The 144,179-nt window shown below is 35.8% G+C and overlaps 10 protein-coding genes across 17 annotated transcripts in view; 5 read left to right on the plus strand and 5 right to left on the minus strand.

Moving 5' to 3' along the window:
- Positions 1-32,386: 32,386 nt before the first annotated feature.
- On the plus strand, positions 32,387-39,544 carry LOC107645901 (sucrose nonfermenting 4-like protein). Its single transcript, XM_016350047.3, has 14 exons — positions 32,387-32,681; positions 32,881-33,239; positions 33,439-33,526; positions 33,986-34,165; positions 35,030-35,137; positions 35,236-35,295; positions 35,388-35,477; positions 36,007-36,141; positions 36,914-37,058; positions 37,132-37,305; positions 38,408-38,471; positions 38,558-38,627; positions 38,727-38,844; positions 39,242-39,544. Exons 2-14 carry the CDS (start codon positions 33,115-33,117, stop codon positions 39,331-39,333), a joined length of 1,449 nt encoding a protein of 482 aa, XP_016205533.1. The 5' UTR covers positions 32,387-32,681; positions 32,881-33,114; the 3' UTR covers positions 39,334-39,544.
- Positions 39,545-41,112: 1,568 nt separating this feature from the next.
- On the plus strand, positions 41,113-42,974 carry LOC107646504 (uncharacterized). The gene is made up of 2 exons (XM_088490429.1): positions 41,113-41,435; positions 41,534-42,974. Exons 1-2 carry the CDS (start codon positions 41,113-41,115, stop codon positions 42,972-42,974), a joined length of 1,764 nt encoding a protein of 587 aa, XP_088346555.1.
- An 898-nt stretch (positions 42,975-43,872) lies between these two features.
- On the plus strand, positions 43,873-45,078 carry LOC107646502 (uncharacterized). The gene has a single exon (XM_016350684.1). It carries the CDS (start codon positions 43,873-43,875, stop codon positions 45,076-45,078), a length of 1,206 nt encoding a protein of 401 aa, XP_016206170.1.
- Positions 45,079-46,447: 1,369 nt separating this feature from the next.
- Positions 46,448-48,282, minus strand: LOC148554672 (uncharacterized). The gene is made up of 3 exons (XM_088490430.1): positions 47,529-48,282; positions 47,036-47,478; positions 46,448-46,966 (listed from the first exon to the last, which is right to left on the minus strand). Exons 1-3 carry the CDS (start codon positions 48,280-48,282, stop codon positions 46,448-46,450), a joined length of 1,716 nt encoding a protein of 571 aa, XP_088346556.1.
- A 2,799-nt stretch (positions 48,283-51,081) lies between these two features.
- Positions 51,082-61,084, minus strand: ALY2 (ALWAYS EARLY 2). Of its 4 annotated transcripts, none has more exons than XM_016350046.3 (21): positions 60,696-61,084; positions 60,027-60,161; positions 59,588-59,707; positions 59,174-59,272; positions 58,977-59,039; positions 58,280-58,357; positions 57,655-57,823; positions 57,176-57,438; positions 56,662-57,007; positions 56,441-56,521; positions 55,730-56,016; positions 55,313-55,363; positions 54,609-54,905; positions 54,334-54,512; positions 53,954-54,236; positions 53,617-53,808; positions 52,837-52,935; positions 52,558-52,665; positions 52,234-52,440; positions 51,793-52,080; positions 51,082-51,576 (listed from the first exon to the last, which is right to left on the minus strand). In XM_016350046.3, the coding sequence occupies exons 3-21, from the start codon at positions 59,690-59,692 to the stop codon at positions 51,406-51,408; spliced, it is 3,366 nt and encodes a 1,121-aa protein (XP_016205532.1). In that variant the 5' UTR covers positions 59,693-59,707; positions 60,027-60,161; positions 60,696-61,084; the 3' UTR covers positions 51,082-51,405. The 4 variants fall into 4 exon arrangements, with proteins under 4 accessions (XP_016205532.1, XP_016205530.1, XP_016205531.1 ...); XM_016350044.3 differs by having other exon boundaries at positions 52,525-52,665; XM_016350045.3 differs by having other exon boundaries at positions 52,819-52,935.
- Positions 61,085-69,918: 8,834 nt separating this feature from the next.
- Positions 69,919-71,193, plus strand: LOC148554673 (uncharacterized). Its single transcript, XM_088490431.1, has 2 exons — positions 69,919-70,344; positions 70,873-71,193. Exons 1-2 carry the CDS (start codon positions 69,919-69,921, stop codon positions 71,191-71,193), a joined length of 747 nt encoding a protein of 248 aa, XP_088346557.1.
- Positions 71,194-71,544: 351 nt separating this feature from the next.
- LOC148554674 (uncharacterized) lies at positions 71,545-72,150 on the plus strand. The gene is made up of 2 exons (XM_088489931.1): positions 71,545-71,769; positions 71,866-72,150. Exons 1-2 carry the CDS (start codon positions 71,545-71,547, stop codon positions 72,148-72,150), a joined length of 510 nt encoding a protein of 169 aa, XP_088346057.1.
- A 14,502-nt stretch (positions 72,151-86,652) lies between these two features.
- LOC107645898 (zinc finger (Ran-binding) family protein) lies at positions 86,653-90,672 on the minus strand. 2 transcript variants are annotated; one of them, XM_088489930.1, is made up of 6 exons: positions 89,942-90,672; positions 89,624-89,741; positions 89,179-89,531; positions 88,688-88,786; positions 87,358-88,448; positions 86,653-87,312 (listed from the first exon to the last, which is right to left on the minus strand). In XM_088489930.1, the coding sequence occupies exons 1-6, from the start codon at positions 90,547-90,549 to the stop codon at positions 87,188-87,190; spliced, it is 2,394 nt and encodes a 797-aa protein (XP_088346056.1). In that variant the 5' UTR covers positions 90,550-90,672; the 3' UTR covers positions 86,653-87,187. The 2 variants fall into 2 exon arrangements, with proteins under 2 accessions (XP_088346056.1, XP_016205524.1); XM_016350038.3 differs by having other exon boundaries at positions 86,653-88,448.
- A 345-nt stretch (positions 90,673-91,017) lies between these two features.
- LOC107645897 (TMV resistance protein N-like) lies at positions 91,018-95,751 on the minus strand. Its single transcript, XM_016350034.3, has 5 exons — positions 95,107-95,751; positions 93,172-94,279; positions 92,700-93,002; positions 91,808-92,599; positions 91,018-91,560 (listed from the first exon to the last, which is right to left on the minus strand). Exons 1-5 carry the CDS (start codon positions 95,607-95,609, stop codon positions 91,069-91,071), a joined length of 3,198 nt encoding a protein of 1,065 aa, XP_016205520.1. The 5' UTR covers positions 95,610-95,751; the 3' UTR covers positions 91,018-91,068.
- A 39,155-nt stretch (positions 95,752-134,906) lies between these two features.
- Positions 134,907-144,179, minus strand: part of REV3 (recovery protein 3) — a 12,714-nt gene continuing 3,441 nt past the window's right edge. For all 4 annotated transcript variants that reach the window (XM_016350032.3, XM_088489929.1, XM_088489927.1 and 1 more), the window contains 12 exons: positions 142,963-144,179; positions 141,487-141,708; positions 140,876-141,171; positions 140,444-140,586; positions 139,727-140,318; positions 139,212-139,358; positions 138,588-138,863; positions 138,000-138,107; positions 137,507-137,712; positions 136,308-136,611; positions 135,579-136,190; positions 134,907-135,364 (listed from right to left, as the gene is read on the minus strand). The exon at positions 142,963-144,179 is cut by the window's right edge and continues 275 nt beyond it. In XM_016350032.3, the coding sequence (XP_016205518.3) occupies positions 135,191-135,364; positions 135,579-136,190; positions 136,308-136,611; positions 137,507-137,712; positions 138,000-138,107; positions 138,588-138,863; positions 139,212-139,358; positions 139,727-140,318; positions 140,444-140,586; positions 140,876-141,171; positions 141,487-141,708; positions 142,963-144,179 (4,297 nt within the window). In that variant the 3' untranslated portion in view covers positions 134,907-135,190. The remainder of the gene's footprint in view (positions 135,365-135,578; positions 136,191-136,307; positions 136,612-137,506; positions 137,713-137,999; positions 138,108-138,587; positions 138,864-139,211; positions 139,359-139,726; positions 140,319-140,443; positions 140,587-140,875; positions 141,172-141,486; positions 141,709-142,962) is intronic.

Below are 144,179 nucleotides of genomic sequence, written 5' to 3' on the forward strand. Positions count from 1 at the left end.
ATAGTTTGATAGAGGAATTTTTTATAAACAGATGGCAAATCATATAACCTTTGTGTATCATCACAAGGGAAGATTTGAGAGAAATATGAATGGGGTTCTAAAATATGTTGGAGGGGAGGTTGCTGTAATTCCTAGGGTGAATGTGAAAACTCTGAATACATTTTTTATAGTGGGGTTATTTAAGGATTTGGGGTATGTCTTGTTCAAAGATTTTTACTGGGCTGAGAATGAGGTATCGAATGGTTTGCATTTAATTAGGTTTGACAGTGATGTAGTCCGAATGTATAAATTTGGTATTCAGAATGGAAGAATATGCCATGTTTATTGGGATTATATTGTTGATGTACCTGAGGAAGTTGAAGTGGTAGACGTTGTAGATGATGAGCCATGCCCAACTACAAATACCGTTGAACAATCTACACCACAAGAAACCCTAAGAAGAAGAAATAAGAAGGCAGTCCACAAAAAGCCTACCCCAAAAAAGTTGTATGTTAAGAAGGCCAATAAGGAAAACAAAATCAACCAAAGTTGCAATGAAACTCAAAACCCAGCATCTCCCAATCCTTCTCCTACAACCCAACCAACGTCACATTCCGAAATCCCAAACGTCAACCGAAACACGACCCAGCAGCAAAGTGAAGCAGAAGTTCCACCTCCTAATAATTCATAGCAAGAAGGTCAGAATGAAGTGCCCAACCAACAATCTAAGAACATTCAGAAGAATAGAAGAGCATCGTATAAGAGGCCAGCACCGACTGGTCAAAGGTTTGTTTAAGGAGGAAGGAATGAGGCACCAAAGATATTTATTCCTCATGTGGAGCCTGATTCCTCAAATTCAGATGATGATAGTGACTCCGATCCTGACTACTATCAGTATGAATCTGAAGATTTACACAGTCCAATGTCATCTGATTGTGAGGATGATTATGATAGTGAACAAGGTGTATGGCCTCAGGAAAATCCAACAGCACCATTTGGCCAAGTTCATCTGGAGCTTGGGATGGAGTTTGCTACCATGGATGAGTTTAAGAGATCCGTGAGGAAGTACAATATTCAAATAGGATGAAGCATCAAGTTCAGCAGGGTTGAGCCAACCAAATGTAAGGCGATTTGTTGGGATGAGAATTGTAGAAGACATTTGTCGAGACAGCACGTCTGTGCTAGAAGATATAATAATAAATCTGCAGATAAGGTGTGGGTTACTGAGATGCTAGAAGAAAAAATTAGAGACCAAAGAAAAATCACTTGTGCAGAAAAAGGGTGTAACCAGTACATAACCAATAGGTGAAAAAAAATCAGCAAGTAGAACTGGAACAATGGCTGCAACTCAAATGTAGTTACTTTGGACAAAGGAGTTTTTTGGCTTTGGTATTCTCATTTGGACCTGCAGATTTCTGATTGGAGTTTAAAAGATTGTTGTTATCATTTAGGGCTATGTTTATGGTATTGTAATTTAGACATGTGCTCCTGTGGTTTGGATTTAGCTGATTAATATTTTGATGTAGACATCTGTTTTGATACCTATAGGCATAGACATGTTTGCTATTTTGCAAGGTGAAATTGTAGTTTGCTGTTTAAGCCTCTGGCTTCATGACTTGTGTTTCAATTTGTTGTTAATAATAGATTATCATAGTTATGCTTACTTATTGTTCATAATGAATTATATCTTCAGTTTGTTTTGTTGCCGAAATTGTACTAGAAATAAAATTGAACCAACCATTTGTATTAATAACCTTGAAAAAACCCTTTGTATTCAGATACTAGTGAAAATGAAATTGACAACACAGCCTTCTACTTAGAGGGAATTACAACTTCTGATTAAATGTCTTAATGAACAAACACAGAATACATATACTTATCCCTAAGCATACATACTGCATCCATTTTCTAATGTTCTGTAACTCTTGATTAATTCCATCAATTGTCTACAACATCTTCTTCATTTCTTCTTCTACCTTCCAGTTGCTTTCTTCTGCAAACCTCCATTTGCTTTCTTCACTCTGCTCCTGAATTCCACAATCTCTTCCAGCATCAACAACTTCATCAGCCCAAATGAAATAGTCACAGCTCAATTCAACCTTCTGCATCATGAATTCGACGACAAATTTTAACCATTTTGCAGAAAATTAACATTTGTCATCATAAACAAAATCAGAATTCACATACCTCCCATAATGGACAACGAAGAAACAATCTTCCAGGGTTCCACTCTGTAGCAGACTCAAGCATCACTGCGTCAAGTCCATGCAGGCACTTGCCATTGTTGTAGTCAAACTTCTTCTTCTTCCTATTTTTTGGCGTAAAAGACGAGCCACCGCAACCACTGGTACAAGCATGAGGTATATTCTTCCTTCGTTGACACTGTGACATTTTCATACATTAGAGTTGACAAACCCTTGTTACAACAGAAAGGACGAAGATGTACAAAGGAAAATGAAGAGAGTGAAGGAAGATTTTTTTTTCCACCCTGTGTTAGGGTTCATATGGTTCGAAGAAATTAGAGAAGGAAGAGGATGAACAATGATTTAATTATTCCCTTTTTTTATATTTATTTCAACAAATTTCATATGAATATTTCTATTTTCCACAGTGTCACCTCAAATTGGCCACATCATATAATACCGTGCCACTGGCCTCTACTACCGCCAAAAAATTTACTCAGGTCACGGAAGGGTAGAATTGACAACGAAATTTTATATTCATATGTACAAATGACTCATTAAAAAATTGACGAGTACATTTGTACTCCGTATAAAAATTCGGGTGTACTTTTATCTATTTTTTTTTTAAGTCTGTATTTTCATCACTTTTATCTTGATAATAATAAACCTTTTTTTGGTCAATTTTTTTAGTTGATATATGGTGATAGAGGTTGTAAAGCTAATTATTGTTTATTTGAGTAGTATAGATTTTTTATTATTTTGTTATGTATTTTTTTATTGCATGTTTTGTCAAATACAACATATAAATATTAATATTTTGTGTTCATATTTTTAATGTCTATATTCTCATTTTTGTGTCATAGAGTATACACAAAACATACGTAGCTTAACATCATATTGTTGTCAGAAAAAAAAGGGTACTTACGTGGCACACAATTATGCCTACATTGGCTACAAAATGGTCTCAAAATCCTTATTATTGCTATAAATAATTTTGGGTCCAGTCATATTTATTTACAATATAAATAAAATTAGTAATATAATATCTAAATTAAAACAATTATACGTGTGGGGGAGAATCTTTTTGGTAAAGAATGGGACCAAGGTAGGGATCGTAGCAAAATGATACGAAGCTGCTCAGTGGTGTGTTCCCCAGCATGTGCAACTTTTGAAACCCTATTTAAAAGTAACGCATTCAATTCAATCTCATTCCTCTTTTCCTTTACATAATTGCCAATAATATCCTCTCCTTTTTCTAAATATATTTTCTTTTGCATGTATACACAAAAACTTAAAATGACACAATGTTTAGATCTTTATGGAGATTATGGCGTTCTTTTTGTTGATGTTTGGTAAATAATGATAAAAAGAAAAGCCATAAGGCTGAAGGCTGAGTTTGAGCATGCAATGATGATTAAGCCTTTTAGAACGAATGAATGAATGAATAAGAAAAAAGGGCATAAACTTTTGCACGGAGCCCCTCCAGATTCAATTGTCGCCTCCCAATATAAATCATTTGGGGACCATTATTAAGTGCTTTTAAAAGGTTTACACTGCAATTATTAGTTACTTTGCCTACACTCATAATTTCTTCATAATCCCTATTTGTATGTATAATATATATTTCAATCGGAAATTCAACCTTCTTTTTTTCTCACGGTATTTTCCAACAGGTCAAAGACTTTGAACAAGCGGACGAGTGAACTAACTACTCGACCAATTCAAATTGATTAATTCGATTTTTTTATTATTGCGTGTAATATAGTTTTTTTTTGTTTGTTAATTATTGTGGATAGTTATTTATTATTTAACTAGTTAGTTAGTTGGTAATTATTATTTAACCAAAATATGAGTTTTTCAAATCATTACTCTAAATGGACAATGCTACGTAGCCAAAATATTATAGATAATAAATAAAGATATATGATTAATAACATTTACGTTTATAAGAGAGTATAAATCACTCTCCTAATTTAATTAATACAATTAATTTCTTTCTATAATTAATTATCTTTTCTCATTTAATTATACTAAAAGTTAATGTTAAATTTAATGTGAATCAAATTCCAAAAATTTCTCTCTCGTTATTACTATATGCATTTATAATTCTATAACTTTTTTTCTTCCAAATAAAAATCTCAAATTTTTATATTTTTAATTTTTTAAAAATTTCAAATCACCTCAACACATTTTAAAAAAATATAAATATTATACGTATAAAATATAAATATTAAATTAGAGAATTTAACAACTTTTTTTATACAACTCATATTTTACATATAGATTATTATAAAATAAAAAATAAAAAATAAAAAATAAACAAAAATTAAGAAATAACATTTTAAAAATAATTATTAACTCGTCATATTAAAATCAATAAATAAGAATACGTATAAATAGTAAATAAAAAATATTAAAATTATGATTCTTTAGTGTACATATAAGATAATTTGAAATATATAATAAGACACATGGTTTAAAATTTAGTAATATTAATTATAAAAATTTATTAATTATGGATGTTATGAGTATGAAATTATGGATGTTATTAATATAAAATTTTGGATGTTATTAATATGAAATTTTGGATGTTATGTGTACTTTATCTAACTATGAATGTTATGTGTATGAACTTATGGATGTTATGAGTAAATTTGCTAATGGAATAAATTAATTTAAGTATTTGATATTCCTTTTTCAAATCTAATTATAGTAAAATTTGAAAATATATGTAAATCAAAATAAATGATTTCACTTTGAAAAATATGAAACAAAATTTTAAATTATCAATGATTTAAAAAATTATACGTTAATTTAAATGTATACTATCTTAAAAAAAAATTAAAACATGAATCATAATTATTAGTGTATATATGAAATAATTTGAAATATATAATAAAATATAGTTTAAAATTGCATAATATTAATTGTAAAAATATATTAATTATAAAAATTATGTGTATAAATATATATATATATATAGATTTTACATAATAAATAAAAAATGTACTTTTGTTATTATTATAATATAAATTAAAAATCATAAATATAAATTATGTATATTGAAGGGCCAAAAATTGATAAGAGTATGAATTGATAAGAATATAAATTATGTATATTGAAGGCTCTTCTATATTCATTTAATAAGAATATAAATTGATAAGGTATGTATTTATAATATACTATTAAATATATATAATTAATGTTTTTATATATAATAAATGTTGCAATAAAAACGGTAGCGCGTGAAAGAATTTTAATTAAATTTAGTTCATCTAATTAAATAAAGTTAAAAATAGAAGGTTTTGGCTGATTTTAGTTCCCTAAGTTTGGTTACCAAATTTTTCTCCCCTAAATTAACAGATTATTATATATAGATAAACTGAAATAGTAATGCGTGAATTATTCGGTCTTCTTATATATACAAAAAATTATTTCATCTTTAATTTCAATGAATTATTATTTAATTTATCACCAGACATTCAATCAACCTATCATATTGACATTTTTGTCAAAAATTGAAAAGCTGTATATATGTGTTCCTTTAAAAAAGAAGTCAAACTCTGACTATTAGTAATCTTTAATGCTTCAGAAATAATCTTGAAACCTAAAATCTCTAAACACATCGATTTTGAAGCTGATGAGTCATGAACAACAATATTAATGTGATAATGTACTATTATTCAACCAAGAAGCAAGCGAGTAAAAAAATAGTGATAACATAATTATACATAGATTTAATAATCCATGTAGGTTTTTGTTAAAGGCAGAATGATGTGTTAGAATAGATCGTTGGTGGAGCATTGAATTGAGGTGAGTGAGAAGGTACGGTCGCAGATATTGAAAGGGGGTTTAATGTGCTTATTAGTTAATGATAATTAATAATAATAATTATGAAGGTGAAGGTGCAGTGTGGTTTCCAGTGAAAGGGACAAGATAGAGATGTTGGACCCGTGAGTGTGACTGAGAGCAATAAGGGACAATTGGGGGCCCAAACGAAACTGCATCTGTGGAGCCCATTTTTGCATTCTTCACACTTCACACTATGCAGCGCCAAATGCGGATTAGGACCTACTCTCTCTCTCTCTCTTTCTCTCTCTCTCTATTATTACTTACCACTTTCCCCCGCCCTCAGAAATTTCCTCCAAAGTGTTTTCAATTTTGTTGTTTCTCATTTCCGAAAATGATGCCTTCAATATGCACACTCAAAAGACTCCATTCAATTCATGCCTTCGCGCTTTGCTTCTATCTCATTTATTACAAAATAATATCCTAATACCTAAGAAATTATCACTCATATTTATCTCCATAAAAATATTAGTGCCACTCATTTTAGAAATCGGACATACAAGTAAAGATCGCTATTATATAACAATATTCCTTCGTTTTTAAGGTATCTAAGATAGAGCTTGAAAGTTAGAATAAAAGAATTAAAATTTAGTATTGTATTTAATAGTTAAATATTAAAATTTTAATTTTAATTTTAGTATTAAAATACAAAATTTTAATTTTTTAATATTTTTAGAAAGTAAAAATATAAGAGATTAAAATTTTAAAGGTAGAGACTAAATTTTTTTTTATTTGTTTTTAAAATACTCTCATTTAATTTTTAAAATTTTAAATTTACTCTTGAATTTTTATATTTTTTTTAAATCAAATATGATATTGAATCATAACTGAATCCAGTATATTTTATACCAAATATAATATATAAACTTAATTTAGTTTGTGTTTGTCAGTCTCAATTTTTCTTCTAAATACAGTATAGTTAACAAATTAATATGCCCGTTCTGTTTCGCTACTAAAAAGAATTATCAAAAAATTTTATATCATGTCTCGCTTAAAAAATTTTTATTTGAAAAATTTAAAAAACATATTGTCATCAAGTTAATTAAAATAAAAAATAAAATCTATAATTTGATAACCAATAAATCATAAAAAAGAGGAATTAAAGGTAAGAGAAATTACTCAACTAAAAATTTGGCTATTTAGGATTAGAATTATTCTCCACGTTGGAGCAATTTTAACATTTAAGTTTGTCCAAGTGATTTAGAGTCACGCGCTTTTTTTTTTTCCGCTTTCTTCACCCCTGATGCTACGTCTTCTTCTTCTTCTCCTCATTTTTTATTATTTTTTACTTTTGTTACCATCATCACCTCCACTTCCTCTTTTTCCTCCTTTTCTTATTGGAATTTCTTCTTCTCCTTCTTTTTCCTCCTTTTCCTCCATCATCATCATCATCATCATCATCATCATCAACGTTATTGTCATTGTTGTCTTATTCTTATACATATCGTCATTATCGTTATCGTCGTTATTGTTATTGTTATTGTTGAATTTTTGCCATGTTGATGATGTTGTTTGATCAAAAATTGATTTTGGATGTGTTTTTTGTTCATGATTCAGTCTTGTTTGTATGCTTATTTTTTAATTGAGTTTATGTGTCGCAATCATTATGTAATTTCGGTTCATTTCTGAGTTAATTATGTCGCAATTGTCATGTAATTTCGGTTCATTTCTAAGTTAATTATGTCACAATTATTATATAATTTCAGTTCATTTCTGAGTGAATTAAGGTGCATTTAGACTCGTTGTCCTGCACAATTCAAAACTTTTTCTCCTCTTCCTCCTCATCTTCTACTGCTTCTTCTTCTTCTTCTTTTTTCATCTTTTTCTTCTTCATCTTCTCCTTTTTTTCATTTTATTATAATTTTTCTTGTTTCACTCTCTTAAGAGGAATAAAACAAAGAAAAAGAGAAGAAAATATCAAACAAAAAAGAAGAAAAAATATATTAATGATGTTGTCTGATCCAAAATTAATTTTGGACGTGTTTTTGTTCATGATTCAGTCTTGTTTGTGTGCTTGTTTTCGAACTGAGTTTATGTGTCGCAATCATTATGTAATTTCGGTTTATTTCTGAGGTAATTGTGTCGCAATCTATTATGTAATTTCGGTTCATTTCTGAGTGAATTAAGGTGCATTTGGACTCGTCATCCTGCACAATTCAAAACTCTTTCTCCTCTTTCTCCACATCTTCTACTACTTCTTCTTCTTCTTCTTTTTCATCCTTTTCTTCTTCATCTTCACCTTCTTATTTTAATTTCTCAGAATTCTTTTTGATTTACTCTCTTGAAAGAAATAAAACCAAGAAAAAGAGAAGAAAATATCAAACAAAAAAAGAAGAAATATATTAATGATGTTGTCTGATCCAAAATTGATTTTGAATGTGTTTTTTTTCACGATTCAATCTTATTTGTGTGCTTGTTTTCGAATTGAGTTTATGTGTCACAATCATTATGGTAAATTTCAGTTCATTTCTGAGTTAATTGTGTCGCAATTGTTATGTAATTTCGGTTCATTTCTAAGTTAATCGTGTCGCAATCAATTATGTAATTTTGGTTCATTTTTGAGTTAATTGTGGTGCAATCATTATATAATTTCAGTTCATTTCTAAGTGAATTAAGGTGCATTTGGACTCGTTATCCTACGCAATTCAAAACTCTTTCTCCTCACCTTCTACTGCAATAACAACAATAACAATAGCAACAAAAAATGACAATGAGGAGAAAACACACGAAGAAGAAGAAGAAAGAGAAAGAGAAGGAGAAGCAGGAGGAGGAACGCGAAAAAGAAGACGACGACGACGATAACATAAAACCCCGCGTGTGAACGTAAATGACTTAGTTGGAAGAATGATGTGTGCGCGTGTAATCACGCTCTTTTAATGAGAGTGGTTTTTGTTGGTGTTGGGTCTACTTGGTTGGACTTGGATGGCAATATTGCTTGATGTGTAGCAGATCTGTTAGGATTAAGTTATGTTTATTTTTTTGGCTTTTATAACATAAAAAGAAAAAAAAAATAACGAGCACCCCCTGCCCCCGCCCCACTAAAGCTTTCGGGTCCAGCATGATACGACGAGTAATTTTTTTTTGCGATCATAATTTGAATCTCACACACATATTTTGTTTTTTACGAGTTTTTTTTCATTGAAAAAAAGGGAGGTCAAGGACCTCAAAAGACAAGCAAAAGAATACAACTAGCTAGTTCCTTTAAGCCTAAAGAAACAACAACTATCACAAAGCAGAACAAAAGAAATATCTGGGGGAGGTCCGTCAAAGATATGCAAACCCGTAAGGAGAGAATGTCCTTTCATAGCTAATAAATCCGTAACATGGTTAGCTTCCCGAAGGGTGTGCGTCTACTCCACTTTCTGAATGCGTCTCACTAGAATAACAATATCATTAAGCAAGGGTTGGACAGGGTGTGTTGCATGACAATCACTCTTGATGAAGGAAATAGCTATCAAAGATTTAGATTCAATGATGAGATGATTGTAAGCATTAGCTACAGCTATCTGAAGTCCTTTGACAATTCCCTAAAGTTCGGCATGCATTATGGAATAGCTCCCTAGATTGCACAAAAATCCTAACAAGAATCGTCTTAAGTGATCACGAAAAACTCCTCCACATGTAGCATTGTTTGAAGAAGAGTAAAAAGAGCCATCAATATTCAACTTGATATAATCTTCCTTTAGAGAAGTCCACCTAATCAGCAAGTCTTGGTTACATCGTTGCTTCTTTTGAGTTAGCATGTTCTTTATAATATTTGTAATCTCAGAGGTATGGGCACAGATGATGGACACAATAATAGTGAGAGATACCATAGAGCCTTCAAAGATAAGCTTGTTGCGATAATACTATAGAGAGAAGATAGCAACTCCAAATAGGGTAGGCCACTTACTGTTAGTGGAAAGATTGGAAATAAATCACTCGCGACAACTTAAGTGAAAAAAATCTAGAACGTGAAGGAGCGGCTGCAAAGATTGCCAGACTAGTTTAGCAAAGGGACAATCACGGAACACATGAAGAGAGGTCTCGTTATCCGAGTTGCAACAGGGGCAACAAGCTAGGTCTGAGAGATGTCTCCTTCTTCTTTTAAAGTTTGTAAGAATCGCTTCGTGCACCACCAACCAAATAAAGGAGCGGATGCACTCTGGGCCTCTCCATTTCCAGGAAAGGTTGAAGACTCGATTAGGGAGGCCATAATAATTACATATGGAATGATAGGCAAACTTAAGGTTGAAAGAACCATCTGAGGAACCTACCCAAGCAATTTAATTAGGGCTCTTCCACAGAGTTGGTGGGGAAAGGGCAACAATCTTGTTAATAGTATCCTCTGGGACCTAGTACTTCAGTTTCTCTTCATCCCAAGAACCTGAAACAAATAAGCAGTCCATTAGTGATGTATCAATCTCACCCAAAGGAATATCTCGGTTGGCTTGTTGATTCAAAGCATCAAGAGATGGAATCCAATTATGCTTCCAAAATTAAATTTTTGAACCGTCACCAATTCTCCAAATAGAGTTGCTTTTTATATTCTCCCAAGTTAAGTGAATTTCTTCCCAAAGATTGGTATTGCTATTTTTTCTCTGACCTCAGGATAATGTCATTGCCACACTTATATTTGAATCTAAGGACTCTGGCCCACAAGAAATCCTTACTTACAATCAAACCCCATCTACTTTTGATCATGAATGCTCGATTGACATCTTTGGTATGTCTAATTCCCAGTCCTCCTGAGCTTTTGGGTTTGCTCACTTCTTTCCAATTCAACAAGTGAATCTTCTTGGTATTATCAGTGTCTCCCTAAAAAAGATTTATGCGTTTATGATCAATTAAGCTACTAATAAAACTAGGTAAAAACGCAATTTGCATAATATAAGAGAGAAGAAAAAAAAAGATAGATTTCACTAGAGTGGTTCTCTCAGTTAAAGAGAGACTATTGGCTTTTCAATTATTTAGCCTGCTATTCATTTTATCAATGATGCCAATGTAAGTCTCTTTGTTCACTTTAGAATGAAGGAGAGGTACCCCCAGATACTCTTTTAAGTCGTCAGTCCTCATAAAACTTAGAGCATTGCTTATTTTATCTCTAACTTGGTATCCCACATTCTTATAAAAGAAGATGAAAATTTTTTCATTGCTAACTTTTTTACCCGAACTGCTACAAAAGCCATCAAGGACCCTTTGTTTGCTCTAAGATGGCTTCGACAGACAGAATCAAATCATTCCCAAAGCACAGGTGTGACAAGGGCAGTCCTCTCCGATTAAAATGGATAGGCTTCCAAAACCCCTGCTCAATAGCAACACTAATTAGATGGGACAGACGCTCCATGCATAAAACGAAGATGTATGGGGAGATGGGGTCACCTTGACAAATTTCTCTAGATGGTGAAAATTCATCTAACACTTTACCATTCCAAAACACCTTCATTTTAGCAGAAGAGATACAACTGGAGACTAACTCAATGAAATGAGAAGAAAGACCAATATCAAGAAGAGTATCTCTGATGAAGCTATACTTCAGTCTGTCATAAGCTTTCTCAAAGTCAATCTTGATGGCCATCCAACCTTTCACACCCTTCTTCTATCTCATAGAATGAATGACTTCTTGCATAATGATTATGTTGTCAGAACGGTGTCTTCCTAGGACAAAGCTGCATTGAGTAGGCTGAACAAGCTTCTCCATAACCTTTCTGAGTCTCCTAGCAAGAACCTTCGTAATGATTTTATACGACACTTACACAGACTAATAGATCTCATCTGCTTTAGATTGACAACAAGCTCAACTTTAGGGATAATAAGAGTGATCAAAGTTTCATTGATAGCACCAACCTCCTGTGGGTTAGTGAAGACTTTCTCCACCATCCTACAAAGGTTAGGACCGATCACATCCCAATTGTTCTGATAGAAAATGGCTTGGATGCCATCTTTCCCAGATGCTTTCAAACTGCCCATACTGAACACAGAATCTTTGACTTTCCGGGGGAAAATATGGCTCCCAATGGAGTTCAAATCATCATCATCCAGTTGCGAGAACACTTTAGATAAAATATATGTAATTTTTGGAAGATCATCACAATAAAGGGTAGAATAAAAGGAGGGTAGTCATTTGCTCAAGAAGAGGTAAATTAGTAATCCAATTCCCCGTATCATCTTGCAAGGATGTCACCTTATTCCTTTTTCTTCTCGCCATAGTGGTACCATGAAAATATTTAGTGTTTTTGTTTTCATACTCGATCCATTTACCTGGTCTTTTGAAACCATAACATCTCTTCCTGGTTGAGAATCTCTTCATATTCTTTCCATAAATCTTGCTGTAATTTTTCTAAAATATTGTTGCTGTTAGCGTTAAGGCTAGCTGCAATACCCCTAAGCGGCTTTAGGATTCTTTCTTTTCTCTTAAAAATATTCCCATAAATTGTAGAGTTCCAAGTCTTGAGAGCTCTCCGGAAGTTATTAATACATTGGGTCCAAGAATCTTGCATACTCCAATTATTATGCAGCAAGTTTTCAAAATCAGGATGTGAAAGCCAAGATGCCCTAAACTGAAAAAGCCTTCTACCCCTATTAGGTAGAGTGATATTCGAAAGTTGTAAACATAGAGGAGAGTGATCTGATTTAAAGAAGGGGAGATCATTAACTCTTGCTTTAGGGAATTGAATCTGCTAGTCAATGTTGCATAAACAACGGTCAAGTCTTTCAACAAGGTTATCTCTTCTCCATGTAAAGGGCCACCCTGAATAGCCCAAATTCAAAAGACCACAATCAGAGACACAGAAGATAAAATCTGAACAAGCACCAGAATTTTGATTCGTAGAACCTCCCTTTCTCTCAAAATCATGCAATAGTGCATTGAATTTTCCAAGTAAACACCAAGAGATATTAACAAAGGAGCTCAAGTACCAAAGATTATTTCAAAGATCTCTGCGTAATACTTTCTGAGGGATACCGTAAATAGCCATCAAGACCCAGGGATTGAAATTGCTGCCACTGATTCTCATATGAATAAAGTGATGGTGGTATTTAATAACGTTAACTTGCCAAATCGCTGAGCCCCAAAGACACCAGATACCCCAAGATTGGCCTTTAGCCTCTTCTACAAACCACTTATCAGACCCCAAATTCTCACAAATTCTATTTCTACATTCACTACTAATGTGCATTCCAAGGAGGATTAGAAAACCCACATCAAACTTTCTTTTAATGTCTTGGATGAGGGTTGGAAAATTTTTTCCATCCACACCACGGCAGTTTCAGGCAACCAGATTTATCGAAAACCAAGACAAAAAGGCGGTCACCAAAGACCAAAATTAAAATTGGGTACTTACCCATCTGCCCAAATCGGCCTTCTCCGCACCCTTATGCTCTTTGCTATCACGCTTCTTAAGTTCCTTCTCACTTGGATGTCAGGAGGTCTTCCTTGTGGCAATTCACTTCTGGTTCCGAGCTTCACTATCACCATAGCTATAGACTCAGACTTATGGTTTGGAATTTGGGTAAGAAAAGCATTCTTCACCACATGGCTTTCAAGACAAAAGATGTTAGCTCTAGCGAACTCGAAGACTTCTCTTTGCTCTTGATTTAGTCTTTTCATATTATCTAGCATAACAAGTTTCATGCTGGTCTTCTCAGCGTTACTAGATGAAGAAGAGGGGAGCAACATGTTTAGATGAGGAATAACTGCCAAGACAACAAAGGAGAGTATTATACCAACTTGTTTATTTTTTAACTTGGGCTTAGCAATTTTGCCAATGGGACCAGCCTAATTCTAGTTTAAACATGTTTTTTAGCTCCTTGGGCATTTTTACCCTCTCCAGGCTGAAAGGCCCTCTTCACAATCTTGTTAGGATGCTTGGTTTCCTTTTGGACTTGATTAGCTTCACCAATAGTGGGCCCTACATGCATATTAGCATTGGAGGAAACATTCTCATGCACATCCACAACATGATTATCTTCCTTGCCTTCTTCATTTAAAATCTCAAACCGCGATCCTCCCTCTTTAGATATAGTACCTTCCATAATTGAGTGATCTTCTTTATGAGCTTGATTACCTTTATTCCCTGTCACAGATTTTGTTCTGACTTGCCTTTTAACCATCATATACAGACCAAAATCCGGGGGATCATGATTAACTTTCTGATTAGGTGCAAATTGAGAATCACCAAGATTTTTGCCTTGATTATCCTTTGGGATTTGGTCCGTTCTAATGGCTTTTTGTTTGTCGACAGCGATTGAGACCTGCTGAACATCACCATCGGCCAGTGATTCACTGCATTGATCCGATCTATGTCCATACTTGCCGCATGGAAAACAAATCAAATGCAATCTTTCATACTCAATGTTAAGAGTGGTACTAAAAACAGAAATTCTTAGAATAAGTTTCTTGAAAAGATCAATTTCCACACAAATTCTAGCAAATCGTCCCCTCGAGTGAATAGACGTAGCTCGGTCAATTTTTAACATAGTACTAATAGTGGAGACAATCCTTTATATAATTTTATGATTATAGAGCTCAATGGGAAGGTTTGGAATATGGATCCAAATAGCAACCTTCTTTACCACATTCTTAGAGGAGAGGAAAAAGGGTCTCCATCGTTGCACAATAAGATAGTGTCCAGCAATAATCATCCAAGGACCTCCAAAGAGCACTGAGTGCGTGCAAATAATCCTCCTCATCTGAAAAATGAACAAAAAAATAATCACGATCCATATCAATAACATTAATCTTACCTTTCTTAACCTAATCCCTATTAAGACGTTGTTCCATGAAACCAAAGCCGACTCTTTTGCTCAAAACTTAGCGCCATTTGCCATGGCTTGCACCACTCGTCAAACTCCTCCTTAGAAACAGGAATGTTTGGGCAAGGATCAAAGGGCTTCTCTCCATTATCTCGAACACCATCATCCTTGTACCATTGGTCTTTCGGATTAGGGTCGTCCTCTCCAACCTCGACAAAAGAGAGGTCACTTCCTTCCAACGATGCACCAGAAACCCAGAATAAAGAGTTCTTATAGGATGTTTTTTGTGGTTCAGATGAGTTCTCAATGTCCCCCACCAGGATTTTTATGGAGTCACTCGGTTGATTTAATTCATTCTCACGTGATTTAACTTTTTTGGTGCTATGTTGAACCAAATCAATTTCTTCAGTGGAAATTGTAGGAGAACTTTCGGTCACTGTTCAAGGATGTTATTGTCCACTTGTTTTTTTACGAGTTAAACGAGCTAATGTGTACAAAGGAGTTAAACCCCAAAATGGTCCCTGAGATTGACGTCGTGTACTAAAATCGTCCTTGAGATTTCAATTGCACCAATTACGTCCCTGAGATTGAGAAAAGTGCACCATATTAGTCCCTGACCCGTTTTCCCTTAACGGCGTGATGACATGGCTGGATGACATGGACGGTAAGTGACACGTGTAATGATATGATGATGTGGTGACCAGTGACACGTGGCATGCTGATGTGGATAGTTGTGCCACGTGGCACAATGTTATTTGGCCGCGTGTCCGTTTATGCCACGTGTCGCAACAGTATTCGTCCACGTGCCATCCATTATGTCATTGTTGTAGATGCACCAAATTAGTCCCTCACTTTGCATTAAGGGACTCATTTTAGTCCCTGAAATTGAATGTCGTGCACCAAACTAGTCCCTTCACCAATTTTTTCTCATTTTTTTTTCTATAAATTCAAAATTCTCAATATTTTTGAATGCATTAATTTCAATTCTATTTTTTCACATGTTATTCAAATAAAAGTGCTTTTATAAAATATTTTTTCTTTTACGAATATCCTAACCGCCGACTTGTTAACATGAAGGCATTTCAAGCACATCCACTACTATCTCCGACCTCTTTCAGTGCTTTTATAAAATATTTTTTCTCTTGCAGATACCCGTAACGGACGTCTTGGAGTTGACGTAAAAGCATTTCAATCTTCCCTCATTACCATCTCCGACCTCTTTCGTTTAGACTGCAGAGGTCGGAGATGATAGTGAGAGTTAGGGGTGCACATGGGTCGGGTGAAGCCGAGTTTGATGTGACCCAGATCCGATCCGAAATATACACCGGGTCTATTTATTAGACCCGAACCCGGCCATAGACCCGATGAAACCAATACACTTTCGGGCCACAATTATACCTGGTGAAAACGGGGTAAAAATCGGGCCGTTAACATTACATTACGTTGATACCTTCTTGTAAGCTAGCATGTAAAAATATCCAAATTTCCAAGACTCCAACCATTAGTTAATATGGTAAAATTCACTTAGAAAAATATAACAAGAACCAACCCTTCTTCAAAATTAAAGCATAACCACAATCAATACTAATATTGTCTGATAATACCAAATATTTAAATCAATACAAATAACACAATCTTACGTATTAGTCTAAAGTCTTATGCATTCTAAACATAAAACATTAATTTATAGTCTTATAATGACTAATACACAAAATATTAAGGTTTACAATACTTAAATTCCACATAAGAATAGTCATGATCCATCACTAATAACACAAAATATTAATTGTGTATGATGACCGGGCCACCGGGTCGACTTCGGGTGACCCGAGCTATGGCCCGGACCCGACCCGAAATAATGACCGGGTCTATTTTTGAGACCCGTACCCGACCCTAAACCCGATGAAATCACACCAAATTAGTCCTTAAAGTGTTCGGGACCGGGCCAGGCCGGGTCTGCGCACCCCTAGTGAGAGTGCTTGAAGTACCTTCAATCTAGCTCATTTATACATAACAAAAACGTGTATTTTCATAAGAATAAAAAAAATGTATATTTTAATCATTGATTTCTTGTTAAAAGCACATATTTTTTATGAAAAAAAATGTGTCCAATCAATCATATAATTATTTTTTTATAATAACATACTTATATATTACAAAATTTACCAATGTTAAATTATTAAAAAAATTATATAATTAAAACTAAAATCTTAAAAATTTTTATGAAATCACTTGTATTTAAATGATATATGAAAAAATAGAATTGAAATTAGTGCATCTAAGATATTAAAAATTTTAAATTTAAAAAAATGAGAAAAAATTGGTGAAGGGACTAGTTTGGTGCACGGCATTCAATTTCAGGGACTAAAATGAGTCACTTAATGCAAAGTGAGGGACTAATTTGGTGCATCTACAACAATGATATAATGGATGACACGTGGACGAATACTGTTGTGACATGTGGCACAAACGGACGCGTGGCCAAATAACATTATGACACGTGGCACAACTATCCACATCAGTATGCCACGTGTCACTGGTCACTACATCATCATATCATTACACGTGGCCAAATCATGGAGTGACACGTGTCACTTACCGTCCACGTCATCAAGCCATGTCATCACGTCATTAATGGAAAATGAGTTAGGGACTAATATGGTGCACTTTTCTCAATCTCAGAAACATAATTAGTGCAATTGAAATCTCAGAGACGATTTTAGTGCACGACGCCAATCTCAGGAATGATTTTGGGGTTTAACTCGTGTATTAGATTCAAAAAGTGTTAAGTATATAAAAAAGAGAGAGAAATATATGTATATATTAAACAATTAATAAATAAAACTTGATAGTGAATAATCGATTGAAAACCAATCTTTTCAGCCAATAATTAAATAATATTTCTCCTTTGCTTTAAATTTCTCTTTTCATTTATTACTTTGTTTAGTAATTATTAGTTTAAAAAAGTTGGTTCCTTTGTAAAACCGTAAAGTATCCCTTAAATATACAACCACATATGATTCGTTATTAAGTAATAATCAAAAATCGACTAAAGGTGTTATTAGTTATTACATTGTCGTTCCTTTGGGAAAATCAGTGTAGTAATTAGTGGCCTAATAAATCAATAAGTGATGCATATATAGTAGTATCTTATTATATACCCAGTCAAGCTTTTTTTTTTTTTTTTTTTTCTAAGTCTCTTAAACGAGATCAAAATACCCATCTCGGCACTAGAAAACAGAGGTACACAAGGAACAACACTGCAAAACCTAAGAATGCACAATAATGTAAATCAAATGTTCAGCCTGATTTTTTTACTACCCAAAGAGGGTTTCTTACTTTCTTTTACTACCCAGTTACACCCAAATTGGGTAGCTAATTAAATAAGGGCTTTTTATTCTGCACGAAAAGGGCTTTTCTTTTTAGTTTAACATAAATAGACTTTCATGAGCTTATAAAAGCTTAAGTCCACTTGGTTACAAAGGATATGTCTTTTTAAAAGTATTGGGCTTAATCAGTTTTAAAATTCTTTTGGTCATGTCAGACCTATTATCTGAATTGAATTAAACAACTTCGACAAAAAATGTCATAGATGGGGCAATATCAATAAAAGAATAAAACACATGGTCAACCTGATATTAAAATAAGCTAATTGGGTCAACGAGGCCAATCCATATGACATATTATTGACCAAGCGATAATTAGTTAATTACCCTATTAAATAGGCAACGAATTATAACTCCAATAGCATAATTTTTTTATACTCATTTAGAGGTCGTGGGTTCGAATTTTCATATCTTTGATAAAAAAAATTATCCTATTAAATAACGTAAAAAAAAAAACTATTATCCAAATCAATTCTTAAAATTTTTAGAAATGGATATTTTAATCTCTAAAAAATTTTAATGCACAATTATATTTTTGACAATTATCTTCATTAATCAATATAGTCTTTTGGTTAATTTTTTTCGTTTGTTAATAACATCAAATACTAAGTTTAACATTAATTCACACACATGATCATTAAGTGTCCACGTATAGTGAAATGGACATGGACAGATCAAACTCTATAGCTAGTGGACAGAGCATTTCTCATGGCCATTGCAAAAAATAATGTAGTTTTATTTAGTTCTCATAAAATATGTTTTAAATCTTTTTTCATTTTTTTTGTGTCTTTACTACAAGAAAAACGTTGAATACATTTAGATTTTACGTCGGAGGTTAGCAATGTAACACTCTATCGGAGCTTTACGCTTAAGTCTTAAATTAAGGGTGGTGAGGCATTACGACGCCTAAAAACAAAAATATACATATAGTTATCGAATAATAATATCATAACGAAGAGCCTATGAAGAAAGAATAACAAAACAATAACCGTATCACTCACGAAGCATTAGAGACAGACAACGTTAGATACAGAACAGAGATACATATATACATAAGATTTAGAATAGATACATAATAAGCACTAGTCTCAACTTGTGAAGAAAAGGTCGGTTAGAAAATATTACAACCCAAAGTACACCAAAATATATTATGTTTTTCCATAATCAAAACCTCTAAAAGAAAACTGCAGAATAAACATCTAAGTACAAAATGAAATCCAAAAGACAAGTCTTCGCTTTCACCAAAAGGAGTCATGCACGCTCAGCAAGGTGCATCACGTCCTATATCTCAAAAATCAACAATTTTCACAACGGATGAGAACCCAAAGGTTCTCAGTAGGATAATAATTCCAAATAGAGACTACGTAAAACGACATGAACTCACTAGCAATCATAGTCTCCAACTCACAAAGTTCAAGCCTAGGATCCTATAATCCAAACTGGGTCAACATGCTAAGTTCTCAGCTATATCAATGGTCTATAATCTCAGTTCTTCTCAATATATTCCAGCATCTTTATATCCAACATCACAATTTCTCAGTATCAGTATTTAACCCAGTAAAATCAATCACAATTAATAATCAATACAGAGTTCATCTTGCCAAATTTAACATACTCTAAACTACCACCAATCTCATTCACTCCCATAGTCAAAATAATCATTAATCCTAAGTCTCAAGTCTCGATAGTAAAATCATACACAAACAATAAGCAATACAAAGCAAACGCAGTTAGAGAGCAAGTATGGCAAGTAATAAATTAGCAACTAACATAATATTCAGATAGGTAAACCAAACACAATGTTCACATTCAAACAATGGCAAACAAATGCACATGATGCATGCCTGTCCTACTGGCCATGATCTCATGTGTTGGTTAAACTGCCAGAACCTGACACATTCGATAGCTAATTCGGATATCGTCTCTCTCCTGCGCATCATATAATCGAGAGAGTGTGCCCTACCACCTTCTCCTAGAGGCAGTCATCAGGGGGAATAAATCGGGGAAGAGTGCCCTACCACCTTTCTCCTGTGAAACTGTGCCATGCACATCGAGGGATTAGTGACATACCACCTTGCAGACAGAGAGAAACGTGGGGAATACATCGAGGGATGAGTGCCTACCATCTTCCTCACATCCACACTCGACAACGTCCATGAGATAGGCGTTATGTATCGCTGTCCCCTATCTCAGAAAACATCCTCTCCATGAGCATTACATATCGTCATCCTCATGGGGGATCATTCATTCTTCCAATCTCAAGTTTGCATTACATATCGCATCCTCAATAAGTTGTACTCATTGTTTCAAGTGGGTGCTACGTATCGCCGACCCCACTCATAAATTCATCCCCTCAGTGAGCATTATGTATCGTCGTCCTCATGGAAAATCCTCCTTTAGGTTTCAAGTGGATGTTACGTATCGCCGTCCCACTGAGCCTCACGCACCATATCTTAAATGAGCGTTATGTATCACCATCCTCACGAGATTGTGCTCAACATCAAATTCCAATCACAATCACAACACAAGAGAGAGAATTCTACATCCTCAACTTGCCTAATCTATGAGCAAGATGAAACCACCGTCCTCACTGTAGATGGGATAAAACTTCCATCCCTACAACTACACCGGAACCATGGACAAGTGGGATATAACCACTGACCTTGGTTGGAAAAAATATCAAATCAATATGCAAGCAGGATGACACCCAGACCTTGCCACGCAAGTGGGACAAATCTCTGTCCTTACCAATCCAGCCATTCAGGCCACAAGTCAGACAACATCACGTCTTTAATCAATTTCTTAAGTTATTAGATGCACTAACCCTAATTAATTTTCAATTTATCACACTTAGATTCATTAACCCCAATTTCATATCAATTTATCGCACTTAGATTCATTAACCCTAATTCCTTATCAATTTATCAATTTTCATTATCACGTGAGCAGGATAACATCACCGTCCTCACCGCGGGCGGGACGAACTACCATCCCTGCAACAATTTTATCCAATTAACCAAGTGTCTATCCAGGAATAATTCAATTTAATCATCATATCACTTCTCAGTATATTCAAGACTTAATTATCAATTATTCAGCTCCATAGGGAAGTTAGAGGGGGTTACAACCACGCCGAAAAGGTGGAACAGTCAAAAATAGAGTTTTTGAAGAAAACAGGGTTCGTGTATATGCATCACCTGTGCGTATGCACGAGTTGAATCACTCATTTTGAGTGGTGCACACGCATGCCTCTATGCGCGCATATGCCAGCCAAATTTTCTGGTTTTTTGCAAAGTTTGAAATTTCAATTTTAAATGCTAGTTTTCAAACGTTCATAACTTTTACTACAAAACTTCATTTTCCTTCATTCTTAGATGGTTTTAAAGCTCTTATCACTGGATTTAATTTAAGATATATTTCATACAAATCCAAGTTTCAAGTGCCAAGTTATGGCCCGTCGAAGTTCGTCAAAAATCTGTTTTTACCAAAAATTCACTTAAGTGTCAATTTCTCAAATTCTCTTTTGTTTTCCTTTCAAAACTAACCCAAATCATTCCTCAACACTCATTTAACAATTCTCAATCACTTCCATTCAAAGCCCAATTTAACCAATTTCTAATACAATCAATCATTTTCAATATTTTCCCACCGACAACCAAAACAATAATCAATTACCCAACAATTCTCATCATCGAACAACAAATCACACATGGCAAATACCACCAACTTACCATAACTTACCAAATAGGGGATATCTCATCCTATCACAGCCTCCGGCCCAAATTTTCATTTTCATAGCCCTTCATAACAATCACACGACATCAATTCAATCACGCATACATACATACATATTTATATCGATATCATAATTCAAGTTACCATCCAACCAATTAATCACAACAACAATCATTTTCATTCAACGTCATTCTAGAGGCATTTAACCTAGGTTTTCACATAATCTCACATAATATTCACCTGAAACCAAGACACGTACCTTATTGACGATGGTTTCCAACTTCTTGAATATCATCTCCAGTCAAACACGAACCTCAATCAACACCACCGAGCCTCTACCAAGTTCTCCAAAAGAAAGCCCAACTCCAATTTTACAACAACAACTCAACCCAAGTCAACCATCACTCTTATTCAATCTAATTAAACAATTTATTCACATTTCAGGCTAGGGTTTCATACATAATTAGGAAAAATCAAAGAAAAAGAGTTCTCTTACCTTGTACCACGTGTTCATGGGTCAAAATCCTGCTAAAACTCAAGGTTAAGTCTCCCTTAAATATCAAAATCATAAATGTCTCAACATCTCAAACCCAAAAATGCAAAATTAGAAGAGAAACTGAAAATGGGGCAAGGACATCTCAACATCTCACTCGTAGTACTAGACAATTTTAAGGCGGTACAATTAAATTTAATGTTGGTACGCATTTTTCTGCAATTAATTATATTTTTGTGCTCAAATTAATTTTTCTAGATTAAATCCTCGGTGGTAAATTTTCAAATTGTAAATTTTAAATTTTCTAACCCTTTTAACTCGTTTTTAATTTATTAACTAATTATTTATTATTTTTCGGGTCTTACAAACGACAGATTTACCGGCGAATTCAACTTTTTGTTGGTAAATTTGCCGGTAATAATTGGAGGAAAAAATTGGCGCAATTGTTACCGTCGAATTTAGGGGCAAAATAATCCGATAGTAACGTAATTGAATGAAACGCACCATTTCAACCCCACACTATGTGTTACCGACGAATTTTTTTTACGGTAAATTCGCTAATAAAATTAACCCCGAAATTCAAATTTGGGAACCCTAATTTAGAGACTGATGAGAGAACTTTTGCGTGGTCCAGAAATTTACAGATAAATCTTCGTTGCAAGTATAGTTTCTAAACCAACAAAAGTCCTTTCATACAAACGTTTTGGTTATCACAAGTAACAAACCCCTTTAAAATTGATAACCGAGTATTTAAACCTCGGGTTGTCTTCTCAAGGAACTGCAGGGAAGTATGTTCTTATTATTGTTGTGAAGATTGTAAATTGGGGTTTTGAAGATGAGGAACAAGTGATTTAAATTGCAATTAAAGTAAGTAAAAGACTGTAAATTAAATAAATAACTGTAAAACACACTTTTGGCAAGGTATGAGAAATTAGAAGTCTTATCCTAGTTATCCTTATCAATGATAATGAAAATTGAATCTTAATTCCACTTAGTTAACCTTTGCTAGAGCAAAGGAAAGTCAAGTGACTAATTAGTTAGATCCTCAAATCCTAGTTAATCCCTAAGGAAAGATTGGGGTTATTGAAGTTCAATTCAATTAGTAAAGATAATGATTATCAATCATGTTGAGTTTGATAACTCCTGAGTTACTGATTTCTTAACCAAGACCAAAAGGGGAAAAGTAAATCTACTGGAATAAAAATATCTTCAGATTGGGGATAAAAGTAACATAAATAAAAGAAAGCAATTGTAAACTGAAATACCTCAAATAACATTAATTCAAAGAGTAATCTGTAATATAGAAGAATTCATAAATAAAATTGAGAAAATAATAAAAAGGAATATTGAACCTGGTAAAAATAGATAACCCTGAAAGCGCATAAAATCCTAAATCTAAATCCTAATCCTAAAGAGAGAGGAGAAAATCTCACTCTCAAAACTAAATCTAAATCATGGAAAACTAACTAATTTGAGACTCCCTGAATGGATGCGTTCTCCCACTTCATAACCTCTGGTCTATGCCTTCTGGACTTGGATTTGGGCCAAAAATGGCTTCAGAAATCGCTGGGAGCGTTTTCTGCAATTTCTGGTGCGTGGCCTCTGTCACGCGTCTGCGTGGGTCACGCGGCCGCGTCATTCGAAGTTTTCCTTGTCACGCGGTCGCTTCAGTCATGCGGCCGCGTCATACGTGTTCTTCTTGTGGCGCGTGATCGCGTCAGTCATGCGGTCGCGTCGCTGTTGATTCGCGCTGGCATGCGGCCGCGGCGATGCCAGTTTCTTCAAAAACTCCATTTTGTGCTTTCCTTCCATTTTTGTATATTTCCTTTCCATCCTTTAAGTCATTCCTACCTTAGAAGATCTGAAACTACTCAACACACGAATCACGATATCGAATGGAAATAAAAGGGTAATCAAAATGATTATTTTTAAGCATAGGAAACATGTTTTTTTTCACATACATCACATAATGAGGAAGGGAAAGTAAAACCATGCAATTAATATGAATAAGTGGGTGAAGGATTGAATAAATCACTCAAATTAAGCACAAGATATATCATAAAATATGGGTTATCAGAGACCTTCATTTTTTAAGAACCATCTCTCCTTCATCTCTCAGTCTCTCCACTCTCCGTCCCACACTTTCACTCTCAGTCTCTCACCCTAAGCTAAGCTCACACTTTCAACAATGGAGGTCAAGCCCGCACCCTCACTGATGCCACCTCCTTTGCCTCTTCGTTAGGTCCCTTCTACCACCGTCAACCTCTTCTGCGTCGCCGTTCATGCTCGTCTGCATCGCCATTCATGATTGTCTACGTCGTCCTTGTCTCTCTCTTCTCTAGTCAATGTTGTCCGTCGCTGCTCCCCCATCGCCCTCTTGAATCCTTGATTTCTCCCTCTGTTGTGATGTCTCCAATCTCGCCTCCAGCTGTGTTGCCTCTAGCCGCGATTTGTCCCCCCATCGAGCCCAGTCTTGGTCGCCTTCAGCCTTTATTTCTCCTCCAAACCTTGCTTGCCTTTGTTAGGTACATGACTCTTTTTTTTTTTTCGATTTTGAGTTTTGAGAATACATCTTGTTGATGATTGCCCAGTTGCTATGTTGTGAAACTGTGGAAGGATGTTCTTGCTTCTTATTGTTTTCTTTTTTGTTTAGTTTTATTTAATTGTTTAGTTTTGTTGTGTTCTTGGCTTCTTTATTATTCTGAGTGCTACGTCTACACAGGGACTCTATGATCTGTGTTTGAAGTGAATCATTGAAATTTGATCAATTCTTGTAATTTATTTTGGTGGAGTTTTGAAAAATTTTGGTTTTGATGATTTGGCTGTGATATTCAATTTTGCAATTGAGTGAGAGTGCCGATTATCAAGTTTGATATCTATATGCAGAATCAAAATTTAAGGTTTCATGAGAAATTTGGTGGCATTGATTAGATTTCTTTAGATTTTGTTACTTGAATTTGCTGTGTTAATTATCAGATTAATGGTTTAGAATTTAAAATTTTGTGGCATGAAGCTAATTCTTTTTTTGTACTATTTGTTGTACTGAACTCTGATTTGTTGCTTTGTTTTGTGTTATGCTGACAAAAATTGTGCTAAAATTTTGATAATCCTTGTTAATCTTTGGAAAATTTTTTACTCTTTGTTAAAAATGTGCTAAAACCTTGTTAGATTGGTCAACTTTGATTCAGTGTATGCTAATAGTGTAACACCCACTACACAGAGCTTAACGTCTAAGCCGTAAAACAGAGGTGGTGTAGTATTATGACCTCTAAAATAAAAATATATATAGTGTAGTTGAAAGGAATTTATAATCGAGGAGCCTTGAAAGAAAGCTTAAGCAATAAGTCGCAAAAGAAAAGCACATCGCTCGCATATCGGAAACTTGAGCACGAAGAAAGTAAAGACACATACATATATAATAAGAGCAGAAAGTCAAAAGATACAGAATATCAAGCTCCAGGTTCGACCTGCGAAGCCAAGGCCGGCCGGAGAATATGTACATACATACATGTATATAGGTATATCCCAAAATATCCCAACATATATAAAGAAAGCACCTAATTCTCCAAAAAGCTTCTAAGAGGATTAAACATAAGTTATATATATACATAGGAGAATCTATAAACATAAGTATATAACCAACAGTCCAAAATATAACATCCCAACTTCGTTTGCCATAGGAACCTCTAGACGCTCACCAAGGTGCATCTCGACCTGCATCTGAAAACAACAACATATGTATGGAATGAGAACCGGAGGTTCTCAACATGGTAAAGGTGCCAACGTATATAATATATAAGGTCCCAAGAAAGTCAAAGGCAATCCTAGAACTCCGACACTCAGATTTAAAACTTAAGGAATAAACTAAACCAGAAGTTAGGTAAACTGTCTAAGGTTCTCAAGTTCTGAATCTAATCCTAACTCAACACTTCACTTTTACCTCCTTCAATTCTCCAAAACACCGATAAAACTACTCTCGTCACACTTCCGCCATACGAGGGGTCTCTAAGTTGCACAGACATACAATTCAAGAAAGAAAAACACAAATAAATGCAAAAACAGCAAATAGGCAATTAACAGATTGAACATAGTCAAGCAATTAGGTAAACCAAGATAATGCCCACTCAAGCAATCATTCAAATGCATATGATGCATGCCTGTCCTATGGCTGATGATATCATCTGTCAGATACATAGCCAGCTTGACATGTCCTGGTAGCTAACCGTGGACAGGCCCTCTGTATGCGCATCCCCAAGCTCAAAATTATCCATGGAAAATATCACAAGCTTATCCATGGGGGAGACAAAACTCCAATCTCAAATTTATATGTATATGCATGGCCATGGGAGAACCAGGATAGTTAAAGTGTCCGATCACATCTTACGTACAGGGGGTCAACGAATGTCTCAAAAATCTTTAAACACATAAATCATGTGATCATTCAATCATAAATCATCAATGTCAATATCAATCTCATCTCATCTCAACTCATTCAACATTATCATCATTGCTATTAGTTATAGATCATTTATCGTTTATCACTTTATTGCCTTAACAACTCAACCATTCACTTTTCAATCTCTTCTCAACTTTCCATTTAACTTCTTCAACACGCCCACCCTTTTTCTAAAGCTTGAAGACTCGTTAATAGATTTTAAACAGGTGTTAAAAAGGTTTAAAAAGATAGAGGATTGACTTAACACTCAAAAATCTCATTTTTGCCTAAAACAGAGGACTCGCGTACACGAGACTATGTCCGCGTACGCGAGATTTCAAAACAGGGGGAGTGCTCGCGTCGCGTGTACCGTCTGTGTACATGAGATTACAAAACAGTGGACATATCTGGCGTCGAGCGTGCAGGTCGCGTATGCAACACTCCCTTTTTCTCAAAAGCTGTTAAGTTTGTAGAAAACCAGGTTTTTGCACTGAACTTCACACGCGCATAACTTTCTCGTTTTAAATGATTTTTCATCCGTTCTTCAAACCGTATAAACTTCACGGACCCGATTTTCATTCGAAATAAGTTTCACATAAATTGGGGTCTAGAAATCGAGTTATGGCTCGCCAAAGTTGGTCAAAAATTTACTCTTTAACAAAACACCAAAATCCTATTCTTTCCAAAACCTTAATTTCAAATTATTATTTTACTCCTCAAAACAACACCAAATTTTATCAAGAATAATTTAATACCCTTTTCACCCCTTTCTCAACATACCACTATCCAATTCCGTAATTTTTCACCTAAAGAATTCCTAATCATACCACATTATTCATAAATCATCAATCTATTATTATCATTACTCATAATCATTATCAAACCTCATCAACAATCAATGATTCACCACATTCTCATCACCAGTACATACAAACCTCACCAACACACTCAAAATCTTCAATTCAATTACAATCGTTATCTCATCTTCACAGTTTACTATCATTATCAACCATCACGACCATCAACAATTGTCAATAATCTACTCATTCTTATCACGACACAACGTTTTTACCAAAGCTTGCTAAACCTTACAATTCAACTTAGTTCAACTTATCCTACAGTGAACTAGTCTAAGTTTTTACGCAATATTATATATTATCTATGAGAAACCAAAACCATACCTTAGCTGATTCCTCCCTAAGCCAAAGACACCACAAATTCCTCCGTTCCATGAGCTTCAAGCTCCAAGTTCCTTACCAAAATAGAATCTTAGCTTCCAAGACTCAAATCCATCATCCAACATTCACCAACTTGATCCCAACACATACTATTTAATCTAATCCAAATAATATCACTCAAAATCAACATAGGGTTTCACTAATTAATGATTCATAAAGGGTTTTGAAGATTCTTACCTTACCAATGGAAGTTTGAGACAAGACCCAACAAGTACCCAAAGCTAATTCAATCCTATAACACCAAAATAACATAATTTCTCAAAATTAAAGCTTCAAATTCAAAATTTAAGAGAGAGTGGTTGAGTGAGAAATTGCTAGATTCATACCAAATTGTTCAGTAGATTTTATTGAGAATTTCAAGACAAATGCGTGGTCGTTGATGGCTCGTCAATCGGAGTTTCAGATTGAAAATTGTGGTGAATTGAAATTGGAGCCAAGGGTTTGAGATTTTCTTTTCCTCCCCCTTTTTTGTTTCGGCGTGTTTGCATACGAAGGAGAGAAGAAATGGCTGAAGCCATTTCATTTGGTAGTAATGGATTGGGCCTTGGCCCAATGTGGTCCAGTTCAACCAATTTTGACCCAACGGTTTAATTTTAGGCTAAATTTTTTAAAATTAGTGCCAAAATTCATATTTTAATTATTTCTACTTCTTTAAACTATAAAATTTAATTTCTTAATTTCTTTGAATAATAATTAATTTCTTGGTTAATTATTTCTGAATTTCGCAGGATTTACAAACAGCTCATGAATTGGCCTCTTAAATATCTTAGATCTTCCAGTTGCCATAGGAATTTTATGTTGTTTGAAGTTGATCTATTGATGTTCTTTCACTCTTTGGCCCTTTATTTATATAATTGGCATTGAACACAATTATGTAACTTTTGTTAATTTGTTGAATTCTTGTTGTGATATTGAACTGACTCGTTGAATATTTGTTATTTTTAAATCCTTTATGAACATAAATGGCATTGAATCAAGCTAATGCAAGTAAAAATCTGACTCCTGAATATGGTAATGTGGAAGCTTGTGAAATTCGTCAAGATTTTTTGATAGATGAAGAATAGGATAATTATTAAATAATTTATTCAAATTTAGTTAATCTTTTTATGACTAGATTTTAGTTAATTAGTTGTTCATTACAGTAGTTTAGTTGCTTTATTTACTACAATTTATTTTAATGTCGAGTAAACTTGTTAGTTGTAAATTTGTGTTTTGATTTGTGATTGAGCTGTGAATTTAACTTTTGAGTTGTGACTTTTAACTTGTGAATTTGTGTCCTCATAATTTTTATAATTTTTAATTTTTTATATTTTACGAGTGACGTTTACATTCCGTCTTACGACTTAAGAAATTGTAAAACTTTGAATTTTATTAGTTAGAAATTATTAAATTTAAATATTTAAAATTATATATTGAATTTACAAACAAATTTTTTTAAAAAATAAAAAATTTAAGTTTATTGGGGGATTTATCGTCGGTTAAATCCACTAGTAACAAGCTCCAGAATTAAATTTATATATGCCACTAAATTCGCTGATAATTAGCGGCAGACGAAAAAGTTGTCTGTAAATAGTTATTGGCAAGGTTTATACCGTCGAATTTATTTGGCTACTAAATTCGACAATAAACAGATTACTGGTGGATTTTTTATAAATCTACCAATAAATTCAACGGTATCCGATAACTTTCTTTTAGTGCTTAGTTCTTTCTCTTTTTTACACCATCCTCTCATTTGTACCAAGTTCTTGTGTTGCAGCCTCCTCCTGCTTGAAATCTCTACCAAAAATTCTCTCATGCCTTGTTTCGAGTCATGGTTGACGCATTTCATAGCTACTTTTGCATTGTTCTGAAGTGTTCTGACGTATACTCTTCCAAAACTGTTGGAGCCCAGAAGATTCTCCCTTCTTAATTCTACCATTATGTTGCCGAGTTTATAGTAGAAGAATTTGTGGTGCCAGTAGTCGAGTTCCTAATTCTCGATCTCTTTTTCTTGCTCCTCTATCTTCTTTCGCTACTAGAGGTGACAAACTAATGCCGAGATTGCCATGAAAGCAGTGTAGCCGATAATAATTCTGATGATCATGCCGCTAAAGAGAAAGAGGAAGAAAATGTTGGAGGCTGGAAGAGTAGTAAATTAGTTGTGTTTATTTCTTTTATAGAACTTGAATTGTTGAAATTTCATGCGATCTCTCTCTACTCTTTAATTCAATTGGTTTTCAAAGTAAATAACCCAACAAATATCTCAAAAGACAAGTAATTCTCCATGGTTGAATCTTTCTTAATTGCAACTGGATGCATCTAAACTTCTTACTAATGGTCATTAGAACAGGATAATTTTAGAATTTGAACAAGGTAGGATTTTGGGACACAACATAAACAAAGAATTGAGAGAGAAAATACAACGTTTTGTGAATGACTACATAGACTAATTTATCCATTAGCTACAAGGATTTATCTGTCTACTCGCTAAACAGATTTTATTTACATTTATAAAATACTATTTAAGAATAAGTTTAATTAAATCCATTATATTTGAAAAAATATACTCTAATCAAATTTAAATTAGTAGTTTTAATTTTTTTTATTTGTATTGAATTAGATTTAAACCTCTCTAATATCATGAGACACTGTCACTTTAACAAATTCTTATCAAATTATTGCATGTCAGTTTTGACATTTAACTCTATTTTTTTATATGATATACCAACACTTAAAATAATATATTTTTGTTATGAACTTAATTTTGATATATGAAAAAATATGAAAAACCAATCGGGTCATAAACCAACACAAGTCAACTCTCTTCTAATTCAAATTTTTAAAAAAATAAAAAATTAAAAAAAATCACTAAAGTTGGCAATCTAGTTTCACATTCACACATATTCAGAGTACTAAGTAAAAAAATAACTGCTCCAATTCTTATCTCGTATCGTATTGTCACCTTTATGATCTCTTTTCATAGTCACCACTCTCCAAGGACTACTGATCACCTTTCAATGCAACACCTTCCGTTGCGAGGTTGACGTTGCCGATCATCACCGTTTGTTGCCGATTGCCGTGACTACCGAACGCTAAATGCAACACCTTTTATATCGGATGCAGGAGCGTCCACCACACACAACATTTACGCCAACCAGAACGCCGTCCACTGCGGAATCCAGCGGATCCGAGGAACGCATTGCCGTCGAACGTGATCTCAGCATTGACGCATCTCTCTCCATCGATGATCTTCTCAAAGGCCAAACCGACGCTTCTTCTTTTCATCGCGTCTGTCACCACTTCTTCTTCACCCTGCATTTGTCGTTGCCACCTTCTTCTTCTTCATTTTGAATTTTTTTTTTTGTCTTAGGTGTTGGATTTTTTTTATAGTTATATATGTTTCTTTTTCTAATTTTGGATGTTTTTTCTAATACTTTTGGATGTCTCGTTTTGTTAGGTTTTGGTTTTTAAAAATAAATTTTAAAAATAATTTTAGATTTTTAATTTTTTATTAGATTTTGAATATTTTTCATGATAATTTGAATTGACGTTCTCTCCAAATAAATTTTAAATAATTTTTGGATATCTCTTTTTTAAATGAATTTTGGAATTTTAAAAATAAATTTGAATATTTAAAATATATTTTGGACTTTATAAAATAATTTGGATGTTTGTTATTATTGGGATAGATGTTTTATTTTTTAGATTTTGGATGTTTTCTTTATAATAGTTTGAATTCATGTTTTTACCAAAAAAAAAAAAAAATTAACTGCTAGTTGGCTCTAATTGGTACCCGCTATTTGGTTTCCTAACGGAGTCGTTGATATATTGACCATGTAATATATTTTACGGTGAAAACTCACATGTAGTTATTTTCATGTGACATTAAAAGCTAAGAGTCATGAGATAATTTGATAGGTTTGATTAAATTGTTATCTAATGACTCTCAATTATTAACTTCACACGAAAACAATTGCATGTTTTACATAATCGTACAATCACAATAATTTTTTTATGGCTATTCGTGTATTTAATATAAAAAAGAGTTATTTTTACTAATGTGATATTACATAATTAAATACACGTGTAAAACTATTTTACACTAAAAAAATATAAAAATTAATATTTTTTTATATTTATATGATTTTAATAATTTTTTAACATATGTACTAAAGTTTTAAAAAATAGTTATTGATAGTTGAACAAAGTAGCTTTAACCCTATTAAGATTCCATGTCTACCTGCCTATGGTTCTTAATTACCATGACAAAGCATAATTACTGCCCCAATGTATTAATTTTTGGCCTTTGTTTTGTGTCTGCTGCCAAAGGCCCTGCCTGCCACCTTAATTAACTACACTTAATTAACTAACTAACTAATTAATTATTATTAGTAGCTTTATTAATTAATTAATGCATTCTCTCGTTTTCCTCTCTCTCTCTCTCTCACCTACGCTGCTTCATCCATTTTTCCAGTCTCATTCTCTCTCTCTCTCTCTCTCTCTCTCAACCCACAATTCCAATTCCCTCCCTCAAATGCCAATTTCTCAATCCCTTTGATTTTCTATTCTCTTTTTTCTCTACACTGCTTTTGACCTAAATCCCCTTCTTTACTAACATCCTAGATTGCTTTCGGACCCAATTTCAGGACCTCCGCTGCTTCGAATCTCGTGGTAAAATTTCACTTTTTTTTTTGGAATAAAAAATCTATTATCTGGGATGGGCTAATCCAAATTGTGCACAACTTCTGAAAACTGTGCCCATTGAATGGTGGAACTTTGGATAACTTAAAATTTATTATTATTATTATTATTATTATTATTATTATTATTATTATTATTATTATGTTGACGTAATTCGTTGATTTTTCAGGTGCTTAATTATCATCGATCACGGAGTTTTGATTTACAGCCCTCTGGGTTTAGTGGGTCTGAAGGGGTGGTGGTGGTGATTGTGAAGGTACACTACACTGCATGTTTGAGAATTAAGGGGAGGGTTCCTCTGCTCTGCTGTGGAGGATACCCGTGGCAGAGAAGTGATTTTGATATAGCTTTTTGTGGCTTTGGAGAGTGCTTTTGAATTGTGGGGTGTCGAATTTCAGAGGAAATGTTTGCTCCAGTAGCTGAAACAGGATTTGAGGGTAGTGGAGTGTCAGGACCCATTTTGATTCCAAAGCGGTTTGTTTGGCCTTATGGGGGAAAAAGGGTATATCTAAGTGGTTCTTTCACGAGGTAGGTACATGTATTATCAAATTCTTTATTGCTACTAGACTAGTTCTTTGTTATTCAACATGCTACATGGTAGATGTGAGAATGTGCTTGTGTTTGTATTCTAAGGGTTCTCTCTTTTTTTTCTAATTCCTTTAATTTTTTCCAGTTTCTTATTTATGTGGGAGAATTAATTTACTAAGGTTGAATTGTTTATTCGCAGATGGTCAGAACATATACTAATGTCTCCTATGGAGGGATGCCCTTCAGTCTTTCAAGTTACTTGCCCTTTAATGCCTGGATATCATCAGGTTATTTGTCCCCTTTGAATATCGAAAGCTTGAGGAAATAATTTTAATATGCTGAAACATTTACTAATGAAAATTAGGTTATTTGAACCTCATTATCCTTGAAGATCAGAGTAGGTGAATGAGATCATTCAGTTTTGTTTACTCAAGTTGTGAGGACGACAAAAAAAAAAGAAGGAGGAATGTGCCTGTCATTGTCAGTGAATTGTTGTTAAACCTTTTGGGATTAAGCTTAACTTAGAACAGGCTGAAACAGACAAGGTTTCTTTATGAGTTTTGTTAATCACTTTATGACTGTATGTATGGGTAAAAGTTGACAGAGGCTTCAAATAAGGCACATGAGTTGTCTTTCCCCAATGGGGAAATATAGTGAAATATATCTAATATCTAATTCTTAACATAATATGGAATGTATATCTGATTCAAGCTGACACGGCTAATATTCTTTCCAACAATGTGCAGTACAAATTTAATGTCGATGGTGAGTGGCGCCACGATGAGCAGCAACCAGTTGTAAGTGGGAACTATGGAGTAGTTAATACTATTTATTTAGGGCGAGAACCAGATATGCACACCATTTTGAGTTCTGAAACACCTGGTAGATCTCACATGGAGGTTGATAGTGTTATCTTTGGGCATGTGGTAAGTCCTCACTTCTTACTTTTGTCCTGTTTTGGCATTGTAATTTAATTATTGGATAGTATTCTAAGTTTCTAACTAACATAGGAGTGTGAGTCCAACGTTAGCCATATTAAGGAACTGTGTTTAAGTAGAGTCTCTCCCCTTTTAACAGCCTGGCTTGTGAGAGTGACTATCTGATTGGTCTTTAAAGTTAGTCTGATCATCACTGGTTTTCAAGAGTTGCTTTCCTTCTAGAAAAATAAATGCATGTTTTGTGTCCCTGTTAGTGTCAGCTTGAAACCTACTTGTAAGTTAAAATGAATTTTGAAGAAGTTATGTCTAATTCTGACGGAAGAGGGGGGGAATATGGGAAAGACAGCTATAATTTAAATCTATAGATTGGAGATAATTATCACAAATTGCTCTTCTGAGGAGCTACCTGCCTGTCCCCTTCCAAACTAGTATAAGAAAAATTGAGCTGGAAACATCTGGAAATATATAATAATCATGAACGAACTCCCAAATGAATATCCATGATTGTAAACCCCTGTTGCTAAGGCCATATTTTATCCTATGGTGAAGTTTATCAGCTAGTTAGAACAAATACAGATGGTCTGTTACTCTAAAGTGACTTCTTTTCTTTATAACATGGTGGCATTGGGAAAGAAATCCATCAAAAGAGGCAAATATAATTCTTGCTGAATTCTTAGATCATATTATGTTTCTTATATCTTCTTTTTGGCTCGGAAGTGAAACATCTTCCTCCTTTTTCTATATCCTATCTCATTATACATGATGTCCAGTTTTATTCCGTAGTCCTTGTAGTGTCAAACTTTAGGGCTTAGGTTACACTAAAGAAACTATTTGACTTGAGAAATTTACCAGGAGGCTAATCCAAGTATGTCAGATTCTGATCTTGAGGTCTCTCGCCACCGTGTATCTGAATTCTTGTCTACACATACTGCTTACGAGTTACTTCCAGATTCAGGGAAGGTTTGAATACTTTTCTGTTCTCTATATTCTTATGTCATCATTTAGTAAGAGCTATAGAAATTGACTTCAGCTCATTTGTAGTTTTATTTATATTGCAGGTAGTTGCCTTGGATATAAATTTACCAGTTAAGCAAGCATTTCATGTGCTTTATGAACAGGTATTTTTCTCTTTGCATGAACACACCCATGCCCATGAATGCATATCATCTGTCGGCCGAGTTTTACCAGTTGTAGAAGAATCTTTTTTCAGGGCATAGCTATTGCTCCTCTATGGGATTATTGCAGGAGCCAGTTTGTTGGAGTGCTCAGTGCAATGGATTTCATTCTAATGTTGAAAGAGGTTTGTGGGGAACAAAATTTTATGGAAATCTCTTGTGCTTAATTTTGGGTTGCAGTCATTATTGGACTCTTCAAATAATAGTTTATTGGGTTAACATTTGAAGCTACTTAACAACAGGTACAATTGATCTAAATAAGAACTTAAAAAGTGATAGGGGGAAAAAAATTTAAGTGAAAGTTTTTACATGTAGTGGCTTCACTGATTCCTAAATCCAAGTATGGTTGAAAGTAAATATGAGGAAGATAATGAATTAAGGATAGTTGCTCCTGTTTTCTACCACAAGCTTTAGTAAATGTGGCTTATATAAAATTTTGAGTTCTGGCATCTTTGTCGTTGATTATTTGCTATTCAGGGAATATTTCTCATAGACATGTGTGGTTTATCTTTGCTCGCATGCATTGGTGTTGTATTTTTCATGATTGTTCATTTCTAATCTTTGGTGTCTCTAATTCATAAGCTACTCTTAAGAGTGGAATGCATGATGCATATTTCGGTTTATTCATTAGCTGTGTAACTAGCATAATTTCAGCTGGGAAATCATGGATCAAATCTGACTGAAGAACAACTTGAAACTCATACAATAGCAGCCTGGAAAGAGGGAAAACTACAGCATCATAGAACACTTAGTAGTAATGGGGGATCATATCCTTGGCGTTTTGTTTATGTAAGTGTTCCGGAGCACTTATGGCAAAATTTTAATGCATATAAGATTCTTGTGATTCCATATTTTCACATGATAGTCATCTTTTTATGTACGTTGGAGGGTTCAGGATTGTAACTTGTGATCACTCAACATAGTCAGGAATGCATTTGCAATGTGGTGGATAAATAATAATACGTTATATGACAAGATGTGTATAATGAAGAGAATTATATAGCTACTTAAGCACTGGTTTTAATTTCTCTCTCTTCACACACACAAATGTGATTTTTATGGCCTGGGACATTCAAACTAATCAATGTTAAGTGAACCAAACTGAATATATGTGTGTAATCTTTAAAACATACGACAATTAAAAGTAGCAAGACATTATCTTATGTAGACATCATACCAGTTTAGAATCCCAAGATTGTTTAAGTAGATATATGTAGCAAGTGTAAAGGAAGATTCATGTGTGCAGTAGTATTAAGCGCAGCCCTCTACTCGCAGTGCATGAAGCCTGCACCTTGTGGGGTTTGGGGAGAATAGACATACACATGTTTATCTCTGTAAACAGAAAGATTATTTCTAGGATCTAAATCTGTGACCTCGATGTCACAACTGGCAACCTACTTGTTTTGCTAAGGCTCACACTGTGTAGCAGCATATGTTGAAGAATTTTCACTTGTCTGTACTTCATTCTGATTATGATTCTTTCTTCATAAAAAAGCACTGTAGGTGAAGTCTTGAATCTTCACTGATTGGACTTCCTTCTGTTTTTGTCTTTGATCTTCAGGCTGGACCTCATGAATGTCTTAAAGTAGTTGCTTTGAAAGTTCTGCAAAACAAGGTGTCAACAGTTCCTATCATCCATTCTTCTGCAGATGATGGTTCATTTCATCAGCTGCTACACCTGGCTTCCTTATCAGGAGTTCTAAAATGTAAGCATCTAGATCTATTGATTGTAGAAAATTATTTGGACAATGGAACTAATAGATGTACTTAAATTTCCAGGTATATGCAGGCATTTCAAGTACTCATCTGGTTCTTTGCCTATTCTTCGCTCACCGATTGGTTCAATACCTTTAGGTACACGGTTGCCTAAAGTTGGGGAACTAAATGGACAGCCACTTGCAATGCTAAGGCCAAATGCATCGCTAGGTGCTGCTCTGTCAATGTTTGTTCAAGGTGAACTTTCTTCTGTTTTGAAGTTGTCCTGATGTTTGTTCTGCTAAGTTTCCAAGTTTTGCTTTGTCTTTCCTGCACAACTTTTCATGAAAAAAGGAAAGACAGGAGAGAGGAAAAGAGGGGGGGGGGGGATTCATGGTGATTCTTTCGTACTTCCTTTGGGTATAAAAACTGATTATCAATGTTAAAGAGGATAAAAAAAAATAAATGTAGGAAAGATTGGTAATTGTGCATGGTGTCACCTTTCATTTTTGTACTTAATGGAAACAGTTAGTTTGTCAAATCTTTTATATTGCAGGTCAGACTGAAATTGTCAAATCAATTTGTGTAATTTTCATTGATCAGGAGTACAGATTGGTAGACCATTTCTCGCTTAAGCTTTTTCAAAATGTATGTTTTGTTTCAAAAATACGTATTTATGATATTTTAGTTTTTGGCAAGAGGGACAATATTTGGTGAACACGTTTTTCTCTTGCAGTTGAACTGGGAAACTTTATAATCTGTGAATTCGTATGTAGTATTTATTAGCTGCATTATCTATGAAGCACGGACACTTTGTTGAGTTGCCGTGTTTGCGTGTCGGCACATTTCAGACACGACACTCACCGACACTCGTCCGACACGCGTGTCTGTTGTGTCTAAACCGTGTCTCAATAAAAAATAAAAAATTCTTCTTCAGATACACGTGGACACACCTAAATACAATCACGTGTCAGCATATCCAGTCTTATTCTTAATATATATTCTTAAAATAAATTTAGATATAGTATATATTATTATTTATTAAAATAAAAAATATTTTAAATACTTGATATAATTAAAATAAGACATTAAAAATAATTTAAAAATTTAATTTATATTTTAATATCAATAAAATATTAAAATATCGTTACGGTTTATCTAAAAAATACTTTATATTTTATATGTATGCGTGTCCCCGTGTCATGTAAGATTTTAAAATTTGTGTGTCGGTGTGTCTCGTGTCGTGTCGTGTCCCGTGTCCGTGTCAGTGTTCGTGCATCATAGTGCATTATACATTTCGAACAATTTATCTTAGTGTCTGAATATCCGTATCCTATGTGAATATGCTTTCTTTTTGCAGCTGAAGTTAGCTCAATACCAATTGTGGACGATAATGATTCTTTGCTTGATATATATTCAAGAAGGTAGTATCTCTTATTCTTCGAATCCTTGTGTGTGTGATTCTCACATTTATACCTAATTTTATACGTGCTATTAAATTTCTTCTTAGTGATATTACGGCGTTGGCTAAAGATAAAGCTTATGCTCGGATATCCCTTGATGAGATCAGTATCCATCAGGTAATCACTACCTTGTAGCTTTTGAGACTAAAATTACATTTGTTCGGTTTCTTTTGTCAGCAAAAACTGAAACTAAATCTTTGCACTTTATGGTTATAGGCATTGCTTTTGAGACAAGATGCAAATTCTCCTTATGGGCTTTGGAATGGCCAGAGATGTCATATGTGTTTGAAGTCTGATTCATTGCAGAAAGTTATGGAGCGTTTAGCCAGTCCCGGTAATATCTTCTTTACCAAGAAGCTCATTGCCTATAAAAAGAACAGAGGATGTTAAATTGGGTGTTTGTAGACACACTTTGGTTAATGTAACTAAGAATTAACTATCTGTTCTACTAACTCAAATTATTAATTCTTTTTAGCTTTGTTTAAGATCTCATCAATTACAGAAAGGTTATACTTGTTAAAAACAAGTCTATGGAAAGATTTTTACTATTTTTTAAAAAATATTATGTGTACACAAAAAATCAGTCACTATATTTATGTATAAAATATAAATATATGTGTTGTTTAACTAATATGTATTTTCTATAAGTGGTTGATTTTTCGTGTATCCGTAGTATGGTGGTTGTTTTTTTTTTTTTTTCTTGCACCAATTTTCTTCAATTTTTGCTACAGGGGTTAGGAGACTTGTGATTGTGGAAGCTGGCAGCAAGCGCGTGGAAGGGATAATTTCCTTAAGTGACGTGTTCAAATTCTTGTTAGGCTAACTGGGAAGGGAAAAGCAGTTTGGAAGAATGGATTTAATTTAATGGCACTTGTTTTCTGAGCAATTCTCCTTCCTTTGCTTACATTTTAGAGTTGTTGGATGGGCATCTTTGGTTCTTGTTGCTCACTTAGGGATACAAAATGGGAGAGAAAATTCTGTAAATTTAGTTTCAACTTTCTCCTTTGAAGATCTTAATGAAATCTTTTTCTCCATTGTGCCGGCACATCTACAATGTGTGTCCAGTGCTAAAAGAAATCATGTAGACACTTAGAAAAGGAATAGTGAATGAAAAAAAAAAAAAAAAACAGAAAGAAAGAAAAAGAAAGGTGCTAGGAAAGAACGCATGCAGCGAGCGCACGCTGTTTTGCTGGCTGGTTGTAATTTCATGTTATGTTTTTGGATGTTAATTTAGATTTTTCTGTTGAAACGTTGATTAACGACTTATGTTTTTTTTTTTTTGGTATTCTTAACGACTTATTTTTTAATAGAGCTGTCACTTACATTACACCGTAGTGAAGAATGATGTTACAAATTATCAAGAACCAAAATAGGAACGATGTTGTAAATATTCTCTCTCATTATTATTACTTAAACTAGAGTGAGTTTGTGCGATGCACCGGAGCGATAAATTAATGATAATATACGATATATTTTATAAAATATATTGTTTAAAAATTATTTATAATATATATAAATTAATATTAAATTTGTATATTTTATTTAAAATATTTCATAATATAAAAGTTTTTATATTGAAGTTGTATAGAATTATATCTTTATTTATTATTTTTATTTTTATATTTTTTTAATTGACAGACTTAGTTTTTTTTATATAGTGTTTGTTCTTTTTTTTTTTTTTCGGTTATTGTTAGAGTTTTTTTTTCTTCCCCTATCATATGTTTTTGTAGAGACGTTTTTTTTGAACTATTGACTTGTATACATTTTTTTATCTATTATCTTTTTTTTTGGTTTCATCTTTGTATATATATTCTTCATTTGAAGATGTGTATTAAATTTGTTTATTTTTTTTAATCTCTTGATTTGTATGTTATCTAAATCTCATGATATTAATGTTAGTGAAGTTAGTTCATATAATCAATGAAGAATATAAATGAACAATATAAATGATGTTTTGAATAAATGAAATTTTTATTGTATTACCTGTTTTATTTGTTGTAATAGGAGTTGAGTTTTGGTATTTTTTGTTGGGACAAATGTCTTGGTAATTGATGTGTACCACGCAATAATCGGCATTTGAGTTCAGTTACAGACCGACCCTAAAGGTCGGAACAAGTAAAACAGAACAAACAAACTCTGCCTCCCAAAAAGCTATCTCCAAAACTGAACACACTACTCAATCACGTCTCCACACTCCCAAGAGATATCCATAACGGCACTAACCAGGAATATCGGAACTAACAAAGCTCACTAACAAACCCAAAACACCTATAAATCTGACCACTCTGATTCAGAAAGACTCAGGTTCTAAGTTCACTTCTAGTTATTACTCTTTATTCACTAATTGTTCACACACTTACTTGAGCATCGGAGTGCTTTGTGTAGGTACTCCCGCCGCCGTGTTTCAGAGGATCGAGGCCAAAATCACACCGTTACGCTTGAACGACGCATAACTTAGCCGCGTATCCAAGTGCTCGCCTAAAGATCATCGACCTCGGCCATCACAGACGGAACATTTGGCGCCCACCGTGGGGCCGTCTCTAACCCCACTTTATTTCCACTCTCTTTTCTTCTCTTGCGCAGGGCCCATTAATTTGATGACATGGCTGACAATGGAGTTCCTCAGGCCAATCAAGCCGAACTCATGGCCCAGCTGGCCGAATTACAGGCAGAAGTCAAGAGATTAGCTGAGCTATCCACACAAAACAGCAAGCAAGAGGAAAACAACTCCAAAGGTCCAACCCAAGGTCGAGCCGATCTAATAGGTGTCAACCCCCCCAAGGAAAAGCTGACCTTGGACAATCCGTTCTCCGAGGAGATAACAAACTACCAAATGCCAAAACATTTCACTCTCCCTTCTTCCCTTGAGCCGTACAAGGGGATTGGTGACCCCCGGGCTCACCTAAAGAAATTTCAATCTATGATGTTTTTTAACGGACCTAACAATGATTCTGTGCTTTGCAGAGCTTTCCCTACTTACCTTGATGGGGCTGCCCTGCTGTGGTTTTTGAAATTGTCTGCAGGATCAATTGCCTCTTCGAAGAATTAGCTAGGTCATTCATCGACTATTTCGCGGCAGCTCGGATTTATGTGCATGGATCGGACTATCTCAGCACCATTCGCCAGGGCCCACAAGAAAGTTTAAAGGACTACATGACCAGGTTCACAGACGCCACCATGGAAATACCTGACCTGAACCCAGTCGTCCACCTACATGCCCTCAAAGCTGGTCTCAGGCCCGGAAAGTTCAGAGAAATCATCGCAGTGACCAAGCCAAAAACACTGGACGAGTTTCGGGAAAGAGCAGCGGGACAAATTGAGATCGAAGAGCTCCGAGAAGCCGACAAAACAGAAAGGAGGCCGAGGAAAGAGGATGACAGATCTTCCAGATCGGCAAATGCTAAAGACCTCGGTAGATCATTCAAGCTCACTCCGAAATTCGATAACTATACCAAATTCAACACAAAGAGGGAAAAAATAATCAAAGAAATACTCAATGCCAAGATTATAAAACCACCAGCCAGAGCAGGAAGCTACCAAGATCAAAGATTCGTTGATACAAGCAAACACTGTGCCTTCCACCAAAAATATGGCCATACAACCGACGAATGTGTGATAGCCAAAGATCTCCTTGAGAGATTGGCACGGCAGGGCCTCCTGGACAAGTACATTGAGGGCAGAAAACACAGGGAAAGCAATAAGGAAGAACGTCAACAAACCTCGGCCAATAAAGACACCAACAAGTGGTCGAACAATAGCCCACCCAAAGGCGTCATAAACTGCATATCTGGAGGATTCGCAGGAGGGGGTGAAACGATCTCAGCAAGGAAACGAAGCTACCGTGCAATGTTAGCAATCGAAGAAACAACACTGCCAAGCAACAAAAACACATCTGACCTAGAAATCACGTTCAACCAAACTGACATATGCTCGGCCGCTCCAAACTCGGACGACCCGGTGGTAATATCCATCCAAACCGGCGACCTTATAGTAAGAAAAGTCCTTTTGGACCCAGGTAGTAGTGCAGATGTCCTTTTTCATTCTACCTTCTTAAAAATGAATCTGTTTGAGAAACTAATACAGCCTTCGTCCGGGGAATTAGTAGGATTCTCTGGCGAAAGAGTACCAGTCAAAGGTTACATACGGCTAAGGACGACGATGGGAAATAACCCATTATCAAAAACCTTAGACATACAATACCTAATAGTTGACTGCCCCAGCCCTTACAATATTATCCTCGGACGACCTGCTCTGCATATGTTCAGGGCAGTCGTATCTACTTATCATCTGTGTGTTAAGTTTCAGGCTCAAGATAGCAAGATAGCGACAATACATTCTGACCGACAACAAGCTCGGCAATGCTACAATGCTAGCTTAAAAAGATCGGACATAAGCCACAAACAAAGTGAGGTCCACTCAATAAATGGCACAGAAATCTTGTCCCTGGCCGAGCTTGATCCTTGAGGAGATACCCAGGAAAGACCTCAACCAGCAGATGAGCTACACAAAATCCAGCTAACCCAAGTCCCGGGGCAGGTAACTTACATCGGCCAAGCACTGAAAGGACAACAAAGATCGGAATTGATAAAGTTACTACAAGACTACGCTGATTTGTTCGCCTGGACCCCGGCAGATATGCCTGGCATTAGCCCAGATATCATCTGCCACAAGCTGGCCACAAACAAAACAAGCCGACCTATAGCCCAGAAGAAGCGAAACCTCGGCACAGAGAAATCAAAAGCGGCCTTAGAAGAAACAGAGAAGCTCCTCAAAGCCAACTTCATAAAAGAAATCCGTTTCACCACATGGCTCTCAAACGTAGTAATGGTAAGAAAAAGCTCAGGTAAGTGGCGCATGTGCGTCGACTTTACAGATTTAAACAAAGCATGTCCTAAGGATGCTTACCCTCTGCCATGCATCGATAAACTTGTAGACAACGCCTCAGGTTTTAACAGCTTGAGCTTCATGGATGCATACTCTGGGTACAACCAGATTCTAATGCATCCAGAAGACCAAAGCAAAACAGCATTTATAACTGAGCACGGTAATTTCTGTTATAGAGTCATGCCATTTGGCCTAAAGAATGCAGGTGCAACCTACCAGCGTCTGATGGACAAAGTATTCCGACATCAAATAGGTCAGAACATTGAGATCTATGTGGACGATATGGTCGCCAAGACCACTAAAGATCGGGCGCACTGCGACGACCTCAAGGAAATATTTGAACAGATCCGAGCATACAATATGAGATTGAACCCGGAAAAAATGCGCTTTTGGAGTCCAAGGAGGAAAATTCCTAGGATTTATGTTGACTTCCAGAGGAATAGAAGCAAACCCTGAGAAATGCAAGGCTATACTCAACATGACAAGCCCCAAGACGATAAAGGAAGTACAGCAACTAGCAGGAAGGATAGCCGCTCTCTCTCGATTCTTACCCGCGGTATCAAGTCGGTCACACCTATTCTTCCAGACGATCTTAAAAAACAAACAATTTCAATGGACACCAGAGTGCGAGACGGCGTTCGCCGAACTTAAGACCCTTCTATCATCACCTCCCGTATTACAAAGACCTGAGGTCGGCAAGCCTCTATATTTATACCTTTCTATTTCCAATCATTCCGTAAGCTCGGCCCTCGTCATTGAGACAGGAAGGACTCAACAGCCGGTATACTTCGTCAGCAGAGTAATGCAACCTACGGAACAAAGGTACCCGAAAATAGAGCAGCTCGCCCTGGCACTCGTGGTCACGGCAAGAAGACTAAGACACTATTTCCAAAGCCACACAATAGTAGTAAGAACAAATCACCCATTGAGGCAAATATTAACAAAACCAGAGCTGGCAGGACGATTGACCAAATGGTCAATTGAACTCTCAGAGTTCGATATTCAGTTTCAGACTAGATCAGCCCTCAAGGCACAAGTTCTCGCCGACTTCATCACAGATATGACCCCAGACGATCATATTGAAACATGGGAGTTACACGTGGATGGGGCGTCAAGCCGAGAAGGAAGCGGGGCTGGCATAATCTTAAAGGAGGGAAATAAGGTGGTAGCCGAGCAAGCCCTCCAATTTCACTTCTCGGCAAGCAACAATCAGGCCGAGTATAAAACCCTCATAGTGGGACTTAAGCTCGCCCTAAGCCACAAAGCGACGAACTTAATGGCACATTGCGATTCCCTCCTGGTGGTCCAACGAATCCGAGGAGAGTTCCAGGTAAAAGACCCTTTGCTAGAACAATACTGGCTCATAGCAAAGGATCTAATTTCAAATTTCAGTTCTTTCACTATATTACATGTACACAGAGAACACAATGTCAGGGCAGACATACTATCTAAACTCGCCGCCACGAGGGCGGATACACAAACATCAACATTATCACAACACACACTCACAAAACCGAGCATTGACCTACTATGTATCGAAAACATTAACCACCTCCAGGATTGGAGGAAACCTTTTCTTGAATACATATGTACAGGTATCATACCCAGAGACGAGCTCCACCCTCAACAATTCAGACGTAAGGCAAGCTTCTATACGAAAATATCAGGGGAGCTATACAGATGAGGTTTCTCACAACCACTACTAAGATGCTTAGACCAAGACCAGGCCAGAGAAGTAATGAACGAAGTTCATGAAGGAGTATGTGGAAACCACATTGAAGGACGAGCTCTCGCCGCAAAAATAATCCGAACAGCATATTACTGGCCGACCATGAAGAGAGATTGCATAGCAAAGGTCAAAGCATGCGACAAGTGGCAGAAACATGAGGCCATCTCAACAAAGCCAGCCGAGATACTACATAGCATGGAGGTAAGCTGGCCTTTCCACAGGTGGGGACTTGACATCCTCGGCCCTTTTCCAACAGCACCTGGACATGTAAAATTCCTTTTGGTATCCATAGACTACTTCTCAAAATGGATAGAAGCACAACCCTTAGCAAAGAAAACAGCCGAAAAGGTACGATCCTTTATTTGGAAAAATATAATATGCCGATTTGGAATTCCAAAAGAAATAATATCAGACAATGGTAGACAGTTCACAGACAATAAGCTCGGATTATTCCTAAAGAACTTTAATATCCAGCATCGTTTTAGCTCGGTGGAACACCCACAAACTAATGGGCAAGCCGAAGCTGCTAACCGAGTTGTGTTGCAGGCAATAAAGAAGAAGCTCGACAATGCAAAGGGAGAATGGGCCGAACTCATACCCGAAGTACTGTGGAGTTACAACACCACAGCGCATAACACTACGGGCGAAACACCCTTCAAGCTAGTCTATGGCTCAGAAGCATTGATACCTATTAAGGTCGGAATACCGACGTTAAGGACCGAGTTATATAGCGAACAACAAAACCTAAATGCCAGGAATACCGAGCTTGACCTAGCCGAAGAGGACAGAGAAATCGCTGCCATCAAACAAAGAGCCCAAAAAAGAATCGCGGAAAGGAAACACAATAAGAAGGTGGTACCGAGGACATTCACGGAGGGCGACCTAGTGCTCAGACGAACAGAAGAGGCTAGGCGACCTCCAACACATGGCAAACTCGCCGCAAACTGGGAAGGCCCCTTCCGTGTAACAAAAGTGCTCGGTAAGGGTGCATATCAACTCCAAACGCTACAAGGCAATGACATGATAGGAAAATGGAACATCTCTTCACTCAAAATGTATATATCATAGTTTGTGTACAATTGCGAATGAAGGTACTCTTTTTCCCCCTTAGAGTTTTTTTCCCAAAAAAAGGGTTTTGCCTAAGGAGGGTTTTAATGAGGCCGGACGCCCTATACATCCAATGAAACATGACAAATTCCTCCAAAGCAAAATTTAACAATGACAAAACAACATACTATTAAACAAAACCACCAAATATCATCAAACCGGCCTAAACATCGGCCAAATACCATACAAGGTTCAAAAAACCAACAAGGTCTAAAGTTCAGACAGTCAAAGTCAAAACAACAAAGGTTATAAATACATTACATAAAACAAAATAAGAAGGAGCATTCTCATCATGCTCCTCTGCAGTACCATCTTCAACCAATTTTCCACCTACAACTATTTTTGTCATATCAAGCTTATCGCAATCAAATTCAGGGGCTAGCAAAGCAACCTGACTCACAGCACGATCAAAACCATAAGAAAACATCTCCATCCCCGCTTCCTCTAGCTCATGAACACGAGCAGTAAGCCGACCTTTGGCCACATCATGCTCCTTAACTTCAGTTTGCAACAAACGGATCTGATCCCTCAAACGAACAACCTCATCCTCAGCTTCCTTCGCTTTAGCCACAGCACTAGTAGCGACCTCATCTTTTTCCTTCACACCTTTCTCCAAATCAGCAATCCGAGCTGTATATGACTTCTCTAGTGTAGAAGCTTTGTCCATAGCTTCTTGATGCTCAGCCCCAACGCACTCAACAGTCCGACCAATACAGAGCAAGCGAGAAGCAACCACCTACGAGCATTTCTGACATAAGAACAATGCAAAAGATCGAAAGAACAAGAAACAAAAAACAAGACGTACCTGAACAAATTTACCAAGCGCTTCCATACCAGCTCGGCGAGTCATAAGCATATCCCCAGGATACTGCGAGGCCCTCTCAGAAAGCCCCACAAAGTTAAACTGCTCGCTCCAAAGGGAATGCGAACTAGAACCAGCAATGAAGCCATGAAGCTTCTTCTGTCGATCAAAGGCAAGTCCACTACCACCCACAACCTCATGATCACCTTCAGAAATAACCTCCAAAGAAGTATCATCCCTCTTCCTTTTAAACGAAGATGCAGGATGCGCAACAGACGAGAAAGCCTGCTCACCAACATCCTTCCGATCACCAGTACTTCCAACCCCTTTCTCCTTTTTCTTGTTCAAAAAAGACTGCAGCTTGTTCGGATCCAATAAAGGAACTCGGCCACCTGAAAGAAACCACCAAACATTAGATAAACTCGGCAAATGCCCAACACTTAACAACAAACATCAGAAACATTACCTATATAAGCCCTTAAACCCTCATTATCACCTGAATCATATAAACGCAAAATATCAGGAATAGACAAGCATTCCCCAGCAGCAACACTCTCAACAAGAAAGTTCATCACAAACTCCTCCTCCTCACTCCTCTCAGAAGCTTCAAGGATTTGAGTCGGTTTAGAGCACCAGTAGAGAGGAAATTTCTCACTCAGCTCATCATCCAAATAAAAAGGATACTCAGATTCGGCCGAACGAACTTTGACAAAAAGAGATTTGAAGTTCTTGAAAGAGGACTTATAAAGAAGGAATACAGACTGACCCGAAAAACTACTGAAACAAACCCACAATCCCTTACGAACCCCCTTTACCTGAAAAAGAGAGAAGAACAAAGACAGCGAACAAGGGAAGGAGAGAAATTCCATCAGACATTGAAATGCGCGAAGAAATGCCCAAGAATTTGGGTGCAACTGTGACGGAGCACAGTTTAGCTGAGTGAGGACGTCACACTCAAAAGAAGAAAAGGGAAACTTCACCCCAAGTTCAACCATGCATGGAGTATACATATAGAAATACTCCCAGTCACCCCTTCTCTCACAAACCCTATCACTACTGGAGCAGGGCTGAAACTCAACAACAACACCAGAACCTCCCATCACGAAATCTACGCCCCTCAAATCAGAAAGGGATTCGATGCTAATGAAGGAAGATGAACGAGTCTTCACATCATCCTGAACCCAGTGATAGGGATCATCTTCCCTAACCTCAACAGCCTTCAACTTTTCTTTTAATTTCTCTCCCGCCATGAAAGAATATACAAAGACGAACAGTCAAAGAAGAGTCAAGAAACGCTTACCTTTCGAAGACATAGCGAAGATAAGAAGATTATGAACAAACAGCGTAATTTCCAAAACAAAGAAAATAACTATTATTGCAAGCCCACTAACAAAGTGGGTAATTTAATTCAACACCCACTAGCAAACGTGGGAAACCAAAACGGCAATAAGGAGCAATAAAGATGACACGACTTGCGAAGAGACAAGTAAAACCCTTTTCAAATTTTTTCAAAACAAACTTAGCCACGTATGAAAGACAAAAAGCTCGCCTACCGACCTATACGGAACGCTAGACGACCTGGGGGGCTATGATGTGTACCACGCAATAATCGGCATTTGAGTTCAGTTACAGACCGACCCTAAAGGTCGGAAACAAGTAAAACAGAACAAACAAACTCTGCCTCCCAAAAAGCTATCTCCAAAACTGAACACACTACTCAATCACGTCTCCACACTCCCAAGAGATATCCATAACGGCACTAACCAGGAATATCGGAACTAACAAAGCTCACTAACAAACCCAAAACACCTATAAATCTGACCACTCTAATTCAGAAAGACTCAGGTTCTAAGTTCACTTCTAGTTATTACTCTTTATTCACTAATTGTTCACACACTTACTTGAGCGTCGGAGTGCTTTGTGTAGGTACTCCCGCCGCCGTGTTTCAGAGGACCGAGGCCAAAATCACACCGTTACGCTTGAACGACGCATAACTCAGCCGCGTATCCAAGTGCTCGCCTAAAGATCATCGACCTCGGCCATCACAGACGGAACAGTAATAATGTATTATTGAGAATATAGTTAAAATCATTTACTTTGACTTTAAATATAAGTATAAAAGTGTATAAATTTTTCAATTGGGATAGTATTTGAGTGTCATTGTTATCTTGGAGTGTAATTAGATTTAAGGTAGCTATACCCAATAATTTTTTTACTTCTCTATCAAATAGCAAAAAAGATATTGTAGCACTTTGATCTAAAATCTTTAATTTAATTTTGAATCTATAATAATTATTGAGTTAGTAATTTATAATTTGATAAAAAAAAATTTATGATAGGTATAATTTGATAGAATTTGATTAAATTTTTTATAATTTGAATCAAAAACTTATTTTTTTAATATATTTTTTGTGGTTTTTCTTTGACATTTACTTATTCTTTTTCTTTGAGTGCATATAATTTTTCAATGACATCTATAATAATAAAATAAATTTTTTTAGAATATTTATTATGTGTGTATATATAATATATTGAATAAGCTATTTTAATAAGAATAATTTAAATCGCATAAAGTAAAAATATATGTTAATAATATTTTATGTTGTGAGACAAACTTTATTTTTTGTATTTTTTATAGGTTTTTCTTTGACATTGTTCTTCTCCTAGTGCATATAATTTTTTAATGACATCTATAATAATAGGATTAAAAATCTTTAGAATATGTATTGTGTGTATATATATTGAATAAGTTATTTTTAATAAAATTAATTTAAATAGCATAAAATAAAAATATCTGTTAATATTTTTAACTTACTCTATCAGACAATCTCCCGTGTAATATAAACTTAAAATAGTGCTGAAAAATGATCAAAATTAATTCTTTAATTTAAATAACATATTTAAATAAGTATAATTATAAAGATCTTAAAATATAATTATATGAAAAGTATGACAAAATAATAAAAAAGTATAAATAGTAAAAGTAATAAGAGTATTTTTTTCATAAATTTATTTTAAAATATAATAAATATTTTTATTTTATACCTAATTATTTAATAGAATCATTTTTAAATAAATAGGCTCTTTTTCATTTGTTAGTGTAAATATTTTTCATAAGCGAATTACGAAATGTGAAATAAAGTAATAGCAATAAGAGTCAAATGCATGATATATAAGTATGTCAAATAATATGGAATTTGAATAGTTTGTAATTTAAAATTTGTTATGATAATATTATTATGACACTTTTAATGTAGATGTTTATTGTATTTAATTAATATTTATATTTTTATTAAATAAGAATATGTAATAAATTAATTAATTATGGGAGTTATGGTTTTATTTTTTTAATTTTTAATTTTTTTAAAATTTGATTGGTTGATTTTTAAATTTTATCAAGTAAGTAAATATATTGACGTGACATTATTAAAAAAATAAAAATGACTTAAATTTAATGTACAAAAATTGACATAAATTTTTATATAATAAAAATAGATAGATATATAGATGGGAAGCGTTGGATTTCAATTAATTGAGGGGGAAAAAAAATTAAAACGTAAAATTTTTTCCGTATATTAATATTATTGTTGTTTTCTCGAAATAGCTTAGAGGATGATTAGACTGATTCATTAGGGAAATTTCTCCTTCCCGTAAAAGTAACAAGGATGAAAGAATTAAATTTCTCGCAAGAAAACAAAAAATTTAAGTAGGGTAAGTAGGGTGAATAAACTAGTTTTTAGTTTTAAAGCGACATTTTATTGGCTAATTACTTTAAAAATTTGAACTTAAATTTGGTTCTCTAAAATTGTGGTCAAAGAATAAAAATTTGAACTTTGGAAGAGACAATTAAAGAACTAGTATTATTACAATACATGATATAAATTTACATAAAGGTTGAATCTTTAATTTAAAATCATAAGTGTCTTGAAAAAAAAAAACAAAAAATATTTATAATCCTTCATGAAAAAAATAAATTCATCCTTGCTCATTTATAATCTTATGTTTATCAGCGTACGTTCCTAAAATGCCACTCAATTCAAGTGCCGAAATCCATAAAATAAATGTATATTACTCAATCAAAGTAAAATTCCCATCCGAGCCAGGAAAATGGTGCCCGCCATTGTTATTTGTTAGGGCTAAAAGAATATCCCAATTCCAAAGCTATTCTAGCTAAACAAAAATTTATTTTAGATACAAAGAAATTACAACACCTGGGTGGTCAAGTACATTCTTTTCCCTAAATCCACCGCTTGGCCTTGTTGACCTTGACTTGATATAACAGCCATAAGTTACAAGGTTGGCTCGGAACTTTATGTCATTCGAAGCAATATTTCAGCATCCTATATACATACAACTCATAGAAACTCAACAATTCATGTGGATGTTGGGATGAGAGCTAAAATCTGGGTCTTAATTCTTCCCATGCACATTTGAATTTCCCTGTAAATTGGAAGGTTTTGGGGACAGCATGGATGCAGGCTGGTGACAGCAGAATCTAATATCTGAGCCACATCGGATGGAGGATATTGTCGTTCAGTACAAGTCTGCGTTGAAGAAACAGTATCCAAAAATGTGGTTAGTATTCTCAGAAACATGGTAATAAACGTCAGCTGAAGTTGAAAGGCAAAACGGTTAACAGAAAGAGATGTTCACTCAAGACCACACGAACAATTTGTGTCCAGGTTCTGGACACGTATGACAAGAAAAATGTTTAACACATTTGGAAATGATAAGTTGATGCATGTTATAACCTAAATTACCTGAATCATGATCAATATGGCAACACAGGAAGTGATGAGTTCAGAAGGAATTTGAGCGTCTACTTTGTCAGAATCATTACGCAATTTTTGACCAGATACATCATTAAGTAAAGGCTCAGATGAAGAGAAAATTGATCGAGTATGGTTATCGAGACTTCCATTCCCTTGCTCTTGGGACTTCATTGCAGGCAAGGAAGTGTTGTGGGCCAACTGCTGATAATTGATAGAATCCAATACCTGTCCAATCTTGAGGAAAGCATCTTCGCCTTCCTTCACTGAAGCTAAGGCCTGAATAACATCATCAAGTACAAATTTTAGAAACACATAGCTTGAGGTAATACATGAACAAAGTTGACATAAAATGTATTCAACCAGGGTTCAGGGATCTTAGGATAAAATCGCTAGTTCATTACATCTGACTTTATGTCTAGTTCTCCATACCTGAAATGCAGCATCCACCATTGCATGTGCTTTTACCCTGGATCCTTTAATAATTTCAATAACAGTTGATCCTAACTCTTGAGCCAGAGAACCATCCAACATACCGGGAAGGCCATCATGGACATTTAAATTTGCTTGGGGTTTCAGTGGTAGGGAGTTTCCTGTGTAAGTATTACGTTGCCTCAGATGAAGCAGAGCATTAGAAACCTGAGAATGAAATAATCAATCTTAAGTTACTATGATGTCAAAGGACAATATTGTGATAAATAATAACCCATGGAAGCCACATGCCTGTTCACTGGCTTCCTTTAGCTGTACAAGTACCGTAGCATAATGTTTCCCGAGCGCCTCTGAATCTTTAAAGCTGCCACTATCAATTTGGTTCTCCAATATGGCATTGTTGCTATTTTTAAGCTCCATTAACAGTATTTCCTGTAAGATTGCCACAAGAGAGTCAACAAGCTTATCAATAGGCAAAAGAAATCTACATACAGATGGATCCAAATAGATGCCAATAAAGCACCTAAATGAACCACGAGGGAGAATTATAAGAGTTCCAAAATTACTGCATGGAAACAAATATACATTTATGCCCATGGAGACCTTTTTATCAAGAAAACGTGTCAGCTCAGAAAGGGCATGTATGTTAGCTTCCTTGGTTTGATGGTCTGTCATGTTACATGGTTGAGCACCCACTGCTTGCTGCATATAGAGTTGAAATAATTAAACCTTGAGGAAGGTAAAAAAAATTTTAAAATTCTGGGACATATCATGTAAAACCTGCAAAATCAGCTGACGTGGAAAAGCATGGGAAATAAATACCATAGAACAAACACCTAATTTTTATAGTTCTACCCACAAGTATTATACCAAGGCCAAACATGTATCCTATTAGTGTCTGATAGGTTGCCAACACTTCTATTCACATTAGCTGATTTTATGGAAACAAGAAAAACAAGTAGTGATTAACTCATCCAGTTAACTGTTTTTTGATAGACTTCATTCAGTCAAATGTATCAGTGAGAAACAATTGTAAAATATATTACTTGAAGGTTGTTACATCAGTCAAACAAAGTAAACAATTTTTAAGTTGCAACTATGGATCTACCCTACAAACTGCTAATTATGTAGTGTTGTTGGGTAACCCAAAGAAAACTTAATTAGCAAAAAACATAAAAAAAAAAAAGCTACTGGAATCCCTCACCTTGCCAAAGATGAGAGATAAATGGAGTATATAATATATTATAATAATAAAAAAATCTTTATTTTAAAGGGAAAAGTAGGTGATATAGGAAGGAAAAAGGAATAACCATATCATCAGGGATAAAGAACATCTAAAACTCAACCAGGGTATTGATCCTCATTATCAATAGGCAAACTAACCTTTTCCTGCTTAGCCAAATTGGGTGCTCTCTCTACAGGATTGCTTGAAGTGCATGTCAGGCAGCCCCCAAAACTTGAAATTCCATCCATTTGTGGTTCTTTACTTATACAAGGGAATTTACAAGCACCAACCTGCCTCCTTAGAGCTTCTGGCATATTATCCAATGGATTCAAAGGCATACAATCAATGTCCTGCATGCAAAATTCTACTCATTAGAAGGTTCAAGAAATTTTTACATTTAGCGAGGAAGAAACATTTTGGACTTATTTGAAACTACCTCTTAGAGTATGGGAAAAAGAAAAGGCATGAAATGATGAATATAAGAGATCATGTTACCATGACAAATTCAACACCCAATTCAGGAAGGTCAAACTGAACCCTGCACTTGTCATGGTCAACTGTAAGCACACTTCCATCATGAATCTCTCTTGTTTTTGGATGAAGAGCAATTACTCGCTGTCCAACATATAAAGGCTTAGCTAAATCTGTTGGTAGTCCATCCCTGATACCAGTCCGCAGTTCAGTGTAATGTTTCCTAACAGATTGCCTGTACTGTTCAAGCTTTTGTCTTTCTTCTCGAAGGAAGTGTTCAGAGAATCTGCGAGGTTTGCCAAGGGAACTGCAGAGACAAATGCAGTGTCAAATGTTTTTCTCATTATATACTTCCACTTTAAAAAATTTGCAGTAGATATGCAAGCCACATCTGAATTTCATACCTTTTTATGACACTCCATTCAACACGAGTCAATCTTGGGATATTCCCTAGTCCAACATGATTTAAGTACTCCATGAACTCCCGTTTGGAAAACCATGGATAATCAATTGCACTATAAAACCATTCAAATGCACACCACCTGCGAATCATAGAAGATGACAAGCAACTAGAAAGCTTTTCCTGCATGTAACAAATTAGAAAAGGGGAAAAAAAGAAGATATTAATATCCCTCTAAGCTTCAGGAGCTAAATACTTTAAATTGAGCAAAACTTTTACCTTTAGAATTGATGCCTTATCTTGGGGTGGGCTAGAATACTTATTAGGTTGACCTTTTAATTTGTTCTCAGAAGACTTCTCTTTGGGTATAAATGTTCTCGGCAAACTCATTTTACGTTTACTAATTCGTTTAGTTGGTAAACTAACAAGTTGAACTTCTGCAGTTGATACGATCAAATCCTTCTGGTCAGCACACAGAGAACTTTCTGATGATCTTACTGACTTTTGCTTTGCTGGAGTGGATGTCTGACCAGTGTGCTTTCCTTTAATCAATGGTTTGTCCTCTTCATCTACAGCCTACAAGGCATGCAAAATATCTTTAACAAGTACAACATGAATACATACCAAGCATCTTTTATAGTATAATAGAGTATATATATCAACCTAATTTTCTGGGACAATTAACACGTTGCCAAATAGGACGAGAATAACTTCTAACCACTGTGCCTCTACATAACAGATTAAACTTTTAGGAGAGATGGTTCATGATATGGTGTCAGAGTCTCTAACTAAAGAGTCTATAATTCGAACCATGTTGAATCCCCATTCTTTTAAATAAAGCTAGACTTTAAGCATAACACGAAACAGACATATGCATAAGACTATAAAACTATTACTACTTATCCCTGCCACCTCAATAAAGTAATAGACTATAAAGGTCAAGTATGCTTCCAAAAACAATAAATGTATAAAGATTTCCATACCTCATCATTTAATGGATCATTTGGATCAGAATCATGCTTTGCATTGGCCAGCTGAGAGCCACAAAAAGATAAGAGGTGCAATCAATTCAACTGAGGAACTAAAGAAAGTCAAATATAATATCCGATCATTGTTTCATAGAGGGATACAAAATCACGTGGTATTCTAATTATATTCTGATTTTGAAAACCGCCATTACTAAATAATAGCAATTCAAAAGAAAAGAACAAAAAAATAAAGCATGTAACATAGACAGAGATTGTCTGTGCCATTATAAATAGTTATACATTAAGAAAGAAAAGCAGCAGTTATAAATCCTGATCATCCTTCTACATCATTATGACACATCTACTTAATCAAAATCTACTTTTGTAAAATCTTATGACTAGCATAAATTGTGAATTACAAATTGTGTTTACCTTTGGAACCATGGGTTTGCGCTTTCTTTTCCATGTTTTATCATCAGTGGGAAGCAGCTCTTTTGATTCAAACAGAGCCTTACTTTCCTTATCATTTATTGTTGTCCTTCCAACTTTAGACTTTCTGGATGATGAAAGCTCAACTCCACGAACTGAAGGAACGACCTTCTGTTTCAAACTAAGTTTACTTTTATCTCTGTTTTGGCTGGTTGATGTGACTTCCGGCACAGCAGGCTTTTCGTCTTTATCAACAGTTGTTCTTTCTTCCTTCAACTGGACAGATGATTCTAGATGGAAAAGGGAGAGGAAACATTGATTAATAAACCAATAAACATGGGCAAAAGTAGCAACAAGTAGGTTGAAGTTCAAGGTATTTGTGCCTGAATAATATAAAAGATGCAAAAAATTCATCCAAACTAATATGAAGTCAAAAGTACAAATAAATAATCATGCCTTCCAATGTGAAGAACTTAGAAATTGCATGCTTCTTTTCTTGTTCTAGACTATCATGCTCTCAGTCTCAAGCAATTGGGTCATCAAAATGCACCATAACGAGGAAATCATTCCAAACTAAGTGAATAGAAGTATAAAAAATTGCATTGACAACAAAAATGCTAGAGACTGAAAATTTTTCTTATTGGATATAACTATGTCGTCTTGTCTCTCTTTGCATGCTACTGTTAATATATCAGAAAGCAACACCACACTTACCAGATTCCATAGTAGACGCCGGTATCATTAATGACAGATCAGCCAAAGCATGCAAAGCATCCACGGCAGAGCTTTCATCAGCTGGAGGAAATAAGTGAATATTGTCACTATAAAAGGGTGAAAAGGTTAACCTTGCTCAAGCCCAAGGTATAGAACGGAACTTATACATCTGCTTTTTGCACAAGCAGCCGACATAGATATGTTAGTGACGACATAATTACCTCCAAAGAAAAGTTTCTTACTCCTTTTCTGGGGTTTTGCATTAGTAACCTCAACATCAACTTTTTCCTTCAAGCTAAAATTAAGTCCTTCTTCGGTGCCACTACATGCTTCTCCGCCATCATCAAGAAGATGGTTTCCAACATTTTCCTTTCTCTCTTTCTTTCTATATACCTTTTTTCGTTTCTGATTAACTTCAACTGTGCCACTACCTTCCATATCCTTCAAGGAGCTAGTATCTCTAGCTTGTTCCCCATTTTCAGCACCCCTGCTTTCTATACTACCTTCCATGAATTCCTCATCCAAAGATGTGTCATAAAACTTGGCAGGAACTGTCCCAGATTGTTGCTGGTTGACATAGTAAAATCATAAAAAAAATTTCAAAAAATCAAATTCCACATAACCTTATATTTGAATGGTTATTCTTATTCACAAATTTAAAATCTAAATTTATTTTTGAAGCAATAACATTGCCAATACAAACAGATGACAAAATGCAGAACAGCAGTCAAATACCATTCTTTCCCAGCTCTGAACAGGAGAGAACTTCTGCTGTGATCTTCTGTGTGGTGTTTGGGATACTTGAGGAGAGCCACCTCTTTTTGCAGCCTCAGTTAACGCCAGTGCTGCAACATGTGCAACTTCATCATCATTAGCATCAAAGACCGACTTCAACATTCTTTTATTAGGCGAAACATAATTTTCCCTTTCATCTTTCTTATAAGAGTAGTAAACTGGAACACGAGGTGTCCTTTTCCCAACTGCACGAGGCTGGCTACCTGATTAGTTGAACAACCATTGACATTAATCAATTTTGTATAATTCATTGTATAGTATGAAAAATAAATTTGAAATATAGACTTTGATGAAGTAGAAATGAAGTATACTAGTAACTAGTTGCATGTTCAATTCTAGTTAACATCCATTGGAAGGGATGAGGAGTTCAATAATGGTCAAGTTATATCAGTGCCAGAGAAAAAACGAAGGGAAACTACCATCAAAGCGTCTTCTCTTCAACAGAGAGAGGCAACCATCATTAGAAGCAATTGACTGAGTATGGACAGAATCTTTTGAGGCACCAAGCTCAATTTTTCCACGTTTTCGTTTCACCGGTTTTCGGGATCCTGGTGAATCAATACTCTCTTTTTCACTATCACTCTCTTCCTGTCGATTACAAGCACAGAAGATTGCAACTCAGAAACATATCATTGACGCCAATGAAACAATTAGGAGCAGAAAATAGAAAATCCAAACCAAACTCAGGAGAAATCAACTTCTCCAAAAATCAGTAAGTCTTAATTCTCAAACAGAGGTCAAATCCAAATGTAACAATGAATTACATCACTTCTATTGCCATGACAGCGGCTTAAGAAAAGATATGGTAATATCATACTACAAGGCAGGACATTGGCAATATCCAAAACAGATGTTTTAAATTGTTTTAAAGACTGTGAGTTCCAGTCTTCTTTCTGAAAGCTGAATCTTTGCTATTGCAGAAGTGTTTTTCAGAAGAAAAGCTGCTTTTGGATAATAATAGGCAAAAGTCACAGTGATAATGGAATTTCAGAAGCATAAATGAGCAATAAACTTCATCTAAAAATCTAACTCTTTTAGACGTACCAGCACATTATAGTGATCTGTCATCATTGCAATGAGACCAACAACAGAAGCTGTTCCCTCCGGCAGAGATAGGTAAGCCTAAGAGTTACAACAAGTAGTTTCAGTGGCACATAAAAACGAAAGAACTTAAGCACTGAACAACATTAATAAAGTCAGTTCACATCAACCAGAAGTAAGAACCTTGGAAGGAAGTATGTATGTATGTATGTATGTATTATTATTATTATTTTATAAAAGAAGGAAAAAACAAGATAGAGATTAAGAGGTCCTCTATACGGGAGCAAAAAAAAAATCACACGAGCTATCTTTGAGACATAGCTTTCCAATCTCTCAACTTGTCTGAGGAGGGGCAATCCTCTATAAAGATCATGGGCTTTATGAAAGAGTATCACTTTTTGCGGTTTAATAATTACAATCAGACGAACTGATAATCATGGATGATATCTAATATAAGAAGCAAGCATGGAGGGGATGAGGAAAAGGGGAGGAAAAACAAAAGTCTGAGCCATCCATAGGTGTAAATCAAGAGTCATTTAATCATTTTCTAGAAGAAGTCATCTAAATAAGCCCAAATAAGATGAGAAAGTTAAAAATAAAACACACTATATATATATATATCAGGAAGCAGAGTATATAATGATGAGTTTCATGGCCTGTAACAGCACAGTGCCCACTAACTTTTATGATATTACCATACCCTGTTCATATTGTAAAGAGCCTCCACCATTTCAACAGATCTGTTGCGTACAGCTGCAGCAACCTGGAAATCCAAATAAAGTAATCAGAATGGAGAATAGTATTAATAACTCTACTACCTATGGTCAATTTTTGAAGATAAGTTTCCAATGAACTAGCAACATGATGGGACAAAATAACAGCAAATCAGAAGCTCACCTTCTTCCAGTCTTTTCCGTACTTCCTATATGCCTCATAAAAACGCTCTAGCTCATCTTTGTTCCACTGAGATCCCAATTTATCCGACAGCTTTTTCTTCTGCATTAAAAAAGTCAGGCTTTAAACAAGAAAAGAAACAATGGCCAAAGCAAGTAGTGTAATGGAATGGAATTAATCAAAGTTATACATAGAAAACGACAAAACGTAAACTCCTATCATCATGTGAAATACATATACATAACAATAAGTTAATGAACCAACATTAAATGTTAAGTATGACCAACAACTATCATGCTATTTACGTAACAACGGCTGTTTTGACCGTACCACGTGGAGTATGGCAAGGCACATTGCATATACTCCTGCCTAATTGGGGCCTGCCTCAAAATATAAATGCAATAAAATGAAACGTACCCTTTGCTTATTTTTATTTGAGTTCATTCCCTCTTTCTCGGGAGAGACCTCATTTAAACTCGAGAATCGCTTATTCATACTTCTAGGCTTCCTAGTTGGAGCCATAAATTCTTTATCTTTCTGCAACGAATTAATTGGGGGAGAAAAAATCAGTACACAAGCCAAGTTAAGAAAATCATCCATTAAACTGATCAATAATGCAAAAAATTGCAACATAACAGACAGACTTTGCTCTATGACAACCATTCAATAAATGTCCACATTATATGCGTCCAAAATCCTCACCCTTCTTGCTTGTTCCAACGAGATATACAACTAAAGATATAGCTAACTCCAAACAAATTTGAAGAAAAATGTTCAACAAATCATTATCACTCTTATTGTTGCCCTCATATTTTACAAACAAGAAAAGTACAGCATAAATAAATTATAGTCATACACTAGAAATTTTCCACGAGGTAGAAATGTTCTTCTGCAATCAAGAACTACACTTCTGCCCCGACAAAAATTGCTTCTAATTGATCACCAGCTCCAACATCAGCTTAGATCAGATTGAATCTGAAATACGTGAACCCTGCACCAAAAACTTAAAAACTTAATTAAAAGCAGACTGAGAGAGTAAGCATAATTTAAATCCGTAAAATCAGTACAATAATTTGAAACACACATCAAGCACTTCCAAATCCAGCAAGATAAGCAGAAAACTTTACTCGTTTCGATTCCTACATAAAACATATCCAGTGAGTAATCAAGCTCCTCGTCTCCGAATTCAAACCATAATTCTCACAATCGCATCGTAAGCGCGAACACACACCGAAAACGAAAAACAAAATAACGCAGCTTAGAAAGAAAAACGCAAACGCGAATGAGCTAGAAGAAACAGATTATAGCAAGAGTCAATAACGTAAGAGCTATTCTTTTTTGAAAAACGAAAACGGAAAAGAAATTAGAAGCTCATCCGAAGAAAAACAGCAACATTATCAGCAAAAACAGTCAAGAAGCCAAATCTCTTAAAATCAAGCAAAGATCGCTGCAAATTGCTTCTTTGCATGGAACTCAAACCCTAAATTACAGATCGGGAAGTGAAATTTGGCTCTGCGGTTCTCACCGTTTTGTAGGGTTCGAAGCATATGCGAGAAGAAGAGAGAGAAACTTGATGGCAGACAGGGTTTAGAGAGAGAATGAGAAAGAAGGGAAAAAAGAAAAAAGAATGAGCGATTGCCGCCAACTCCAACTCAATATATGGTTTGGGTTTTGGGTTGGGTTAAGGGATGCAAAATGCAATGAATGAAATTGAAATGATATTTTTTCTTTTGTTTTTTTGAAGCAGTGCGTGTATCATTATCATGGTGAAGGATGAAGACGGTCTATGGACTGTGGGAAACCATGCACCTTCGTATTAGGCTGCTCGTTACCCTACACGTACCCGGGTGTATCTTTTAGACAGTCTTGATTGTGCGACTCATAGGGAAGTCCTGGTTGACGTTTTAGACGATTATATTTGAAATTTTGGTTCTGCATCTTTAAGGTAGGTTTGCGCACCAACCCCAAGGTTTTCGCTTATTGTCAATTTGACCCCGGAATTTCTTTTTATCCCCACCAACACCAAGGCACAGGGCCACTACGGGAGTTCAAGACTGATTCGGTACGAACTGAGATATATTCTGTTTGATTTATATTTGTTACTTTTATTCAGTATTATTTTTGGATCAGATTTGAATAGGAGTGGCAAACAGGGGCGAAGCTACATACATTAAAAGGGGGCAATTGCCCCCCCTAATTTTAATTTTTTACATATAAATTATATGTAAATTTCAGTTTAGCCCCTCTTAAAATTTTATTTTAATCTTATTTTATTGTGTAAATATTTTTGGCCCCCCTCTAATATTTCATCTAGCTCCGCCCCTGGTGGCAAACAGATTGAAATCTGCTGAGTCGGCTTGCGTAACCTACTAAAAAAATAGGTTAGGTTGTAAATTTAAAACCGTCAAACTTAAAAAATCTGTCTAACTCGCACCGCCTAATCGGTAGGATTTGGCGGGTTTCGGCAGGGCGGAGTCGGCTTCTTCGCCGAGTCTAACGTTTTTATGGTCAGGGTCGTTTTTTTACAAATTTTTATGATGTTATTGATCTACAAGAAGATAAAGATGATAATTAAAGATGTTTTAAGTTATATTTTGAATATATTTTATGTTTAATTGATTATAAACTTAAAGATGTTTAATTATATGTTTTGGACAATGTTTATTTTACTTTAGATAATATTGATTTTATTATTTTATTTCAAAAAACTTAATTTATGAATATATTTATTACATATTTATAATTATAAAGACTTTAATATTTATGAATTTAGAAATTATAATTTTTATTACATATCATAACAACATTGTTTGTACTTATTAGCCCATGCTTCTCTTCCTCCTTTATTTTGGCATCATGCTTTGCAAATAGCAACTTACCTTCTCAATATTCTTTCTCATAAACTATTACACTATCAATCTCTTCTTTGCATTCTTTATCAAAAGAATCCTTCTTATTTCCATCTTCGGATGTTTGGGTGTTTATGTTATCCTCTTATTCCCTCTACAATCATAAATAAACTTCAACCCCGGTCAACTTCTTGTGTTTTTTTGGAATATCCTTTACATCATCATGAGTATAAATGCCTTGATTTGTCATCTAGAAAAATCATCATTAGCTGTCACGTCTTATTTGATGAGACGCAATTTCCCTTTGCAAAGGTATATACTCCTTAAAATTACACTTATCGATTTTTGGAAGATGGGCCATCTCCTTACGTGGTCCATCATTTCACTACTCCAACAAACTCACCAGTCGCACCCTTTCCTACCTCTCCTGAGCCCATCTTACCGAGCCTAGCTTCTACTTCCACTCTCCCACTTATCTCTCTTCCTTGCCCAACTCCAATCTCTCAATCTAATCTACCCACAGGTCCTGTTACTAGGAGTCAACATGGGATTTATAAGCCTAAGAAGTCTTTCAACCTTCTTGCATAAGTATTTAAATCCCTTTTACCCCGTTATCCTGTGTCTGCTCTTCGTGACCCAAATTAGAAATTGGCTATGGATGATGAATAAAATGTTCTTATTGATAATAAGACGTGGGAGTCGGTGCCCCGTCCTCCAAATGTTAATGTCATTCGGTCTATGTGAATTTTTGCTCATAAAGAAAAATATGATGGTTCTTTTGAGAGGTATAAAGCTCGTCTTGTAGGTAATGGTAAAACTCAACAGGTGGACGTGGACTGTGGTGAGACGTTTAGTTCGGTAGTCAAACTGGAGACTATTCATGCAGTTCTCATTTTGGCTCTTTCTAAGGCTTGGCCAATTCATCAACTTGACGTCAAAAATGTTTTTTTACATGGCGAACTCAAGGAGACTGTTTACATGTATCAACCTTTGGGGTATCGGGATCCTAATAAATCTAATCATGTGTGTTTACTGAAGAAATCTCTTTATTGGTTGAAACAGGCTCTGAGGACTTGGTATAAGAGATTTGATGACTATGTCCATACTCTTGGGTTTTCTCATAGTACTTCAGACTATTCTTTGTTTGTTTATCGCTGCGCTACTTTTCTAGTTTATCTCTTATTGTATGTCGATGATATTATTTTGACTGCTTCTTCAGATGAGCTCCGTCAATCTATCATATCTCTTCTTAGCTCGAAATTTGCTATGAAGAACTTGGGCCTGTTGAGCTATTTTCTGGGCATTGCAGTCACTCGTCATACAAGTGATTTATTTTTATCTCAAAAGAAATATGTTGTTGAAATCATTGATCAAGCCGGCATGTCATTATGTAAGCCATCTCCTACTCCGGTAGATACAAAACTGAAGCTCAGTGCTACTACGAGCAAACCTTTTGAGGATCCATCTCTTTATATGAATCTTGCAGGGGCACTTCAGTACCTTACATTCATGAGGCCCGATATTACTTATGCGGTGCAACAAGTATGCTTATTCATGCATGACCCACGGGAGGAACACATGCACGCTCTTAAGCGCATTTTGCACTAGATTCAGGGTACTATGGATTTTGGTCTTCATCTTTATCCATCTTTCACATCCACTCTTATTTCATATACTGATGCTGATTGGGATGGGTGCCCCGATACACGGCGTTCAACATCGGATTATTACGTCTTTCTGGGTGATAACTTGATCTCTTGGTCCACTAAATGTCAAGCTACTTTATCCCGTTCTAGTGTAGAGGCTAAATACTGAGGGGTTGCCAATGTGGTTTCTGAGTCATGTTGGTTGTAAAACTTGCTGTTGGAGTTTCATTGTCCTATTCAGAAGGCTACACTAGTGTATTGCAATAATGTTAGTGCCATATATCTTGTTGGTAATCTTGTTTAGCATCAACGCACTAAGCATATTGAGATGGATATACATTTTATACGAAAAAAGGTGGCTCGTGGCCAAGTTTGTGTATTACACGTCCCCTCGCGCTATCAGATTACAGATATATTCACCAAAGATCTTCCGTTGGTGTTATTTGAGGATTTTCGGGACAATCTCAACATTCAGCGACCTCCTGCTTCGACTGCGAGGGTGTGTTAGAATATATGAAAAATATATTCTAACAGATTGTGTATATCATCTTTGTTAAGTGTATGTTTAGCTTTCCTATTTATAGCGTAATTATACTCTTGTATTTGGGGTATATAAATGGATTATTCTAATGAAATGGACGGGGGGATTAATCTCTTTCAGAAAGAATTGGTGATAACTTGTTGGCCTTAAGCGAATAAGTGTTGCAGCATGTATAATGGCATGCTCCAAATAGAGGTGGGGAGATTTATTCTCATAAGTAAGGGTCTAACAATCAATTGGAGCCGTTTAATAAGTGAATCTGCTAGTCCATTTTGTGTATGAACATGAGCTATTGGATGTTCAATACTTATACCATTGGCCATACAATAAGCATAAAAAACTTGGAGGCGAATTCATCAACATTATCAAGACGAATTATTTTGATTGAATTTTCTAAAAACTGTGCTTTTAATCGAATAATTTGAGCAAGTAATCTCGCAAACGTCAAGTTGCGAGAAGATAATAAGCACACACGTGACATTATCTTGAAGATACATCTAATAGGACTATAAAATATCTAAAAGATCCACATGATAGATGAATAGGTCCACATATATCATCTTGAATCCTTTCTAGGAATTCAAGAGACTCAAATCCAATCTTTACTGGTGATGACCTTAAAATTAGCTTTCCCTGAGAACATGCAGCACACTAAAATTCACTAGATTTAAGAATCTTTTGGTTCTTTAATAAATGTCCATGAGAATTTCAATAATTCTCTGTATCATGGTTATTTCAGGATGACCCAATTGATCATGTCAAATTATAAATTCATTTTGGCTAATATGCTTCTGGTTAATAATGACATGTGATTCAATTGCACTAATTTTAGTATAATATAACTTATATGAAAGTGGGGGTAACTTTTTTAAATTAACCTTTTTATTTAAATCATGAGTTGTGATATATAAGTACTCATGATTTCAATAAGTTCCTTAAAGACTTAGTAGACAACAGTGCATTATTTACTCTGAATTTTGTTTCTCTGAGAAACAAAATTATAGCTCTTTTGGAACCTTCTATTACATTGCCTGAGTCAATAATAGTATTAACACATTCTTCTTTCGGTACAAGATGAGTAAAATATATATATTACTTTTGAGAATGGTATACGAACTTGCACTATCCGCAAGGCAAAGATTTTTATTATATGTCCTTGCCATTTTCTTCAAAGACAAATAATAATAAAATGAGTAAAAATACACGCGCAGTAAAATTGTATTCCTGATTGGAACTTTTTTTTAAGAAGCACAGTACATAGTATCATATATTAAAAATTTTACTATTATTATTATTATAGAACTTGACATATTTAGTGATTTTAAAATTTTTAAACACAAACATTAATATTTTATTAAACATTATTTATATATATCATACTTGAAATTCAAATACATAGAAAATAAAAGTTAATAAGAAGTTTTTTACATTATTTATTTACACAAGTACTTAACGAACTCAAATATTAAACTTTTCCATCATTGATTAAATGACCAATATTTCCTTCAAGATCCTCAAAGAAATCAGATACTTCATAATGAGTGGTGTAATTTTCAACATCATTTGAAATAAATTTTGTCTCCTTTCCTTTGTCATTCTTTTTCAAGAATGCTTGATAAAGATTAACTAAGTGTATTGGGGTACGACAGGTATGCGACCAATGACCCTTTCTACCACAACAGAAATATTTACTCTGTTGATTTATTTTACCAATTATTTCTTTCTTTGTCCCACTTCTGGTGAGATCCTTTATTGTAAACATACTTTTTCTTCCTGCCATAATTTTTTTCTTATTAAAACATTGCCATTTACCTCTTCTGGAGTTATAACTTGTCGCATTTGCTTTAGGAAATAGAGCGGCGCCAACCGGGCGCGCTTCATGATTTCTTAAAAGCAATTCATTGTTTCATTCAACAACAAGAATGTAAGAAATTAGTTCAGAATATTTTTTAAATTCTTTTTCTCGATACTGCTGCTGCAGGAGCACATTCGAGCCATGGAAGGTCGAGAAAATTTTCTCTAACATGTCATTATCAGTTATCTTTTTTCCACATAATTTCATTCGTGAGCTAATTCGGAACATTGCTGAATTGTATTCATTTACGGATTTAAAATCCTGTAGATGCAAGTGTGTCAACTTATTTCAGGTTTGAGGAAGTATCACTGTCTTTTGATGATTATACATTTCTTCAAGGTTCTTCCATATATCTGCAAGATCTTTTAGTGTGAGATATTCATTTTTCAATCATTCATCAAGATGACGATGAAGGAAGATCATGACTTTCACTTTATTCTTTTGGGATGCTTTATTTTCAGTCTTAATGGTATCTTCAAGATCTATTGAATCGAGATGAATTTCAGCATCTAATATCCATAATAAATAGTTGTTTTCAAATATATCAAGAACATTAAATTCAAGATGAGAGAATTTTGACATAATAAAAATTTATTACCTGCGTCTTCCTAAATTTTGATCAGAGACTTGTGTTGATAACGTGTTGTAAAATAGATAAATAAAGAAAAAAAATAAATATAAAATAAAAAAGTGTAAATAAAAAATTCTAGTATTAATATTCACTAATATTATTATCTCAATATAATTGAAATGATTCATATATATTCACTACTTCATATGTTGATGAGAGTACATATGTGGAGAGAAGTGTTTTTATGCTTGTGTTTGTGTTCACTACTTTATATGATTCATATATATATTTCGAGCCTTGCTTTTTCTATTTATATAGGAAAAACTACCATTTGTACCCATGAACTTTACGAACGCTGACAAAAGTACCCATGGAAGAAGAAAAGTGACTTTGTACCCATGAAAGGCTGGATCTGTCTGTCGATAGCACCCGAACGTCATTAAAATGTTAACTCCGTTAAGTTAAAAGCCAACATGGCACGTTAACTGCTTACCTAGCTTTTGATTTTTAATTTGAATTTTTTTAAGAACCTTCCAGGTGAATATAGAAGAGAGAGAGAGAGAGAGAAACGATAGAGGCACTTCGCGACATTCCATCTTCTTCCTCACCACCCTTATGCATACCCTAGCAGAGAGAGAAACGTGAACCACGTACTGAACCCGACGCCACCAACCAATCCGCCCAACCGCCTCCGTCCGCCCAAAACACCACTGGCAACCAGCAACGCCCAATCCTTCTTCCATTTTCTTCTCAATTTCCCTATTTCTTCCCTCCTTTGCACGTAGTCACTCTGTCTCTGCACGAACAGCCCCTGCTTCGCATCTTCCAGTCCAGCGAGGAACCAAGGGCAGCGAACTTTTGTGCCGCTGCGACCGCCGCTCCTCCGCCTCGCCCAATTTCTTCGTCCTTCCCTCTCATCAGCGCAGGTTCAATTCCCTTTCCCTGCTTCCCTGTCTTTCTTCTCTTTATTTTTATTGCTTTTTCATTATGTTTTAGTGATCTGGGTAGGTTAAGTTACATGATTTCTGTGTTTTGGAGTGAATGTGTTTGCTGTGGCTGAATTTTCTGGGTTGTTTGATGCCAACATCGAACTAAACACGCTGTCTGAATTTGCTGCACACCACATGCTCGATATATCGCCTGAATGAAGTTTTTTATTTAAACCTTATATCTGATCAGCATAGGGCTTAAGTTTTGTTTTCATTAGGCATTTTAATTCACAAATATGCAGTTTTCTGAACTTCGTGATGATGATTTTGATTAAACTTTGGTTATGCGCTAGTTGAATGTCCTTGTTGAACACCAAGTTATCTATATTTTGTTGTCACTCAATGAAGAGATACCTACCTAACAAAATGTAATTTGGTAAATTCTTCATATTTTACACAGTTGAAAACAATACCACCACCACCATAAGATAATTATAGTTTTCAGGGGACATTTTTCTGAAAACATTCACTATTTTACACGGGTTGGCAGCAAGCATAGCCTATTACATATTCCTCACCAAACATCATAACATGTATATCTCAAATCATTATTCTATAAATCAATAATTGAAACCCCATTTTTCATGTAATAAATAATGGAAAGGATTAAGGGATGTATTGGGTTGATGAATGCAATTTAGCTTCTCTTATTGCTTGTCTCAAATAAAGTGCAACTGTTTTCTGAACTTTTTGATGATTATTGTGATTAAACTTTGGTTATACGTTAATTGAATGTCCTTGTTGAAATAGTAGGTGTATTGATATGGACTGTTCATTCTTTTTTTATTGACAGAAATGGCTACCACGACGCATATCACATTAATAATACACCATAGAGGTAGACTTGAAAGGGGATCGGATGGCAAGTTGTGTTACGCAGAAGGTGAAATTACTGAGGTGGAGAGAGTTAACGTGGATACTCTGAATGGCTTCTTCATTAGTGACCCACTGAAAAACATTGGGTATCCAATCATCTCTGATTTCTACTGGCGACAGCCTGGAATGAAAATTGAGGGTGGTTTGAGGCTTCTGCGACTTGACATGGAAGTTGTTAAGATGTACGAAGCTGCTGTGGATAATGGCATAAGATTGAATTATACACAGAGCACCCCATTAGCCAAGCAGATGTTATAGATACGAATGAAGAAGCTGGTGTAGAAGCACCTGGTCAGGTTAATGTAACTCCATCAAGGAGGAGGAGGAAAGTTTGTGTCAAGATGACTCCAACTCCAAAGAAGGCAATAGGTCCTAGAAGAATTCTTCACCTGGAAGGGGTACATACTGAAGCCCAAATTACAGAGGAGACCCATGGTACAGAAAAGGCCCAACCAGATGCTAGCCCAAATCCATCAGTTCCAGCTACACCAAACACAGTTCCTGTATCTGAAGAATTTGCTACACCAAACACAGTTCCAGCACCATCTATTCTGCTTGACAACAATGCCCAGCCAAAGTCACCAACATACACAGAGCCATCCTCTACCTCTCATGATCCACAAGACGAATTGCTCACCCAATATGTTCCTTTACCATAGAATCAACCTTCCTCCCAAGCCATGCCCGAACCACATCCAACCCCCCCCCCACCCAACACCCCTTCTACCAATCCATCTACCACAGTAAATGCTCCAGAAATACAGAATAACAACACAGAGGAGGGTACTAGAGGTAGTAGGAGAAAATAGATAAGGAGATCTACTAAGAGACCCCTTCCAACTGGACAAACATTTATCCCTAATGCAGATTAGAATCAACCTCCATCAATATTTATTCCAGTGGATGGGAGAGAATATTCAGATGATGAACCTGGTGTTCATTGCTATGAGTCAGAGGGCCTCCACAGCATTGAAAGTGATGAGGATGACCAGGGAAGGTCATTTTCACAGGGCAATGCCGATGCACCTGTTAAGGAGGTGAGACTGGAGCTTGAAATGGAGTTCGAGACTCTGCAACAGTTCAAGAAAGCTATAAGAAAGTTCAATATTAACCTTGGAAGAAGTATTTTTTTTCCCAAGGATTGATTCAACAAGATGCAATGCTATTTGCTATGATGAAAACTGCCCGTGGCAAATTTACTGTGCCAAGAGGTCATGTCCGGTGAGTTATCAAGTCAAAATATTTGTCAATGAGCATACTTGCCCACGGAACTTGCATTGTAAATCTGCCAATGAAAAATGGGTAGTTGATGAGTTAGAAGAGAGAATAAGGAATCAACCTGATGTGACAGTAAAGGATGCTGAGAACTACTTCAGAACTGAGTTTGATGTGCTTGTAAACGAAAGAAAAATTTATAGTCAATGGCAACAGCAAGAGAAAGGATTGAGGGTTCCGAGGCTGCACAATATCTTAGGCTTCGTGACTACTCCAATGAGATACTGAAAACAAATCCTGGTACTACAGTAAGGATACATACATCTCCTATGCCTGGGTTGGAGAGTTTCTTATTTAAGAGAATTTATGTTTGTCTGAATGCATGCAAGAGAGGATTCGTTGAGGGATGTCGACCTTTTATAGGACTAGATGGCACATTTCTAAGAAGATACTATGGAGGCCAGTTACTTATTGCTATTGGAGCCAATGCAAATAATCATATCTTCCCAATAGCATATGCAATTGTTGAGTCAGAGAACAAGGACAGTTGGAAATGGTTCTTAGAGCTCCTACAGGATGATGTCGGTGACCATGCAGCAAATGGCTTTAACCTGATGTCGGACATGCAAAAGGTAAATATATTGTATTTATTCGAAACTGTTTTAACTGACTAATTGAATAAAGCTTAGTCAGGTTAATTGGTTGTTGTAATTCGCTAAACTCAGTAGTCTAAGGCTGGTTTGTATATATTTTAATTGATCTGATTTCAGTTTAGTATATTCAACTGATGGCATTTAGTAGTCTTTGTCTGATTTGTATATTTTTTTAATTGATCTTATTTCAGTTAAGTTGGTTGAATTGAAGGCATTTAATAGTCTTTGTGTGATTTGTATATATTTTAATTGGTCTGATTTCAGGAAACTTGGTTCTTAATCGAAACTGTGTTAATTTAGTAATTGATTAAATGTTTGTCAAGTTATGCAATTCTTATTATTTGCTAAACGCAGTTATAAGTCTATGTTAATTGATCTGAATTTAGTTTAGTTGTTTCAATTGATTGCATTTAGTTTAGTACCAAATTTTAGTCTAAACCTCACCTTGTGAAGGAGTTTATTTATTTATATTCAATTGTTTTAGTCATTCATCCATTGTATGGTCAGGGGCTAATTCCAGTAGTAAAGGACATCATGCCAGGTGCACATCACAGATTCTGTGCCATGCATATCTATCAGAACTTTAGAAAACAATGGCCAAACTTAGAAATGAAGGCTGCAATGTGGGCATGCTCAAAGGCTACTACACCACAAGAGTTTGAACTTGCAATGGGGAGGGTCAAGAGAATAAACCAGCACGCTTGGGAGTATCTTAACAAAATTCTCTTGCAACAGTGGTCAAGATCTCACTTCAGTGAGTACCCTAAGATTGACTTCTATACAAATAACAATTGCGAGACCTTCAACGGCAAAATTAAAAAGATGTGAGAAAAGCTGATTATTACCATGTTAGAGGAAGTGAGAGGTTATGTAATGAGGATTTTGGCAAGAAACAAGAAGGCACTTGTCGAATATCATGGTAGAATAACCCCTATGCAACAAGGCTGTTTGGAAAGGGAGAAAAAAGACAGCAACTATTGGAGGCCCTTCCTATCCGGTGATGAAGATGGGAATGTCTATGAGGTTCAAAGGCTACCTGTGAAGGTGAGTGTAGACTTGGGGAGAAGGACCTGTTCATGCAGGTTATGGCAGCCTACTGGATTTCCATGTAGGTATGCCTGTGCTGCCATTGCATACCAAAATCGAAGGGCTGAGGACTTTGCTCACAACTGGCTTACTATGGGAGTATACAACCAAGCATATCAGTGGACAATTCAACCTGTCCCAAGCCAGGAGTACTGGGAGAAGGGAAACCACTATCCATTGTTGCCTCCTATGTATAGGAAGCCTATTGGGAGACCTACTAAAAAGAGAGACGCTCGTAGAGATGGTTCTAGAGAGAATCCTGATCCCCATAGAGCAAAGAGGAGATATGGCCCCATTAAATGTACATATTGTCTGAAGGTATAACCTAACATTCCATGTCTCATTTGTTTACTTCTGCATATTGGTTGTCTAATAAAGAAATTAAAATTGCAATTATTGCTACTGTTTTCTCAGACTGGTCATAATAGCAGAGGATGTGACAAGAAGAAAGAAGCTATGGCTAATGGAGGAGCTACAGCAGGTAGTGGTAGTCAGCATCAGGGTGCAGCAGCAACAACTGAAGGTATGGGTGTTGATGATCTTGATGAGGATGCTGCCAGAGAGCAAGAGATGTATTGGAAAGAGACTATGGAGGTAGCAGATGCTGAAGCATCAGCTTCATATTCACCCAGTGTAAGTTATTTATATCCACTCTCTTCTTCTACTTATTGGCATGAAGATAAATTTATCTTGCATTAAAAATTTGAGCTAATGCAATTATCCATTTATAGGTGAATGTTGATGATCTGAACTGTGTGAATCCTTCTGAAGAACCTATGGCAGTAAGACTTCCACCTTCTAACTCCTCTACTGCATATGTGCCACCTAGACCTATCATAAGCCAACCATGTCCAAGAGACCATTAGGAGGAGAAACATTAAGAGGCCACCTCCGTCACAACCTTCTCCCTTCAGACCTGCCCCACCACAACCTACTCCCATAACGCCTACCACACCACAACCTTCTGTTGTTAGGCCTACATCACCAACTAACCAATCGCCTCCAAGAGTTACCAGACAAACAATGCATGGTGCAAGTTGAGGGACCACTACACGATTTATGCGATTCATGCCAACTCCACCATCCACAATTCAAACACCAGGCAGATGGCCAGTACCTGGGTTCCGTCCACCAACAGGAGCATCTTCAAGTGGCAACAACAACAGGATTTCTAGTGGCAGCAGCAACTCCACACCCAATAAATAGGACTTTCTAGTGTGAATTTGTTTTTTGATGAAGTACTTACTGTAATGAGAGCTCTATGAACTCTGATATTATGGTTTTTTTGTAACTTATGCCTAGTGCTTAAACATCACAACTTGATGCTTTCATGTTCATGGTTTGTATTAGTTCTATTAAGTACATTTGATTTGCTACTGCTACATCAAACTCATACCTTCGTTTTGAGGCTTTTGTTGATAACTGCATATGAGTAAATTACTTCAAGGTTTATTATAGCTTATGGAATGAATATTTAGTTCCATTTTCAGGTTACAACTTCGCTATTTATTTTACAATACCATGTTTCTGGCTAGATTAAGACAAATCACGACATTTATATTTCTTTTTTTTGTCAAAATTGAGTTAACTCCAATCTAACAGATATCAAATACATTAACAATCATGGATATTAATGTCATAACACAACTTGACTTTTTCCACAACAAGTGAAGATAGTAACAGAGTTTCGAAGTTCATCATCATCGAGACCAACCAGCTTCTAACTTCATCATCATTGTAACCAAAAAGCTGTACAAAAATTCCCCAGGACAACATACACCATAAGCACAGTTACATATTGATTAATTGGAGTAGATTCAGCCCTACACAAATCAGTAAACTCAAAAAATAGTTATAATCCATGACCTAATAGTTCTAATTTTACCCTGGAGCTTCCCTATCTTTAACAAGATCTTCACACTATTCTCTTGAATCTCTCTTCTTTGCCCAGTGACATTGACCTCATGGTTACCACAGGAGCTATCTTGATTTTTTCTAACAAGGGCTCTTGCCAGTCCTTCCCATCCTCCGTCAATCTCATCCACCCATACAAAATACTTGCAATCCATCGTCTGTAGTGTGAAAGGGAGGAATAAGGAATCATTCACAATAAGTTAATCTGATCAGAAGCACAAAAACAAAAAGACTTACCTTCCATAGAGGAAACCTTACGAACCATCTCCCAGGATTTGTTAAGGTTCCAGATTGTAGCAACACCACACCCTGTCCACAAAAGCATCTCCCAGACAAAATCTTCTCTTCACCCCTCTTAGAAGACGAAGTCCCTTCTTCGCTGATGCTTCCATTCGAAGAAAATTGGTTACATCTGTTTCTCCTAGACATTCTAGGGTTTTGAAATTGAAATTGGGAAAACAGTTGAGGATAAATTAGGGAAATGAGTTATATTATAACGGTATATTTATACTTGGACACGTTAGACTGCTGATTCAAAGCCAGGTAAGCAGTTAACGTGCCATGTTGGCTTTTAACTTAACGGAGCTAACATTTTAATGACGTTTGGATACTATCGACAGACGGATCTAGCCTTTCGTGGGTACAAAGTCACTTTTCTTCTTCCATGGATACTTTTGTTAGCGTTCACAAAGTTCATGGATACAAATAGTAATTTTTCCATTTATATACATACAAAGTCTAATTTTTCAATCTTCATTAATTAAATTTGTCTTGAGAAAGTGATTCTTTCAATATTAAAAAGCTGAGCCGTCGATTTAATAAAACAAGCCATACTTTATTAATAGTAGGCATCTATATTACAACAGATGTTAGTTTTTAGCATTTAAAAAAAAAAAAACTCAATATCGTGCTGTGACTTTTGCACAAATTAGAAATCCTAACATCTATAATAAAGTATTTTTCTTAATAAATCAAAAAAAATTATTTCTAAAGGCAAAATTAAACAACATTAAATACTAAAATAGACTTTTATTTTGAGATTGTAAAAAAATCATATCGACCACAAATTGATTATAATTTTTTTTATAGACATTTGTGTTGTATCTATATTAGTTTTAAATAGTAAAACTTTTATGAAAATTATTATGTACGTAAAAAATCAACAATTATATATTTGTTTATATATATATATATATATATATATATATATATTGTTTCACATATTTTTAATGTATATTTTATATTTTAATATATTTTATACAAATAATTAATTTTTTATATACATATAATATGAATATGATTAAATTTTCATGATTAACAAACTAAAATTACCAAAAATTAGTTTAATTTATCTAATTAATTGTTAGTATAATTTATTAATTATACACAAATATATAATAATTAAATTTTTTTTTTGTAAACACAGAATTTTTAATAAATTTTACTATTAAAAACTAATATAAATACTTCACAAATGCATAAAAAACATAATCGGATTAAATTCACACGATTTTGGCTATAATCGAATCACTTCTTATTCCCAAAAAAAGTTAATTTTGATACATTTAATAGTTTTAATTTATTTTTGAAAATAATTATTTACCATTCGTTTAAGAAAAAATTCCACATATTATCCTGGTGCTACACAAAAAATAGTGGCAAAAGCTTTTAATAAAAAAGACCAAAAGATAAAAGCTAACAGTAAAAAACATAATCATAATTGAAACTTACACATTATATACACATCCAAAGAATGTTAAAAGGCTAAAAATTATTATCTTGTTTGAGTGTTATTAAATTATTAATTCTTTTTAGTATATTTGATAAAATTTTAGTAATAAAAATAAAATTATTAAAAAATTATATTTTTTTAAAATTATAATATATATATATATATATATATAAATTTTATTTAAAAAATTATTTTTAATGTAATAAAAAATATTTTTATATTATTATATCCAAACATAATGATCAAACAAAAAAATTTTATATAAGATATTCAAACATAAAATTACTTATATTTTTTTTTTAAAAAAAAGATCACTTGAAAAAAAATATTTTTGTAAAATCTCATCCAAATAAATTTCATATCGACATATAATATTTACATTAAGAAACTACCAAGGAATTATATAATTTTTTTAAGGGTAAAGTACTAAATTGGTCCCCTACATTTGGGCGCAATTCTATTTTGGTCTTTATGGTTTAAAGTGTCCTATTTGAATCCAAAAAAGTTTCATTTAGTTTTAATGTACTCCCACTGTGAGATCAAAGTTAAATAATTAACGGAATGTCCTACATAACAGCAATACAAGAACAAGGTCGATAATTTAGAGAATAAGTACAAGCTCCAAAGACACAAAATCAACCGTGAATATATTAATACATTTATTTATCGTTCTCTTTATCTATATAGAAAATATTTCATTTAAATTATAAGAAGAATGATAAATAAATGTATTGATGCATCCACAGTTAATTTTGTACCTTTGGAGCTTGTACTTGTTCTCCAGATTATCAACTTTGTTCTTGTATTGTTGACATGTAGGATATTTCGTTAATTATTTAACTTTGACCTTACGGTAGGACTGCATTAAAGCTAAATGAAACTTTTTTGAGATTCAAATAGAACACTTTAAACCTTAAGGACTAAAACAGGATTACGCCCAAACGTAGGAGACCAATTTAGTACTTTACCCCTTTTTTTAAATAAATATTTTATTTACAGATACAGATAATTCGAATACAACTTATTTTTTTTGTTATATTACTTATCTCGTTTATAGTGTAAATAACTTGATTGTGAATATATCTCATTTATATTATAAACAAGATAAAATATACAATTTAAACACGTAAGACAAGTGCACTCGTGATACGTAGGAAATTACATGCTAAACATATCTTGATACATGTAAAAAAAAAGGACACAGTGTATATTGGAGATAAATATATATGTCTAATAAAATACTATCATAAATTATCATTATTATTATTTCTTTTTATAAGAATAAGCTTTCATAATTTATGATAGTATCCTTAATTAAAATTAGAAACGAATAATTATAATAGAGATCTTAATAACGAGATAAACGTTTTTGAATACTTTTAATTTATATATATATTATGACTTGTGACTATCATAGTAAATGACAATATATTTATTATACTTTGATTTCAGATACCTAATATCCTACTGTGCTAATTGAATTATTAGGTAGGATTTAAATACTTGTAGAATTAATAATTAGTCAATATAAAATCCATCAACTTTGATTATGAGTTCAAGTTCTACGATTATAATGAATGAATTACAGGAGTTTGAATGAATAAAGAAATGAGTTTCTTAGGTCATTCATAATTCATTATAATAATGGTAACAAGCTAAGTTAGAATTTGACAATCATATCGTACTCTAAAAGTTAGCCAAGAGCTGAAAAGACGGAAGAAATTATATTTTTTTGTTCTTCTTGGGTTTTTAGTAAAAATATTAGGGTTAAGTACAATATTAGTCCCTAAAGTTTATGCCGAAAATATTAGGACATTAGCGATTCATAATATTAGAATTTTTCTTTGACTTGTGACTATCATAGTAATTGACAATATATTTATTATACTTTGATTTCGAACACCTAATACTCTACTGTGCCAATTGAATAGATATTGGGTATGATTTAAATACTTGTAGAATTAATGATTAGTCAATATAAAATCCATCAACTTTGATGATGAGTTTGAGCTCTACGATTATAATGAATGAATTAAACAATGCCTTGGTCACGGAGTTTGAATGAATAAAGAATGAGTTTCTTAGGTCATTCATAATTCATTATAATAATGGTAACAAGCTAAGTTAGAATTTGACAATCAAACTGTACTCTAAAAGTTAGCCAAGAGTTGAAAAGATAGAAAGAATTATATTTTTTTGTTCTTCTTGGGTTCTTAGTAAAAATATTAGGGTTAAGTATGATTTTGGTCCCTAAGATTTATGCCAAAAATTTTATTCGTCCCCAACCTTTTTTTACTTACAAAATCATCTATAAGGTTCATCTTGATTTTAAAATCGTCTTTTCTCTAATTTTTGGACAAAATTATCCTTCTCCAATTTACACATACTGACTTCCACTCTCTCAGATCCACCATTATTGAAGAAGGATTACCAAGTTCTCATACGCAGCAACACCAATTTCCACATATACTCCAAGAATTCAAGAATCAGCAACACCGGTTTCTCACACAAATTTTACAATTTCTTAGAGACCAAACTAGAAAGAGAGAGAGATGAACGAAGAGAATCAGCGACAACAAGAATGAAAAACTAACAGAGACTGAAGAAGAAAAATCAGCAACAAAGAACATAAAAAATCATCGCCAGATACTAAGAAAATTATGCGACAAGAGACTGAAGAATAGAGCTTGAGGGAGCACGAATGGGGGGCGACCACTGCAATGAGAAGAGGATGACTTAGACCACCGCGAGCATTTGTGCCTATCCGCATCACTGCCGCCTGCATCTGTGCATGCCCGAGTTGTTGCCGCCTGCGTCTTTGCCCGCTCGCATCACTATCGTATGCATCTTTTCTCGCCCACGTCGCTGCTGTCTACGTCTCTGCCCTCCTACGCTTCGCATGCGTCTCTTCCAGCCCAGGTCGCTGCTTCCAGCGTGTATTCCCACCCGTGTCGTTGCCGCCAGCATCTCTGCCTCTCTGTTCTCCTTTCATTGTAGTGAAAGAGAAAGATGAGGGATTGAGATAAATTGGAGAAGAAGGGTATTTTTTTCCAAAAGGGCGATTTTAAAACCAAGATGAACTTTAGGAACAATTTTGTATGCAAAAAAATGTTGGGGATGAATAAAATTTTTTGCCCATACCTTAGGGAATAAAATTGTGCTTAACCCAAAATATTATTAGTTCACACTATCGGGTCGTTAAGAAGTGTTGCTAGATGCCAACCTTGATTAATAAATTTAATATGACTTATTTACTACCCACTTAGTATTGAACCTATGAGGTCACACAGTAATGAGTGTTCTAATCCTTGATAAAGAATTATTTAATTAATATTTTAATTTAATCAAATAAATAATTATATTAATTTAAATAAAATATTATTATATTCTTTGCTAGCACTATGAATATAATAATATAATAATATGATAATTGAGAATATTAAATAATTAATTATTTATTCTATGATGAATTTTAAATATGGATAAGATACTAAGTGTTTCAATTCAGCTATCAATCTCATATTATACATATGTATATGGTAAAGAAAACACAACAATTGTTCCTTTACCTCCACATACACAAAATAGTCTAATTCTTGGTGAAGAATTTCTGGTATAAGGAGTTACAAGAGGTTTCTCAATTAAATCCATTGGTTAAGGAGTTGACAACAAGGATCAGTCTCGGTGTAAATACATAATGTCTTCATACAATCGAAGGAGAAAGTCTTATTCACTAGCGTACTCAAATATTGGCATCTAACCTATGTTATTTCGATAAAATTTTAAGTACAAAATAGATCAATAAGATTACTTTATTACTTCCGCTGTGTGTTATGAACACTTTATAATCATACCGTGTAAATATGATACGACCATAATCAAATCGTTTAATTGTAAATGAGATAGAGTACGACAAATTCAAATAAGCTATATAAGAACCTGCAAGTGTTAGAATTCCTCAATATAATTGAAGCAAATCATGGGAACCAATGCCATCTTTGTCTGGATCTCCCTGTCATCTTTCAGCCAGTCTGGTGTCATGGTCTTCAAATCTGAGTCATCATATGACGTCCATCGGAACTATAAAATGTTCAAAAAAATTTTAATCATGAAACAACATTATACAAATAACTTTATTCATTTACTATGAAATAAAAGAAAACTTTCTAACCTCATCGAGCGTCAACTAATCCAATCAAAGACGCTAGCGAAGGAGTCTTCCCTCAAAGTGGTCTCTACTCTGTTGGGCCATACTTATCAACCTACCGCCATGTGCAACAATAACAAGTTATATATGACTCTATGCGAAAATAATATTAACTATTAAGAAAGAAGACACGAGAAGCTAATAAATGTATACCTCATGGCCAACGGAAAGGTCAATGTCTGCTTGTCAGATGGCAACATGCCGGAAAATGATGGTATATCCATGACATCAGTAGCGGCATGCATCTTGCAATGTCTGTCGTGGATCGATGTGTTGCAGAGCATAACGAGTGATATGTCCATGCAAGCATAGTGGATTCCCAAGATAAACTGCGACACTGATCAAAGTCAGCCAACAAGAGAAGGCACCCAATGTCTACCTGATTGTTCGGCTTATCTATCATCAGGTAACCCCTATCAATAGAGGATGTAACATCTCGTGTACTAACGAAAAATGGCCGGATTTGTCTCAACTAGAATATGCTGCACTCTCTCCCTAAATCATGTCAATTTGATCGAAAACGACTCCTTTTGCTCCTCCTGCTGAGTATGAGGAGACCTAGCATCGAGAAGCTCCTCTACCCAATCCCACGTGGAGTGTTGGTACCATGTCTGAAACTCCCTCAAGCAATCACCCACTGCCTCTCCATTGGTGCATAACCTAAGGTGGTACGTCACATCTTGCAAGTTGATGGTCACTCACCCTAAGGCAGGTGGAAAGTGTGGGTCTCCGGACGCCAACGCTCCACAAATACAGAAATCAGAGTGTTGTCAAATACAAAATCTTTGAGCTGCACTGTGTCGCCAAAGTCAACCTCCTTAAGTAAGAGAGAATGGCGTCCGATGGTACAAGGGTATGGCTAACTCGCCTAGGAAGTAGGAGGCGAGGCATTTGTTAAAATAAAAATAAATTAATTAATGATATTTAAAAAATAAAATTTTTTATATAATAAATTTACATTATAATAATATTAACAATAACATCTACATTAAAATGACATTTATAAAGTTTAATACCAAATTTAATTCCTAAAGTTTTAAAGTTTATTAATAGTAAATTTAATTCCTAAAAATAAGTAAAAAGAAGTATAATACTAAACTACAAAATAAAGTTCACCCAAATTTAATTCTTAAAGTTTACTCTAGCATACATATTAAAGTAAAATTTATTAAAGAATTATTTCAAATGTAGTAAATCCATTATCATTTATTTTCTAAATAAAATTTTTAAAAGAAGAGTGCTAGGGGCCAGCAGGTTTTGTGATTTGTAGCCATCAATTAGCTATCACTAGTGTTTTTAATGGTGGGAGGTGTGAAATTACTCACCTTTTTTTATGATTAAGTGCTGGCCAAATTTTAATAAAAGTGTTGGTCCTTAGACTTTCTCTTTTTAAAATACTCCTTTAAAAAAAATCCTAATATTCAGTAAAAACAAATTCCTAAAAATAAGGGCAAAAAACATAAATAAGTCAAGGGGAGAACAATTTTACACAAATCAGCCAAAGCAAAATCTGATTCATCAATCAACCAAACCACGTTTACATGTAGTTCGAACCTACCTGCTTCGAACTTAGAGTGCATATAATTCGAATCAAATAAATTCGAATTACTCACTGACACACAAAGCAACATAATTCAAATTCAGCTGATTTGAATTACACAATAACATGTAATTCGAATCAGGTTGATTTGAACTACTTCCAATGATGCAATTCCATGTAATTCGAAGTGGGTTAATTCGAATTACACAAAGTATAGTTCGAACCAGGCTGGTTCGAATTATAAGGGAGCAGAGGTGTATATATATGGTTTGAACGTGAGTTGCTCTCATTAGAGGGGGATAATGGCTAGTGAGGAGAGTTTTGTAGTGTTGGTTCACCACAGAGGATCGATTAAGAGGAAAACACGTTTCGGTGTGAAGTTCACTGATAAGGATCCTCTCAGTATTTTCGTGAGGCCTACGACGAGGTATGATGACCTTGTTAACTATGTAGTGCTGAGACTTGGTCTGGAAGGTGGGAAACGGGTTAAGAAGTTTTTCTATCGCATTTCAATCACGGTGCTCCAAGAAACCGTGAAGTATGATTGTTTCACAATCGGGAGTGATGAGGACTTGCAGGTCATGTTTTATTGTCGCCGGCAGTTTTCCGAAGTGAGGACACCAGAGCTATTGGCAAAGTTGGTTGATGTGGTATCCATCTCGGGGGATTCGAACCGGGATACCCCCACTTTAGGCACGGTAGCCGGTTCTAGCTCCAGACCTGCCGTTGCTTCTTCGTCCGTCCCTGTGTACGAGCCACCCATCCAGCCTGTCGCCTCCCCTTCGTTCGCTGTTGATCTCAACGGCAGTGTAGGTGGCGAGGTTGTAATAGGGGATTTTGTGCCGACCTCTTTACAGTGTGCTGCACCGGCTGGGGTTGGAGATGGATTGTTGGATGATCCAGAGGACGATGATGTGGAGCCGGATATGATTGCTGATGACAGTGGCGATGATATTGGAGCGAGTGAGCCTGCAGGGGCAGGAGGTGGTTCTAGCTCTGGCACACAGCAGTACCCTCCACATTTTTCATCTTTGGACTTGGATGCCAGGAGGCAGGAGGGGGTTCCTGGGGAGGCTGCTGGATTTGGCGCTAGAGATGCGAAAGGGTCTGCAGGTCTGACAGAGTTTCAGGTTGGTCAGCAATTTCAGGATAAAGATGAGGCCGTGTTAAGTGTCAAGACTTACAGCATCCGACGAGGGGTACAGTACAAGGTAGTGGAGTCTGACTATCGACGGTATGTGGGCAAGTGTTCTGAGTTTGGGAATGGGTGCACATGGTTGATTCGGCTGAGTCTCCGGCAGCGCAAGGGCATTTGGGAGGTCAAACAGTACAATGGACCGCATACGTGTCTTGCGAATTCCATCTCCAGCGACCACAGGAGTTTGGATTATCATGTGATCCACGCCCTCCTCGTCTACCACCACGTCTACCACCACGTCTACCGTCCGCGTCACCGTCGTCCATAGCCTGGTCCAGCCACCTCCACTCACGCTGGCTCTGTCGTGTCCCCACACGAGCTCTCCTCTCAACTCGACGCCTATCCGGCACGTCGTCAACACGATCCATATCAGGAACTCACCCAGCACCCCTATGCGTCGCCTCCATAGGAATAGGAACGGCTCTCGGATCCCCCAGGTACATCTCTGGTGACAAGAACCTCTTTCCATGCTGACTCCACCACTCTAATAAGTCATGTGAGGGTCCAGGGTCTGCGACAACATCGAACCGGAGAACGTGGTCCGCACGGCTCTCCTAATGAAGATGCCAGAACTGCAAACTGTACGGGAACTAACGATCACCTCCTCTCCCGTCCTTCGACATCAGAAAGTCGATGTTCAAGGCGGGCTGGGGACGGGGCTGGACTCCGCCGAACTGCGGTAAAACCCTATCTATCTGATGCCACTCTATCAAGGCAAAATATATCAGTGGCGTCACAGACCGCCATAACGCCATATGACGAGGCTCCAACACCTCCGGATGCACAACCTGTAGTACGTTGGGGGAGCTATATGGCATCCAGATGAACTGCAAAAAGATTTCAACATTGTCAGGCCAATTCATGATCCAAAGTCATAAAGCTTAATTAATTAAATAAACATTGGCAGTTAGTATACTCACATCCCTGGCTTGTAATATGTCTATCCTCAGCCTCCACATCTGAACTCTAGGTCCCTTCTCGCTACCGGAAGGGTTGTAACCTGACCACTTGCATCTCACATCGGTGTTATAGCTAATTAAAAGTGTGACAGAATTGTATAACATTACAAGCGTACATGGAATTAATTAATTTAACTTGAAATAGAGAAGTCCGAGAATGGTACCTCAAGGCCAACGGCCAGCTGCACGTATCAAACCCAGCAGGCCTAAACCTAGGAAAGCGCCAAAAGATCCAAGACTGAAGTAACTGTAATGGGCCGCTAACTTCACCACATGTTTGTTGGCCACTCGGCACATGCACCGGTACAACCATGCTAGTGTTGCAGACCCCCAGCTGTAGCCACCCATCTCTTCAAGCCTAGCCACGTAGGGTAGCCATCTGATGTGAATACGGTTGCTGGACTTGTCGGCAAACAGCTGAGTGCCCAACAACATCATGATATAGGTACGAGCAAAGCGCCGCATAGTCTCCTCATCAGCTCTCGCGGGGAACTCTCCAAAAGTCTCCTGGAACCAGGTGCAGTTTACTGCGAATTTCTGAACTTGGCTCGGAGGAGGAATCACTCCAAGCAACTCCTGGAACCACACCCAAGCTGGACGGCCACCCTGGATGTATATCTGAAAATCTGTCAGGCAACCCCAACTGGTACGCCACGTCTTGAAGTGTGATCGTGCACTCTCCGAACGACATGTGGAAGGTGTGCGTTTCCGGACGCCACTGCTCGACTAAGGCACTGACAAGGGGCTCATCTAATCGAAACCATCTATCGTCCAGTCTCGCAAGATGGTATAATCCGGCCATCTGCAAGTACGGAATGTATATCTCATCAAGTCGCATGCCTTGCTGCCGCCGCATGCTCGAGATGCAACGCTGGGGCTGCGCATTACATGGACCGCATAATTAGAACCACTTACAAAACCACTAACAAAAACAACTAACAACATAAACCACTTATGGAAACCACTAACAAAAACCACATACAAAAGCAATATAATAAACCACTAGCAAAACCGCATGCATAAACCGCTAACATAAACCGCATACATAAACCACGTGCAAATCTACTTACAAAAATCACATGCGAAACCACTAACATAAACCGCATACAAAACCACTAAATAAACCACTTCCAAGACCACCAACATAAACCGCTAACATAAACCATCAACAACACTGCATACAAAACCACTAAAATCAACCGCACGCAATACCACTAACAAAAATCACTAACAAAAACCGCTAACGTAAACCACTTACATAAACCACATCCAAAGCCACTAACAATCCCACATGCAAATCCACTAAACAAAAACCACTAACAATACCACATGCAAAACTAACGTAAACCACTAATATAAACTGCCAACAAAACCGCCAATAAAACCACTTCAATAAACCACATGCAATACTGCCAACAGAAACCACATGCAGAACCACAAAATAAACCATTAGCAAAAAAAATTAACTACTAACCTCGTCGTTGATGACCCCGGCAATATGAGCCACTCCATCACCGATATAGTCTACCTGGATTGTCCCCCATCAGCTAAATATTCTGCTCGATCCTTTGTCGGAGCGAATCTGGGTCGTTTTCTCTGAGATTTGGTGGGGTCTGAGAGTGAGGAAGTGGTTCGAATGGGAGTGGATTCGAACTCCTTTTATAGCCAAATCTATTGTAATTCGAAACAGGTCAATTCGAATTACTACTAGTGGCAAAAAAGAGTAATTCGAATCAGTTAGGTTCGAATTATGCACTTTCTCGTTTCACAAGCTAATTCGAATCAGCTTGGTTCGATTTATGCAATTGTAATTCGAATCCATGCAATTCGAATTATGCAATGTTCACGTGCTAAAGTAATTCGAACCACCTTGTTTCAAATTACTTTCAAACCTAGTTCGATGTAACCTGATTCGAACTACATGATTTTGTGCAATGGTGGATTCCTGAATCAGTTTTCCATTTGGCTGATTTGCGTAAAATTTGCTTCTCCTTGGTTTATCTTAGTGTTTTGCCCTAAAAATAAATATCAATAACTAACAAAAATTAAACTAGCACTTAATTAAAAGGGTTAAGTATGATTTTGATCCCCAACGTAGGGGCTGAAAATTTATTTCGTCCCTCGCCTTTTTTTCGCTCAAAAATGGTCCCCAATGTTTCAGTTTGTTTTAAAATCGTCCTTTTTACCAATTATATTTTTTTATTACCAAATTACCCTTTATTAAATAAATTATAAAATAAAATAAATATAAAATAAATAAAAAAAAAGAAAAAAAAGAAAGAAATGGGGATACAGAAGCGGGGTGGGAGGGGGGGCGAGAGAGAAAGAAAGAAAAGGGGGGTAGGGGCCGAGAAAGAAAGAAAGAAAGAAAGGGGAGGGGGGAGGGGGGAGGGGGGGAAGAGGGAGAGACGCCATGCCGCCGTACCGCCGCCGCACCGCCGCTTCTTCTTCTTCTTTCCGCCACTGCACCGCCGCCCGTTTCTTCTTTTTCTTCCCGCCGACACCACCGCCGAGCCGTTGTCCGCCGCCCGCCGCTTCTTGCTGATTCTGGGTTCTTGATGATGATGATGATTTTCTGATTCTGAGTATTATTGTTTGATTTTTTTGGATTTTCTGAGTTCTGGCTTTTGATGAGGATGACAGATGATGATGTTGATTTTCTGATGTTTTGGTTGGTGTGATGGATGCTGGTGATGGAGTGGCAGTGGATGGGGTGGTGGTTGTTGTTCTGATTTTGTTGTGGTGGTGGTGGTGGTGGTGGTGGTGTATCTGCGAGTTACAGAAAAGATACACTATTATTATATAATTTGATGTTAATTCAAAATAGAACTGACTTTTATATAAAAAAATATTAAATTATTAATTAATGATTTTTTTAGTGGTCAAGAATCTTTTGTATTTAGTGAGAGGTCTTTGGTTCAACATCCACACACACACAAAAATTTGGGGGTGGTGGTGGTGGTGGTGGTGGTGGTGGTTTGCATAAATTTGGGGAAGAAGGGATAGGGACATTTTGGTTCGAAGGACGTTTTAAAACAAATTGAAACTTTGGGGACCATTTTGGAGCAAAAAAAAGGCGAGGGACGAAAAAAAATTTCAGCCCCTACATTAGAGACCAAAATCATACTTAACCCTAATTAAAATTATGTTCCTAATACAACAACTATTCTAATCATACATATTAGAATAAAACCAATCAAATATTTCAACACTGTAAACGAATTATATATAAGCCTCATTTAAACATATCTCATTTACAGAACAAACGATTTGATTATCAACATATCTGATTTATATGCTCTGTGTCTACGTTCATAAGGGTATGTGTTTTATCTCAAATCGTTTATACGGTAAACAAAATAAGTAATATGACAAAAAAGGTAAATTATATTCAACTTACCTATTTTCGTAAATAAAATATTTAAAATACTTATTTAAAACAAATCCAGCATTGCATTATAGAAAGGTAATTTTAAAATTGAAAAACAAAAGATAAACAAAAGAATAAAGTACTGTTTTAATATAATTTCTTGAAACAAAACATTAGGCAAGTTTTATAATGACTTTTGGAGAGGGTATTGGTTCCCCTCTCTTAGAACCAGTCCATCAAATCCTTGGCCCAAAATCTAAATCCTACCAAGAAAGAAAGAATGCTGTGAAAATTATATTAAAATATACTTAAGTTTTTTAAATTTTGTCACGCTATACTCGAACCAGTGAAGTAACATGATTTTATTACATGAAGGGTATAACATTTGAAACTTCCAAGGATGTCCCGGCCAAAATACAAAGCTCCCAAAGATGTATGGAGGTAGCTGTAGCACGAGTGCACGACATGAAAGAAAATTTCAGGCTGCCATAACAAGGGTGCGGTGGAATTGAGGTGCATAGCAGATTAACTTGGCTGACAAACAGCAATTCGGAGTCACGCAGAGATAATTTGGCTGCCATTGAGACACTTCGATAGGCAACTCACAAACTAAACAATGTTCAATGAGTAGGTCAAGATACGTTGAATGGAGTTGTTTTCCCAAAGTTGTGGTTTCCGATAGTTTCCATGAAATTTTAACATGAAATGATCTCATGAATTTATTCATGCTTTTACAAAGATTAACCCTTGTGATCGGCAGCAGTTATGTGCAACAATGAACCCAGTCCAAAAATTTTGTTCCTGAAGCTACCGGTGCTATCTTTCAATCACACGCCTACTATTTTTAAATTCGCCAAAATCCTTCTCATCCATACCATATTTATTGAACTGTCCTGCGCTACGTCCCCTGTCTTCAAACCTCCGTGAATTTCGGTCACTACCTCGAGACCCTCTATCTTCAAACCTCCGTGAATTTCGGTCACTACCTTGAGACCCTCTACCATTACCAAACGACTTCCCTCTACCATTTCCGTAGGAAGTAGATTTATCAAAATCTTCAAATTTTTTCCAACTACGGTCATTTCCCTGTGAGCCTCTACCATTCCTATAAGAATGTTGGGACGACCCACCATAATCATCCCGGAACTTATTTTGACTGCGACCGCCAGTAGATCCAGACTTCCTGTATTCAGTAAAGCTCCTTTTCCCAGAATCAGGCCTAGTTCCTTTATTTGGTCTGGATGAATCATGTTTATTCCCTTTATTTTTTCTTGATGAATACACATCATTTAAGTCATCATCGTCATCAGAGAATAAACCACCAGCACCAACATCATCTTCATCAGAATCAGAACCAAAGCTTAATTTCTTAGTTGGACCTCTGCCCTTTCTTTTCTGGTTGGCACTATAAGCATGGCTAGATTTAAAATTGGAATGAATGGCCCGTTGTTCTGTATCCAAATCAAGTTCATCATCCTCAGAACCAGAGAATGGATCTCTCGATCTCATATTTCTTTTGGAACCTGTTCTGTTACGTGCATGCTTCTTATCATATGTGTCTTCAACATCATCTAAATCCGATGAGCCTTCGACTTCAGAAAAGTGATTTCTAGATGGTTGCACTCTTGTACTACTACTATGAGTTTTGGATTCTAGCTCATAGCTATCTATATCATCGTCATCTTCATCCTCAAAATCATCAAACCCTACTCCGGGTTTAAGAGCTCCAGGATTAGCATATTCTTCATCATGAGACCCCTGCACTCTGTTGTTTTTTCCGAAATCACCTTCCCACCCTCTATAATTTCCTTGTCGAGCAAGATTATCTGAAGGGAAATCTTCATCTATAGCTTTAGCATCTGCATACTCAAAAGCAGCAACATCTGCACCATCTGATTCGTTGTCATCAAAATCAAAATTCCAAGCATTGGAAACCTCTGGCCGGCTGACCTTATTGAACCTTGGCTTGGAACTGAGCTTGGTATCTTGCATTTGACTCTCCATAAATTCATCATGTGGCCGTTTGCACTCACAATGAAAACATACCACGTTTCTTCTGTAATTTAAGAAGTTGCACCTGCCAGAGAAAAGAAAAGCCAAACTCTATTTTAACAATATATGCTACATAGGACATATAGGCCTCGCATGATTTTTGTTAAGAAAAATTACACAAGCTATAAATAAAATGTCAAAAGAGATACAATCTGCTGGGTTTCTATGCAGTCAATCTTTCCAACACCATCAATATGGTCGCCCCTTGTGTGTGTGTGTGTGTGTGTGAGAGAGAGAGAGAGAGAGAGGCAGGCTCAAACTTACTGAGGACATTCCCATTCTCCTGGTAATAACTGTCTCTTTGGCCGCTTGGCATCACACTGTAAGCATATAGTATTCTTTGCAAAATTCATGAAATCGCACCTGAGAAGCGTCCAACAACTTCAGTCAACATTTACAACAGAAAAAAAATAACCTTTGTATGCTTCATGTTATTCCACATAATCACATCCAATTGATTCCTAGTCAAACTCTAATAGATTATATATCTTCAATTATCAAAACGAGAAGCGGAAGTAAACTATATAACCGATCAGCTTTAAGAATTCTGTCTGCATATACTACAAATCTACTATGATGCAAATCAGTGGCATGCCCAAAAAATGGAGTTCATATGGTTCACAGGGAGTTGGGGAGTATACCAAGCATAAGGAAAACATAAGAATATTTCAAACGGACAATTACCTTGAAACTTCTTAGGTGGTAAACTAAGTGTTCACTATTGCAAGAAAATTACAAAGATTAAGATAACTTACTTAGGACATAGCCAATCCCCCTTTTTCATCTCAACGTCATCCCTTCCAACACGTTTCTTTGGAGGAGGAGGAGGTTGTTTCACTTTTGGAGGAGGCTTTCTAATTACTGGAGGAGGGAGATTTGGATCAATAGGAACGGAGCTCAACTTAACAACCTCATGAAGCAATTTCCGAACCACAGTTTTGACAGACTTCTGCTTTAGAAGTGACTTATTTGTGACTGGTCCATTTACAGGATCAAAACCGAAAGACAGTAGGATCCGCATGACATCAAGAGTCCGTGCATCATCCTCTTTGTTTGTTAGCAGATATGCTCTATCACAGTTGTTTCTCAAACTGCAGGAACTACAGACCTGATATGAATGAATTTATCATAATCATAAATCATGAATATATACAATTTGTATCCATTTAGATGGCAACAAATTAGAATAATCATACTCACATCTCCTTCATCAAGGTGAGCATGCTTCCTTAGAAGTTTTGCAGAGAAAACCACCTTCTTGTCCACATTGGGGCAACCAAAACCAACCAAAACCTGAATATCTTGCCTTGACAAGGACCTGAAATCAATCACTTGGTTCAGCAATTGTGATTCAGAACCAACAACACCCCAGTACTAGTATATTATTTAACAAAACAGAGCACTATTAACTACTACATATAAATTGTGCTAAACAACACCCAACATTCTTGAAAATTGTCACTTCAAAGTCAATTTAATTACCCAAAAAGCCAACTTCACAGACAAGCACAAACAAACCTCAAGATGTCGAACCGGTCTTTCCCAAAATTGAGGCAAGCGTCATGAACGCTTTTGAAATCCTTAGTGAAATCAATATCCGAATCGTCAGCAACATCGCCCGGGGCATCGAACCCTACATCTTGGACCATTTTATCCTCGTCCTTCCTCCTGTGATCGAAGTAGTTCTGGTGCACCAAGCTCTCCATCAATTGGATCCATTCGGGCCAAGGGTGCACCAATTCTACCTCCTTCTTCACCTCCTCCAGATTCGTCGCCGCCACCGCCGGCTCGGCCGCAGCTGCATCCGCGGAATTAGGCTTTTCATCCTTAGCTGATTCTGAGCTGGGAGGAACGGCGTCGTTTAGAGGGGATTGAGGGTTCTTGGATTGGCGCCAGGCTCGAATGCGTTGCAGCGCTTGGTTCTTTTCGGAACGCTCTTTTTCGATGGCGTCGATTTGGTCGAAGACGAAGCTGAGGCGGGCGGAGAGAGTAGAGGGTTTAGGGTTAGGATCTTGGGAGGTTGAAAATGATTTTGTGAAAGTGAGAAGATGAGAGAGTGAAAAAGAAGAGGGTTTAGGGTTTAAGAGGCGTCTGGTTAGTAAAACAGAGAAAGGGCCATAAGCCATTAGAATGGAGTCTGAGTGTGTGTTGGTTTCAGTTAAGACTTAAGAGTCCTCACTCCTCAGTCACTCTGCAAACTAAACTCTTCATTCTGCAAGGATGCTTAAACCCTACATACATTTGGTGGGGTCTGAATATTTCTTGTTTTACAAACGTTTCTTTCTCTGAGGGTAAAAATGGTATTTTCCTTTAATTAATATATTTACAAGATAAAAATGTTTCCTGTTATCATCTCATAGAATCCTTCGGCAGAAAACAAGAATTAATGTTATCTTAGTGAATAATTAATGGTTCAGTAGTTATTATTTGCGTTTGTAATAAAAAAGAGTTAAATATTTTTGTTTATAATATATTACATAGTACATACTATATATAATATAACTGAATATAGGTGTGAAATTTTTTAAAAGGGAAGTGAATGTAAGTTAATCTTAGTTGATAATATTTAAATGGTATCATAATAATGCTGGCTCAACTAAAGAGAATTATTGCATTCATTTTCTGCCATTTTTAATCAACATTACTCATGGATCTGAACTACAGAGACCTTCATCTAATTTTCTTCTTTTATAAGGATCGGTGAATCGAATATCCTCCACGGTACTTTTTTGCCTGAATACATGGATTCCGATTTCTTTTGCAAACGGCTCGACTGGGAACTTTTCTCCTATAAAAAGAAAATGATCACTAGCGGTGCACGAAATCTCTGCATGATTCCATTCGTTTTCTGAAAGTGTCTCACCCAAGTCACATTGTATCATCTGTAGATCAAAGAGAAATATCTGTTCCATTTCAGTCCAGAATTCAGGAAAACCTTTCTTGCCATTTATGGTAATGTCGGGGCTTACGAAAACTGTGTTCTTATCCGTCAGGCCAATTGCAAGAAAGAGAGCTATGGCAGGGAACTTGTTGCGAAACCAGAAAGAAATTGATGCTCCTTTGCTGTGGTGCTCAAACCATGCTGGAATTCTTGACCCGGGCAAAGCAAACCTCGTGTTTCCGGCTTCATGCAGTTCCTATTAGTCATAATTCACAAATTTAGAAGCATAAATATACTCAGGGACAATCTGAATATCAATGATCCCAGCTAAAATCTAAAATAAAATAAGAAGGTAAAAACCCACGTACAGTTGAAGTTGATAGTTGAAAATTATTATATGACAATTTGTCAAATATGTCAAATCATCTAACGATTCTCAGTCATCAACTTCACATGAAGGCAGTAGCACGCGAGTTTTCACCAAATAAGAAAAGAAAAGCAACCTGATTCGTTAACATGCTCGTGCATGAGGAAGTCCAGGATTTGCAGCCTATTGCTGAGAAATGTTCCAAATTTGGTGGAATCCCTCTAATTTCCTTAAGATTTGGGCAATAGTCCACACTAAGCTTCCTCAGAAAGTGACATTCTTTGATGCATTCAGGAAGAAATGTGAAATCATTGCCTCGTAGGTCTAGTTCTTTCACATTAGCAAACCATGCAAGACCTAGAGGGAAAAAATCATCTGACAGATTGCAGCGTGAGATACTTAGATATTCTACATTTGAAGACACCATTGAGCTCACTGTTTCTTCACCCTCTATCGATAGCCGCTCGTTCTCAAGTGGTGTGACTGTAATCATAACCAGTTCAGGCATCATGACAATGGCACTTGGTATCTTACAATATTTATTTTCATTCAAAGTCAACTGCTGCAGCCGAGAAAACTTCTGAAACGAAAGTGGCAAAGCTTTTATTCCAGTGTGCTCCAAATGAAGTCCTGTTATCTTTTCCATTTTTTCTAGTATTTCAGGAAAATTCTCAAGACTTGAGCACCCTGAAAGTCTGAGTTCTTCAAGAGAAGGCAAGTTGATGCACGGAAAACTTGTAAGCTTACCGCAACGATAAGCACTCAAACTTTTAAGTTGTTTCAGGAAACCAACTGAATTGTGGACTGAAATTAAATTCTCACAATGCTCAAATGACAACTTTTGTAGATTTGGAAGACCAGATATATCAGGTAGCTGTGTTAAATATTTATTGTTGTCGAAATTCAAAACTTTTAGGGTTGCAAACTTCTGCACAAGAAAAAGAATAGAAAAATCAAGAAAGAAGAACCAAATGAATAATCTCAAGTGAATTGATCAACATACAAAATCAGAGAAATGAGTTTATTACCGTTGCCTTCAATAAGCTAGCCAAATAGAGCGATAAGAAGCAACTATTCGGTAACTTGAATATGGAAAGTTTCTTTGGATGAAAATTAGATGGTAAGCATTCAGAAGGATATCTCCACCATTCCAGAACTCTTAAACTATTTGGAAAATGTGTGGGACCTTCAGAAAAATGACCATTTTTTATAATGAGTGTTTTGAGATTTTTCATCTTCTTGAATGCCTTCCCATCCCATTCTACTTTTTCTTCTTCTTCATCCTCGGTTGAGGGAAAATTCAGATGAATGATTTCTATTTCGCTAGTTCCCTTTCAACACAAAAAACCACGAATTAACCACAATATATATAGAACTACTTCAACACACTTTCTTAAAGAAACCTACAAACTGTAAACGGAAGGAAACAACTATGAATTAGTACTAGTGATAAAGGATTGGAAACAATGAAAAACAACCATCCACATCAATCTTACTCACTTGATTGTCTTCCAAAACTTGAACTATATCTTCATGCCACCATAACCTGCTACGTTTCCCAAGCACTTTTGGTGACTCCTGTCGGACAAGTTCTTTACCCATGTGCTCTATCAGGTCATGTAATGTGATCTCACCAAGCTCTTGAATCTTTATGAGAGATTTTTCAACCAAAACACCAATATGATATTTCATACAGGCACCATGATGAGCATGAAGTATATCTTCAACTTCTGCTAATGCATATCCTCTAAAGCAACAAGCAATGTCAAGAAAAACACTCTGCTCTTCTTCCTCCAAAGCATCAAAACTTACTTTAAGTATCTCATGGATGTTCTTATTAGGAATTCTTTCATATTGATTTATTGCAGATTTCCATTCTCCGATACTTTTTCCAAACATGTTGGAACCTATTACTTCTAAAGCCAACGGAAGTCCATGAGCATAAGTCACTGCATGGTTCAAAACATCCACATAACTTGGACTGACATCAATGGTTTTAAAAGCCTTCCAACTAAGCAATTCAACAGCATCTGCATAATTTAAGCCTTCCAACTCATATGATCTTTCAACCCCATGACATGCGAGCAAATGTGTGTCCCGCGTCGTAATGATGACTCTGCTGCCAGGACCAAACCAGTCAGGATTTCCAGCAAGAGCTTGCAATTGCTCCTGTCTGTCGACATCATCCAAAATCAGAAGTATCTTCTTTCGCTGGAGCCTATGGTGTATTATTGAAATTCCTTGTTGAACACTGGTTGATTTAAATTTATTCTCACCTAATAATTCTGAAAGAAGGATATTCTGAAGATGTACCAATCCATGTTTACTTGAACTTTCTCTCACCCTTTGAAGAAAACACAAACCTTCAAAATGATCCGCAATGCAGTTATATACAGCTAGAGCAAGTGTGGTCTTACCTATTCCACCAATTCCATGGATCCCAATCATACGGACTCCATCATTAGATCCAACCTCCAGAAGGGAATTTACTTGCACCACCTTGGACTCCAGTCCAACCGGGTAATCAGCAACCGGCAAAACGCCTCGTCTAATATTTCTCGAGACGACTTCCACAATCTTTCCAATAAACTTGTACTCATATTCATCCCTATTCAACAATCAACATGACACCCTTGTGTTAAGCCATACAAAATCATGACCATGTTGACACATAACATACTCAATAATCAGTAATCACAATTCTAAATTTAACAAGGTGATTGCTGTAGTGTCTAAAAGTCTCTATCTAACTAAAAAAAATTAAAAATAAATATTTAATTTTAAAAGTATAAAAATAAATAATCATTAAATATTTAAAATTTGCTATAAAAGATAAGTTAGGCACAAAAGGATTGGAAACTAAGGTGTATATTTCAACATGAATTTTAAGATGTTGGTTCATTTTTAATATTGAAATAATTATAAAGACTTTTCAATCAACTAAGTTTAATTTAACAGTTGTTACTAAATACGCCTAGTAGATAAGGTATGGGTTTTGCGAGGAAAAACAGAGTAAAGATTAAGAAAAAAGAAAAATTTTAAAAATTAATGTTATACTTTTTTAAAGTTTATATTTAAATGTGTTAACATAGTTTAGTACAATGAACATAAATTATCATAGATAACTGTGTTGGAGTACTTGGAAAGCAAGAATCGGTGTGCTTTTGAGAAGATAATAAGCCCGGCACCAGAGATAGTGAAAGAAGCCAGCAATTTAGTACATGAACTCGTGAGCCATATCTGATAGATGCGCTAATTTTTTTTACTCTTACTTTACTCTTCTTTAAACTCTTACTCTTTCGGTCTTGTTGATAAATGGGAACATTTTTGTTTTATATTAATAAAATAACATTTTTCTTTGGAAAAAAAAACTATATAATTTACCGTTTAACAATTAGACAAATAAAAAAGGAGAGGAGAATACAGAATACATACCCTTGTTTGAAATGCCAACCGGACAAGTTAGCAGCTTGATGAAGAGCATTCCTCCAATTATGCACAATGTCCAAATTATCCTTGAACCTTTCCTCATGCGTAGCGAGAGCTTCACCATAAGTCCCTCTCTGATGCCTCACATCACTAGGATCCACGCCATAGAAAACCGGCAAAACCAACCTACCCTTGGACTTGACACAGTTGATGATGGTGGCAAGTTCATCCAAGCAAAAAGAGGAAGATGCATAGTTTGCAGAGAAGACAAGGATAGCAATCCTGGATTCTTGGATTGCCTTGAGAAGAGAGGGTGTGATCTCGTGCCCTCTTTGAAGGTCCTGATCGTCTATGAAGGTGCGGATTCCCCTGTGAGAGAGTGCACTGTAGAGATGACCGGTGAAACCATGGCGAGTATCGGTGCCCCTGAAACTGATGAAAACATCATAGGTCCATCCATAGCTGAAGGAAGAAAAGGAACAAGACAAGCTAGTTGATCCACCACTCATTGTCGAGAACTAGCAGCGTTGTGTGATGCTGATATACAAAGTAAAAGCTAGGAGAAATTCGTGGCAGTGGAAATGATAAAATTGTGGAAGATTAGGAAAATAATAGAGGAAGAATTTTATGGATTATTGATTGAGTGAATTGTATTGAAGTGAAGTTTAATAGGAAAGAAGAATAGAAAGTGAATTCAGCCTTCAGCAGAGATAGAGACGGGAATTGGGATTAAACACATGTTCCAATAATTATATATACTACGGTTTATATTTAAATTTGATATATTAAATTAAAAATAATAATTTATAATCATAAATTTTTTGAGTTTAGTATAACAGGATCATTGTTATTATATAATAAATTTATTGAATATATTGTTTTATTTTTATTCAAAATAAAAAGTAAATAGGAGAGTTTGAAGTTTATAATATTTTTGAACTATAAGAAGGGAGATATAAAAAAATAAAAATATATATAATTGTAATAATAGCATGTTAATTTTACACTAAATTTTATATCAAAAGGCTAATAAAAATTTATCGACAATTTAGTATCTTACTAACTTCATTAGAAAAGCAATTGGCATATGATGGTGTGCTCTTTGTTACACATTTCATCTCAAATATGAAAACATAGTTATAGATAAATTAGTTATATCTACAATAAATATTTATACAAAAGTGTAAATCATAACATGCTATTAAAATGAAAATAATATTATTCTTACCTAAATATTATTAAAAACTTCTTTAAACACGACATTTGTTGTTGATGACTTTGGATTGCCGTCTTCGTCTAGAATTAAAATTCTGAGACCCACTGCAACTCTTAACTCTTGACAAAGCAACATAAAGGGTGTGTTTGGTTTTACGTTAAAAGGAAGAGAAGCACGTTTGAGTGCATTGAACGCTTTCTCTTTTTGTTTGGATGCTTTTTTTTTTTTTCTTTAAACGCCAACGTGATTTTACAGTTCTTAACGTGCGTTCATAAGAAGCTAGAAATTGTAGTTTCTGCGTTTAGATAATCACGTTAGGATTGAATTTATTTTGTTTTATCAATTCTACCCCTTTACTTCCTTGCTTGTAGTCCCTTTAGTATTCAAATATTTTAAATATATAATTATATTTTTTATTAAATTTTTACTTTTGATTTTGTATAAAAAAAATATTTTTATTTGGCTTTGTTAAAATTTGTAAGTGTAATTCTTGTATATTAATTTATTATTATAATTTTGTTATAATATAAATTATTGATCCCATTAAAAAAACAAAATAAATAAAAAACTAATTATAACTAAGAATAAAGTCATGAATAATTGAAATTTATAGTTTAAAATAGTATTAAATAAAAGAATACCGAGAGTATTAAAAAAATTATAAATAATATAATTTAATAAAGTATATTTTGATATATTTTTCATATATTATTTTTACTTTTGATATAAAAATATATTTTATCAATTTTTATATATTATTTTTATTTTAGTAAGTAAATATTAATTTTATTATAAAATTAGTTAATAATATTTATTTAAATATCTAAATTAAAATGATAGAATAATATAAAAAATTTATTTAACTTGAAATCTATTTTAGTAATTTTTTATTTAAAAGTAATTTTGAGTAGTGTAATCCAAACAATATTTACTTTACTATAATCTATTTTAATATAAAGATTACCAAACATAAATTACTTTAACACAAACTTACTTTTCATCAAAATCAAGTTTGTAAAATCAATTTTATGCAAACTCCTGTCTACAAACTGAAATCCAAACACACACAAAGTTGTCCATGGGTGTACACTAATTTTGGCAAGTAAAGTCCTACATGTGATAATAATTGACCCTAACTCTTGTTAATAGTCATTGCAAAGCATACTGTTAATGGAAATTGTCTCTGTTGAAACTTAAATGGCAATCTTGAATCTGAAGGGATCAAGTTCATTCTTGGAATGTATACTTTATCTCTAATATTTCTACCGGTCACTACTGTCGCTCCAATTACGTTGCTGCCAAGTTCGTTAATTATTAATCTTGTCCCATTGCATAAACCTGAAATCTGGTCTATGTTTCGCAATAGCATTACAGCGACTCATGGTTTCAAAGTCAACTTGTGATTGGATAGTCCCGAACATTTGATGTCATTTAAGAACTCTGGTGTGAACCACTCTTGTTGTATATCTTCATTCTCATCAGCTTGACATGTTGTGTCAGAACTCAAATACTCCTTTTCCATCCCTGGAAAGATTGTCAAGACAAAATCGTTTACCTTCTCGACACTCTCAAGCATGGGTTCAAGAATTGCCCTACTCTAAAAATACTTGTAGTCTGACATGTTTTGCAATAAATTTGGATATGCAAAGTCTACCAAATGAGAGAGAGGGTCATCAGTAGTTGTAATCAATAGATTATCTGGAATTTCAATTTCTGATTCATCACCAACAACAGAACCAATATTTCCATTTTCAACATCAAGTATCCAATTAGCAAATCTCTTCATTTCACCTTCATCTTGATCTGAAGAAGACATTAGAAATTTCATGATTAAGAATATAGGAATTAGTATTAGAATTTCAAATTTTAAATTTTTAAATAGAGTTTCCAAATTAGCTAGTGCAAACTTTAAATTTTTAAATAAAATTTTTTAATTAAACGTTCGTTATTCATTAGGAATATAGGAATTTGTTAATTTAAAAATAATTTTTATTAGTTTTGTCATAAATAGTATCAATCCTATTATTTATCGATAAAAATAAATAAAATTAAATACAATCCAAAAATTAATAATCTTATAAATTACGTAAATTTTGAAAAAATATTTAAAAAGAGAGAAAAAATGAAAGTACTTCTATTGTGGAGAAACAATGTAAATTGAGTAAAGAGAAAATTTATAAATGTGGTAAGTAAAAAAATTTAAATTTAAAAATCGAAACGGTTAAGGAGTCACTTAATTATGAATTAGTATTAGAATTTCAAATTTCAAAATTTTAAATAGAGTTTTCTAATTAGTTAGTACAAATTTTAAATTTTTAAACAGAATTTCCTAAATTAATTCAATTTTGTCGAAACAACATTAGAAACAGGATTCAGTATAGAAGAATGTCAAATTAAATTTTTTTTAAATAGTATAAATAACCTCACATTTTAATAAGACTAATAATTTTATTTATTTTAATATAATCTTCTATAATTAGCATAGTAGCTTATGAATTATATAAAGTTTTAAAAAATATTCTCAAACCCAATTACTTACTTAAAAATTCAAAAAAAAGTTTATTTGAATTTAAATTTAAAATTTTAAATATAATACTTTAATTAAAAATTATAATTAGATTTTTTTTAAAATAAGTACACATTAAAAATTAATAACTAACTTAATTGTATCAATAATCATTCATATGAGAAATTTATAACTTTATGACATTAAATACTAAATTAGAAATTAACAGAATATCAACGGTATAAATCGAATTAAAAATAAAACCACAAGTAATAACCAAATAACTTCAATTTATATTTAAAAAAAATCTAAATTCCAAACATAAAAATAAAAAAGAACCAAAAGAAAAATAACAACTCAAGAAATGACAATGTTTCTACCAAAACAAATATATGCTTGGCATTATTCTATTAGATAGACTCTAAAAGGAATTCAAAAACATGTGCATCCAAATTCTCAAGTTTCATTATCAATCTTGATCTTCTTGCAAGTTGAGGTATCTCCTTGCACCTTCAAATCTTCCGACTCCGAGGATAGTCGCTTGGTTGGTGTAATAGCATTTTTTAACACTTCGGATTCATCATTGTCCGTAACTTCTGTTCGGTAAGTCGGTTACCGGTCGGTTCCGGTGAAGGTCCTGGGAGATGGCGGGGGCTCGTCAGGTCGTGGACTGTCGGCCAGAGATGTGCGAGGTCCCGAGTACTTCGCGTAAGAAAAGGGGGGGGGGGTGCCACCTGCAAAGACACTCCGACGCTCTTGTCAGTAAATGTGCAGGCGGAAAGGGTGATGTGATTTATGACGTACCTTGGGGGAAGGGTAGGTCCTTCCCCATATATACTATGTTAGAGGTGGGCCCCGCTAGGGCAGGCCCACCTTTTCCAAGGCCTCTCCTGCACAGCTGTGGAGAAGCTGTCAGGGATGCGTGTCCGAGTCAGCAGAGAAGCGCTTTGCCCACGACCGCTCGGGTCGGGTAGTGCTCGGGTCGGTCCGGCCCGTAATTGGTTTGGGCCAGGCCGTAACAGTGCCCCCGACGCGCCAGTAATGATTGTGAGATATTGGTGGCGCGTGACTTCTTTGTTTGTGTGTTGTCGCCGGGTCGTCTGGTCGTGGGGGAGACGTGCCCCCTGCGCGCGTGTCTCTTGGTTGTTGAGGTGACCGTTTGTCGCTTCGTTCTTCGCGCTGAGCATTAAATGCTCATAATGGGTTGTAAAAACCCCACGCGCAAAGACCATTTTACCCCTGGTCTTTTTCGCGCTTCGTGTAGCGGTTTTTAAACAGTTTCACAGTTTCTTCTTTCTTTTTCTCCCATTCTTGCTATTCCCATTTTCTTCTTTCCCTAACATCCAAAGCTTCTTGTTCGAGCATCCCTGTGCCTGTTTCTTCATTCTCAAGTTTCTTCAACCGATTCAGGTAATTCTCGCTCCTCATTTTCTCGTGCTTTACCTGCGCCTTATTGCTGTATGTTTATTATTTGTGTTTACTGCATGCTTTCGCTGCTCTGGTTGGTTTTTGTTGCTGGATGACCTTCCAGTGTTTAAGTAGATGAGTTAGGGGAGGGGTACCATTCCAGGGTAGGTTTCTAGGTGGCTTTCTTGATAGGTGTAGCTTGGTTCATGCCTGATTTTGACCGTTCAGTAGGATGAACATAGTCTCTGGGCGTTTTTTCGGGCTCCCGATCTCATAGTCTAACAGAGTGGTACCCCGCTTGTAGGTATGCCTCGCGTTGTTGCTCGGGCTTCTCCTTCTACTGCGAACTACGACCCGTACGCCTGGGTGACCTCCGATGTGAAGGATTCTCCGAATCAAATGGATCTGGAGGAACTGACGGAGTTCCAGCAAGCCGAGTATCTCTGTGGTGGCACAGACGAGGAGCTTAATTACGAGACCATCGTCCCCGCCCCCAGTGAGCGACTGTATGAGATCAACTTTCACACTCCCCGGGTTGCCGATTGGATTTGGTTTTATAAAGCCATGTTCACCCAGGTAGGCGTCCGGATACCGTTTTCCGACTTCCAGATGGCGCTCCTTAATCGTATATCCGTGTCGCCGTCACAGCTCCATCCGAACAGCTGGGCTTCTATTCGCTGTTTCGAGATGGTTTGCGAGTATCTCGAGCTGCCGGTGTCGGTGGATGTCTTCCTCTTCTTCTTCACCCTTACTAACCCCTCTAAGCAAGGGAAGGCGAGGAAAGGGTTCCTGTCCTTCCGATCTGCCCAAGGTCGGAGGGTGTTTGGTTTGTTTGAGGATTCCTATCACGGATTCAAGGACAAATTTTTCAAGGTTCGCCCCGTTAAAGGTCGCCATCCGTTTTGGCTGTCGTTGGAGGGGGAACGCCTCATCCCGACGTACTGGAGTTTCGGGGCGGGGTCTAACTCTTTTATTAAGGTGACGTATAAAGGGATGTCCCCCGTAAATAAGAAAATAGCCGATGTGTTGTTTTCTCTCTTTGGGAAGAACCCCGTAAACCCCCATCTCCTTATGGGTGAACGGGAAGCCGCCAGGAGCTATATCCGTGAATGGTTTTGTCTTGTGCTTGTACTGTTTATCATTGCTTGTTTTACCTGATCTAGCGACTGATGTGTTTGTCTGTTTGCTGCAGTGGAGATGTCTGCCTCAGTAACGGGGCTCGAAAATTTGATGAAGACCTTCTTCGAGGACAGTGATGAAGAGAAGGCTGAAGAGAAAGATGCCGGGAAATCGGAGGGGCCTTCTGGGGAGAAGGAGGATCATGCTGTGCCCTCTCCCCAAGATACCGGTATGTCGGAGAAGAACCCGGAAGGGGCGCAGGCTTCCCCCCTTCCCGAGGTGGTCGTTGGTGGGCATTCGTCCTCTACCCATCAGGAAGATGACGATGTGGAATTTGTCCACACCCCTAGGAAGCGGAGAGCGTCTGCCAGCCCGGAAGGGACTCTCACCATTATGAAAAGAAATTTTGATGCAACAAATTTTATTGACTCGCAGCTGATCCCCGGGACGGAGGAGCATTTTCATGGAACCGACTTGGCTGGGCAGGCGAGATGGATGTACCGGACTCTGCTCCGGGGGGCCGTGATAGATCAAAAGGCTGAGTTCGAGTTGTCGGGAATGCAGGCTCTCCGGAGGAAGCTCGAATCCTCTGGCAAGGCAAACAATGATTTTAAGGTGCAAGTTGAGCTGCTTCAGAGCCAGTTGTCCGAGATGGGGGAGAAGCTCAAGGCTTCTGAGGAAAAAACGACATCTGCCGAGGAGAAATTGAAGGCTTCCGACGAGACGGTGGCCCGTTTAGCTGAGCAGGAGATGACTCTTGAGAGCCAGCTGAACGCCGCACAGGGTCGGGTGGCGATCTTGGAGAAAGAGCGTGACCAAGCTGTTTCGTCGGTTAAAGCCACTAAAGCCGAGGTCGAGGAGCTCAGGAAGAAGCTGAAAGCAACCAAAGAGCAAGGGAAGAACACAATCTCCATGACTGAGGGTGCCCTGAAGGCCCAGGTGAAGATCGTGGCTCCCGACTTCGACACGTCGGCCATTGGGGTCTTCAAGATGATCCAAGATGGCAAGATTGTTGACATGCCTAGGAAATGATCTCTTTTAACTTTGGCTTGGTGTGGACTTGTTGAACTTTTTGTTGTAACTTTGTGGCTGACTTTGTGACTTTTATGGCTAACTAGTCGCTTGGTCGACTTGTCGTTATTACCGTTTATTTTGCTTGTCGTTTTATTTTTGTTATCGTTTTTTCGTGGCGGGCTTATTGCCTGTGCCCGTTTTGCCGTTTGCGCTATCAATTCGATTGGAACCGTTGCGGTTCTATTTATGGAGTCGTTTGATATGGCCGTGGTTCCGCTGGCCTCCCGGGGTGATCAGTCCCCGGTTACCGTTTACGATTGCGACCTCGTGGGGTGCGCGTTGAAAGAAAATAAATGGAAGAGTTTGGACAAGTAAGAATTAGTCGTTATCTAGACAATGTTTATGAACATAAAAGGCATTCGATAAAAATAGATAACTGGGAATTAACATTTGATCAAATCAAAACTCTACCCAGTTCGTCGGGTTGGTTGTTCGGTGAGCCTGAGCTATGAATAAAACCTCCTCAGGTTAGCCGCGTTCCAAGTTCTCGGGATATCTTTGCCGTCGAGTCTTTCCAGCCTGTAGGCGCCTTTACCGAGAACCTCTTTGATCCTGTAGGGGCCTTCCCAATTCGCCGCCAGTTTTCCTTCTCCTGGGGTCGGTAGACCGACGTCGTTGCGTCGTAGGACGAGGTCTCTTTCCTCAAAATCCCTTCTGAGGACTTTAGTGTTGTAGCGCAAAGCTATCCTTTGTTTCAATGCTGTCTCAGACAAATGAGCTATCTCCCTGGTCTCTTCTACCAGGTCCTTTTCTACTGCTTCGTCTACCCCTGTGAGCAGTAACCGTGGACTTGGTTCGCCAATTTTGACGGGTATCACCGCGTCGACCCAGTACGTTAGGCGAAAACGGGTTTCCCCCATAGAGCTTTGTTCGGTTGTTCGGTAGGACCAGAGGACCGAAGCCAGCTCATCGGCCCATGCGCCTTTCTTGTTGTCTAAGCGCTTCTTGAGGCCAAGTAGGATTACTTTGTTTGCGGACTCCACTTGTCCGTTTGTCTGGGGATGCTCCACTGAGGAAAATTTTTGTTTTATTCCTAGGCCGGTGAGGAACTCCGTGAACTTCTTGTCAGTGAATTGCGCCCCATTATTCGAGATGATGACCTCCGGGATACCGAAACGGGTTATCACCTGTCTCCACATGAATTTCCTGCAGTTGGAGGAGGATATGCTGGCCAGTGGTTCATCCTCTATCCATTTGGTGTAGTAGTCGATGGCCACTATAAGATATTTGACTTGTCCCGGGCCAACCGGGAAAGGTCCTAAAAGGTCAACTCCCCATTGAGCGAAAGGTCGTGTAGACGTCAGCAGGCTCAGTTCGGAGGCCGGCGCCTTGTGGAAGTTGGCGTTTTGTTGACACTTTACGCACTTTCTGACAAATTCCCTGGAGTCTTTCATCATTGATGGCCAGTAATATCCAGCTTGGATGAGCTTTCTCGCTAGGGCTTTGCCCCCGATGTGGTGGCCGCAACATCCCTCGTGGACTTCTCTAAGTACATAGTCCGTTTGGTCAGGATGTAGACACTTCAACAGGGGTTGGCTGAGCCCCTTTCTGAACAGTTGCCCTTGTATGATTGCGTATCTGGCTGCCTCCCTTCTCAACGCTTTGGCCGCCTTCTCATCGTCAGGTAACTTGCCTAGTTCCAGGAAGTTCGTGATGGGGTCCATCCAGGAAGGGCTTGACTCTGTTAAATGGAGGGCGACGGTTGGTTCCTTCACCATGCCCTGGATGAGAGACCGGTTACCTGCTCCCGGCTTCGTGCTTGCAAGTTTGGACAGGAGGTTTGCCTGTGTGTTCCTTTCTCTCGGGACGTGTCGGACCGTGATCTCTTGGAATTCTCTTGCCAATTATTTTACTTTTTCCAAATATTTTTGTAAAAGGGGGTCCCTGGCTTGATAGCTCCCGTTTACCTGCGAGGTGACGACTTGAGAGTCGCTGCATACCTCCAGCCTCGTTGCCCCGACTTCTCGAGCTAGCGTCAGTCCCCCTAGGAGAGCTTCGTATTCCGCTTGATTGTTCGACACGGGGAACTCGAACTTAGTCGATTGCTCGTAAATGACTCCCGCCGGGCTTTCCAAAATGACCCCGGCTCCCCCGGACGTTTGGTTGGAGGCCCCGTCTACGTGGAGTCTCCACCGTGTGCCCGTTTCTTCGGGAGGATCGCCCGTTACCTCTACTAAGAATTCTGCCATTGCCTGTGCCTTGATTGCATGTCGGGGCTCATAGTGCAAGTCATATTGGGAGAGCTCAATGGCCCAGGTCATCATCCTTCCAGCCAAATCAGGCTTTTGGAGTACTTGACGGATCGCTTGATCCGTTCTGACGACTACACGGTGACCCTGGAAGTATTGCCTCAACCTTCGAGAGGAGGTTAGGAGTGTCAGCGCCAGTTTTTCCAATTTGCTGTACCTCAGCTCTGCTCCTTGTAGGGCCCTGCTTACGAAGTAAATCGGTTGCTGAGCTTTCCCTTCTTCTCTTACGAGCACTGCTGCAAGTGCTTCCTCTGTTACTGCTAGGTAGAGGTAGAGTGGTTCTCTGGCTTTGGGCTTTCCGAGCACCGGAGGCGTTGCTAGGATTTCCTTGAAGTGGTTGAATGCTTCCTCGCAGGCTGGGGTCCATTCAAATGCTATCCCCTTTTTCATTAGATTGAAGAAGGGCAGGGCTTTCGCTGTCGATGCGCCGAGGAAACGGGATAACACCGTCAGCCTTCCTGCCAGCTGCTGGACGTCTTTGATGCAACCCGGACTCTTCATCTAGAGAATCGCTTGGCACTTCTCAGGGTTGGCCTCTACTCCTCTTTGGGTGATCATGAACCCCAGGAACTTCCCAGCTTCCATGGCAAAGGCGCACTTGAGCGGGTTGAGCCTCATGCCGTGCTGCCGGAGGGAGGCGAACACGCCCTCTAGGTCTCTCAGGAGGTCGTCGGGTCATGCGGTTTTCGCGAGGATGTCGTCTACGTAGACTTCTACTGTCTTGCCTATGAGCTCATTGAATATCTTGTTCATCAGTCTTTGGTACGTGGCACCAGCGTTTTTTAGACCAAACGGCATCACCTTGTAATAATAGATCCCTCCTGGCGTTATGAACGCCATTTTGTCCTCGTCGGATCGGTGCATCAGTATCTGATTGTACCCAGAGTAGGCGTCCATGAAGCTCAGGTATTGGTACCCCGCTGCTGCGTCGACGAGTGCGTCAATGTTGGGCAGGGGGTAGCAATCCTTAGGACATGCTTTGTTGAGGTCGGAGTAGTCCACGCACATTCTCCACCTTCCACTGTGTTTTTTCACCAAAACCACGTTTGACAGCCAAGTCGAATAGTCCAGCTCTCGGATGAACCCTGCTTCAAGGAGGCTGGCCGTCTGCCTGGCCACCTCCTCTGCCCTTTCTTGTGACATCTTTCTCCTCCTCTAAGCCACTGGCTTGGCCTCCGGCTTGACGGCCAGATGGTGTGACATGAGCTGGGGGTCTATCCCTGGCATATCGGCCGGTGTCCAGGCGAAGAGGCCGGCATTGGCTCTGATCATCTTCATCAAAGGTTCTTTTAATTCATGGGGGAGGTTTCTGTTTATGAACGTGAACTTCTCGTCCCCATCGCCGACCCTAAATTTTTCCAAGTCCCCTTCTGGCTCAGGTCTGGGCTTGTCATCTATCCTGGCATCCAGGTCGGCAAGGAAAACCCCTGATGCTTCTTTGGATTTTTTCCTAAGAGAGAGACTGGTGTGGTCGCAAGCGACTGCCGTTTCCAAGTCTCCTCTGATGGACCCTACGGATCCGTCATCGGTAACAAACTTCATTACGAGCAGTTTCGTGCTAATCGCTGCCCCGAGGTCATTGATGGTTTTTCTCCCCAGGATGATATTATAAGCAGTGGAATCTCGTAAGACAACAAAATCGGCCATTACCATTCTTCGCCTCTGTCCCTGTCCAAGGGAGGTCGGTAGTGAGATGATCCCATCTGGCTTGATGAAGTGATCACCCAACCCTACCACACCGTGCTGGTGGGTCGCCAGGTCGGCATCACGCAGTCCCAAGGCGTCGAAGACGTTGCGAAACATGATGTTCGAGTCTGCCCCCGTGTCCACTAGGATCCGTTTGACGAGTCCGGTTCCGACTCTGGCCGTGATAACCATGGGAGGACTTTCCGGTACCTCGTCGAACCATTGGTCCTTAGGGCTGAAAGAGATGGATGGGTGTCCCCGGGAACCCCTAGCAGATGAGGAGGAGACCGCCAGGACCTTGGCGTCTTTCTTCTGCGCCGATTTCGACCTCGGGGCGGAATTCCTTGAAGTTACTACATTTACCACCGTGAGACCGTGGTCGTCTCCCTCTGGTTCTTGGCGTCGTCTTGTCGTCCGGGACCTGTCCTCACCCTCGTGATCCCGATTCCATCTCCTCGGTTCCCTTATGAGGTGGGAGAAGTCGGCAAGCTTTCCGTCCCTGATTGCTTGCTCCAAGGCATCCTTTAGGTCGAAGTAGTCTTGGGTCTTGTGCCCATACCCCTTATGATATTCGCAGTAGAGGCTTTTGTTTCCCCCGTCCTGTCCTTCAGAGGTCGGGGCCTCGATAGTATCCCTTTCTCGGCTATCTGTTGGTAGACTTCCGTGATTGGTGCCGCGAGGGGGTGTAGTTGGTGAATTTCCCGACTCGGGGAAATGGTTTTGTCGTCTTGCTCGAGCCACCGTCCCCGGTGCGTTCCTTTTGTCTTTCTCCACCATCGTAGTGCCTGGTTTGGTTGTAGGGGGGTTGCCGTTTATTGGCAGCCACGACCCGGCTGACCTCCTCGTCATTGATATACTCCTTAGCCACGCACTGGATCTCCTGCATTGTCCAGAATGGCTTTGTGGTAAGGTGCTTCCTGAAGTCCTCATTCAGGAGCCCACTCGTCAAACACAAACTTGCCACCGAGTCTGTCAAACCGTCAATTTCCAGGCACTCGTCGTTAAAACGATCCAAGTATTTCCTGGTCGGCTCCCCGGCTCTTTGGGTCACCCCTAGCAAATTGATCGGGTGCTTGGCTTTGGCGATCCTGGTTGTGAATTGAGCCAGGAAGGCATGGCTGATGTCGGGAAATTGGGTCACCGAGCCCTGCGGGAGGTTATTGAACCACCGTATTGCAGGTCCCGCCAGGGTGACCGGGAAGGCGCGACACCTTACCTCATCTCCTACTCCTTCTAAGTTCATCCTGGCCTCGAAGGCCGTTAGGTGCTCCAGGGGGTCCTGCGTTCCATCATACCTCATGTTCGTTGGCTTGTCATAATGTTTTGGCAGCCGGACCTCGAGTATGGAGCGGTGGAATGGGGTGGCCCCTATTATCACGGGTCCCCGGGTATTCGTTCTCCCATCGTCGTTCTCCCGACGAGCGTCTTCGTCCCTCCGGTTCGTCATACGCCGCCCTTCACGTCTGGCGTAAATGACAGGGTCGTGACGTCTTCTCGCGCGCCCTCTCTCCCCGGTGCTTTCTGACTCGACCTGGGGGCTAGGTGTGCGCCGGGAGCGGCTCCTGGAGCGAGAACGGGAGTGACTCTGTTCTGGGGTGCCCTGGTCGCGTTCTCTGTCCGCTAACCGGCGCTCTAAGTCTTGCATTCTATGGCGTAGCTCTTGCATTATTCTGGCGTGGTTGTCTCTGGTCCCCCCAAAGGGGCGTCTCTCATGTGATTGGGCTGCGTCCCTCGGGGGTGATCTCGGATGTTGTCGGGTTTCTGTCTCGGCGGCGTCGCCTCTGGGTACGGCCTCGTGGCCTGTCTCCGTTTCGACTAGCATGAAGTCCATGGACGAGTCCCCACAGACGGCGCCAATGTTCGGTAAGTCGGTTACCGGTCGGTTCGGGTGAAGGTCCTGGGAGATGGCAGGGGCTCGTCAGGTCGTGGACTGTCGGCCAGAGATGTGCGAGGTCCCGAGTACTTCGCGTAAGAAAAGGGGGGTGCCACCTGCAAAGACACTCCGACGCTCTTGTCAGTAAATGTGCAGGTGGAAAGGGTGATGTGATTTATGACGTACCTTGGGGGAAGGGTAGGTCCTTCCCCATATATATTATGTTAGAGGTGGGCCCCGCTAGGGAAGGCCCACCTTTTCCAAGGCCTCTCCTGCACAGCTGTGGAGAAGCTATTAGGGACGCGTGTCCGGGTCAGCAGAGAAGCGCTTTGCCCACGACCGCTCGGGTCGGGCCGGCCCGTAATTGGTTTGGGCCAGGCCGTAACAACTTCATTAGAGAATTCAAGCAACAAATTCTGTACAAAATACTACGTTAAATTAAAGACTTCATTCTCACTTTTGATTTTATCTCAATAATATTTTTTGAATAAAATAATGATCTAACTTTGAGAAAACAAACAAATAAAAAATTTATTTTTTGAACAAATACCTTAGCACCTTCTACTTTCTCCCACTCAATGATTGAGGACGCCTTTGAAGTTGGAAGCAAACTACCGGTATAGTCAACATCCTAAAATTATAATTAGTTATTAATTATTATTTATAAATTAGATACTACTAATGACCAAGGAAGAGAAAAATAAACTGATTTTTAATAGAAAGTATACTTATAATTGTACTCACAATTTGAATAGGGTGAGCCTTTTTTGATTTATTTATAAGGTCCACATTATCATTCATCTTCTTAACTTTATAAGAAGGTGAAAAATGTGGATTATCAGATATTTGAACTTCAACAATGAAGAGGAAGGTCTTATCAATTAGGTTGAGTAAAAGTATAGGTGTATCCGATAGATCTCCTTTCTGCAGGGTATTACATAATATATTAATAATAAATAATATAAAAATTACCATAAAAATATCTTCACTAATATTTTTAGAAATAAATATTGGTTAGAACTTACCAATAGGAGTAGATCAAGTATCTCTACACAGCTCTTTCCCAAAATTTATTTTACCTCCTTGTCAAAGACTACGAAACATGCACAGTCAGAGTCATCAATGACACCAAGGTTTACTCGATACTTTCTTAATAAAAAAATAGTATAAAAAAGGTTAAACATAGACTTATTCAATATCTAATCCATTGTGATTAGACTTTAAATTAAAAAAATAAATAAATAACCTTGGAGTTATGGATAAAAGGAGACGGCCACAACTTGAACGTTTGAAAGTTTTTGTAAAAGTATATGTGGACCTGTTGCATTCACATTGGTCGTACCACCAGTTTGAAGTATCTATAATATAACTTATAGTAGCCAAGACAACACAAATAGCATTCTGAAAAAAAAAAAACTTAATGATTTAAATTCCTTGAATTTGGTGAGTTTTTAAATCTAAAAGATATATCTAAATAAATAAGTTGAATAAACAAAAATAATCAATGTACAACAGATTTAAATTAATTTTTCCTCAACTTTTTTACAGAAAAGAAAATTACCGTATCTAATTCTTTTAACTGCTCAATGGTTTTGCCTTGATAAATTTTTAAGAATACAGCCTCATTTGAAATTGCGCCGATATTACCCATAGGTTCTTCAAATCTTATAAAGGTAGATAAATAAAGCAAAAAAAAACTACGTTAGATAACACACATAATTAATATTAAACTAAAGAATTAAAAAAATATATATACCCACCTATTTTTAAATTGGATGACATTTGCTTCTTCAAAATTGAAGAACATCTTTGTGCCATACATGAAATTCTGTAAAACAATTTTTCCTAAATAATTTAATTTAATACAAAATGAGTAAAAACTCACCTAAAAATGAGTAAAAGCTCACATATAAAAATTCATATAATTATGGATAAATATTACCGTTATATAACTTTACTCTAACAAATTGTAAGAGGACAACAACTCCGTCTTTATTGTCGGATTCCAAAAAAGCATTTAATTCATGTGCATGGTTGCCAAAAAGTGCACACTCTATTATTTTTTTATGTCAAATAAAATATTTAATGTTCAATATATTTTTTATAACAAAATAAACAAAAATAATTACAACTAAAAGAATAACTACCAATAAAATAATATCAAATTATATATATTTTTTATATTTTAAAATTTAAAAATTAACAAAAAAATTAAAACGTCAAACACAATTTAAAAAAATTAATAATTAGTTTATTAATTATTTTAAACTCATAAAAAACTAACTACGAAAAGAATGCTTTCTATTCAAATTCTTTTTAAAAAAAAGATTTAAACACTTTCTTTCAAAATCAATCCAAATTCATTTTTCAAAAAATTTAAATACTATTAATTAAAAAGGTTACCTTGAAGTTGGTTTAAATTAACCACATACTATGTGTAGTCTTGAAGTTACCCTCGTTGAGTCCAACACCAAAATATCTTATTTGATAGAAAACTCACGTGCAATTAAGAATATGGCAATTAAGAATTTCCGTAACTTTGTAGTATCTATAACCGTATCACTCGTATACGTATACACAAATTTTTTATTGTAGGATTGATTTCTGCGATTTTGTGAATACCAGCCATTGAAATAAGTAGAGAAATTTTAGATTTTGGATGTATGTAAAAAAAGAGTTTGATGTACTTTGAATTGTGGTACTATACATATCTCATAACTTATATTTTTATAGTTGACTCATAACTAAAATTTTTTAAATTTGATTGACTTTAATTTAAATTTAAATTAAATTTGTAGATAAAGTAAATAAATATATTAACAATTTTAAAAATTCTAAATTAACGTAAATATATTTAAATTTAGGTACGTAGATTCAATGTTTGAAAAAAAATCTACAAAAATTTAAAAAATAATGCTAAAAAGAATCAACAAATTTTTAAAAAGTAATGTTAAAATTTAAAAAATAATAATCTAAATATAATAATTTAAAATTTAAAAAATAACAACCTAAGTATAACAACCCAAACAAATAATTTAAAATTTGAAAATAACAATCTAAGCAAATAATAATTTATAATTTATAAATATAAATCTAAAAATTTCCAGTGACAACACCTAAGCAAATAAACTCCCAGACTCAATGTATGAGCGCCACGTCAGCATATGAACTCCCTATTTGTATTACTTACAAAAATTTAAAAAATAATGCTAAAAAGAATCAACAAATTTTTAAAAAATAGTGTTAAAATTTAAAAAATAACAACCTAAATAAAATAATTTAAAATTTAAAAAATAACAACCTAAGTATAACAACCCAAACAAATAATTTAAAATTTGAAAATAACAACTAAGAAAATAATAATTTATAATTTATAAATATAAATCTAAAAATTTCTAGTGACGACACCTAAGCAAATAAACTCCCAGATTCAACGTGTGAGCGCCACGTCAGCATATGAACTCCCCATTTGTATTACTTACAAAAATTTTAAAAATAATGCTAATAAGAATCAACAAATTTTTAAAAAATAGTGTTAAAATTTAAAAAATAACAACCTAAATAAAATAATTTAAAATTTAAAAAATAACAACCTAAGTATAACAACCCAAACAAATAATTTAAAATTTGAAAATAACAATCTAAGCAAATAATAATTTATAATTTATAAATATAAATCTAAAAATTTTTAGTGACGACACCTAAGCAAATAAACTCACAGACTCAACGTATGAGCGCCACGTCAGCATATGGGCTCCTCATTTGTATTACTATAAAGATTTGCTATAACAATAACTCAAAATATTAATCCAAGATATATTTGAGTCTAGTAAGACCTCAATACAAGCAAGATCAACTAAAATCCATTGTTAGGTCCCAAATCTAACTTAGATTCATTACTTTAAAGGCCCAATGTAGTTAAAGTCCACGCGTTCCCTCTCAAATTGGATCTCCGTTGCTAGTTAGATATGGTAATGAGTACTTAGGGGAGCGTGAGAAGCCCCCTTTCCATCCCTCATTCCTATTTAAAAAAAATGCCCGCGTTCCTTCTTTGTCATTACAAGTTTATGTTTAATTATCCCCTAGGGAATGCAGATCTTCTCGGGTATCTACGAATATTCTTTGAAAACTTTTGAAAAAAATTAAAACAAAAAGACATAATATAATAATCATAAAATAATCAATTTAATATAATTCAACACAATTTATAACATATTCGTTATGAAAAATAACATTTTAAAAGGAGAAAACATAAAAACATGTTCCAACATAATAACATAACATAATTTTTTGAGACGATACTGAGCAACATAGTGACGAACTTGAGAGGCAGAGAAAGTGAGTTAGAGAGAGGATCGGGGCTGAGAATGAGTCTAGAAGAAAGAGAAAAAATTTGAATTGGAAGGAGAAATTAGGGTTACTAAATTTAAAAAATGGATTTATGTATATATAAATTAGGATAAATTAATAATTTTATATTTGTGTATATTTAATAGGTTCCATGGAGCGGGTACTTATGTCCGTGTCCTCATTAGGGGTGGCAAATGGAGAAACCCGCCCTGTCTCGCCAAAAGTTCGCCATCTAGTGGACTGGTCCGCCCCGCCTCGCCTAGTAAGGCGGTCTTGAATTTCTCCACCGTTCCGCCTAATGATAGGCTGGCGAGTTGGCAGGATTTCCTTTTTTTTATAAACCATTAAATATTAAACAATATATATAATTTCATGACAATTTTTAATAAATTTATAATTTCTAAAAATATAAAAAATTATAATTTTTAAATTCACACCTATTAAAATTTTAATAATTATAAACCAAATTTAAGATTCCTAGATATAGAAAATAATAAGAAAATAATTCAAATTAAATTTATTTATTTTATTTTTTATTTATTATTTATTAAATAATTTAATATTTATTTAATTTTGGTCAAATAAGATAATATAATTGATTAGTTATAATTAATGTTGTTCACTCTAATGATATAATTGACACATATTAAAACTTTAAAGGTAAAAATTAAAACTAAATGTTAAGGATAAAATTAAAATAAAATTGCATTTACTATCTTGTAAATTTTTTTAATAAAAATTTCATTTATATATCTTTAAAATGCATCACTTTAATACAATGATATTTTTATTAAAAATAAAAATTATGATAAATATCTCATATATTTGTTAGTAAATTATATACAAATATTTTTTAAAGCATACACTTTTATTAATGAAAATAACTTAAATACCCTTTAAATGTGATAATGATAATTCATTAAGTATTATATTTTTTTTGCTAATTTAAATTTAATAATTTATCTCTAACATTTAATTATAGTAAAAATGTAAGATATGATGCCAAAAAAAAACTAAAGTGACATAAATTTTTTACTAACAAATTTTTTTTTTTATTTTTTAGACACGTATCTAGTTTTTAAAATTATACAAATATAAATTAATGACAATTAAATGTACAAAAAAATATTAATTAATAAAAAAATAAAATTTAAGATAAACATGTCCTGAACAAATTGAAATAAAATAAAGACTTTTAATTATGATCATTAATTATAATCACATATATTTACTTCAAGATTTATACTTTAAAAACTCAGTATATTAATATTTTGTATTTTTATTTTTTTAATTTTAGACTATCACAAACATTAATTACTCTCCAATAATAACAATGCTTTTTAAACAATAAACATAATCAAATGATCTTAAAATTACATAATAATTTTCAAAATAACATAAAAATTATACAATTACCTAAAATATAATATTTGTGTAGTAACTTAAAAAATATGATGATTTTTATAATTTTGTGTGGCTATATATATATAGAAGACTAAAAGTCCATGATTATTTAACAAAATTAATTTTATTTATTGTGTTCAATTTGAATGAGTAAAAAATAATCTTATTTTAGTTTAGTTCTTAATTTACATGATTTAAATTTAGCTCAATAAATATAATTCGATTTGATTTAATTATTAGTAAAAAATATCTCGAGAACCTATTTTACTCGTAAATTTATTATTTTAATGATTAATTAATTAATCTAATTAGTTAATTAATACATATAATTAGTATAATTAATTTGGTTTAATAAATTAAAAATACTAATAGAACATTAAAAGAAATAAATTAAAAAATACTACCAAATCAAATTGATATAAATTATAATAAATTATGTGATATTTAAATATCTAATCAAATTAGTTAGTTGATATAGTTAATTTATCATAATAAATTGTATTTAATGAGTTAAAAGAAACAAATCGCTAAACATTCTCATAAGTATGTCACGTTAACTCCATCATTAAGTGCAGAAACCTAATTTTTATATAATAGAATAGATAATAAATAGAATATATGAGAATATGATATGTGACATATTTTAATTATGAAATTGGTATTATATAATCAATTTTTTCTGAATTCTTATTGCTTGTTCGTTGCTAATTTTTACGTAATTACTTAATAATTTCCGCCTATGAAACTATCAACTATCTAATATTATGATTTAATTAATAAAAATGATGATATTAATATTTTTTCATAAGTCTTGTTATTATTTATAATTAAGAAATAGCCATAAATAAATTTATTTCCTGAATGAATGTTAATTTTGTTGTCAAATTCTATATTACCTTTAAAATTTTAGCGTAATTGAGTCTAACTTCTACATTTAATTTTGACATGAATTTATTCGAAAAATTAATATGTAAATCACATTATTATTATAAAATTACTTTTTTTAACATAATTAATAGTGCTTATTTGAACTATTAAATTTAGCTTCTAATGATATTAAAGTCAATCTATTTTATTATCTTGTGCCTTCAAAGAATTTACACGACTGACATAAAAATATAACAATTGAAAAAAATTCATTACAATGGGTATATTCATTTTAATAAATATTCTTCTATCTAATACTATAAAAAAAATACATTGGCCATTTTGAATTGCTATAGGTCAACTTCTATTCACAGTAGTAGAATGCCTAAATTGAGATATATTTATCAAACAAACAATCAATAAAGTACTTTCTTATTTTGGGTATATTTATACATAAAAGAAATTATACATAAAGAAAAAAGAAGAAGAAAAGAAGAGTTGAAATAGTACGAGCGATAAAAATCACGATTCTTATAATTTTGTGTGGCCATCTATATATAGTAGACCAGACAACTATGATTATCTAGCAAAATTAATTTGTATTTATTGCACTCAACTCGAATAAGCAAAAAATTATCTCATTTTAATTTAGTCCTTAATTCACATTATTTGAATTTAGCTCAATATATATGATATGATTTGATTTGATTCAATTATTAGTTGAAAATATTTCAATTGCCTATTTTGTTCATAGATTTATTATTTTAATGACTAATAAATTAATCAAATTAATTAATTAGTATACACAATAAATTTGGTTTAATAAATTAAAAGAAATAAATTAAAAAATATTAACAGAATATTAAAATAAATAAATTAAAAAATACTACCAAATCAAATTGATATAAATTATAATAAATTAAATGATATTTAAATATCTAATCAAATCAATTAATTGATATAGTTAGTTTATCATAAAAATTTGTATTTAATGAGTTAAAAGAAATAAATTGAAAAACACTCTTAGAAGTATACCACATCAACTCTATCATTAAGTGCAGAAATCTGATTTATATATATATATATATATATATATATATAAAAGAGAAGATAAAAGATGTAAATTAGAGTAGTGTAGTCCCCGAAATTCTACGAAATAATCCCTCTTTTAAGAAATGTCTTAAATAAATTCTTTAAATTGAATTTTATGTTGTGATAAGTATAAAAGATGTGGATGTTTATTTTTTATAAAGTTCAAGTTTTTAAGAGAAATTATATTTAATAAGGTTTGACAAAGTATATGTATTTATATAAATAGAGGCTTAAATTTGTGATGAAACATACAACATAAATAAAAAGTAATTCTCTTTCTCTCTTTTTATATTGCTTATATACAAAACTTTTTTCCTCTCTCTTTTATACGTTACTAAAATATATAAGTTTCTTCTATTATTATTGTGAGATAATTATATTGGTGAATATCAAAACTAGAGTCTTCTATTTATACTTATTTACTTTATATTTATTATATCTTCATTAGTTATTTGTTTTACAACACGTTATCAGCACGAGACTCTGATCAAATTTTAGGAAGACTCCAGGTAACAATTTTTTATTATGTCTAAGCTCTCTCATCTTGAATTTAATACTCTTGATATATTTGGAAATAACTATTTATCATGGATACTAGATGCTAAAATCCATCTTGATTCAATGGATCTTGGAAATACCATTAAAGCCGAAAATAATGTATTCCAAAAGGATAAAGCCAAGGCCATGATTTTTCTTCGTCGTCATCTTGACAAATGATTGAAAAATGAATATCTCATATTAAAAGATCATGCAGATCTGTGAAAAGACCTTGAAGAAAGGTACAATCATCAAAAGACGGTGATACTTCCTCAAGCCCGATATGAATGGACGCATTTGCGTCTACATAATTTTAAATCCATAATGAATATAATTCAACAATGTTTCGAATCACCTCACGAATGAAATTATGTGGGAAAAAGATATGTGATAATGATATGTTAGAGAAAACTTTCTCGACTTTCCATGCCTCGAATGTGCTCCTGCAGCAGCAGTATCGAGAAAAAGGATTTAAAAAATATTTTGAGCTAATTTCTTGCCTTCTTGTTGCTGAACGCAACAATGAGTTGCTTTTAAGAAATCATGAAGTGCATCCAGTTGGCACCGCCCTATTTCCTAAAGTAAATGCGGCAAATCATTACCCCAGAAGAGGTAAATGGCAAGATTTTGGTAACAAGAAAAATTATAGAAGGAAGAAGAATTATATTCACAAGAAAGGATCTCACCAGAAGTGGGATAAAGAAAGAAACAATGGGTAAAGTAAATCAATTAAGGATAAATGTTGTCATTGTGGTGGAAATGGTCATTGGTCACGTACCTGTCGTACCCCAAGGCACCTAGTCAATCTTTATCAAGCATATTTGAAAAAGGATGACAAAGAAAAGAAAATGAATTTCATTTCAAATGACGCTGTTGAGAATTTCACCACTCATTATGATGTATCTGATTTCTTTGATGATCTTAAAAGAAATATTGGTCATTTGATTAATGATGGAATAGTTTAATATATGTGTTTGTTAATTATTCATGTGAATAAATAATGTAAGAAACTTCTTGTTAAGTTTTATGTATTTGAATTTCAAGTGTGATATATGTAACAGCCCAGACCACCCGCTAGCACGATATTGTTTGCTTCGGCACACAAGGCCTCACGATTTTGCCTTTGATGATAGGGATGCTAGCCGAAGCCCCCCACACTCACTCGTCAAAACGCGTCATGTTAGGGAGAGGTATCCACACCCTTATATATAAGGCATGCTTCGTTTATATGAATAATGTTTGATAAAATATTTATGAATTTCAAAATTACTGAATGTGCTAAGATAATAATAATAAAATTTTTATACTATACTTCTTATAAAAATATTTTCAATCAAGAAAAATGGTTTTACTGCATAGATATTTTTACTCATTTTATTATTATTTGTCTTTGAAGAGAATGACAAGGACATATAATGAAGATATTTGCCTTGCGGATAGTGCGAGTTTGCACACCATTCTCAAAAGTAATATATATTTTACCCATCTTGTGCCAAAAGAAGAATATGTTAATATTATTATTGGCTTGGACAATGTGATAGAAGGCTCCGAAAGAGCTATAATTTTATTTTCTGGAGGAACGAAATTCATAATAAATAATGCACTATTATCTACCAAGTCTCTGAAGAACTTGTTGAGTTTCAAAGATATTCGCCGAAATGGATATCATATTGAAACAAAGAATGAGGAAAATCATGAGTACTTATGTATCACAACTCATAATTCAAATAAAAAGGTTATATTAGAAAAGTTACCCTCACTTTCATCTAGATTATATTATACCAAGATTAGTACAATTGAATCACATACCATTGTAAACCAGAAGTTTAATAACCCAAATGAATTCATAACTTGGCACGACCGATTGGGTCATCCGGGAACAACCATGATGCGGAGAATTATTAAAAAATCCCATGGACATTCACTAAAGAACCAGAAGATTCTTAAATATAGTGAATTTTGTTGTGCTGCATGTTCTCAAGGGAAGCTAATTTTAAAGCTATCACCAGTAAAGATTGGATTTGAGTCTTCTGAATTCCTAGAAAGGATTCAAGGCGATATATGTGGACCTATTCATCCATCATGTGAATCTTTTAGATATTTTATGGTCCTAATAGACGCATCTTCGAGATGGTCACAAGTGTGCTTATTATCTTCTCGCAACCTGGCATTTGCGAGATTATTTGCTCAAATTATTTGATTAAGAGCACATTCTCCAAAAAATCCAATCAAAGCAATTCGTCTTGATAATGCTGGTGAATTTACTTCTCAAGCCTTTGATACTTATTGTATGGCTAATGGAATAAGTCTTGAACATCTAGTAGCTTATGTTCACACACAAAATGGGTTAGCAGAATCACTTATTAAACGCCTACAATTGATTGCTAGACCTTTATTTATGAGAACAAATCTCTCAACCTCAGTTTGGGGGCATGCTATTTTACATGCCGCAGCACTTATTCATTTGAGGCTAATGAGTTACCATCAATTCTCTCCTATGCAATTAGCTTTTGGCCAGTAGTCAAATATTTTCCATATAAGAATCTTCGGGTGTGCGATATATGTTCCCATTGCACCACCTTCTCGCACCAAAATGGGACCCTAAAGAAAATTGGGGATATATGTTGGATATGATTCCCTCTCTATAGTAAGGTATCTTGAGATACAAACTGGTGATGTATTTAAAATCTGAGTTGCGGATTGTCATTTTGATCAGTCAAAATTTCCAACATTAGGAGGAGAGAATAAGCTTCCTGAAAAGGAACTTAATTAGAATGCATCATCCTTGATGCATTTAGATTCTCGATCCGGGCAATGTGAACTAGAAGTTCAAAAGATTATACATTTACAAAGGATAGCAAATGAATTGCCTGATGCATTTTCTGATATAAAAAGGATAACTAAATTCTATATATCGGCTGAAAATGCTCCAATTCAAATTGATGCCCCAGTCGGACAAATTGCCACCGAAGCAAATTCACGTCAGAAGCGTGGCAGGCCTGTCGATTCCAAAGACAAAAATTCTCAAAAAAGAAGAGGTAAATACTATTCCTGTTGAAAAAGACATAGTAAAGACACCTGTAGTTGTCCAAAATTTTGATATAATTTTAACGCTAAAAGACGTTCAGGTACCTGAAAATTGTGAAAATGACGAGATCTCGATAAATTATGTCCTTACAGGAGCGAAATGGAACCGAAATAAGACAATTGTCAATGAAATATTTACATATAATGTGGTATTAAATATCATGCATGAAAGTAAGGATCTTGAGCCAAGATCAGTCGAAGAATGTCGACAAAGGAATGATTGGCCAAAATAGAAAAAAGTCATGAAGGCTGAATTAGACTCACTTACAAAACGTGAAGTCTTTGGACCTATAGTCCGTACACCAGAAGATGTAAAACCTATTGGATACCGATGGGTATTTGTGAGAAAACGAAATGAGAAAAATGAAGTTGTGCGCTACAAAACCCGACTTGTGGCACAAGATTTTTTACAAAGTCCTGGTATATGAAGAGACATATTCCCTTGTAGTGGATGCGATAACATTGCGTTATTTGGTCAGTTTATCCACATATCATAAACTACATATGCATTTAAGGGATGTAGTAACAACCTACTTATACGGCTCATTAGATCGTGATATCTATATGAAAGTCCCTGAAGGACTAAAGATATGTAAACCATCCAATGAATATTCGCAAAGGTTATACTCAGTCAAATTGCAAAGATCTTTATATGGTCTAAAGCAATCTGGACGAATGTGGTATAATCGTCGTACGGAGTATCTGGCCAAAAATGGATTCAAGAATGATGATATTTGCCCGTGTATTTTCATAAAGAAATTTGCATCTGGATTCATTATAATTGCTGTGTACGTTGATGATTTAAATATCATTGAAACTCTTGAAGAGATTCCAACAATTATAAAAACTCTAAAAAAAGAGTTTGAGATGAAAGATCTTGGAAAGACTAAATTTTGTCTCGGCCTGCAGATCGAGCATACAAAAAATGGGATATTCATTCATCAAACAACATACACAGAAAAGATCTTGAAGAGATTTTATATGGATAAGTCACATCCGTTAAGTACCCCAATGATCGTAATATCTTTGGATGTGGAAAATGATCAATTCCATCCTAAGAAAGAAAATGAAGATATCATTGGTCCTGAAGTACCATATCTTAGTGTCATTGGAGCGCTAATGTATCTTACTAATAACACACGACCCGATATATCATTTGATGTGGACTTAGTAGCAAGGTATAGTTCCTCTCCAACCAGAAGACATTGGAGTGAAATCAAGCAAATCTTTCGATATCTTCATGGAACGATTGATACGGGATTGTTTTATCTATATGGATCCAAGTCACAACTAGTTAGCTATGTTGATCCAGGATACTTGTTGGATCCACACAAAGGGAGATCTCAAACAGGATACTTGTTCACATATGGTGATACAGCTATATCATGGAGGTTCACAAAACAGACGATAGCAGCAACCTCCTCTAATCATGCTGAAATACTAGCGATACATGAAACTTGTCGCGAGTGTTTTTGGCTCAAGAGTCTGATCCAATATATTCTGTTATCATGTGGACTGATTGATCATAAGATAGCTCCAACTGTCCTGTTTGAAAATAATACAGCATGTATTGCTCAACATAAAGGCGGATATATCGAAGGTGATAGAACAAAGCATATTTCTCCCAAATTCTTCTTCACTAATGATCTTCAAAATAAAGGGACAATTGATGTCAAACAGATCCACTCAAGTGACAATTTGGCAGATTTATTTACAAAGTTACTCCCAAAATTCTCCTTTGAAAGATTGGTACATGCGATTGTGATGCACCGATTTCGGGACATTAAATGATGTCGACAAGAGAGGGAGACTGTACTCTTTTTTCCTTGGTCAGGTATTTTCTCATTGGTTTTTCTTGACAAGGTTTTTAATGAGGCAGTCCCCATCACAAAGGATATTGTACTCTTTTTCTTTCACTAAAGTTTTTCCCATTGGGTTTTTCTTTAGTAAGGTTTTAATGAGGCATAATCTTAAATGGTCATCCAAGGGGGAGTATTGTGATAAGTACGAAGGATGTGGATGCCCATTTTCCATAAAGCTCAAGTTTTCAAGAGAAATCACATTTAATAAGGTTTGACAAAGTAACTTTTATGTATGTATATAAATAGAGGTTTATACGAAACATACAACATAAATAAAAAGCAATTCTCTCTCTCTTTATATTGCTTATATACAAAACTTTTCTCCTCTCTCTTTCATACGTTACTAATATATAGTAAATATATAAGTTTCTTCTATTATTATGGTGAGATAATTATATTGGTGAATATTAAAACTAGATTCTTTTATTTATACTTATTTACTTTATATTTATTATATCTTCATTAGTTATTTATTTTACAACATTTCATACATTTCTAGGGCCTCTAACTCAACTTTGTGGTAGGGATGGCAAAACTTCCGGAACATGGAGCTCAAAAAATAATTTTAAAAATAATTTTAAAAATTATTATAAAAATATGTCGTCTATTATTATTTTGTTTATACTGTAAACGAGATACATTGATAATTTTTAATGTTTTTTATTTACCGTGTAAATGAGATATATGTATTTGTAAATATAAAAATATATTTTTTAAAAATAATAAAAAATATTAATAATTTAAATTGAACCAAATTTTTAAAAATGGAATATTTCAAATAATAGTTATGCTACACATACAAGCCTTTTTGACTTATAATTTTTTACAAGTTGAGCCAAACCCAATAAAAACTATTCTCGCCCAACTCAAGCATGTTAAATACGCGCGTTACTCAACCGTTTCCAAAGCGTGCTACTCACCGTTATAAACGACTCTTCTTCTTCTTCCTCGATCAAAATCACAACCGTCGAGATTCAAGGCACATTCGAAAATTCTGAAGAAACTTTCAAACTCCTCGCCAACACTTGACAAAATCAACAAGTAAACATCAAAATCTCCATAAAAAACACAGAAAAGAAAGAAAAAATATTATTCAAGGTACTGTTTCACTAATCTTCGAGGTTTTTCAGATTTCTCTTTCTGATTTTGAAGGCGAAGCATTCTATCATTGTATTTCTCTTTTATTAAGTAGATTCATTATATGTTCTTAGTTTAAAGTAGATATTACTGTTCTGGTGAAACTGTTCAAGTCGGTTATACTGTTTTACGTACTTTTAGTGACTGGATTAACATAGTTTTTTCATCTATTTTTGTGCATGTTTACATGTTTGGAAGTGAATTTGTATACATATAAACTTTGAACTATATTTCAACTGAACTCATATTTGGGTGTATATGGCCTGAGTGTATATCAATCAAGGTTCTGAAAACCGGACCGGACCGGCCGGTTGAACCGGTCCGACCGCGAACCGGCAATACAAACGATTCGGTTCTGCACTTAAAACCGCTCATCATGGAACCGGAAGGAAACCGCTGAACCGGCCGGTTGGACCGAATCGGTAACCGGCCGGTTATCCAGAAACGACGCCGTTTCAGTTAAAAAAAATGCGTTGCTCTGTGCTGTGCCCCTCCCCATTTCGTTCCTAACTTTCCTTCCTTCATTCTCCCCAATTCAAAGGAAGAAAACCCTAGCTAGTCTCCACAGTCGCCGAACGGAGTGAGTGAGCCATTGCTGCCGTCCGTGGTTCTCCGAGGCTTCTCTCTTCGTCTTGTCCTCAACCCCCTGGTCGCACTTCGGTCTTTTCTTCCTCGCTCGGCATCCATCCTCCGTCGTCTTCGTCCTGCGCGCCGTCGTCTCGTAGCCATTTCGTTTATAACAAAAAAAGAAAAAAACAAAGCTTCGGTAGCGCTGAGAGCCCCTTGCCCCCTTTCTCTCCTTCTTCACTCTCCAGAACTCAACTCAACCTCAAGTCCTCTCAACCAAAGAAAAAGTTCAAAATCCTAGCCTCAGCTTCTGTTCGTTTGTCCGTCGAGCCACTGACGCCGTCTGTTCGTCGAGCCCCGGAGCCCAAAGCCCTAAACTTCAAAGGTCAGTTCACTGCTCACTTCTTCTGCATTTTTTTATGTCCTGTTCAATGATTATTTGATTACTGATGAGCTCTGGTTCTGCTATGTTCCTATTTTGTGTGTTGTGATTTTGCTGATTATTGAAGGTCTTGTGATAATTGATTATTTGATTACTGCATTATCGTCTTTTGCACCTTTGTTGTCAATTCATATATTGATGTTAATGGTTTGACATTCAACAGGATTTAAGATAGTTTTTGTTATTATTTTTGTTTATTTTTAATTTTTTTTTATGGTGAATTGATATTAAATTGGCCCTTCTGTGTCTTTCACTCTTTCTCTTTATAGATGCTTACCTGGGTATCCCTTCAAGTGTCCCAAGCTACAGATTACTCCTGAGAATAGCTTATCCGAGAGTGACACTGATAAACCATTGTCACTCCTCCATGATTAGGTATGATCCAAGTTTATACCTCAGTATATGTCTCTATTCGTACACTTCAATGTTGTTGTTGAATTGTTGACCTTTGGTGCATTTATTGTGCTGTAGGTAGTGTTGTAGTAATATTTATGGCTAGGATAAAATATTGGTTAGCAATAGAATGCTTTGATGTTTTTGGTTCCTTGGTGTCAATGCTGAGAGCAATTAAGAGCAAGCATGTGTTATGATGTCCAAGTTGGTAGAAAGGGAGCCACAAGGTGGAAGAAGTATCAAGTATGTATTATTGAATTAGAAGATTTTTAAAAGCATGATTTGTACATTATCTAAAGAAAATTGAGGTAGGATTCAATATTGAGGTAGTTGAGACCTGAATGGCAAGAACAAGTTACTAAACCAAGCATATTTCTATGTGATCTTATTTTGAATTCTTGATGTGAATGTGCTAAGATTGGTAATGGGGTTTTGATTGGTGCAGGGACTTGTATTTTGGGGAACATTAAGGTTGGTGAATGTGCTAAGATTGGTGCTGGTTCTGTGGTGATTAAGGATGTTCCTCCTAGGACTACTGTTGTTAGTGATTTTGTTATGCTGCTGTTTTGAATTTAGGGGTGATTATTTGTTATGCTACTGTTTTGAATTAATTTAGGAGTGATTAATGATTATTTCTAGTTGTATTGTTGCTGTTTGCACCATTGCTCTTTTCACTATTTAACTTTGTATTTTGATAAGATCATGTGGATTTGGTTGACATTTCATATGTTTTAAATTTGGAAGATATTTAAGATTTATATTAGACTATAATTATATTTTATGATGTTTATATATAATTTATTTATTATTTTATTCTAAAACGGTTTTTCCGGTTGAACCACCGGTTAAACCGGTTAGACCAATGAACCAGTGAATCAATAGCTAGAGCGGTTTGATGACCGGTCCGGTTTTCTGAACCTTGATATCAATTGAATTCGAATGTGACTGGTGCTTCTAGTGACATTTTGAACTTAAATATCATTTTGAACTCATATAATGTTATTTAATCCAAAAAAATATAGGTGTATGTGACTGGTATATATATCAAGAGTATTCAAGTGTAATTGGTGCTGTTGTACTTGTGCTTGAGCTTGTAGTGTCATTGTATGCATGTTTGGTTGACTTGAATATCATTTTGAACTCATATAATGTCGTGTAATCGAAAAAATAATAAATGTATATGTGACTGAATTTGGGTGTATATAGCTGGTATTTGGGTGTATCTGACAGTTATTTGGGTGTATGTTGCTGGTATTTGCATGTATGTGGCTGGTATTTGGGTGTATGTGACTGTTATTTGGCTGGTATTTTTATCTATTAACCTATGATGCACAGACACTGACACGGACACGGGACAGACACGACACGGGACACCCTAACACGCAAATTTTAAAATCTTACTGACACGAGGACACATATACATATAAAATATAAAATATTTTTTAAATATATCATAATGATATTTTGATATTTTATTCATATTAAAATATAAATTAATTTTTTTAATTATATCAAGTATTTTAAAATATTTTTTGTTTTAATAAATAATAATATATACTATATCTAAATTTATTTTAAGAATATATGCTAAGAATAAGACCGGACACGTGATGGTATTTAGGTGTGTCAAGGCGTATCCGGAGAAGAATTTTTTATTTTTTATTAAGACACGGTTGGACACAGCAGACACGCGTGTCGGACGAGTGTCGGTAAGTGTTGTGTCAGAAATGTATCCGACATGCGGATACGGCAACTCAGCGAAGTGTTCGTGCTTCATAGCTATTAACAATATTTTTTATTCCTTACAGTAAAAATGAAAAGCAAGAGCCAAGGTAGGAAAAAATACAATGTAAGCACATATATATATCTTAGACTAAGTCAATTTTTTCTAGTATAAATATAGCTTATTTAAATGACTCTCATTTTTCTTTGTTTACAACAAACCAAGGATTTGAGATGCTCTACGCGACTATTGAATAAAAAGTTTGAAAAAATGAGCGAGGCAAAGAAGGCCATCGTTCGGAAATTAGGATTTGATGATCTGATGCACATCCCGCCGTTGAATGTGCCACACAAACTGTTGAAGGAGTTGACTGATTCTTTTAATTTGGATAAAACAAATTGGACACAAGGCACGGTTCGTTGAAAATTAAACCCAAAAAAATAAGAGCTGTTCTTGGCCTCAATGCATCAGGTAACTGATTATAGAAAATTTTTGTATTTGCATTCTTTGTAATCTATTCTTTGTAATATATTATTTTAATCTCATGTAATCAAGAAATAAATTTAGGTGTATATAACTAGTATTTGGGTGTATTTCAAGTGATTTGGAGTGTAATTATTTTTTTTATAGGAGACCTATTTCCCGAAAAAGTGAGTTTTAAAGACCTTTCTGAGGAGAACAAAGAAATTTTTAGAAGGTTCTAGGGGAAAAAAAATTAAAGAATCTGACCAATCAGATGATGGATATTGGTGTTGACAACGATCAAGATCGCCTAATGTTCAAGAGAATTTCATCCTCTATATTCAAATGGCGTTCTTGTTGCCAACTAGCATAAACAGTTTCTTCTGTCCACATGGCTCCAATTTTTCGACTGGACAACATAACGGAGTGCAATTGGGGTAGCCATGTCCTCAATTTCATCGTCAAAGGCATAACCAATTACCGTTTGAAAAAGAAAAAAATCGATTGATGGCTGCCTCTATGCCTTGATGATAGTATATTTTTATCAAACAAAGCACACAGACAAAAAAGGAGAAGCAATCCTTGGATTGCCCTAGGTTAGCCATTGGAATAGGGAGCTATTGATTCCGAGGATCAGAGCAGAAACTGATGGTCATATGGTAACTGAACAGAATACTTTCTCTAATTTGGGTGTATTTTATTTATGTAGATGGTGTAAACTAACGTTTCAACTATTTCAGGGCATCGTCAAGAGGGCGGAAGTGAAAAAGAAATTGAAGAAAATAAAAGAGAAAGAAAAGAAAGAAAAAGACAAAAAAGAAGAAGGTAAGTTCATCTGAGAGTGATTCATCGGAGAGTGAATTTGCTTTTTCCTCTGAGTTTGAGTTTGAACAAGACTCAGAAGAACCAACAAAAACAAGGAAACAACCCACTAAGACAGTTAAAAAGTAATTAATATTTTTGGGTGTATTTTATCATTTTTAGGATATTTTTATCTAATGATTGTTTTCTCTCCAGAATGGTATCCAGAACAAAAAAACAGATTGTGGAGAATTCCTCTTCAGAAAGTGAAAGTGAATCCGATGATGACTAAGATTCTGAAATTGTCATTGCATTGCTTTCTTTTCTGTTTATTATCAAAATTTGATGTTTTAACAAAGCGTTTCTCATTTAATTTCAGAAATGAAGAATCGTCACCAATAATAAAACAAAAATCAAAGAAAAAAAATTCAGACTCCACCCAAAAAGTATGCATTACTTTCGGAAGTATTTTATCATCAGTTTTGTTGTATTTGTCTGAGTCATACTTTTTTTATTTCCAGGACGCAATCCAAAAAAAGAAAGCAATTGTTTTTATCATCAAAATTTTATTCATTAACATATTCTTTTGTATGTACTGTCAGAATTGATGTAAGAACTGAAAAAATTGAAGAATTCTTCAGAGAATCAAAAAAGAAAAAAACTAATGAAAAGGCTGCACATGGGTATGTTGAATTTGAGTGTATATCGCCGATTTTAAGGTGTTTTTTGTTGCTAATAATTGTTTTTGCTTTCCCAGGATGAAGGAAGCTGGGCTCCCATCGACGGAAGCTCACTATGATTCATCATCCTTTATTTGATAGAATTTCTAGATCCTGATTTAATTAAATAGTATTTTTATTGAATGATGTTTATTCTGTGCTTAGAATGTTAGAGGTGAACTTAGGAAGCGAAAATGATCATGTGTTTCAAAACAAACGGATCAAAGCAGCGTAACAAACCCACATATAGCATGTAATTTCTATTTCTAATGCTATTTGCTTAATTCTTTTGTTACCATCTGCTTCTAATTCCGTATATATATATATATATATATTAGAAAAAAGCCCTTTAATGTTTTATTAAAAAAATAGGAAAAAAATCTGCAACTACGTAAGTTAAAAAAAACAAAGCCTGTGTTTCTTTTCAATGCTTTAGGTATATTTTGACATTATTTTGGTGGATTTCAGGTTGGGTCTGGAAGAAGAATCAGTTAGTGACCCAGCTCAACAGAAGATGATCATTGTTCGGATGGAGACACATTCACAATCTGAATCGCTTGATATGTGAGTTTTACAACTAAATTTCAACCTTCTAATAATCTATTTTAAGGGAGTTTGTTAACTTTTTATTTTTGTCTTGTTTAGAGTTCCAATTCAAGTATACATGCCTCTCGCAGACAACAGCAGCAACCCTGTGCAAATTGAACCATCCCCCTCCCCCCCCCCCAAAGCCTCCGAGCAAGAAAATTAGCGAAGAAACAATTGGGATAAGGAATAATATTCGAGTGTATTTAGTTATTATTTGGGTGTATTTTGTTCTTATTTAGGTGTATCTCATCTGAATTGACGTGTAATTGGTTTTATTATAATTTAAATCCTTTTCTCTAACCCTGCAGCACTCCACAACCCCAGCAACATGCTGAAAGCACACCCACAGTGCCAGCAGCTCATTCTAAAATGTAAGTTCTACACAATATAACTCTCTTTCGATATTATTCGTCTATTCTTATTCTTATAATATCTTATATGTCAACATGTAGTAATCCACCTTCTCAAGCTACTGCTGCATTGATGATGATCGCCATCACAACATCCTATGTACCAAAAGAATTTCCGGCACCATCATTCAGCCTTGGCTTCACTGATTCGAGTTAGGAAGAAACGCTGACTAAATGAACGTCAAAGAGTGAAGCTTGGAAATGATTCTACAATGGCATCAAAAGTCCTAACTAAATGACACTCCATTTGTTCATACAAACAATCATAGAAAAAGAAAAAATAAACTCAAACAAACGAAACAAAACAAAAATAATTTTTGAGAAAAGGGTGGGAGCAAAACAAACCGAAACCACTTGTCCGACCTGGTCGAACAAATCGTAGAGGATTTTATCGACCTCAGGGTCTAGATCCCCAATGTATAACGACATCCTAACGAACTGCTTGGACGCATTTGCAGCACCCCCAGCCGCCATCGGTAAAGGAGCGGCTGTGACGCTTTTCTGTGGATCCAATAGCGTCGTGGCCTCCATCACCGTTGTCACCTCACTCCTCTTCCTTTCTCTATCGACGTAGCCTCCTTCTTTCTCAATCCATCACCTTCGTTGCCACCTTCTTCTCCTTCTTCGGTTGTGCTTCCTTTTGTCACTATGTTGTTCTCTCTCTCTCTCTCTCTCTCTCCCTCTCTCTCTCTCTCTCTCTCTCTCTCTCTCTCTCTCTCTCTCTCCCTCTCCCTCTCTCTCTCTCTCTCTCTCTCTCTCTCTCTCTGCTTTTTGTATTATCAGCAGTCACCGTTATTGCTTCCATCAGCAGAGAGCTCCTTGCTTCTTCTTTTTCGCTTGTGATATCTCCATGTATTTTGAACCACCACTCCATTTGTGTACTCAATCAAAGAGAAAGAGAGCGCAAGCAAGAAAGAAGAGAAAGAGAGATAGATAGAATTTAGAAAAGAATTGATTTTTAAACCTGAATGAAATCTGTGCACTCAAAAAAGAAAGATAGCGTTTAGAATTTGTTTTCAAATTCTGATACCAAAAGGAGAAAGATTGCGCTCAACTCAAACATTCTTTTTAAACAATGTATTAATGTATTGAAAAGTGAAAACAATCAAACAAATAACCATTTATAGCATTAATTTTGAATTAATATTAAAATAATAAGAATGAGATGTATTACATTTTTGCTTATTACAAATAACTGAAATATAATTTTTAGACTCTTGTTTTGTATGTACCACTTGTCAATCAAATAAATATGACATTTGTCAAGTATTTAACAATGACACTTGTCAATCAATTAACCTACTATTATTTTTTTTATTAATTATTAATATTAATAATTAATTAATAATAAATATCTTAAATAAATTCTTCAAATTGAATTCCATAAATTTTTATGGGCCTAACTCAATTTTATGGTAGAGATGACAAAATTCGAAATATAGAGATATCTACAAAAACTTTTTTAAATGGATACTCGAAGATGGAATATTTTTTTGCAAGGATGGGAGGGGTAAAATTCCCTGAAGCAGGCGCGAAAATTCAAACAGAGATCCTTGCCCCGTCCTTACTAATCCTCAAATTATTAAATTTATTTGAATATTTTTAATAATTTATTTTTAATGTAGATTTTTTAGTCATTTCACATATAATATATATATATATATATATATATTAAAAAACCTAATTTTAATTTAAAAAATGTCTTTTCTTCTCTCCATAACACTAATACCGTATTGTCCCACATTTCTAATTTCTTCTCTCCATAACTATGGTGTGTTATTTTATATTTTTAGACTTGTAATCTTGGATAATACTCTATTTGTATGTTGTAATAATATTTTATGATTTTTAAATTTTTTTATTAAAATTTTCATATAAATTATTAATATAAAGAGATGGGAAATTGAGTCCCCACGAAAAATAGGACCTTGCAGAAAATAAGGATGGGACAATATTTTTCTACAACAGTGATCGGAGCGGGAACAGAGAGCAAATCAGGGAGTGGGGACAGAAAGCAGGGAGGCATCCCCCACTCCCGCCTTGTCCCGTTGCCATCCCTATTCATGTGTATCGCAGAAGGGGACTTCTAACATTAAGGCTTAAGAGACCGAGTTTTGTAATTAATATTTTTTCGAAATCTACAATAATTTTAGCTTTAATTTTATACTTTAATTTGTCATTTTTTTTTTATTTTTTACGGTATCCTCCTATCCGAAGTAAATTCTCATAGTGGTCTCCAAGATTCACTCAATTACTCGATTTGGTATTTGAAATTTTAATTTTTTTAATAGTGGTCCTCCACATTCAACTCCAGACACCATAGTAGTCCCTGGATTCATTTTTGGTGCTGACTCAGCCGACAAAGTGCTAATGTGGCTATTCCTTGCCACGCTAGAGGTAACCAAAATGACGTTGTTTTAGTTTGGTGTTCAATATTGGGCAAAACGACGCTGTTTGGGTTCAATTTCTTGCGATTGATCAAACACAGAATTCGTTTGCCTTCTGTACTTCCATTATCGTTCTTCTTCTTCTCGTCTTTTTCAATGGTGAAAAGCTAGGATTCAGTTTCTTGCAATTGTTTATGTTGCAATGACACTGGTGACACTGAACTGGTGGGTTAGATTATCTCCTCCTCACCTAAAAGCAAGCATTTGCGACATTATCATATACAGTGAAGGTAACATTCGTTTTTTTTTTTTTAATGTTGATTATTTCGTATAATAGTTGTGTCAATGGCTTCTGGTATAATTGATTTTTAATAATTCCTTTGTTCATTAGGGTTTGAGAAATTTTAGTAGTAAGTTGGGGTTTATCCTCTATTTTACGAGGGGCTGGATTGACTATTTGAAAAAAATGGCTTACAATGAAGTCATACAAAGAGACTTACAACTATCACGTCAATCCCATTTTTGAGCAACTTTTGTAGGAAAAAACAGATGAATGCAATAGGCCTCATGCTCGAGTTAATACTCAAAATGGCCCCTGAAATTTGACCATCGACTCAATTTAGCCCTCCAATATTTAATTGACTCAAATTGTACCCTGAAACTTCAAGGCATGACTCAAATTGACCTCTCCGTCCATTTCTGTCACTAGAAAAATGATGTGGCACAATTAAACGACATCATTTTGCTCTTTGCGCCTAAACGATGTTGTTTTACTCCCCTTTCCTCTTCTTCCTCCTCCTCAATGTCTGAACCTCCCACCACCCCATTGCCACCACCCTCAATCATACCTTTCTAACCCCACCATCCTCACCACTACCACCACCACCCTCCTCTTCCTCACCTCCCCTCATCTACCACTCCACTGTCACCCCACCATCCCATTCTCTATCTCCCTCTTCCTCCCCCTCCTCAACCAGAGAATACTGCAAAGAAAACTGGACCATCCAAGAAACCCTCAACCTCATCATAGCCAAGCAATTCGACGACGAGTAAAGACTCAAAACCCCATCATCATTGTCGTCATTGTTGTCAAACTCTCGAGTTAACTCATAAACTCATACGAGTTTACAAATTTAGGTAGTGAAATCGAGTTAAATCAGACACAAACTCATTTTTAAGTAGACTCGGGTGGACTCATGTAAACTCGGTCAAGATCGCGAGTTTGAGAGCGAGTTTGCGAGTTTACTTTGGGTGCCGGTTTTGGCAAAAAATGACGTGACTTTGGCCAAAAAAAAAGAATAATGTTATATATGATGCTAACCCAGTAACACGTAACCTTAAATGACTAAATCTCTAATCACTCTTCTCTCAGTTCTCTCCTTCTCTGTCGTTTTCTCACTCTTCAATTTTTGCCGCCATTTGCCGTTGGTTGCCTGCGTCCCCGAGCAGTACTCTCTCCTCTCAGTGCTCTGCTTCTCCTTAACATTGCTGGGTTTTGCTTTGATGCACGAGGAGCCTCTGCCATCCACCGCGCTAGCTCCTTCGTCTCATTGCCACTGTTTGTCGTGTCCTCTGCGGTTCTGCAGTCTGTCACACTGCCGTGGTTTGTTCGTGCACCATTCGTTCGTTCATCAACCGTTCGTGCATAACTCCACTGCACTGTCGTTGTTGGTCTGCTTCTCTTACCTCTCTTGTGCTTCGCTGTTGCTCACCGTTTCTCACTCTCTAGGTCTGCATCGTGACTCCATCTCTGCACTACACAAACACAATTGTGCTGCATCTCTAGGCTTGCAGCTAGCTGTCATGGTTTTGTTCCATTCAGGTTTTATTTTCTAAATTTTATTGCTTGCCTTTTATGTAGTTTAAAGATTTAGGCAGTTAGTAAATTACAGTGCTTTGATTATGGTTCAAATTCAATGTTCATGGTTGTTATTTAGGAATAACATAGAAAATTAAAAGTTAATAACAACATATAGTTGATAACTAAATTAGGGACATAGTTTTATTCAGGGACAACCTTAGTAATTTGATTATTTGATATTCTTGATTTAGGTACCAAATATATGAGAATGTTGCTTAAAGAAAATGATAAATGATGATTTTGATGAAGATGATGAAGATGTTATTGATGTCATAGAAGATGAAGATATTAGAGGATTTCAATTTAAGTTTATTAGAAGTTTAAAACTTTTAGCTGTGTGTTGTATGTTATACTAATTCCATAAATATAATTGTAAAGGATTTGAACTTGTGTTCTAAAATACTTGTTATAATGTGTGCTACTACTTTAGTTTACTATGTGCTTTAAATTTGATATTGTTAATTTTAAATGGCTAGATTTGAGTATATATATATATATATATATATATATATATATATATATATTGAAAAAATTTTGTAATAGGTAAATTCGTACAAGTTTATGAGTTAACTCACGAGTCGAGTCTAGGTTAGCTCTACAAGTTCACTTAGACTCACGAATTTGACAACCTTGATTGTCGGCATCATCATCAACCTCACTTGCATGCTCCATCACCTCAACAAGTAGAAGCAACAACGAGTTATGGTGGAAGTGGGTTGAAATTATTGTTGGAGCCATGACTGCTTGAGGTCACAAAATCAAGTTGTCCCATTTGTCGTTGCATTGATTCTGTGAGTAGAAGGGAAGAAAGGAAGAGAGAGAGGGAAAACTTACTGATCAAATTAAGGAAGAGAAAGAAGAAAAGGGGGGAGGTGAGGAGGAGGAGGGTGGTGGTGAGATTGGAAAGGTATGATTGAGTGTGGTGGCAATCAGGTGGTGGGGGGTTCAGACATTAAGGAGGAGGAAGAAGAAGAGGAGGAGGGAGGAGTAAAATGACAACATTTAGGCGCAAACAACAAAACAACGTCGTTTAATCGTGCCAGGTCATCTCTTCAGTGACAAAAATGGACGGAGGGGCCAACTTGAGTCACGCCTTAAAGTTTCAGAGTACAATTTGGGTCAATTGAAAATTGGAGGCTAAATTGAGTCGGATCTCAAATTTTAGGGGTCATTTTGAGTATTAACCCCCTCATGCTCCCACCTCCCATCATAGTTTTGGAAAGCTTCGATTAAGAGGAAGAAAAAGAAGAGTAAGAAGAAGAGGAATACAATCTAAACAATTGGGGATGAATTAGGGTTTTATAATGGGATAGGGACCAAATTGAATCCAATTGCAATCTTGTCACGTCATCTAGCCGTTGGGAACCTTCAGTGTGGCAAGGAATAGCTGAATCAGCACTCTGTAAGCTAAGTCAACACCGAAAATAAACTCAGGGACTATTATGATGTTCGGAGCTCAATGTGGATGACCACTATGAGGAAATTGGAACTTCGAGGACTAAATTGGATAATTGAATGAATTTCAGGATCACTATGAGGATTTACTCCTCCAACCCGACAGGCAAATGACTAATCTGTCACGAATCAGAACTCTATTTAAGAGTTTGTCATTGGCCAATGGATTGTTGCATACACAAAACAAGATTCGAACTTCCAACACTTGCTTAAACGAACTAGTGAACTAATTATTAGACCAACCCAACTTGATTTAATTTGTCGTTATAATGTAAAATATTTTATATAATTGTCTAATTATATTCGTTTAATAATTCATGGAATTAATATAAAAATCAGTTGTTTTCGTTAATTCGACTTTATGCGATCATGCTATTGCTATCATTCGATTCAATTCACTAAGAGCTTGTAGGTGTTAGGTTGCATTAAATAGAACTATTTGGGGGTTGTTTGACTTTGTTTCTAGGCTATATGTAGAACTTAAGCAAATGACATAACAAAAACAATCGACGAAGTGTGAAAAGCACATAAATATTACAAAAACAATACGATTTGATTGTTAATTTATTCTTCTGTGAGCTTTACAAATCGGTGATTACAAAAAGAACAAATATACATGTTTCTCTTGGGTTACATGGAATGAACATAGAATTACAACTCAAAAGGAGAAATGAAGGTGAAAATACAGAGTTAGTTACAGAAGAAAATATATACACGGCAGTAGTGCCGGCAGCAGCAGCAGACCCCTACCAAACTAATGTCATCAAACCCTACACGATTTACTTCAAGAATCACGACCTTTTCAGTTTTTAGAAATTAGAACCATTCTACCGTGCATTTCGGATAGAAGCCTTTCTCTGCAGCGACATCAGTGGCAGCTAATAATTCTTTCTGAACTTTCCGCCTCTCATAGAACACCGTGCATGCAATGGACGTGCACTTCACCCCACTTTCGAGAAGCCTATCACCGCCGCCACAGTGGTGACATATCTATAACAGAATAAAATCCACAGCTATGATCACAATTATAACAACTAAAACGTATCAAATTTAGAGGACTAATAGAAAGGAGCAAAAATTCAGAGGAACTATAACTACATTGGCGCAGCAGCTTTTCATTTTCAAGCAATTTCTTCCACATGCAAATATGCTATCTCAAAAGGATTACCACAACAGGATGAAAATTTAAAAGAAAAATACTTACAGCAACAAGATGTTGCATCTCTTGCTCCAACTTAGAAGTTTTACTAATCACTGCTGTTGCAGCAGCTGCTTCATTTTTGGAGCATTGACTACACAAACGTGCTGAAGCCTGGACCAACTGCCCACATACTATACAATGTTTCGAGAGATAGTAATAATCAATTCTGGTTCTCTGAAAATTTGAAGAGAACTTATTCTTTACAGATGCTTCCCTTACGGGGCGGGGCATCTCTAAAAACCACTGGATCAGGTCAGCGCCAACAAGGCTAAAGACACGCTGCAAGGCTGGTATTATTTGCTTGTTAATGTAATATAAATCATTTATTCTAAATGGAGAATCAATTGCCAAGACTTCCAATGGATCCACAACCATATCAGACAGGCGGGCTCCAGGCTCACCGTGGATTACAACATAAGGTATTCTCTCAGCATATCGTGGTTCTGCCCTACGATCAGATCTCATTGCCTTAGTGGCCACAATTGCAGCAGGAGGAAGTGAAGAGATCCTTCCACTGTAGGTACCCAGACGAACCTCCTTTGCAAAGACGAAATCTTTCAGGGAGAATCTTCCAGAAAGTATCCTCTTCCACTGACGTTGCAAGTAACATTTGACCTGCAGGCAGCAAACAAAAAGGTTGTAACCATGGCATTTGCACCGACTTCAGACTACCTAAGACTAAAAATATGGGATAACTGAAAGCGGAGTTCCAACTCATTGATGTCATTATACCTCCAATAAATCCTGATGCTGAAAAAATAATCTCAAAGACTGTTCCATTATCTTTGCAACTGCACCACACGTGTCCCTGCGGATTGTCTCAATACCTTTAGCATCAAAAACAGGTTCAATTTGTTCAGGGCTTTCATAACTGTAGCCAACATATCGCTTCTTTGTCAGGAGGAAACAAGGTTGATAAACTTTCTCCATCTTCAGGGTAACAGGACTAGGATTCATAGCAGTGATAGCAGAAGCAATCTCACTCCCAATTTGGAAAGATTCTTTGATAGTGCGTCCTTTAAGGAGGACAAACATACTGCAGAAAGACAGAAACTTTACCAAAACAGTTTTTCTTTTCAGCCCTAATACTTTACTAATCATTTCTTCATAAAGAAATAACAATCACAAATCACCGAGAAATAGACAGGTTCTAAAGACATAAGAATTCACAAATGAAAAAGCTTGATTTGCAATTATGCAGTTACTAACAGAAATCTTTCTTAACATCTGAGGACAATCACAATATAGTGACGCACGGCCAGAGGGAAATCATGCATAATATATAGTTTTCTATTTCATTGTCATGGGGAATATCTTTGGGAATTTCAGCAGTTATTTTAGATAGTTAAAGAATACTTCTGGTTCTTTTTCTTGTGTGTGTGTGTTTGGAGGGGAGGGGGGAGGTTTGATAAGAAAAGGAAAGAGAAAGGTGAAAAACCTATGAAGAAAACAATAGGGAAAAAGAGGAGGAAAGAAAAATATATCAGCTCAAAGAGCACCTCATGAACCCAATCCCTTTGCAATGCTAACCCAGAACTCATAAAAAGTCATGAGCATAAAGAGCCTAATGAAGCCATGTTTTAGAACTAAAATACTAATAGGATATATATAACTTAAGAATGTTATACTCCCTCCAGTCCCACATAAATGTATAACAATATGTGAACAGTTGATTATCATTTAGGCAAATCTCAAAAGAGGTTATTATGATTAACTCTAATTAGATATACTAGTGGATTAATAGACACTAATCCACTCATTTATTTATTTATTAAATCGTGTAATAATAAAAAATATAAATTGATCAAGATGGTAAGTGCTTTGTTCTCTTAATAAATGATCTTTAGGTACCAATCTTATAAATAACAAAATATCTGTGCACCAAAACCTCTCCCAATCCCCTTTATATATAGTAGATTGTACAGTGATACCTATCAGTATCTCCGTAAATAACTCTAGCATTCCACTTTTCATGTAGATTTACAAATGAGATCGCCCTCTCCAGTGTACTACGGCCACATTGAACAATACTGTCTGCAAGTTCTGCACAAGGCATGCGACCACTAAATCCAGCAGCAGTGTAACCATATGTTACATTGGATATGAGTTTCAATGCCAGCTGCCTTGCATTAAATATCTGAAAGAAAAATTGTACTAATTGGCGATTTCTTCCTCATAATGAATACAGAAGAACCACATCTTTGAAACAGATGTCAGATGCAACTAAATACCCAAAATAAAGTAACTTATGAAGGCAAAAATATTTAAAATGCATTCATTTAGAAAATAATCTTTAAATTTCTAAACTTATCTTTCAGAAATTTCCAGATTGAAAATATGATCTTTTTTGTCTTTACTATTATACTAGTAGTATTAAATAAATATACAACTAGGAGTTATTAAATCCAAGTCACAAGATAATACCCGCTGAAGCACTTGCTCTGAGGGAGCCAACTTTTTAATTGCTTGTTTCACCATTATTCTGGTTGACAAGATCTCTTCCAATAAGCGGGGAAGCACACCTCTGCGAACCTGAATTACATTAAGTTATTTCATACTCTACATAAATGAGTTATGCAAAAATGTTTCCATAACAGTTTGTCAAACAAAAGAAGGGGGAGGTGATGGAACAAAACGCTCACATAGTGATCAACTAAACAAGAAGTAATTCCGCAATATTTAGCAATTTACAGTTATATCAAGTAAATGTCATTCATTCAGCTTCATTGATATTAAGTTCAAAACTCCTTCATTTTGCAATGGAATATAAAGGAAACAGGCCGCAGTGGTTTAAATTTTAATACACAAAATCTCTAGAAAAAATATAGACGGATTTCCTATAATCAATTAATCATAAGCTAGCCCTATCATTTGCAATTTACAGTTCTGACGAAATCAGGCAGGTTTCTTAATATTAATTAAATCCAGGACTCCAAAAAAATGTAAAAGTCAATAGGTCAAGAAAACTGGGTCATGTCTACTCAATAGAAACATAAAGACCGATTGAATCACCTTGGAAGGTACAAACATAACACCATTTGGAGTGAGCAAAATTTGATCTTTCAAATACTGAAGAACATGTTGCTCTGGCGAAAATGAACTGACCCCAAGCGTGTTAGCCTTCGAAGCTACAACTTTGCCAAGACACGTACAAAAGCAAAGGTTGTATGCAATTATCATAGATGGATATAAAGATTGAAAGTCAAATACAACAACAGGATCAGAATAAAATCCTGACTCGGGTTCCATCACTAGAGGCAGGCACTCCATGGCAGGTTGAGAAGCAACCTAAATGAAGCAACAATGAGCAGTCAAGTCCTTGGATTTGAGTAAAGAAACCAGCATTCAATAGAAGACGTGTAAAATGCAACTAGTTTAGTAAATAAGATTTACTAATTAATAGAACATCATCCAACAGAAATTATAGAAAAACAAAAATATACAAAACCAAATAAATGGATACCATAGAAACTACAAACTCACAATTTCACATCATTTTAGGAAGGCAAGTGAAATACACAAGTAGAATGAGTAACAACTCAACATTGAAAAAATTAGAAGAAAAGACCTCCAGAATCTGCTCATTTTTACAATAGTCATAAGCATTTAACAAGAGGATGGAAAATTTATACAGACCTGTTGATTTCCAGGTGAGATAGCAAGATAGTTTTGTGTATGGGCCAACCTCAATAACATGGATTCAACCCGATATTGTGAACCACGTGATAGAACAGAAAAAAAGTCTATGCCAAAGACACGAGCAAGTTCTGATGTCCGATTCACCTGCAGCAGAAAAATATATATGACATAAGGAAAAACTACAAACTAGTGAAACCAAAGTCATAAAAATAAAACCTAAATTATTTTTGGAAATTGTAATCCTAACCATAGATTAACAAATATACCAGAATCTGTTACTGTATCATCATCAATTAGCTTTTATAAAAGAAACTTAAACTAACTCATAAGCAACTAGAAAAGTATATGTAAAATTGCAAACATGTTTTGAGATTTCTAGCATGCCCAAACAAGGATAAAAATAAAACTCCTAATAGAATAAAATAGCCAAAAAGAAGTACTCAATCTATCTGCATATAAATATTCACCAAGAACAACCCCATAATGGAGTTAAACTTGCAATGCTACCATACCATATCAAGTTGGTTTAAGATCTCAAGGTTCAGCTTTGTTCTTTCTACAACATATTTGATACACCGATATCTTGCTCGTCCAGGACCACTTGAAAACCATCTTGTCAGCACCTTGTTGTGAAAGAATGGAATTTTCCGCCTCAATACAGCTTCAGCTACAGCTTCAATCGAATATAAGTTCAGCTTAACTTCTCCGCGGATCAGCCGCCATACATTAAGGACAATTCTGCCACCTACATGAACTCCACTTGCATGTGTCCGTCCCCATTCATCCTCAATTATTGAACTTCCTTGTACACAACAATCTATACTAGGAGTATCAGGATCGTCAAATTCCAAGATACCTTTTCCGGAAATTTTCACATCTTCAGAAGCAACCGATGAATCAGATGGAGTTCGTGACAAACTGTTAAGTAATCCTAAACCAAATCGTGAAGCCCTTTCTGCCAGGAAACCAAGAGAATACCCTTGAATATCCCAGCCCATCAAAATATCAGGGTCAGATGAAGAGACAATATTTATAAATTCCTTTAACAAGTGCTTTTCATCAGAAAAGACCAACACTTTGCAGCCTACTAAGCCATCAAAACTTCTGAAAACAAATGAAGAAACATGATTTTAAAGAAATATAGAATATAATGGAGCATAAAATCTGTCACCTAATACTAAAAATAAAGGAAATGAGTAAAGGATGATACAAAGTAGACAATATCATACCTCTGACAAGGTTCAAATTTATTATGCAAAAGAACAAGAACTTCAATAATAGAATCACAATCATTCTGAAAACCAAGAGCTACAATGTTGATAGCATCAAACTGAGGGTCAGGTAAAAGGTCTGCTCTTGATTCAGCAAGGACCTACCGATATTGATGCAAAAACTAAGTCAGCTAATATGGTTGTTTATCATGCCCATCTCATTTAAAGCATAACCAGTGATTGACCAATTTAATGCTTGTGTATAGGAATAAGTTACGTATCTAAATCTCACTGAATTGTAGGCACAAGTTAATTTGAGATCCGTATACCAAATTAAATTGTTCAGATCAGAATCCAGCATGCAGATTCCAGAGACAACAAAGAACTCTCGACAAAAGTCTACATGACTTTGCATGTATAAAAATTTTAAGAAAAACATTATCCAGGTACCTCTATACTGAGTAATGTCAATTGCTGTCCACATCCAACACTTGAAGGGTCTCGAAAGCCAATTTGACTCAGAGGGGTAGAATTTGATTTCCTCATAGGGCCTGATATCTGTGAATTATCCTGTGAACCATCTGCACTTGCCTTCACTCTTTCTGTTTGTCCTTCATTAATGCATGATGGTTTGACTGGTTTCTTTTCTGCACTACTATCATCATAAAGCTTAGGCTGGAGAGTAGGTCCAGAAGTGTGTTCAGGCACATCCTTGGCCTCTACTTCAGTTTCTTGACTTGTGTGATCTGAAATATGCCCCAAGTCAAGCATAAATTAGCACGATTAGAAAAGGTATATGGTGTACCCTTGTCATAATCATTACAACCAACAGGGTAAAGAAAAATCAACAAAATTCCAAAAAGATTTCCATTTAATCACTTATATCTCTCTTTGAATACTTAAATTGATTCTTTAAAAAGAATAAAAAAGGTATAGCTTCATATGTGAGGGTTTCATTCTTTTCATTACTATATTTTAGTAAGCAAATAAGACAGGTAAAAAAGAAAGTCATTTGTCATCTACGAAATGCTCTTTTGGACATTTAGTATATAGTTATATACCTCTCTCATCTAGAGATAGCCATCTCTGCACACTGGTTACAGACGGAGGCAAAATATTAGGTGTAAGCACGTATACGTGAGAGCCATCATTTTGATAGTGGATAGCAACATCCTTTTTCCCATGAGATCGAGGAGCTTTGATTGCAACATATTTATTCCAAGTCTTCATCTCTTTCTGGGAATCCTTTGTGGAAATGGGAAGAAAAACATCCAGAGCATTCCCTTGATGAAATAAACAAAATCTAGTCAGAAATTTAATCACACAACCCAAACGATCATACTAGAAAATGGAAGAAGAAACAACATAATAAAGTCAACAACAACCAATCTGTCACACTACATGGAATTTTTTAAACAAGAAGAATTGAGTCTAGAGATTGCAAAAAATGCCTCACTTTCCATTAGATCAACATACTTCATAGGGATGATATGTTAGGGACTTGGGTATTATGGGGTGCTCAAAAGTCCCATGTCAGGTAGTATGGGATGCTTGATGTTGTATATAAGGAGAGTGGTTCTTCCCTCTCATCAGCTAGCTTTTAAGGTGTGGTTTCCCATTTTCCTTAGATACTTAACAATGGTATCAGAACGTGGTTGTTAGCGCCATGGAAAGGGCTACCTATAGGCTGCATTAAGGTGAATACCGAATATTGATAGCCAGTGGCAAAGTGGCTACCATTGGGTCAGTGTCGATAGAGTGAAGCTGCCGTGGATGTCGGCTCTCCAGGGACGGTGTATTGTTAGAGACTTGGGTATTATGGAAAGGGCTATCTATAGGTTGGATTAAGGTGAATACCGAATACCGAATACTGATAGCTGGTGGCAAAGTGGCTACCGTTGAGTCAATGTCGATAGAGTGAAGCCGCCGTGGACGTCGGCTGTCCAGGGGCAGTGCATTGTTAGGGACTTGGGTATTATGGGATGCTCAAAAGTCCCACATCAGGTAGTATGGGATGCTTGATGTTGTATATAAAGAGAGTGGTTCTTCCTCCTTATCAGCTAGCTTTTAAGGTCTGGTTTCCACTTTCTTCAGATACTTAACATTATATTTTGCCAAAATGTATATATCTTAAGGATAAGGAAAATGACATAGCCACCTAATAAATGATGGCTGATTAATAGTCAGTATATTAACACACAAACTAGGTCATCAGAGGTTCTCTTGTTTACCAATAGACATGAGAAAGGATTCACCACAATGCTTCTGGAGTAGAAATGGACCCAGAACCCTTACAATGTATATGACAGGATTCACCCTTGCAATGTATATGACGGAAATAGAATAAAAAAGTAAATGCAGGGGGCAAAAAGAACATGCAAGGCTAAAGGAGGTAAGGTTACAACCTGACATTTCATCACAGCTTGCAATGTATATGACAGGATTCACCCTTGCAATGTATGTGACGGAAATAGAATAAAAAAGTAAATGCAGGGGGCAAAAAGAACATGCAAGGCTAAAGGAGGTAAGGTTACAACCTGACATTTCATCACAGCTTTCCTCATCCAAATGTAAATGGGAATCAGGCATGGTTGGCAAGGGTAAAAGATTTTCAAGATTCTTGTCAGTTGAGCAGGTTTCCTTAGCTGCACTTACTTCAGTTAATTCCATGTGTTTATCCTTCAAGTCATCATCAATAGACTCTGAGACAATAGTCTTCTCACCCAGTAAATTTACACCATGTTTTTTATTATCAACTCTCTCATTAAGCAACACTCGTGTGTAAATTGCTGGAATTTGGCTTTCTTGTGCAAAAGATATGCTGCCATGAGAATCTTGATTCGTGCAATTAGGCTTGCATGACACTTTATTATCAATGGATGAGTTCTGTACACTGCTTGAAGATGCAGAATAAGTTTGTTGACACCTCTCAGGAGTTATGATTTTATAATCGGTATCTGTTCGCATTAACTGAACATCTGGAAAGGGATTTGGCATATACACTAAAGAACCTTGATTTCCAGAAGTCCTTAACAGATCACTTGCTTCTGGAGCCTCCATTTCATTTTCAGAAAAACATTCATCGCTTTGCATATCATCCTGTAAGAAACTATCCTTACCATCTGGAAGTGGCAGTTTCCGACTCACTAAATTATCATGATTGCTCAGTTTAAGATCACAATTTTTCAGGAGTTTTGTTTCTTCCTCGTTGGTTTGAATTGTGCTCAAATCCATTCGTTTTTTCCAAAGGCAGATATTTGATCCCTCATGCCTGTCCAAAACAAGCTTTTTAGTTGTCCCAGAATCGCATTCAGTTTGTTCAACTCGAAAGGATCGCTTCCGCCTCATCAAGTCCCGCAAAGAGCAGTTAACAAATCTCTGTTGTTTTGATTCTGAAACAGTTCTGCCCACATTTCTTGTAATACGAGCACTCTTTCTAACCCCATTATCAGAATCAGTAGAATCTCCACTTTGACTTTCAAATGGGCAAGTCACTTGCATTATAGCTTGTTCTCCTTTGCAGTTAACCTTATCAGCCACTGAAAAAGGCAAAGACCCCCATTGCTTACTCCTCTTATCTTTACTAACTACGGCTGTATCAGTGCTGTGCATGACATGGTACTCAGACAGCCTTCTGGATTCACTATTTCTCTCTGCTGCAGAAGAGGTTTCAGCCAAACTAGCACATGGAATTGAATATTCATCATCAGCTGAACCATCAACTTGGGGTATTATACTCTCAGTTGACACTTCA

Source organism: Arachis ipaensis, chromosome B6 (genome assembly GCF_059453495.1).
Source record: "Arachis ipaensis isolate K30076 ecotype BB chromosome B6, ASM5945349v1, whole genome shotgun sequence".
In the NCBI taxonomy this organism is placed as follows: domain Eukaryota; kingdom Viridiplantae; phylum Streptophyta; class Magnoliopsida; order Fabales; family Fabaceae; genus Arachis; species Arachis ipaensis.

What these genes read in the sequence shown, in the direction of transcription:
- LOC148554674 (XM_088489931.1), top strand. Translation starts at nt 71,545, where the DNA reads ATGGGAGTATACAACCAAGCATATCAGTGGACAATTCAACCTGTCCCA. An exon ending in AATGTACATATTGTCTGAAG is followed by an intron (nt 71,770 to 71,865) that starts GTATAACCTAAC and finishes CTGTTTTCTCAG; the next exon opens with ACTGGTCATAATAGCAGAGG.
- LOC148554673 (XM_088490431.1), top strand. Translation starts at nt 69,919, where the DNA reads ATGGCAACAGCAAGAGAAAGGATTGAGGGTTCCGAGGCTGCACAATAT. An exon ending in TGATGTCGGACATGCAAAAG is followed by an intron (nt 70,345 to 70,872) that starts GTAAATATATTG and finishes TTGTATGGTCAG; the next exon opens with GGGCTAATTCCAGTAGTAAA.
- LOC148554672 (XM_088490430.1), bottom strand. Translation starts at nt 48,282, where the DNA reads ATGGCGGGAGAGAAATTAAAAGAAAAGTTGAAGGCTGTTGAGGTTAGG. An exon ending in TTTGCGTTTATATGATTCAG is followed by an intron (nt 47,479 to 47,528) that starts GTGATAATGAGG and finishes TCTGATGTTTGT; the next exon opens with TGTTAAGTGTTGGGCATTTG. An exon ending in CGCTTGGTAAATTTGTTCAG is followed by an intron (nt 46,967 to 47,035) that starts GTACGTCTTGTT and finishes AAATGCTCGTAG; the next exon opens with GTGGTTGCTTCTCGCTTGCT.
- LOC107646504 (XM_088490429.1), top strand. Translation starts at nt 41,113, where the DNA reads ATGGCTGACAATGGAGTTCCTCAGGCCAATCAAGCCGAACTCATGGCC. An exon ending in AAGAAATTTCAATCTATGAT is followed by an intron (nt 41,436 to 41,533) that starts GTTTTTTAACGG and finishes AATTGTCTGCAG; the next exon opens with GATCAATTGCCTCTTCGAAG.
- LOC107645901 (XM_016350047.3), top strand. Translation starts at nt 33,115, where the DNA reads ATGTTTGCTCCAGTAGCTGAAACAGGATTTGAGGGTAGTGGAGTGTCA. An exon ending in TCATTCTAATGTTGAAAGAG is followed by an intron (nt 35,478 to 36,006) that starts GTTTGTGGGGAA and finishes GCATAATTTCAG; the next exon opens with CTGGGAAATCATGGATCAAA. An exon ending in CTTATCAGGAGTTCTAAAAT is followed by an intron (nt 37,059 to 37,131) that starts GTAAGCATCTAG and finishes TTAAATTTCCAG; the next exon opens with GTATATGCAGGCATTTCAAG.
- LOC107646502 (XM_016350684.1), top strand. Translation starts at nt 43,873, where the DNA reads ATGACAAGCCCCAAGACGATAAAGGAAGTACAGCAACTAGCAGGAAGG.
- ALY2 (XM_016350041.3), bottom strand. Translation starts at nt 59,692, where the DNA reads ATGGCTCCAACTAGGAAGCCTAGAAGTATGAATAAGCGATTCTCGAGT. An exon ending in GAAGAGAAGACGCTTTGATG is followed by an intron (nt 57,439 to 57,654) that starts GTAGTTTCCCTT and finishes TCAACTAATCAG; the next exon opens with GTAGCCAGCCTCGTGCAGTT. An exon ending in ATAAGGCATCAATTCTAAAG is followed by an intron (nt 54,513 to 54,608) that starts GTAAAAGTTTTG and finishes TGTTACATGCAG; the next exon opens with GAAAAGCTTTCTAGTTGCTT.
- LOC107645897 (XM_016350034.3), bottom strand. Translation starts at nt 95,609, where the DNA reads ATGAGTGGTGGATCAACTAGCTTGTCTTGTTCCTTTTCTTCCTTCAGC. An exon ending in GGTTGGCATTTCAAACAAGG is followed by an intron (nt 94,280 to 95,106) that starts GTATGTATTCTG and finishes ATTGTTGAATAG; the next exon opens with GGATGAATATGAGTACAAGT. An exon ending in AAGTTTTGGAAGACAATCAA is followed by an intron (nt 93,003 to 93,171) that starts GTGAGTAAGATT and finishes TTGTGTTGAAAG; the next exon opens with GGAACTAGCGAAATAGAAAT.
- LOC107645898 (XM_016350038.3), bottom strand. Translation starts at nt 90,549, where the DNA reads ATGGCTTATGGCCCTTTCTCTGTTTTACTAACCAGACGCCTCTTAAAC. An exon ending in GACCGGTTCGACATCTTGAG is followed by an intron (nt 89,742 to 89,941) that starts GTTTGTTTGTGC and finishes GATTGATTTCAG; the next exon opens with GTCCTTGTCAAGGCAAGATA. An exon ending in GGAGAATGGGAATGTCCTCA is followed by an intron (nt 88,449 to 88,687) that starts GTAAGTTTGAGC and finishes TTTCTCTGGCAG; the next exon opens with GTGCAACTTCTTAAATTACA.